Source organism: Euleptes europaea, chromosome 1 (genome assembly GCF_029931775.1).
Source record: "Euleptes europaea isolate rEulEur1 chromosome 1, rEulEur1.hap1, whole genome shotgun sequence".
Lineage (NCBI taxonomy): Eukaryota > Metazoa > Chordata > Lepidosauria > Squamata > Sphaerodactylidae > Euleptes > Euleptes europaea.
Genome location: NC_079312.1, coordinates 42,953,144 through 43,097,322, shown reverse-complemented (window position 1 = coordinate 43,097,322; position 144,179 = coordinate 42,953,144). Strand labels below are relative to the sequence as shown.

At 45.0% G+C, this 144,179-nt stretch overlaps 1 protein-coding gene across 2 annotated transcripts; it reads left to right on the top strand.

Moving 5' to 3' along the window:
• Positions 1-32,663: 32,663 nt before the first annotated feature.
• On the top strand, positions 32,664-113,043 carry RYBP (RING1 and YY1 binding protein). 2 transcript variants are annotated; one of them, XM_056859058.1, is made up of 5 exons: positions 32,664-32,705; positions 33,932-34,057; positions 108,667-108,843; positions 109,377-109,475; positions 112,433-113,043. In XM_056859058.1, exons 1-5 carry the CDS (start codon positions 32,674-32,676, stop codon positions 112,683-112,685), a joined length of 687 nt encoding a protein of 228 aa, XP_056715036.1. In that variant the 5' UTR covers positions 32,664-32,673; the 3' UTR covers positions 112,686-113,043. The 2 variants fall into 2 exon arrangements, with proteins under 2 accessions (XP_056715036.1, XP_056715042.1); XM_056859064.1 differs by lacking the exon at positions 108,667-108,843.
• Positions 113,044-144,179: the final 31,136 nt, after the last annotated feature.

The window sequence follows — 144,179 nt, the reverse complement described above, 5'->3', positions numbered from 1 at the left end:
CACTAATCTGGTGAACGGGATTTGTTTCCCCTCTCCTAGGCATGAAGCCAGCTGGGTGACCTTGGGCTAGTCACACTTTCTCAGCCCCACCTACCTCACAGGGTGTCTGTTGTGGGGAGGGGAAAGGAAGGTGATTGTAAGCCGGTTTGATTCTTCCTTAAGTGGTCGGCATATAAAAACCAACCCTTCTTCTTCTTACTCTCCTCCATGAGGAAGGTGGGACTGAGGGTGTGTGCCTAGCCCAAGGTCACCCAGTCGACTTTCAGGGCAGAGTGAGGATTTGAACCTCAGTCACTGAGATCCTACTGTCTTGCTCCAACCACTAAACCACACTGAATATTTGGTTTGAAAAGAGCCATGCGCTGATAAAAAAACCAGCAGATTCATCCCATACGTATATCCTGCAGATATGCAAAAGGGTGTGTGTGTGTGCTCTACTGGGATCCTACCTTCTTCAATCAGTTGCCATTTCCTTCTCCATAACCTTTGACGACTGCGTACTTAAAGCTCTTCTCAGTCCCTCTCCCACATATGTGAAAAACAGAAAGGCGGGTTTGAGATGTGCTTTTCTCAAGTTGCTGAAGGGATTGATAGCCATGCAGAGGGGATGATTTACAAGCACATTCCAACCTCCCTGCGCTTTTACAATGCCCGTGTGATTTCTGTCTAAATCTTTACACCTGCCCTATATCTCCTGCTGCCCTCGGTTTCCCTTCCCAGTTAGCATTTCCTTCTTCCTCTTTCTAGCTCTTCATAAAGGTTCTGGTTACTCTCTCCGGGGGCAATCCCCATTTGCCATTAACGTGACTGCCATCTTGGTGGATTGGTCAACAGCTTCCTCTTGGACTCCTGCTCCCTTTGGACTTCCAGGACAATGTTGTCTTCTTGCTGACCTCCTCCTGTTTTTCTGCTTGCTTTATCTTCCCTGCTCCACCCAAGATACGTTAGAAATCTCCGTCCTTGGATGCTTTCAGACCCTGAGATAAACCCTAAGTGGACAAATATTTGTGAGCAATTGGGCAAGAACACAGCTTGTATTACCACTCCCTCCTCCTCCTCTAGAATATGTGGCTTGGCTTCCCAGTTTCATCCAACTCCAGTTTGCTGTGACATCTTGAGTCTAGGCACCTTGGCTAAGCAGCGTTTCCCCACTCCCCCACAAACTGGGATTCTAAATCTCAGTTAAACCACAGTTTAGTATCCAGGCTTGTACAGGAGGGGACTAACTCCCATTTGCATTCACACATCAAGGCAAATGGGAGCTTGATCAAACTGGGAAAGATGTGACCAGACTCCGCGCACTAGAAGAGGAGGGGGGGAGGATGAACGAGGGGAGCACTGTGAATCAGTTGTGCTTGGGCATGATGCCGAGCAGCCTTTATTTCACTAGTTTGTTGTGATGTCTGTGCTCTCCCCCTCCCCCCTGTATATTCCCATTTGTGTCTCTTTGCAATGGTTCTTGCATCTCAGATGATGAACACATGAAGCTGCCTTCTACTGAATCAGACCCTGGGTCCATCAAAGTCAGGTTTAATAATCGGGGTATAAATCGGGGTATAAAAACCAGCTCTTCTTCTCTTCTGCTAAATCACTCCCTTTGTCTTGTAGCTGCCCTGAATCCTGGCAGACAAAATGTGGCAAAATTCGGTACAAATATTTCTGGGCTTCTATTTCCTATTATCCTCCTAACTAACCTTTACTGCAGCCCTCTCTTCAGAATATTGAGTGGAGATCACTTTGGGGTGGGAATTCTAAGCCTAAAACATTAATTATATATAAAAAGAACCCCTGAGGAAGAGAACAAAAGTGAATGTTTATGGAAAGGCCCTGGGACTTCTTTTGTTCTTCACACAGAGGCTAGAGGAGTACCATGGTATCTTTCTCATCACCTTCCAGCATCCACCTGCCTTTGTCTAACAGCCATCTCAGTTAATTGGATAGTTGATCTAATTATCTAATTAGGCAGAATTGCTATTAGCAATTAGGCTCAGCACTGCATCGGAGCATAAGTGGTTCCTTCCCTTTTGGGCCTTTCGGAAGAGAAACAAGACAGCAATAGAGCCCCATTCCTCTTCATTGCTTTGCAGATCTGTAACTGAAAACACCTGGACATACACAGATGCCTGTTTGAGGGGAAAGCACGTGGCCGATAGAAAACGAAAAGGGGTCTTCCTTCAGATGATTCACTGCAAACCCACCCACCCAAGAAGTGTATTAATCTGAACTCTGCATAAAGCTGCCATGCATGTTTTCCTTCATTTTAAGAGGTTTATAATACAATCAGGCAACAGTTCTGCTGTGTGCTGGACTCTTTGCCCAAGACTCACACAAATCTCTCCTATAGGGTTGCCAACCTCCAGGTAGTAGCTGGAGATCACCTGCTGTTAACAACTGATCTCCAGCCAATAGAGATCCTTTCACCTTAGGGTTGCCAAAGTCCAGGTATTGGCTGGTGATCTCCCACTATTATAACTAATCTCCAGCTGATAGAGGTCAGTTCACCTGGAGAAAACTCTTTGCTACCTGCAGGAGGTTTTTGGGGCGGAGCCTGGGAAGGGTGGGGTTTTGGGAGGGGAAGGACTTCCATGCCATAGAGTCCAAATGCCAAAGCAGCCATTTTCTCCAGGTGATCTTATCTCTATTGGCTGGAGATCAGTTGTAACCTACCTCACAGGGTTGTTGTGAGGATAAAATGGAGGAGAGGAAAAGAATGTAAGCTGCTTTCAGTCTCCCTTGGGGATGCAGGTGGGCAATAAATGAAATAAGGGCACATTTTTTACAAAAATGTTGTCTTAGTTCTGGAGTGTTGCTGTTAAGGAGGGAAAACCAAACTATTAAAGATGGTTTCTCTTTGCTCTTTCCCATAGGTAGTAGCTGGAGATCTCCTGCTATTACAACTGATCTCCAGCCGATAGAGATCAGTTCACCTGGAGAAAACGGCCACTTTGGCAATAGAACTCTATGGCATTGAAGTCCCCTTCCCAAACCCCGCTCCCCTCAGGCTCCGCCCCAAAACCTCCCAATGGTGGTGAAGACAGACCTAGCAACCCTACTCTCCTAGCCTCTTGTTGGGCAGGGCCAGGGATGTCTTACTGATGGATGTCAATCCTCTGGCCTGGGGACAGGGCCTCACTACAGCTTTTTTTTTTTTTTTTTTTAATTAAACTCAAAATTAAACTCCGCTGGTAGCGGAGGGCCCTGGCAACCCTACTCCTGGTAAGGGTCACAATTTTTTTTTTTTTTAATATCAGGGTTTGGTAAGCACTCCTGTATGGGAGCTCTCCAGCACACTTTTAAAATATATGTTTTGTTTCTAAATAATTTTAAAAGGTTATGTTAAAATGATTGTGTCAGGGGAGGTGTGACACTTATCACTAATAGTGCCCAGCAACTTATTGGATGCTCCCTGTGACACATGCAATTACAATAGGGCATTTGGAAAAAAGTCATATTTTACCCACGAAAATGGGTTGAGAGCGGGGGGGGGGGATTTCTCTGTGCTATAGAAGCACAGCCTTGGGGGGAAGACGGGTGGATAGCGGGCTTATGAGATCCGACTGCACGTTTTATTCCACAAAACTCCTCTGATCATGAGGAAAGGCCCTCAGCAGATCTGCTATTGATATTCTCTGGTAATAGAAAATAATCACACCTCTCTTGGGACCAGAGTGTAGCTATTATCTATCTTTAACCCACCAGTCAAATATTCCTTCTTGCAATGGATAATTACAGTTCTTCTCCCTTAATAGTTTTCAACTTAAAATTGTGAAAGGGGGTTGTGAACTAAACATGTATGTGGAGTGTTCTAGAAAAATAATATGGGATTGTACATGCTCTTTAAATATTAACATCTGATAGTGCCATTAAAATCTTCACCTGCCCATTTCTACAGAGAGAACTGTCTCCTTCCACCTCAGATTTTATGGATTTATGGCATGAGAATGTTCCCACAAGGCTCTTCATGTCCAAATATGTCGTGTTGAGGTACTTGTTACATGCAGTCTGCTCCCAGTCAGACATAAGGTCTGTCAGACACAGCAGGAACCCAACAGCATTAATGTTTTAAGGCCTCTTTATAAGAAGATCTCACCTGCACATTTGAACTTCATATCTATTTTATTTAGATATTTTATACCCTACTTCTCTCTCCACTTTTTCCTTTATATCTTTCCCCGTCCTCCATCAATGATATGGGTTTGCTAGGAAAAAATTGCCAGAATATTATTTTATTCAGATTTAAATAACCAATTTACATATTTAAATAATGTTAGCAAAAGGAGGCAACTACACCATGTATAAACCGGGACTATGACAGACAGTGTGGTGCAATGGTTAGAGTGTCAGACTAAGATTTGGGAGAATCAGGTCTGAATCCCCACTTGACCATGAAAGCTTGTTGGGCGACCTTGGTCCAGTCACATACTCTTAGCCTCACCTACCTCGCAGGGTTGTTGTGAGGATAAAGTGGAGGAGAGGAGAATTATGTAAGCCACGGTGGGTCCCCACTGGGGAGAAAGGTGGGCTACAAATGAAGTAAATGAATAAATAAATACATTTCCAAACACCGGAGTTTGTCTTGTGTTTCATATCCGACGTTTAGCCTGTCTAATATGACTGATTTGCAGCATAACAACCCTAACAACAATAGACTATATTTGCATATGTGAGATGGAAATTTTTCCACAGAAGAATTTTCTGCCCCACATCGCTGTCCTCTGCTTTATTGTCATAGCAATAAATCTGTGAGATAGGCTGGGCAGAGGAAGAATAACTGGCCCCAGGTCACTTAGCAAGTTTTCATGGCAAAGTGAGGATTCAAACCTGCCTCTCCCCAGTATATATTGGTAATTCTTACAACAGCCTTTTAAAGTAGGACAATCCCATTGTATAGTAAGACACTAAGAGGGTGGCTTCCTTTTCATGAATATATGGCTGGAGGTTTTAACCCAGGCCCCATCCACTCACATCTTTTCACCTAAGCTCTTGTATATTTTCAGCGTGTGTCAGAAGCCACTAGAAGTATACCATTTACTATTTTAAAAAGTGGTCTATATCAGCTGTTTGATCAAAACTGGAGCAGGGTATATGCTGCCTAGAGGAAATGTCAGATTTGCAGAGGAGCTCCGTAGCCATGCGGCTTTATGGGGAAGCTGCATCTTTCCCCTTGTGATATGTGAAGAAGCCCCTAGGCTGTGATTGTGCCCCCCCCTCCATGTTTTTGTTTGCTTAAAACACTTTTACATTACCATGTGTCGGATGTGTTGTGACCTTACTTTATTACTCACTTGTGATACATATATCCTCCCGTCTGACAAATGCCATTCTTTCAGAAATGAAGGTGACTGGCTCCAGAATTTAGGGTTGAAGTAATATCGCTTTCCTAGGGAAAGTAAGATGTGGTACAGTTGATGTTTGGGTGGTCCAGGGGATACTGGGGGAATCGGCTCTTTGGCCATAGATTGAGCCTCTTCCAGTAGGCACAGTTAAAGCTGAGGCATTCCCTCTCCTTCCCCTCACACAACAAAAACCTCTCACATCACTCTGCTTTTTCTTCTCCTCTCCTAGCTTGCTTGGTGACATTTCCGGTGTAAAAATATTTTTGCCCTATGATATTGTGAATATTCCCGTCTGGCTGAAACTTGGCAAGTGTTTACAGGCTTGGCGTTGTAATATTACTTGTTAATATTAACATTCGGCTAATTAGAAATGTTGGAATGAGATCTAAAAACAGCCAGCCAGTTTTTCCAACTGGTATATCCTCTTCAACTGTCTATAAGGAATACAAGAACAGAGAATATTTCCCTATAAGGAATGGAGAAATAAAAGGAAAGCAAGCAAGCTGGGTTAGGGAAATTGAATTGCTTCAGCAATTTTTTTTTAAATGTATGTCTTGTTCAGGAACATAATAACCAACAACTAATGGACAAGAGTCCCCCCCCTCCTCCAATATATAAATAATAGTCAGCCTTTTTAATCCCTTCATTTTCTTTTTCTTCCCATTGAATTTTGCTTGAATCTGTTTTTTATTACTTGCCTTGAATGGTTTATAGCTGATGTCACAATAAACCAATCAGATTTTTTCACATCAACACCATTTTCTTCCAGCAATGCTGTTCAAATGCGTCCGTGAGACTGTGGCTTAGAAAAATCAGAATAAAAACCAGATCATTTTCAGTAGGGTGATTTCCATGGAGAGAGACTTACCGGTGCATTCCTAAGGAGAGTTACTCCAGTCTAAGCCCATTAAAATGAATGGGCTTAGACTGGAGTAACTCTCCTTAGGAATGCACTGTTAGTTCTGACTATTCCAGTGTGAATGATGGTAGTGGGCACTGCCAGGTTACATGGAGCCCATTCAGCCACCTTTTTGTTTGGCCAAGTGCAGTTCCACCAAATGCAAGTGTTTGCATCATGCATGAGAACGTCCTGCCTGCTGACTAGGGATGCTGGCCCCTAGGTGGGACCTGAGGATCCCCCCAGAATTACAGCTCATCTCCAGATGACAGAGATCAGTTCCGCTAGAGAAAACGGCTGCTTTGGAAGGTGGGCGCTATGGCGTTGCACTCCACTGAAGTCTCTGTTCTCCCAGGCTCCGCCCCCAAATCTCCAGGAGTTTCCCCAAACTGGATCTGGCAACCCTAACCCCCACCCCCTGCCACTGGCTAGGGGGGAACCTGGCAACCCTACTGCTGACAGTAGCCAAAGCAATATGTAAAGGGTGTGGGACACACTGGCAGCATGTGTCTGTGACAGAGCCATACTTTCTTACTCATGGAGTTCTTTTTCTTCTATAGTCATATATTTGTTGCCATGGATTTAAAATGTCCTTTTCGTTTCATCAGAAGCAAGCTTACCTGTCACATACACAGCCTGTTTGCTCATTTTTAATTATGCGAAGAGCCCAGGGCTCTAGCCCACAAGGCCTCTAGCCCACAAAAGCTTACACAACAAGAAGTCTGTTGATTGGGTTAGAGGTGCCCCCCCTGTACGTGTCCATGTTAAAAATGCCATGTTTAATATTCACCTTCCTTGTGTTTGTGGGGGATTTCACAGCAGACTTTCCAGGAGAGTCTTGTGCCTCCCGAACTCGTACACGCCCTTTTCTCTTTGTGACTGAGGGCATACGGGGCAGAAGCAGCTGCTTTCTCCTCCTTAAGGAGGAAGCCATTAATTGACTCCACTGTGAAACTTGTGTGCCGTCATGGAAGTTGGGTTGCCAGGTCCCTCCTTGCCACCTGTGGGAGGTTTTTTTGGGTGGAGACTGAGGAGGGCGGGGTTTGGGGAGGGGAGGGACTTCAATGCCATAGAGTCCAACTGCCAAAGCGGCCATCTTCTCCACGTGAACTGATCTCTGTCGGCTGGAGATCAGGTGTAATAGCGAGAGATCTCCAGCTAGTACCTGGAGGCTGGCAACCCTACATGGAAGTCATGCTATTCCACAAACCTTTTTTTTTTTAAATCCCAAACGTTTCTTAGTGGTTGGACGCAGTCCTGGAGTGGAAACTCAGTACTGGACCACTTCTTCCTAAGCAGCAAAGAACACACACGCTTCCGCTGCTTTGTGAATTCGAAAGAACAGGAGATTTCTGCATTCTTTTTTTTTGCTATGCGGAAATCAACTCACATTGTTGGGAGAAAGGGCGAGGGAGAAAAGCTGCAGACCTCTGCCTCCCGCAACAAAGCTATTTCCATCATTCGTCATGCACAGACAGCATCTTGTTATCAGGGTCGGCTGGAATATCGAACAGAAGGTGAAAAGTAGGCAGAGCACCCTTTGGCTATGCACAGAGACCCTAAGGAGGCTGAACCTGGAGCCTACCAACCTGCTATACTCATCCAAAGAACCATTCTGCTTTCTCTGGGCCAGATGAGACAGGACATCGTCAGGCTTGTTTATGTGTTTTGATCCATGCATGTGTTGGGGGCAGATATCTGGGGGGGGGGTCTTCTTTTAACATAAAAAGGTGCACGTGGTCAAGGGGAAGAACGTCTTTATTTATTTAAAAAGTTTACACCCTGCAAAACTCGCTCGCAGCCCAGTGGTTTCCAAATCAGCTTCCAATCAATAAAACAGCGTTTAAAATATAACCACCAACAGCAGTAATTAAATCTGCAGCTGGCAACAAGAACACTACATTTCCACATTACATATTAAAAGCCGAGAGGGATGGAAAGGGGAACTGCGTGGAACGGAACTCTGCAAAAAGCCTTCGCGAATAGGAAAGATTTTCCTCATGCCTACAATGAATCAGACTCTGTGAGCTGCTGTGTGTGTGTGTGGGGGGGGTAGGGGTCTTCAGAGATAAGGTGCCAGCACAGAAACTGTACATTTTTCGCCACCATTCCTAGAGTTTCCAGCCTCGCCCCCACTGGTGGGAGGTTTTTGGAGCAGATCCTGAGGAGGGTGGGGTTTGTGGAGGGAAGGGACTTCAATGCCATAGATCCCAATTGCCAAAGTGGCCATTTTCTCCAGGGGAAATGATCTCTATTGACTGGAGATCAGTTGTAATAGCAGGAGATTGCCAGCTATTACCTAGAGGATGGTAACCCCTAACCCTTCCGGAGGTCTGGACAGTTTATGCTATTCTACCTTCCCCATTTTATCCTCAGAATAACCTGTGAGAGAGGTGTGTGAGGCTGAGAGGGAGTGCTTGGCCCAGATGGCTTCATGGCAGGGGTGGGAATCTGAACCCAGGCCTCCCAGATCCTAGGCCCATACTCTATCCCAGTGATCCTCAGCATATGCCCAAGGGTGCCATGAAGAACCCTTGCTTCTCCCTCTATCATCATGGTACTTTTCTCAAAATTCCTGTCCAATACTGGAATTGGTCTACAAGCATACCTTGGAGATACTGCGGGTTCCATTCCAGACCACTGCAATAAAGCGACTATCTCAATAAAGCTGGTCATGTGAATTTTTTTGTTTCCCGGTGCATATAAAAGTCATGTTTACACTGTTATACTGTAGTCTGTGAAGTGTGCAGAAGTATTATGTCTAAAAAGCCCCCAGTGTACTCTAATAATAAAAGTTTGAAATACTGCAAGAATTACCAAAATGTGGCACAGACATGGTAAGCACACACTGTTGGGAAAACAGTGCCGATAGACTTGCTCGAAAACACAGTGTAATGTATGTAAATAGTTAGGCGATATGCAGGGGGAAACTTAGGAGCTTGAGTCCTGGACGAAGGATCCTAAGTCCTGCATGCGCCATTGGTCCAAACCGGCTCGTGCCATTGGCCCTAAGCTGGCACGCACCATTGGTAACCCGGGGTTGTTTCCCCCCTATCACAGATCGGGGGGAGTGGCACGGGCCGGACTAGGGAGCATATAAGCAGGGCCATTTGCCCTTTCTCCAGTTCTGTTCTGTTCTTCAATAAATGCGTTGTTGTTGGAACTCCATCTCGACCTCATGTGTCCTCCACGCGCACACTTAACATTGGCAATGAAGGCTGGTAGGCAGTCTGGCTTGCTACTGAAATCACTCTCGCTGAAATCGCCTGCGATTCTACGCGACCTCACAGTGCCTGGTAGGCAGTCCGGCTCGCCTTGCTGAAATCCTCAACACACTGAGACGCAACACTTCGCTGCTATGGCCACCCGCGGATCACTGCAACCGTTTGACTCCACCAACCCCAGTGAGTGGGAGAGCTACGCGGATCATATTGCCTGCTTCATGGACGCCAACAACATTGACGACGCTGGCAAGCAGCGCTCGATCTTCCTGAGCATGTGTGGGCCACAGACTTTCCAACTGGCGCAGTCCCTGATGGCCCCCATCAAGGTGCTCGAGGCGCCCTTAAAAGACATTCTGGCCACGCTGGGGAACCATTTCATGCCCCAGCCAACGCACCTCGCTCGCTGCCTGCCGTTCCACCTCCGCGACCAGGAGCCGGGTGAGTCCGCCACAGACTACCTCGCCGCCCTTCGACAGCTGGCCCGTTTCTGCGAGTTCCCGAACCTCAATGACGCCCTCCTCAACAGGTTCGTCTTCGGCCTCCGGAACGAGAAGGTGCGCCGCTGCATCATCGCCAGGAAAGATGCGACCCTGACCTCCGCCGTCGAGGATGCCATGGCGGTCGACTCCGCCACCAGGAGCGACCGTCCCCGGGACCGTGGCGCCACCGCACTGCTTTGTGAAGCGACCCCAGTCCATTTTGAGGACACCTGCGACTCCGACTCAGCGGACAAGATGCACAAGATGTCGCCAGACCACACTGGTCGCTGGTCCCCGTGGCTCACCCGTGCGCCAGCTGCGGCGACCAGTACGACCGCCGTTTCTGCCATTTTAACGACGCCAACTGCTGGGCTTGCGGCCGGGTTGGCCACATCGTGAAGGTCTGCTGCTCTACGCAGAAGGGTCGTCCGGCGGGCCGGGCCAGGAAAGATGGCGCTGCTCAGCCCGTCCACGACATGTCCAGTGATGAGTCTCCTGCCTCCTACCGCTACTGCCACGACTCCAAGCTGCACAGCATCCACGTGCACCGGGTCCATGGCGTGAAGAAAGTTTCAATCTCCATAAGGATTGAGGCCGCCTCCTGCGACATGGAGGTCGACTAGGGCTCGGCCCACTCCATGGTTTCTTGGGACACTTTCTGCACCCTGGGGCGCCTCACTGCCTTGCCCAAGCTGCAACCTACCGGTGTTCTGATCTCCGACTACCAGTGTTGTTGGGTGCCGGTCCGGGGTGTCGCCTATGTGAACGTCCAGTTCAAGCACCGCTCCGGGCGCCTCCGCCTCAACGTGGTCGATGGGCCCCGTGCCAGCCTCCTGGGCCTTGAATGGTTCCAGGCCCTTGGACTCCACATTGGGGGCATTCACTACATCTCCCAGTCCACCCTCGACTCCGTCTGGTCCGAGTTCGAAGACGTCTGGAATGGCCCACTTGGCTACTACAAGGGGCCGCCTGTTCGCCTGCATGTCGACCCCACCACCACCCCCATCCGCCTCAAGCCACGCCGGGTCCCCTTCGCGCTCAAGGACCGGATCGACACTGAGCTCGACCGTCTCGTCACCCAGGGCGTCTTGATGCCGGTGCCTAACGCCAAGTGGGAGACCCCGATAATGATGCCGTTGAAGGCGAACGGTGACGTCCGCATCTGTGCGGATTACAAATGCACGGTGAACAAGGCTCTCCAAAGCCACGCGTACCTGGTGCCAGTGGTCAGTCACCTCCTGGCTTCCCTCGCCGGGGGCCGGGTCTTTGCAAAACTCGACCTGGCCCAAGCGTAACAGCAGCTGCCTGGGTGACTCGCCTGCAGTTCGGGGTCAGCATGGCCCCGGGCATCTTCCAGAACCTTATGGAGGACCTCCTCAAGGGCTGGCTGGGCATTGTCATGTACTTTGACGACATCTTACAAGCTCCTGGAACACGTCCGCCGGGTGCTCAGCTGTTTCTGGGACGCCAGGCTGACGGTCAAGCTGGAGAAGTGCCAGCTGAGCCTGCCGCAGGTGAAGTTTCTGGGCTACCTGATCGATGTGGCCGGCATTCGCCCCATGCCCGACAAGGTCAAGGCCATCCACTGCGCCCCGCCGCCCCATTGCAAGCAGGAACTCCAGTCATTCCTGGGGCTCCTCAACTTCTACCACGCCTTCCTGCTCAACAAGGAGTCGGTAGCGGAGCCGCATCACTGCCTGCTGGACAAAGCCACCCCATGGTCCAGGGGCACGACGCAGCAATGGGCGTTTGAGGCCACCAAGGGTCTTCTGTCCTCCGCAAGTCTCCTCGTTCACTTCGATGAGCACCTGCTGGTGGTACTGACTTGCGATGCCTCGCCCTACAGCATGGGTGCTGTCCTGAATCACCTGTTGCCAAGCAGTCGGGAGGCCCCGATTGCCTTTTACTCCCAGACCCTTTCCATGGCGGAGCGCAACTACGCCCAGATTGACTGGGAGGCCCTCGCCATCGTGGCCGGTGTAAAAAAGTTCCATGACCACTTGTACGGTCGTTCCACCCCACCACCGATGGTCAGGCAGAAAGAATGGTCCGGACGACTAAAGAAGCGCTCTGACACATTGAGCACCACGATTGGGACCGGGGGCTAGCGGAATTCCTCCTCGTCCAACACACCACACCCAACTGTGCGACCGGGAGGTGCCCTGCAGAACTCCTTATGGGCCGCCGGCCGAAAACGCCGCTCGACCGCCTGCACCCCGACCTGGCGCCAGAGCACCCCCTTCAAAAGTCCCCGGTGGCCACTACGAGAGTCATGGCACAGGACACTCCGGTCTACGCACGCAACTATGGGGCGGGGCCCACCTGGATTCCAGCCACCGTACAGGAGTCAATGGGACCGGTGTCTTACCGGATCACTACCCCAGAGGGGCAACTGCTGCAGCGGCACATTGACCAGTTCCGCCGCCGACTGGCGGACTTGCCCGTTGTTCCTGTCACAGCGACATCGACGCGTCCCAATACCCCAGCTCAGGAGCCGGCAGCGACACTTGACCCCGAGCAGCCGGGGATCGGTGGTGGCCCAGCGACGCGGTCGCCACGAACGACCCAATGGAGCACGCCCCTGCCGCCGCAGAGGCAGGCCCCATACTGGTCTCCTCGGTGGCAACCCCCGTTCCCATGCCGCGCCGTTCCCAGCGCACCCGAGCATCCCCAGAGCCACCTAAAGGACTTTGTGTGTTCCCGTATTGTCCGGACTTAGGGGGGAGGGGTGAAATGTATGTAAATAGTTGGGCGATATGCAGGGGGAAACTTAGGAGCTTGAGTCCTGGACGAAGGATCCTAAGTCCTGCATACGCCATTGGTCCAAACCGGCTCGCGCCATTGGCCCTAAGCTGGAACGTGCCATTGGTAACCCAGGGTTGTTTCCCCCCTATCATGGATCAGGGGGGAGTGGTGTGGGCCGGATTAGGGAGCATATGAGCCGTTTGCCCTGAGTTCTCCAGTTCTGTTCTGTTCTTCAATAAACGCGTTGTTGTTGGAACTCCGTCTCGACCTCGTGTGTCCTCTCCACGTGGACTTAACACACAGTATCTGTGAAGTGCAATAAAACAAGGTGTGCCTGTAGTGAGAAAAAGTGGGACTAGTGAGACAAGCCATGCACTGCAGGGAGAGAGGGAGTTTGGCTCCCCTTTTCTTACCACGACTCATCTGAATGCTGTATCCTCCTGCAGGGGTGGATACAAATTCTCACTGAAGCACTGCAAATCTGCACCAATACACCGATATTTCAAAACCCTGTTAGGTTAAGTGCTTTGGTAAGGAGCATTTCTTCACATCAGCAGCCCCAAAAGACCCTCTGTGATTTTGTTCTTATCTGCACAAGAGCTGTCGTTGCACTTCCATCACACATATATGGGCTCAGCCAGGTGAATTGCCTTGTGGAGTCTCAAAAGGGTCTCTGCATTCCAGTGCTTACTACACTGTTTATTCTTTTTTTAGCAGTGGTTTTTTGTTTGTTTTTTGCGTGCAGGTGATCATTGCTATGGAGATGCTTCCCAGACCCATTTATCATTTCCCACTTACTCTGCTACAGCAATCTATAGATTGTCCTGGTGTCAATCCACACTGAGATCTTGACTATCCTACAAATTGTTCAGGGCTCAAAGGCCAAGGTACTTTTTCTTCGTCGCCAGCTTCTGGTGGGGGAAGGCGGAGTCTGAGCTCTTTGTTGTTTCTGTGGATAATAATCAATAAGACCCATTAGTGAGACAACTGCATACATCACTAAACTTTGACCTATGATCCCCAGAGCAATCCCTAGGTGCCGATCCATACAATGGTGACATCCAGTGTGCACTATTACAAAATCTTCTTCTGACAGAGAAAGCAGCACAGGTTTGCCCTTAGCATGTGCATAATGTTGCAGCCCGCTTGCATAAGAATGAACCAAACTTTTGCCTGTATGCTGGGTAGTCTGGACAACTCACATTTGAAAGAAAAGCAAATATTGCTACAAGGCAATCCAAATCAGAAAATGTTATAACATTGTAAGGACTGCCTTACTGATCATACCAAGAGCCAACTATTGAGACACTTTTGGGGTGAAAGGTGGGATATTAAATATACAAACAAATAAAACTACTTCCTGTTGTGTTTTGCAATCTTCACATGGGATCTGATGAGTGACTGTGTGGGATCATTGCTTCCCCTGTGGGACTAAGGTCCCAGGGTCTGTGGTATTCTCTGGTCTCTGGCAGTCCTAATTTAAAAAGGATCTCTGGTAGCAGGTGTTGGGAAAGACCTTTTCTGCTACAGCAACTGATGCCAGCAAAAGTGAATACTGAAACAGATGGACCAATAGTTGTACTTGAAACAAGACAGTGTCATAGGTCCGGTCCTTCTTCTGAGGAGCCCATGCATTCTTTATGCATCCTTCCTAACGAGGGATTAGGAATTTGCCGAGTGCTAGAATAGGATCACCAGTAGGGTTGGCTAACCTCCAGGTACTAGCTGGAGATCTCCTGCTATTACCACTGATCTCCAGCTGATAGAGATTAGTTCCCCTGGAGAAAATGGCCGCTTTGGCAATTAGACTGTATGGAATTGAAGTTCCCCCCGCTCCCCAAACCCTGCCCTCCTCAGGTTCTGCCCCCCAAACCTCCCGCTGGTAGAGAGGAGGGACCTGGCAACCCTCATCACCAGTGTTTCTTTTTTTATTTTGCCCTGTCTGCTTGCATGGCACGACAATTTATCAGGCTGCAGCTGTGCGGATAGTAGCAAGGTGATTCAAGCTCTGATCCGAGGAAGACTCTTGCATCCTGTATTAAGGATCCTGTCCATTAACAGTGCCATCTCCTTCTGTGTATGGTTGGAGCTGGGTACAGGGCATACCCATGTTATGGGGTCATTCCATCATCTCCATGTGCCTCCCAAACATGGTTTATGTGGAGACATAGTCAGTGCACATCTTTGTAATTGATGGTGGCTGTACGAATATCTATCAGTGTTGTTGTTAGAGCCTTTGCTTCTACTGATTATATTTTGCTTCCTAAACTGCTCTTGGAAGTGCATAGGATTGCAACTATATTATACCAAGTCAGCAAAACACTGTTATTAGTAGCCACCAGCATTGCATGGTTCAAGGGGAGGGGGTATTGCAGCCCCACCCCCAATTTCCTGCCCCCAAGTTATTGAGGAAGGAGTAGGAGGGGGAAATGGTCTCCTCATAGCGACGTTCTAGGAATTTCTTCTCTTCTCTATGGTAAAGACCAAAGAGACTGGGGAGGTAGTCTACAGTATCACCTAGAATTAACATCACATCCTCCCCCACTCTGTCCCCCCTAGGCACCACCTCCAAAATCTCCCAGCGTTTGTGGCAGCAGTGCAATGGGAATCCTAATGGATCCAGCATCTTTCTGCCTCAATACTTCCCAGTGTGGTGTAGTGGTTAAGAGTCGTGGACTCTAACCTGGAGAACCGGGTTTGATTCCCCACTCCTCCATATGCAGCCTGTTGGGTGACCTTGAGCTAGTCACAGTTCTCTCAGAACTCTCACCTATCTCACAAGGTGCCTGTTATGGGGTGGGGGGAGATGATTGTAAGCCGCTTTGGTAGAGAAAAGCGGGTTATAAAAACCAACTCTTCCATTCTTCTCTGGTATTTTTAGTACATTAATACATGTGTGTGTGTGTGTGTTAAGTGCCGTCAAGTCACTTCCGACTCATGGCGACCCTATGAATGAAAGTCCTCCAAAATGTCCTATCTTTGACAGCCTTGCTCAGATCTTGCAAATTGAAGGTTGTGGCTTCCTTTATTGAGTCAATCCATCTCTTGTTGGGTCTTCCTCTTTTCCTGCTGCCCTCAACTTTTCCTATCATGACAGTCTTTTCCAGTGACTCTTGTCGTTTCATGATGTGACCAAAATACGATAGCCTCAGTTTAGTCATTTTAGCTTCTATTAATACATATACTACCTTCTATATTTAATTGTATCTATATGTGTATATTTGATGGTGTGGTGTGCAGGGCATTGTGGTCTGTTTTTTTTTTTGGTCAGTGGTCTGTTTTTGTGGTGTATGTTTTTATGCTGGATTTTTCATGCTGGACTGGTTTTTCTAATGGTGGATTTTAATTAAGATATTTTAATCTTTTGTTTTTGTTTTTATTAGTGTTTTGTACGCTGCCTGGGGCAGGTTCCTGGAGAGATGGCATGAACATTTTCTAAATATTAATTAATTAATAAAAGTATATAGTAGTAATGTGGCTCTTTTGGCTGATAGGAATTGCAAATAGGGCTCTCCAGAGGGAAGGGATCACTAATAGAATGCTCAGGATCTTCATCCGAGTTGTTTGTGTACGTTAAGTGGTGGAGGATCTTTAGCAGACAACGGCAGTGCCCCTTCAGCTAACTCTGGTTAGTAGTGGTGTAGCCAGCATGGTGTAGTGGTTAAGAGTGGTGGTTTGGAGCGGTGGACTCTGGAGAACCGGGTTTGATTCCCCTCTCCTCCACATGAGCGGTGAAGGCTAATCTGGTGAGCCGGATTTGTTTCCCCACTCCTCCACACGAAGTCAGCTGGGTGACCTTGGGCAAGTTACAGCTCTGATAGAGCTCTCTCAGCCCCACCTACCTCGCAGGGTGTCTGTTGTGGGGAGGGGAAAGGAAGGTGATTTTAAGCCGGTTTGAGTCTCCCTTAACTGGTAGAGAAAGTTGGCATATAAAAACCAACTCTTCTTCTTCTTCTCCTTCTACTGCACACAAGGCAGCAATGGTAAACCACTTCTGACCAACCCTTACCTTGAAAACCCTAGTATGAGACAATCCAAAATGAATATATATATATATATATATATATATATATATATATATATATATATATATATATATATATATATATTAGTGCTGGAAGATGCTACCCCCAGTTCGGACGGCACTCAATCAGTGGAGCGGAAGAGAGGAGGACAAGTACAAGTAATGCTATTTTTAATGACGCCAACTGGACTAAAGCTGAAAGGACGTTCAGTTGTTGATGTGAACGGATGCAAAAGGAAAGTCCAAAGCTGTTCGATGCATATGGGACTGAATGAACTAATGTGGACTGAGTTAGGACACTTTGTCAGAAAATTACAAAGTGTTTTACTCTGGGAATGACGAAAATAGAAGAAACTGAGTTGTTTTAAAAATGAGGTGAGATGTAGCACAGGCAGTCAGGGGCTGTAATGCAAAGTCTGACCAAATAATATCAATTATAATCTTCAGGGGAAGCCTGTCAACAGAACTACCATTCAAGTTTATGCCCCAAATACATGACCAACCTACAATTTTGAGGATTTACGGGAATCAGACCAGTTAAAAATACTGTGACAATCAATGCAGACACAGCTTTCTGATTTTTTCCTTTGGTCATCTATCAGTTTTTTGCACTCTGAAAGCACAGTCCTATGCAGAGTTCTCGTTTTCTAAACTCATTGATGTCAGTGGGCTCAGAAGGGTGTAATTTTCTTAGGATTGCCTTGGGGAAAATGCTAGAGTTTTTAATGTTCATGTGAGGGGCCAGTGCAATTAAATATGTATTCAATAACCACAGGGCAAGATGTCGATCAGATACTGGACACCTGTCATGTTCATTTTGAATCATTCTAACGTAAAGCTGTGGGAGGGCATCCCTTTGCACGCCATTTCATGAACGTATTACTCTGGTTTAACTAGCAGCACTAGCTCACTGGGAAAAAAAACACACTGTGGTTTAGTTTCACTTAGGAGAAGCCTAGAGTGCATTTGATGTCACAGAAGAAGCAGAAGCAGAAGAGTTGGTTTTATATGCCGACTTTCTCTACCACTTAAGGGAGAATCAAACCGGCTTACCATCACCTTCCCTTCCTCTCCCCACAACAGACACCCTGCGAGGTAAGTGAGGCTGAGTGTGACTAGCCCAAGGTCACCCAGCTGGCTTCGTGTGTAGGAGTGGGGAAACAAATCCAGTTCCCCAGATTAGCCTCCACCGCTCATGTGGAGGAGTGGGGAATCAAACCCAGTTCTCCAGATCATACTCCACCACTCCAAACCACTGCTCTTAACCACTATACCACTGTAGCAAAGTAACTGGTGCAGGTAGGTAGGCTGAGGATGGGTGTGGCGGCGGCAAAGGATGAACTCATACGTCCGTAATCATTGCTTGGGGAAATCTTCTCCGGCTTCAGGTAAAGTCCAGTATTACCATTTATACGTTCTTCTTCTCCCCTAGGTCTTCTCACTGGAGAGGCAAGTCAAGGAAACCTGACTGCGTGTCTGCCTCCCTTCCTTAACTGTTGTCCACCTTCAGCGCCTCTTCAAACATAAGGACCACATTCTAGGCGATTTTAGGCAGCTTCATCAACTCTGCCAGTTTTTGTCACTTATGGCTCAAAGAGTGGCGACATCATTTCAGTACCGTTTCAAATAGCTTCACAACCTTCCGCCATTATTGTTCCCATTTTGTAAATGGGAAGCAGAGGCTGAGAAATGCTAGTTGCCCAAGGTCAGCCTGGAGAGGGAAGGCAGCATGGTATAGCCCGATCTCATCAGCTTTCAGAAGCTAAGCAGGGTCGGTACTTGGATGGGAGGCCACCAAGGCAGGCTCTGCAGAGGAAGGTCATGGCAAACCACCTCTGCTTCTCATTTGCCTTGAAAGCCCTTTGCTGGGCTCACCATCAGTTGAGATTTATTTATGTATCCATTCGATTTCTAACCCATCCTTTCATGACCAAGTCAGGCTCAGGGCAGCTTACAACAGATTCCAACAATGTAGACATATCAGATAGGATTAAAATCAGTATCTATTAAAAATTCTAATGGCGCCCTTAAAACCATAAAACACGAACAGAGGGGAGGAATAAGGGAAAGGGAAATAACAGGGTAAACTCAAAAAGAAATAAACCAATACATTAACAATAAAATATATAATAAGCCAATATAAATAAATGATAGATACAAGGCCAAGGCTGAGAAGGGATTTACATGTCAGATCTCCAGTGCTTGAACAGTCAGTTTACCAAGATTAGAATACCTACAGTGCCATCCTCAGCAGAGTCACACACTTCTAAGTCCACCTAAGTCAATGGACTTGAAGAGTGTAACTCTGCTTAGGATGGCACTGCTAGCAGCCTGCTGCCTTTCCCTGTCCTCCCCCTGATTTGCAGAGTCTGATTCTCCAGGAGCCTGCACTCTTAACAAGCAGGCTCCTTCATGCAAAATTCAAGAACTCTAGAGCTAGAAGCAGCAGCATCACTACAACTTTCCCCAGCCCCTGCTAGTAATAAGGAAAACCCAGTTCCTCAATATATTTCCACATTTCCTTTAGACTAACATTCATGGAAATGCCCCCACCACATTAGACGTTAGAAATGATCCCTCGTTAACAATCTGAAAGAGGGCATTTCTAAGAATGCATACCAGTCGCAGGAAAACTTCAGGGGTGGGGGAATAGTACACAAACCACATTGGCCAAGGATGCAAAGAGGCTTGGGTGTACATTTATGGCAGTTGGCATCAAACTCCATGCACAAATATTGGCATTGATTCCTTATGTTTCATAGGAGTTTGAAAGAGTCTGTCTCGGTCCAGGTGCAAGTAAATAATCCCAGGATCTTGGTAGCCCCATGCTGGTGAGAATCCAGACACAACAGAGAAGCAATTAGCTTTGTGTTTGCTTTGAGGAAGCCATGTTTTGGAGGAAGAGAGAAGCTCCCCTGCCAGATGCACTTTCCAGAGCCACAGACATTAGATTTGGGCAGGAGCCCATTGACTGAGCGGACGGAGAGAAACCGGAGCAACTGTGGTTGTTATAGAAAATGAGGGGGCACTCGCAAAACATGACCATATGAAGGTTGTTTTTTTTTTTTAAGGTGGGGGGGAGTAGGAAGGGTTTTGGAAGGGTTATGCCAACCGAAAGGGAACCTGGCATAGCACCACCCCAATGGATTGTATGCCTGTTCACCTGGCAACATTACCATGCATCAAATGAATTATACATGTGCTAAATTTTGCTTTGGAAGCTTTTTTTTAGAATGTAAGTTATTTAGATATAACGACATAACTACTTGGTGATTCAAAGAGGACTTCAAGTCTTTACAAACTGTTGCACGCTCACAGAAATTAAGAGTCTAGGAAACATGTGCCTGCCAGTAAAAAAAAAATGGGACTAATGCAGGGCCTCAGTTGTTTGCATCATTTTCTATGCTAACTAGTGACTGAGTTCTCTAATTTATTCATTTAATTTGATTTTATAGTCCGCCCCATCCCAAGAGGGTAATTGTTGTAATTAACATATTGTTAATTACCAAACCTCCTCTTGCATTGATTAAATCCCAGCCAATTTCCCTATCCCATCCTATCTCTAGCCACCAGAGGCCTTACATCACTTCCTGAATATGAGTTGAGGGGTAGCCACTCATCATGCCTTTTGATCCTGGCTGAACGCAAAATGACAATCTTTAGATTCAGCAATAGGGTAATACCTTTTTATCAGACAAACCAAAATATCACAATTCAATCATAATTACTTTACAAGTTCCTCAGAAGTCTTCATCAGGCTGGATGTCAAGTATAAAAAGGGGGGAAGTGGTGGGAGATGGGAGAGCTGGGGACTTCCAGTTGGGGGGAAGAGATCAACATTCCTAGCACGATGATGTCACTCCAGCTAACACTGCTAGCTCTGGGTTGGAGACTTTGGAGGTGGAGCCTAGGGAGGGTGGGGTTTGAGGAGGGGAGGGCTCTCAACAGCATATAATGCCATACAGCCCACCCTCCAAAGCAGCCATTTTCTTCAGGGAAACTAACTTGGTTGTCTGGAGATCAATTGTAATTGTGGGAGATGTCCAGATACCACCTGGAGGTTGGCAACCATACTTCCAGAGCAGCCTGGCTTTGCCATCATTATGCAGGGGCTGATGTTCTACCATTTGCCCAAAACTCTATAGTTTAACCACTGACCAGCACATCACCTGGTATGCTGACATCACTTCCAGGTTGAGCAGGAAGCAATGTCATCACACCAGGGAAGCCAATCACGGTCCCCACATTTGTCCCCAGCATTTCCTTCTCCCTCCCACCTGAGCAGCTGTAGGCAACTGAAGCTGGGAGTGGGAGATTTCCCACCCCAGTTGGCAGATGGTAACCCCATCATGGGCTGATGGACCCCCCCCACCTGGGTCAGGCTAGCCCAGTGACAAAAGGGTGGTACCTGGCCCACCCTAGCCTTACACAGCGAGGGCAGGCTTTACTCGTCCTATTAGGCAAGCAGGCTGCATCTCCCTCCCTCCTTTGAATGGGTGGGGTTGGGGCCAGGGTAGGCAGGCTGCCTTTTCCTCCTTCCTTTGGTGTGGGTGAGCCTGGGACAGGGCCATTTTCCAGGTCTATTTTCCTTCCCAGTCCACCCCTGATGTCCAGATAAACTAATGTTATCAAAAGTCATCCACGTCAAAACTAGTCCCTTATGCACCAATGACATTTGTGCCATTTGTCTTGAGTATCTCACATGAACACATGAAACTGCCTTATACTAATCACACTCCTAGTCTATTAAGGTCAGTATTAGGGCTGTTGAATTTAAAAAAATTCGGTATAGTTCGGATTCGGCTGAATTCGGCCCGTTTAGATTCGGGATATACCGAAGTCCGAACTCCCCCGCTTCGGGTCCGTGCAATTCGGCGGGAATTCAAAGTTCAGGAAAAAAATTCGGCCGAATAAAGCCATTAAAAACACAACCGCGCCTTTCCGCGGCTCTGGGGGGGCATTTTTGGGGGTAGAGGTCCCAAACTTTCAGCAGAGCTTCAAAGGACGTTTCTTGAAAGACCCCCCAAGTTTTGTAAAGATTGGGTCAGGGGGGGCTGAGATATGGGCCCCGAAAGGGGTCTCCCCCACCTTTAATGTGCATCTCTGAGCAGAGCTTGCCGTCCACGCACAAAGCTCCCAGCCCCGACAAACAGCTGAGAAGTTTGCAAAGCATTGCAACACGACTGCAGAGCAACACAACCTTGTAAGCAACACCTTTGCAACTGTGCAAAGCAACACCTGACACCTGGGAGTTTGCAAACCATGGAAAGGGACAGAGGCAGCTAGCTATGCATAATGAGCAGGAGGGGTGGAATTTCCCCTTTTGCATGGGACTCCAAATGCATTCTTTAAGTCACCATTTGAAAACCAGTTTTGAGCAAGCATCCAAATAGACCTAACCGCTCTTATGAACGAGGGAAAACCTGAAGACACACAACTGAAACCCCCCCTCAAACCAGGGAGAGAGAGACTCAAGGGGGAACACACACCCCAGGCAGAACCGGCAAAAGCCCCCTTTGGCTTCCCCCCCACCCACAGAAACTGCTCCCTCCCCACACACACAGAGACTGCTTCCCCCCCCACACACACACAGGAGAAAAATTATAGATTAAAGCCCCCAAAGGGGTCTTACTGTGGCTGTCTTCTGTTCCATCAGGAGGGGCTGGGGAGGATTGGTAATCCAAGACGATTCCATTTAGGCACGGGACGTTTTGCTCTGGAGATGCATACAGGATCCCATTCATCCCAATAGGGAAAAGGGGAAAGGGGAAAGCCCATATCTCGGGACCCCCTGACCCAATGTTTACACAACTTGGGTGGTCTCTTAAGAAGGCTTGTCTGAAGCTCCGCTCAAAGTTTGGGATCTGCACCCCCAAAAATGCGCCCCCTGCAGCCACAGAAAGAGAAAAGGGGGAGCCGATATTTCTGCCCCCACTGAACCCATCTTTACAAAACTTGGGTGGTATCTTAAGAAGGATTGTCTGAAGCTATGCTGAAAGTTTGGGGGCTGTATCCCCAAAAAAGCGTCCCCTGCAGCCACGGAAATGGAAAAGGGGGGGAGAGAAAAGGGTTGGAGCCCATATCTCGAGACCCCCTGACCCAATGTTTACAAAACTTGGGTGGTCTCTTAAGAAGGCTTGTCTGAATCTCTGCTGAAAGTTTGGGGTCTGTACTCCAAAAAATACGCCCCCTGCAGCCACAGAAAGGAGTGAATGTGCACAAGCACCTCCCCCCACACACACACGAGGATTTCCCTCTCTCTCTTTCTCCCCGGCCGGGCCGCACATCAGCTGATTCTTCCAGTACTCAATCCTGACTGATTGGCCAGAAGAAGACCCAGCTTGGCCACCGATTGGCCGGGGGAGGAGAATGCTGCTTACTGCCACCCCGAATTGGCCGGATTTATTCATGAACTCCCGAACTCGCTGAATTCGGCTCCCCGGTTGCCCGCCATTTTTGAGTTCGGTTCGTCCCGAACTAAAAACCACCAAATCAGGGGAAATTCGGCTGTTTTTCAGTTTGGGCCGAACCGAATCAACAGCCCTAGTCAGTATTGTCTATTCTGGCTGGCAGTGGCTCTCCAGGTTTCAGGAGGAATACTTTCACATCACCTACTGTAATGTATGCAGTTGGAAGCAAAGCTCATGTTGAGCTAGAGGTTTTCCCCAGGCTCCTTCGCCTGCGTTTCTCATTGGATTATGGATTATAGCTGCCCAATCATGGACTTGGTTTCACCTGCATTCTCATTGGGCTATGGACCACAACCGTCCAATCATGGACTTGGGGGAATTGGCTCTGGTGGTTGAGGATTGGCATATAAGTCGGAGTGTTGTGCACTTAGAAGAATTCACCACAGTGCGGTTCAGTTTCAGCACAGTTCAGCGCAGTTCAGTTTTAGGTTGTTAATAAAGCGGTTGTTGTTGGAACTTCGTCTCGTGTATCACCCATGCATATATAACATCTACTACCTGCTCTTTAACTGGGGATGCTGGGGATTGAACCTGGGACTTTCTGCATGCTAAACAGATGCTCTGCCAGTGAACCACATCCATTTCCCTAGTGCTCCAGAAATGGGGCACACAAAATTATTGCACATCTTGGAATGGATGTAGGGTGGCAAGAACACGAGATGGTTTAATTCTGTGGCATTCTGACAACATTTTGACAATTGCCCAAAATCTGCTAATGTGCAGGAGTCCTGTGCCCCTAACCTAGCAAATGATGGGTATCATAACAGGATGGACTTGCTGCACATGCCAAGCCCTGAAAGCAGCAGCAACATCAGCACACGATATGCATATGCTCATCTATGAGACTGTGATGTCGAATCAAGATCTTGCCAGTGTAAACCTGTGCAGGTACCTTTATGCATCACTACTATCTTAATGCAAACCCTCTCACACAAAACTAGACCACAGTCACAGGTAAGGGGAAACAATTGTATGAACATGGCAGGATGGAGGGAAGAGCTGTAAAAGGTCAGAATAAATCAACAAGAATGACAGTACTTTATAGTATCCTGTGGTAACTGAAAACCACTGAAGCAGAAGTGTGACCTTTGGTAACAGTCACATGAAATCAGACAGCCGGTCCCACCTAATACCACTCTAAGGGCTGTTCTGACCATTGGAGTCAAAAATCAAAACTCTTGATGGATTTAAAGAAGAAGAGTTAGTTTTTATACCCTGGTTTTCTCTAGCTTTAAGGAGTCTCAAACCGGCTTACAATTACCGTCCCTCCCCTTCCTCCCCAGCAAGCACCTTGTGAGGTAGGTGGGGCAGAGAGAGTTCTGAGAGAACTGTGACTAGCCCAAAGCCACCCAGGAGGCTTCATGTGGAGGAGTGGGGAAACCAACCCAGTTCACCAAATTAGAGTCCGCCGCTCATGTGGAGCAGTGGGGAATCAAACCTGGTTCTCCAGATTAGAGTCCATCGCTCTTAACCACTACACCACGCTGGCTCTTGCATGATTAAGCTCATAGCTAAGGAATCCTTTATTGAATCCACTGATGACTTGTTAAAAGAGCATTTCATAAACAGGGTAATTATTATGTTTCAATCTGTGGCATTGCAACGAAAATCACACTGTGGCTGGATGAGTTGGCAAACTTTCAGGGTCTGCTCTTAGCATTTGCTAAGGGAACAAAGAAGTCCAAGGAAACTACATAATTCATCTTGCAGATCTGAGAAAGGAAAGAGCAAACTGTGAATTTTGCGGAGGAAAACATCAACTTTGAGGGAATAAATTGTTCTTCTTGCAGTCTGCCCAGGCAGCCGAGTGCTTCCCACAGTTACGCTGTGTTTGTACAGACTGTCATTTAATATAAGGGAGGTTGTGAACCGCATTTTTAGCTAACTTCCACCCTTACCCAAACAAATAGCTGCACACTTTTTAATTGTTACCACAATCCTGCCCAAATCAATTACTGGATGCCTGTTCACATTAGAATTTCCTCTATACTGTTTGGCTCTTTCTTTACTGAGTGGTGGGAAAATTGGGAGACCTTTTCAGGAACAGTATTTTTAAAAAGTTAGAATAGAGGGAGTCTCACGGTACTTTGTAAAAAAAGTTTTAATCTGCATAGCCAATCGGATTTCCTATGGCCAATCAGAAGCCTTGCTATGCAGAATCCCTACCTGGCTTCACCCACTTTCTAAAAACATTTGGTAGGTGCCAGGAAAGGTATCAGCAAGTGCCTTGGTTCCTACAGGAACCATGTTGGGTACTCCTGCTCTATCTTCTCCTTTCATCTTCTTTTTCTTCTCTGCATTTCCTTCTCAGTCTGTCATATTCCTTTATTCCTCATGAGCCTATACGAGGATACTAGGGTTCCCATAATTACATGGGTTCTGGTGGGGTATGTGGCCTACAAGAACCATTCCTTCACTTCCCTGCTTGTGTCTGCAGAACAAACTCAGCAAGACAAGGAGCAGGCTCTGCACCTTCCCCTTTTCTTGTCCATCTCCCCCTAGGCCATGCATAGGGTTGCCAACCCCCAGGTAATAGCTGGAAATCTCCTGCTATTACAACTGATCTCCAGCCGATAGAGATCAGATCGCCTGGAGAAAATGGCTGCTTTGGCAATTGGATTCTATGGCATTCAAGTCCCTCCCCTCCCCAAACCCCACCCTCCTCAGGCTCCGCCCCAAAAACCTCCCGCTGGTTGCGAAGAGAGACCTGTCAACCCTAACCATGCAGCCTGTAAAACTCAAGACCTATGCCATGTCACATGCACCATAAGCCTGGGGACACACCAAATTATCTCCTGCTGATGAAGCAACAAGTGCACCTCGTGGGCAGAATACTAGACCATCTCCATCAAGTTCTGAGGACTAGTTCACTTGCACGTACAGTCACTAATGGCTTGATAGCAGCCACGCCGCCTCTCCCTTCTTCTACAACAATCTTGATGTCTAGCCTACCTATGAGAGATTTCCTCATAGCCAGCGTGGTGTAGTGGTTAAGAGTGGGGGACTGTAATCTGGAGAAGCGGGTTTGATTCCCCACTTCTCCACATGAGCGGCGGACTCTAATGTGGTGAACCGAGTTGGTTTCCCCACTCCTAGACACGAAGCCAGCTGGGTGACCTTGGGCTAGTCACCATTCTCTCAAAAAAACTCTCAGTCCCGCCTACCGCACAGGGCGTCTGTTGTGGGGAGAGGAAGGGAAGGAGATTGTAAGCCGGTTTGATTCTCCTTAAAAAAGGTAGAGAAAGTTGGCATATAAAAACCAGCTCTTCTTCATAATTATGAGAATAATTATGCCTTACGAATGAGGGAAAAGCCATCTACTTAGCATCCTGTATGAAAATACTCTTAGCTGTCTAATAGAAATCCACACCACCCATTTCTCTCCCCATCCCCCAGGCTCACAGTTTAGGTACCACAGCTGCACACAATCAAACTGCTTATCTCTTCCACACTTTCATTCTTATTGAAATGAAAGTATGCAAGGTATAGGTAGCTTCATTGTGACAAGCCAATAAAGCTTTAGAATCAGGTTTTGTATCTGTCTTTCCTTCTTGACTGGCTGCTTTCACTTTTGTGTTCATGGGGGGGAAAGCAGACAAGATGTCCTTTCCCCACAAAGAAGCTATTGAAGTATCAATTTCCTTATTTCCGGCTTGTTAAGAGGTTCTTACACGTCTTTCACAAAAGATACTTAAGGCTGCATTGCTTAGGGTTGTCATCCTCTAGGTGGTGGCTGGAGATCTCCCGCTATTACAACTGATCTCCAGCCGATAAGAGATCAGCTCACCTGGAGATAGGGTTGCCAGGTCCCTCTTCACCACTGGTGGGAGGTTTTTTGGGCACAGCCTGAGGAGGGCGGGGTTTGGGGAGGGGAGGGACTTCAATGCTATAGAGTCCAATTGCCAAGGCGGCCATTTTCTCCAGGTGAACTGATCTTTATCGGATGGAGATCAGTTATAATAACAGGAGCTCTCCAGCTAGTATCTGGAGGTTGGCAACCCTACCTGGAGAAAATGGCTGTTTTGGCATTTGGACTCTATGGCATTGAAGTCCCTCCCCTCTCCAAACCCTGCCCTCCTCAGGCTCCACCCCCAAAAATCTCCAGGTATTTCCCAACATGGAGCTGGCAATCCTAGCAAAGTTACATATAGTTATACGGCTATAAGTCCCACGGAACGCATATGCCCCTTTCAAAGAACCTTTATAATCCGTTTTAGCAGCCAGTTGCTAATGGGTTTTTTGTGTCATTTCAGACACAATCATTTTAGCTTCCAGTTGCTAACAGATTGGGGGTTTTTTGCCTTTTCACACAAAGCTGTTTGTGTCCCTTTCACAAAGTGGGGATAAGGTGTTTGTTTTTTAAAAGCCATTTTCTTCCACATTGTTTTCTTTGCACTTTTGAATTGCTGTAGTGTGGTGTTTGAAATGTCTGAGGTGGTTCAGAAAGTGCTATTTTTTGTTTTTTTGGCTTAAAATTTTTTTGGCTTAAATTTTTTTTCTAACTTTTGCCCTGTAGGTCTAGAGTCCAATATAGCAATTCAGTGCTATATTGCCAGCATTCAGATTCTTGCTGAATGCTAGCAATATAGCATTAAATTGCTATTTTGGTCTAGTGCTACAGCACAAAGGTTGGAATGGTTTTTTGTTTGTTTTTAAAATGAAAATGAATCTGCCATGAGAAAGTGCAGAGGAGGGGGAAGAGGGGGGAACGGAACAGTTTGAAATGGCTAGAGGGCTTCAGACATAGCTCATAAATGGATTTAAATACCCTGTATGGACCCCCCCCCCATCCCAATTTTGCTTTACTTTGAATCGGGCCAACCACGGATAACAACTGGTTTGGCATAGCAGTGTGACAGGGGTGTGAAGAGACTTTCACTGGAAATCATATGCCCCAATGTTATTCTTCTCTTTCTCTGGAGGAAATGAATGGAACACATCTTGGTGGGTGGGGAGAAACATATTCCTCAGCCACTATGTCCAAGAACCAATGATCACAACTGGCTTGCTTCTGGTGGCTGCTTTCCCCCACTATTCCTGATAGGCCCATGTTTGCCTGAGCTGTTGTATTCTGAAATGAGGATTAAACAGTGATGTAAAAGACTGTGTGACTTGTGCTTGTGGTGACTGAGTCAGCCTATGCCATGAAGTGGGGAAAAGCAGCTCCTACTAGCAAGAGCAACTACGTACTCATTGCCTTTTGCTAAAGGAGAAAACAAGGTTAATCAGCGCACATATTCTTGTTAATTTAGAATTTGAAGAGGAAGCGTGTGTATGTGTGTGTGTGTGAGAGAGAGAAGCACAAACATTCCCATTTGAATGTGTTTGCTTCAGAGAGCACTTACTGACAGAGAACTTTCTGAGGATCAGTAGCCAATTAAGAGGCTAGGAGCACTTGCTGGTGATGCCACCCTTCCATTGGGCACCTGGTAGATATGCAAATACGTTTGACTGTCAAGTAGGAGATTTAGGGCCTAACTACACATTATGTTTTCCCTGGGGATATCCCCAGATCAGGTTGATAGACATGTTCTGAAGTTTCATTTTTCCATGGGCCCAATTCATACGGTTGCCAACCTCCAGGTACTTATGCCAATAACTCACTCTACTGTAAATAGTAATGATGCAAATAAAACAGTAGTAGACAAAATTGAATGAGACAATAAGCAATGGATAGCAGGCAGCAAAACATCGAAGGCTGTAACTATATTACAAGAAATAAATGTACAAATGAAGCTAAGCAACAAGGGTTACAAAGCAAGGAAATAACAATGTCAAGAAAAAAATCAGCTGGAGTTGCTGATAATAAGTGCAAAAAAGTTCATGTAAGACATAGAGTCATATTTTAGTCAATATCAATGTCAATGTCAATATCAATGTCAATCTCCTTTGCCTGAAGACACATTGACATTGATATTGACTAAAATATGACTCTGTCTTACATGAACTTTTTTGCACTTATTATCAGCAACTCCAGCTGATTTTTTTCTTGACATTATTTCCTTGCTTTGTAACCCTTGTTGCTTAGCTTCATTTGTACATTTATTTCTTGTAATATAGTTACAGCCTTCGCTGTTTTGCTGCCTGCTATCCATTGCTTATTGTCTCATTCAATTTTGCCTACTACTGTTTTATTTGCATCAACCTCCAGGTACTAGCTGGAGATCTTCTGTTATTTTAACTGATCGCCAGCCGATAGAGATCACTTCACCTGGAGAAAATGGCCGCTTTGGCCATTGGACGCTCTGGCATTGAAGTCCCTCCCCTTCTCAAACCCTGCCCTCTTCAGGCTCCGCCCCAAAAACCTCCCGCCAGTTGCGAAGAGGAACCTGGCAACCCTCAGCCGATAGAGATCACTTCACCTGGAGAAAATGGCCACTTTGGCCATTGGACTCTCTGGCATTGAAGTCCCTCCCCTTCTCAAACCCTGCCCTCTTCAGACTCCGCCCCAAAAACCTCCCACAGGTTGCGAAGAGGGACCTGGCAACCCTACCAATTCAGATAGGGAAAGAGCAGAGGCATGCATGTGGAAGGTCTATGCTGCTTCTCCCCACACCATTTTCTTAGCATAAAACAGCGTCAGGAAGCCATTATTTGTCCCGTTGGGCATTCCATATGGTCTGAGGGGCAATGCATTACATTTTCTTCTCAGGGCAAATAGGAGCTCCACAGGATCATTTCAGGTCAAGAAAAAACCTGCTCCCAATCCAAACAGGGCCTACATACCCTTGGGAAGCACCGACTCCAGAATACATCTCTTGACACAGCCCAGTGACATCCCTAGGGGAAACACAGTGTATAGCTAGGCCAGTGATGGCGAACCTTTTAGAGACCGAGTGCCCAAACTGCAACCCAAAACCCACTTATTTATCGCCAAGTGCCAACATGGCAATTTAACCTGAATACTGAGGTTTTAGTTTAGAAAATAATATCGTCGTCTAAGTGGCTACTGCCTGCTTTCATGTTCACTATTGCCAATCAAATTAGAGTCCACTTTGTGATTCAACCTTTGTTGAGGCAGTTCACACTGGTGTGTAAACTTGAAGGTTTTTCGTCAGGCGATGTCCACAGGCCAGCAGCTACTGCAGAGAGAACAATCCCACAGGCTGGGCAGTTATGTGCACTTGCTCTGACAGGGTGAAAAGCCTTTTACTGATCTTTAACCTACTCTGTGTGTCAGACAAGATGCTTTAAGGGTGTTCGATAGGGTAACTGATCCACATTAAGTAACTTTGAAGATATGGCTTGATGGACGGTATGCTCCCCTCTTTCTGTCTGTGTTGAGAGACACAGCTTCATTTATGTGGTGACTGACAGAAGGTGCCCTGGTGAGTGACTACTTCGGTGTGCACATTCCCTTCTTCTTTGTGGGTGATGTGTGAGGTTTTGTATTTCTCACATCGTGAGAGGGCAGCTGACTAATACAGGATGGCATTTGCTGGTTCTGATAGCTGGTACGCAGAAGCCTTGGACACATTACAGTGTTCACTTTAAAACCAGTACCTGGATGTGAGGTTTAAATCATGCATTCGCCCACCCATGCGTTGGCTGCAACATAAGAACAACTCACTGCACATACAGAGGAAAACTGTAGCCGTTTTCAGTTGTTATGGTTTTGGGGCTCCTACTGTGTGGATCCAAAGAGCAGGCTACATAAAATCCTCTCAACACACATGTGCCATTTTGTTCGAATAGGGTAACACACATATTTTCCTGCTCTGGTACTCGTGAATGCATACCTCAATAATCTGGGCTTCCAAACCTGTGGATCGAAGGTGGGAGATACACAGGGTTGCCAGGTCCCTCTTGGAGATTAGCTGTACTAGCAGGACATCTCCAGCCACCACCTGGAGGTTGGTAACCCTGCTGGTGGCCCAGTAGGGTTGCCAGGTCCCTCTTTGCCATCAGCGGGAGGTTTTTGGGGTGGAGAACATAAGAAAGGCCCTGCTGGATCAGACCAAGGCCCATCAAGCCCAGCAGTCTGTTCACACAGTGGCCAACCAGGTGCCTTTAGGAAGCCTTTAGGAAGCCACAAACAAGATGAATGCAGCAGCACCATCCTACCTGTGTTCCACCGCACCCAAAATAATAGGCATCAAACGCCATTCTCCAGATCAAGGTCCATCCCTCCAAACCACCGCTCTTAACCACTACACCTAGGGTTGCCAGGTCCCTCTTCGCCACTTGCAGGAGGTTTTTGGGGCGGAGCCTGAGGAGGGTGGGGTTTGAGAAGGGGAGGGACTTCAATGCCATAGAGTTAGGGTTGCCAGGTACGTCTTTGCCACCGGCGGGAGGTTTTTTGGGGCGGAGCCTGAGGAGGGTGGGGTTTGGGGAGGGACTTCAACGCCATAGAGTCCAACTGCCAAAGCGGCCATTTCCTCCAGGGGAACCGGTCTCTATTGGCTGGAAATCCGTCGTAATAGCAGGAGATTGGGCAACCTTACATAGAGTCCAACTGCCAAAGCGGCCATTTCCTCCAGGCGATCGGCTGGAGATCGGAGGTAATAGCGGGAGGTCTCCAGCTAGTACCTGGAGGTTGGCAACCCGAACCACACCACCCTGGCTCGTATGTACCTTCACGATAACTCTGGAGCAGCGCGCAGGGGGGGGGGAGGAGGCGGGAGCAGAGGTGAGAGCGGATTCGTCACGTGGGCGGCTCCCTTCTCCGCTTCGGTTAGGATGACGTCGCCCTCTGACCAGGGTCCCAACCGCCCGCTGAGGCGCGAGCGGGTTCCCGCGGGGGGAGGGGGGCGAGGGGGCACGCGCGGCCCTGCGTGGGTCGCGCCAGGGGTGACGTCGCCGTCTCCTCCTCCTCGGGTGGCAGTTTGACGCACGTCCTCCACTTGAGGCGAGCGGCTGAACTTGGGCAGCGCGCGCGCCGTTGCCCTCGCCCCTCCACGCGGGACTAACGCTCGTCGAGGAAGGGGGGGGCGGACGGCGGCGGGAAAAAGTGCCTGTCCCCCCCCATCTCTAATCTGTGGGTGACCGTCTGCAGGGAGGAGGGAGGGAGCCACGCACCCGAGGCGGGGGGGGCGTCACATGCTGGCCTTGTGGGTGGCCAGGCACCGCCCAGCGACAGCGGCGGCGCGCGCTTCCCTCCTCGCACAGGCCCCAGAGGGGCCCCCCCGGCTCGCCGAGCCCCCCCCCCCCGACTGGACGAGCCGCGTGCGTGCGTGCGTGTGGGGCGGGTGCCCCGTCCGTCCCCCTTCCCTTCGCCCCAGCGGAGCCCGAGGCCCGGCCGGCCCGGATTGGCCGGGGCGGGCCGCGAGCTCCGCCCGCTGTAGCCGCGCGGCTCGGCTGGGAGGGGAGGAGGGAGCGGGGCGCTGCGCTCCCTGCCGCTGCCGCCTAGTCTGGAGCGGGAGAGCCTGGCAGCGGCGGAGCAGGAGCAGCAGCAGCAGCCGGAGCCTGCCGGTCTGAGCGGCCCGCCCCGCAGCCCCTCCGCCCCCGGCGCGCCAGGCCAAGGGGGGGGCGGCCCCCTCCACCACCACCACCGATCCATGACCATGGGCGACAAGAAGAGCCCGACCAGGTAAAACGCGGCTGGGAAAGGGGGAAGTCGGAGGAGGAGGAGAAGAGCGGAGCGCCTTCCTAAGATGGAGGGAGCGTGCTTAAGGAGGGGTGGTGGGGGGGGGATCAGAAAGGAGCGTGTGTGTGCCAGCCCCAGCCTCCCCTCCCACCCCGCTTTTACGCTCTGGGGAGGCGCAGGATGTGGAGAGTAGGCCCCGGGGGGCAGGAGCTGTAGCAGCGGTGGTTAAGAAAAGGAGGAGGGGGCTTTTTATTATTTAAGATGGAGGAAGTGGGTACGGAGGGGCGCTTGTTTGTCTGCCTCCCAGCCAGGTGCAGAAAACTCCTTGTTTTCAATTGCGCTTGGGGGAGGAGGGAGAGGAACCCGGGTTGGGGGGGGGGTAGAAAAGCTGGTGCGGGGGAGCTGTACTGTGTGTGTGTGGGGGGGGGGGTGCGTTGCTCTATTTTGTGCCCGGGGTGGCTCTTAAGATGGAGGGAGCGTGCAAAGGCGAGGAGGAGGAGGAGGGCGAAGTGTTTGTGTGTTGCTCTCTCGGTTGGTGCCAGGGCTAATCTGGTGTTGGAGCAGCCATGGCGGCTCCTCTCGCTCTCTCTTTTACCCCCCCCTCTGTCTCTCTCTCACGCACGCATAACATACTCCTCGCACTGACTTCTTCCAGACAAAGGGAGATTTAACAAGGTAAAGGGAGACAGACAGACAGACGGAGGGGGCGCGCGGAGGGACACGCCTACAATCCTTTAAAGTACAATGAACGCCCCCCCCTCCAAAGAGGGAGGGTAGCTGAGCCCTCTCAGATGTCTTCCGCCAACCTCCTTTTTCACTGCCCTTCCAGATTCGGTGGGTGGTAGTCGTCGCCGTCCTTGTTTTCGTGTGAAAATCGATTGCCTTGGGATTGAAGATTGAGGGGAAACGTTTCCCCCCCCTTCTCTCTTTTTTTGGGGGCATGGGGGTGGGGACGTTGGGAATAAGGTAGGGTGGCTTTTTTTTGTTTTTGTATTTCGTTGGTCGGTGGCAAGGGGCTAAAGTGGAGTATTCACCTTTACGGATGTTTTGCCTGTCCTCCTCTACGCAACCCCGTCCTGAAATGCGAGTACTTTTTCGGTAAGGTGCAGGAAAAGAGGCAGGGAAAGCGGGGAACGGCACCGAACAGGCTTTCTTCATGGTCTGGTGTCTAACGTGTGTTTTTCTTTCTTCTCTTTTTTCTCCCCCCCCTCCCCCAAATACTTCTTAAGGCCAAAAAGGCAAGCAAAACCTGCAGCCGATGAAGGCTTTTGGGATTGTAGTGTCTGCACCTTTAGGAACAGTGCGGAAGCCTTTAAATGCAGCATATGTGATGTCAGGAAAGGCACCTCCACAAGGTACACTGGCATATTAAAATATGAATATTCGTTCTCTCCTCCCTTCCTTCATGATGCTGACTTGTTGATTTACCACGGTTGTTGAAGCAAGACTTTCGTATATGAAGAAATACCTCCCTTTGAATACTTAAACCTGTGTTTGTGTTATGATCTTTGTACATGCTAACATCAACTGTTTTGAAGATATATAGTAATGACATACATCAAAGCAGCATGTCTGTAAAAGGCTGCTGGTTGTCTTAGCTCATTCGTTTTGATTGGGAGTGGAGTATTTTCTGTGCCATTTTGGCACAGAATTTTTTACCAAAGTAGGGTGGGAGTGGCTAAAGGCTGGAATGTATAGAGCCACAATACAGAAACAACTTTAAAAATCCTATGTTTTTACTGTTCTGCAAATGTTTGTTTGAAATGAGAGATCTTGATAGGAAAAGTGGAAATAGTGCAGATTTCTAAGAAGTTGATGGCCTCTCTTTCAAATTAATGTGTGCCGGGAAATGTGATAGAAATTCTTAACAAAATTTTGACACTGTCATGAATAAGTTAGATGTAGTTTCCAAGTTGTTAAGTTTACAAGCTGCCCTTAAGTATGAATTTTGGGTGGTTTATGTTGTATTTTCCCCACGATCTGGTTTCAAAATGTCTTTGGGCGTATGTGAAATGTTCTAATTGTCCCAAGTTTGTGATATGCTTTTTATGTTGATGAAATAGTGTGGGTTTGTTTTTTGCATGAATTGGTTTGTTTATATGAAGATCTTGTGATATGTCAGGTACTGGTTGTTCTGTTTTATGTTGAGTGACTGGGAGCACTTGAGGACCCCCCCTTTAGTATTTAGAGTTCTAAGAAAGAGCTCTAAAAGATGTGTGTCTTTTAATCAGGAAAATCCTTCTGGATCATAGGGGCTTTCTGGGACATGAGTGCACCAATTAAGTGTCATGGGCAGCACTCCGGAAGGTGACTAGTATGTCTTCAGAAGTATGCGTACAATTTATGCTATTCTGAAGGACACTGACCAAACTTAACTGGGAAGTCTAATGTATGCCGTAGTACAAATTATGTAATTATGTCAGAGACCAGTTGTGTTCCTTTAGCCTGAAGTACTGACAATTAATCCACCTGTGGCTCTTTGCGCTTGGATACAAACCTGATGATTTCTTTAGGGACTTAATTTGTTAGAGGGCACTTGCAGGATCAGCATTTATATAGATGGTGTACAACAGAGATGGACAACTGGCAGGTCATGGGCTTACTCTGGTCCCTAATTCAATTGTTATACGACCCATGCTGGTCCTACTGAATTTTAATTTGGGCATGGTAAGTGTCTCTGCCCTATTTTACTTCTACGGAAAGGCTTTAATAAATTAGCTTCACATTTCAATGGTGGGATTTGGTACATAGCATGCAAATGTATGTATGTGTATTGCTCTGTCAGAACATGCATCCTCAATAGCTAACTTTCTTGGAGGTTTTACTTGTTAATGTGGCATTTTCTTGTTTCTTTTTCCCAGTGTTATATCAGTTCTATAAAATGAAGACAGAAGATAAAATAAAAACTCACAAGTCTTAGTAAAACTATGTTTTTAATGTAGTGGTATATTAATAAATAAACTAATTTAGACATGGGTATAATTTTGCATGTGATTATTAGACCAAGAAAATCATGAGGTTTCTTTCTCATTATGAGTCGCCTACATCAAAGAGCTGATGTAAACATACCATGTGAGCATCTAGTCCTATAGTAACCTGTACAAGTACAACTCTTTCCAAAGAACCCAATATGACTACACACACTTAAGACGCACTTTCAAAATGAAGTTATTACTTACGTTGTGTGTGCAGTTAAAACAGTAGTTGTTTGCTTATTGTCTTTTGAAATCTTTAAAGCAGAAATTTACATGTTTTAACTTAAATTATGTTCGTGTTATTTTATCATAAAAATGTGTATTTATCATTTATAAACTAAAATGGAGGATGTGCATAATTTGTAAATGACTGAAAGCACAGGAACTGGTGTGAAGCTTAGGTTGAGTTTTTGTGTGTGGTTTGAGCCTGAAAGTTTCTGTATATGGTATATGTTAGTACCTAGGGGACGATCAGTTTTTCACAGATGTTTACTGTACAGAAATGCTATGGTTTATGGTTGACTATTACCCGGAATATTTGTGTGATGACATAGTCAGTTCAATGGTTTGTTACACAAAACGTTCTTTGCTAGTGGTAGACTAAAATCCATGGTTTAGTCCTCTAGAACATCGGAAGCAAGCTAGCAACTTTTGACTAATATTTCTGAGGTTTTAGGCAGGACGTGGAGTTCCTGGCAGTAGAAACTTCCCAGATCTGTTTAGTCACCATTTACATGGGACACTGAAGGTGAGGGGCATGGGGGTAATATAACTTCTTGGCTTAATGAAAGAGATTAGCTCCACCTGGTTTGCAGGACATTCGGGTACTCCTGAGAGTGACTTGTGTCATGAAAAAATTCCTCTTATGTTATGTTGTGCTTCTGACTCTCCTTCATCATTCATGGGAGATTATTGGTGGGGCTGTGGTACCTGCTATTCCATAGCTTAGCATTTGTTCAGTAAGTTCTTGTCAGGGACTTAAAATGGATCTTGAGTACTTGCTAGTGGGTTTTCTGTGGTTTGTGAACTAAATTATGGAACACCCTCCACATGGAAGTACACCTGGCCCCCTCACTTTTGATCTTTAGGAGGCGGTTGAGGATGGTTTTATTTAGGACTGCATTCATTTAATTTGGTAGCAGTCTAAAATTGTGATTCAGGTTTTTATGCTTGCCATTTTATTTATATTGTAACCCGTCTTGAGCTCCATAATGTGGAAAGGCAGCTAATGAATGCTTTGAATTAAAATCGGCAGAAATTGGTTAAACTTTGTTATTGGCGTATATGCCAAAGTAAAAGTCTCACTGTACTTTCCTCACTCTAGGATTGTTCTTTTAGTATTCCAAATTAGTTTTCTGCAAAACAGTGATCCATAACTATGATGTGGCAAAGGAATATCCAGCATATAAAGGTGTACCTGGGTAAAGGTTGCTGTTTACAACTGATGCATTTTAAAATTTAAACACATACAAATTCATAGAATCATAGAGTTGCAAGAAACCACCAGGGTAATCTAGTCCAACCCCCTGCATAATGCAGGAAATTCACAACTACCTCCCCCCCACATACCCCAGTGACCCCTACTACATGCCCAGAAGATGGCCAAGATGCCCTCCCTTTCATGAACGGCCTAAGGTCATAGAATCAGCATTGCTGACAGATAGCCATCTAGCCTCAGACCCTTAAGAACTCAGTATAATAACTCTATACATATGAGCCCAGACATTGCCCTTTTATTATTTAGGATTTTAAAAATTATATATTCAGAGCAAGGCTGTTAACAATACGACGTTTTGGAGGTCATTAATTCATAGGGTTGCCATAAGTTGGAAGCGACTCGACAGTTCATAACCCACACATATATTAAGAACTTACCGAGTGAAACAGCAGAGACCCACTAAAATGGTAATACAACATGTCCTCCCTAACTCTTACCATGTAAATTGCAATCACCTATTTCTCTCTCAATATGCCATGCTTGTAGTTCCAGAGATCTGTGAAACGGAAAACACAAAAAAGCCAGAGAAACATTATCAGTCTAGGACTGACTAAAAAGAAAGAAGCTGTGGAGACTAAAGGTGTTGATTGGTACTTTAGACTTTCACCTTTATAGTACAGAAAATATAAAGCTTGCCATGCTGTAAAAATACTTGAAATTCCTTAGAACTGCCATCAGGGTTTAAAGAGACAGCCATGCACAGTATATCTGATCCTGAAGCTTCCAGTGAAAAAATGTAAGGCACCTGAGATTTCCCCACATTTTTATTTTAAATTTGGAAAGCTTAAGTCGAAAATAAACATCAAGGCTGTGATACATATAATCAGCCTCCTCATTGGAACAGCATCCTACTGAAAAAAGTAGAACCTTCTGTTTGTTAGTGGAGTGTAGATGGAGTATCAGCTTGGGAAAAGTTAGTTACTAAAACTTTTGCTGCTTTCTATATATTGGCAAGACAAAGTAAATTTTCTTTGGTCCCATTTCCATTGTAGCTAACAAGTATCACAGGTTACTAGTTTTAGAAGAAGCAGAGTTGGTTTTTATATGCCGACTTTCTCTGCCACTTAAGGGAGAATCAAACTGGCTTACAATCACCTTCTCTTCTCTCCACAACAGACACCCTGTGAGGTAGGTGGGGCTGAGAGAGTGTGACTAGCCCGAGGTCACCCAGCTGGCTTCGTGTGTAGGAGTGGGGAATCAAATCCAGTTCACCAGATTAGCCTCCGCCGCTCATGTGGAGGAGTGGGGAATCAAACCTGGTTCTCCAGTTCAGAGTCCACCGCTCCAAACCACCGCTCTTAACCACTGTACCACGCTGGCTCTCTTAGATGAGTTTGTACTTTGTTTGTGCTTTGCACATGTTGCTGTATTGTCCTATTACTTTTTTCTTTGCCATTTCATCTCCCATAAGTGAACTCTGTTCCGTGAAGCTTTCTTGACACCACCATTATGAAACTAAATAAGATCCTTGTGTTCGTGTGTGTGTAAAGTGCCGTCAAGTTGCAGCCGACTTATGGCGACCCCATTTTGGGGTTTTCATGGCAAGAGACTTAACAGATGGTTTGCCAGCGCCTTTCCTCTGCACAGCAACCCTGGTATTCCTTGGTGGTCTCCCAACCAAATACTAACCAGGGCCGACCCTGCTTAGCTTCTCAGATCTGAGGAGATCAGGCTAGCCTGGGCCATCCAGGTCAGGGCCCTTGTGTTCGTAGCTAGTTTCAAATTACTATCAGCACTCTAACAAAAGTGGAAGTTGTGATCATGTTAACTCTATGAGATTTTCTTCTTCACTGAGTGCAAAGCTAGATGTTTAATCCTGGGTCTGCTCAATTTTAATATACATTGAGGGGTAGGGGACCTGATTTTGCTCAAAGGACACCATTGCGTTTGTGCCTGTGCGCACATGTGCAGTCCTCACCTGCCTGTGGAAGTGCACTCGACTGGGAGGTAAACATTTAAAGGAGGATAGGCTGAGGAGGTAAATGGCTGGCATGGTAAAAGTTCAGCTCCCCTCACCAGTTCTGAGCATTTGATCTCTGGGCTTTATACAAAATTAAGGTGGAACTTCGAGATGTTTCTGACACTGTTGTAGTCAGTTTATTAGCCCTGACTGTGGGAAATTTGGAAGGGAAATGGAAAAACACACTATATGGCTGTTTTCCTGGTGTTAAAGAATATTCTAAGTCTTTCCTATCTTTTTGTGATGACTAGAAAAAATATTTTTTATCTCGTACTTCTTGTATATGGATATATATGGCTGTTTATTCATAACTGGAATGAACTTGCCTCATTTTGGCCATACCAGCAGCTGAAATTCATTTTGGCTAAGCTGAATTAATAATTTAAGACACTGGTCATAAATTTATCTAGTCAGGGCTTAGTAGGCCTATTTGTGTTGTACTGATGTACTTGAAGCCTGCTGGGTGATCTTGAGCCAGTCACAGTTCTCTCAGAACTCTCTCAGCCCACGCGGAGGCAGGCAATGGCAAACCACCTCCAAACACTTCTTGCCTTGAAAACCCTATGGGGGTGCCACAAGTCAGCTGTTACTTGACGGAACTTTATGCACACACATTCAAGATGGGTCAATTCCAGGAGTTCCTAGCAGAGGAAAATTATCTGGATCCCTTAGCGTAATTTCTGAATTGGACAGAAAATGCCTTGAGTTCATGCCTGTTGATCCTCTGAGACCTCTCATTTGCTGGGATGAGGCTGGGGAGTGTTATTTTGCAGTGGTTCTGGTTATTCTTTGATGGCCTGAGAAGGTGATGATATTAAACTACTACTTCACCTGTGGTTATTGGCTTATGGGTTTCTGGATCAGTCTTGCTTCCTGGGCCATTTAACATGAAACCATTGTGGGGAGGTGATCTGGAAATGAATGACAGTATCATTGCATGGATAACTTGGCAGTATCCTGTCAGATCCTGGGAGGCAGTTGGAATTGTAAATTGTTGTCAAAAGTCAGTGATGGGCTGGATGTGAGCAAACAGATTGACAGACATAAGTGGTGTCAGAAAGATACGAATATGTTGGTGATCTAAGATCTTTCGTGGAGGTCTTGCATTCAGCGTCTGTGTTGACTGAGGTGAGAGTGGTGGATGTGTGAGACAGTCTTTTCCGATGTTGCACCTAGATGATATTAACTTGTAACTCCAGTGGGCATGCATCTTCTGCCTCATTTAGGGTCAGGTGTGTCTGTCTTCATTTTGCTGCTCTCTTTATTACCTGATCTTAAAAAAAACCCTGTCTTTGCTCTGATTACGATGTAAGCATTGCATATTGATGCAACATTTCCCCACGTTTAACAATCGTATTAGAGGGCTCGGTGTTATACATATAGCAATAAGGCAGGATATAAATAATTCCGGTGATCTGTCACTTTAATAGTTCTAATAGACAAGTCAGGAAAGTATAAAATGTACCTATGGAGAACTTTTACCCTAAATATTCTTTTGCACAGGTCCTTTAAAAGAAAGGGAACCCTGCCATTCTATTTGAAAGACAATAGTGGGGTTAGAAAACAGCAAGATCACAGCATGTGGTGATCTCTGTAACCTGTACTTTTTTGTACTCTGTGATGTGTGTATGTCTTTAGACTTCCGTCATAGTGTCGCGCCGCATGAGTGTAATGCTTAAAAACAGTGAAATCCAGTGACCTACTTTGTGAGCTTTCAGATGGTTCTGTAGGTCAGTGGGTCTCTTTTCTAGAATGTAGGTTATTTTAAAAGTTGTGTGTTTTTTCTTCTAACAAGTAGCTTCTGACTTACAGCGAAATTTACCCAGGTTACATATGCAGCCACCGTTTTCTTTCCCCAAAGTAGATATAGAATAGTTCAATAGATGTTGATATTTTCTGATATACACTGAATAGTTGAGATATCAACTCATTATGTTTTAATGCATATTTTAAAAAGTAAACACATCCTAAACAAACAAGGACAGCCTTTTCTTATTGCTGACATGTGTGGCTTGGAGCGGTGGACTCTGATCTGGAGAACCAGTTTGATTCCCCGCTCCTCCACATGAGTGGCGGAGGCTAATCTGGTGAACTGGATTTGTTTCCCCACTCCTACACATAAAGCCAGCTGGGTGACCTTGGGCTAATCACACTCTCTCAGCCCCACCTACCTCACAGGGTGTTTGTTGTGGGGGGGGGAAGGGAAGGTTACTCTTAAGTGGTAAAGAAAGTCTGCATATAAAAACGAACTCTTCTTCAAAGTCAAAGTCACACCTAAATGAGAGAGCTTTGTGAGGACAAGGGATAGACTGGACACAAATGCAAACAGAGAAAGATAGAGGGTCTGCTGGGGAGGGGACCATTAAAGCACTGAGCTCTGTAAGCCATCTGAAGCTCTTAGCCATTCTTTTACCTAGACTCCATATTGACTCTAGAGGATGGCTTTGAGTACATGTTACTGAGGGCTCATGGAAGTACCTAAAAAGCTAAATGGATGATTGCTGAACGCTTGCAACTTCAAGAATTAAACTGCCCATCCTTATTTACTATTGTTAGGGATATGTAAAGAGGTAGGCTCAGGAAATGGCAGTTTATTCACATTTCTTCTTATCCTTGCCCAGGCAGTTGTGTTTACATACTGTGTGCTCTTTTTATTTTCTTGTTAAACTTCTTTACATATTCAGTGCTGCTAATCTGAACTGTGATCCATGTTAAAACCCCTGTTTGGTCCACATGTACCAAGGGGCAGAAGGGAGAGGGGACAGGGATTAAACCTCCTTCCCTAGAGCATTCATTTAAGCATGTTAGTCCCCTGTGTGGTGAGTGTGAAGAGATGGAGACAAAACATGGAACGGAGCCTTTAATGGCAAAGCAGCAGAGGATCCCTGAGCTCAAGCTTTCAGACGCCCTGATAATTGATTCGATGGTGGTGGTGATACCCAGAGGGAAAGAGAGAGTGAATTAGAGCAGAGAAAGAGAACCCACATTTGGAACGGGATCAGGTTGGCTAAGTGCTTGCAGACTGTTTTTCCATAGTCCCTATCTTTTCTCCCTCTAAATCTTATTTCTGTATACTGAAGTAAAATAATTGTTAGTAAGCATGTAATATGCACTTAGAGAAATATGTTTCCTGGAAGCCATGCTCAAACTCTTACAAGCTTTTTTAGCCCAATAGTTGAGATTGTTTCAAGCCTGAAGTAATTCTGGCTAGTAGTATCCTTTGCATCCCACATAAAGGCATGTACTTTTGAATGGTTAGATCGGTAATATGTTGTTACTGAGGGCTCATGGAGGTACCTAAAAAGCTAAATGGATGATTGTTGAACGCTTGCAACTTCAAGAATTAAACTTAAAGCAAAGCAAATATATTTGCATTTCCCCCAGTATTTAAGATTTTAGCTCAGGGGTTCCCAATGTTTTTGAGCCCCCCGGCACATTTGTTATTCTGACATGGCGTGGTGGGCACAGCAACAAAACGGTTGCCACAAAATGGCTCCTGTAGGAGGCGGAGCCAGCCACAAAATGATTGGCACAGCTTAACTCCAGTAACACAGTGCAGATCCTTGTGCTGCGGTAGCAGCTGCTGCCAAAGCAATGTTAAAAAAAAAATCTGCATAGCCAATCAGAAGCCTTGCTGGGCAGAAGCCCTATCTGTCCCCATCCACTTCTTAAAAACACTGGGCGGGCACCAGAAAAAGTGCCGGTGGGCCACTTTGATGCTCTATGTTGATGCCCACAGGTGCCACGTTGGGGACCCCTGTTTTAGGCATTGTTGTTGAATGAAACAAATTTTACCCATGATACAAATTGCTTTCTTGGATTTTAAAATGTTTTATAAAGATAACATTATAAAAGGAAGTGTCCGTCTGGTTTTCTGTCTGTGGCACGCGTAACTCATCAGAAAATGAAAGGAGAAGTCTCAATTGACCACTGGCTTCAGGATGATCATGGTAGTTGCAGTGCCGAGCATGAAGGGTATTGGAACATCCTGGCTTAGGTAAACAAATGGCATGTTTGTCCATTTATAAGTGTTTTTAACATGATTTTATTGTAATTTTAGTATATTTGTCGGTGTTGAAATAAATGCTGTGTAAGCAGCCCTGAGCCCGACTTGGCTGGGGAGGGCAGGATATAAGATTAACAAATAAACCTCCATTGAACACTCCCTCTCCCTGCTTTTTGCTTTGGAAGCTATGATTGTCTGTTGCAGGCATAATTCAGAAAATTAAAGCTAGGCATTGGAAAACTGGCCACTGTCTTCAGAATGATTGTGGGAGTTGCAGTGCCAAACATGAAGGGAATCAAAACGTCTTTGCTCATGTTATTGTAGTAAACCCCTACGCCCCTTGCTATTTGCAGTGGAAGCTAAGATACTCTGTCCGCGGCAGGCAAAACTCATCAGAAAATAAAGCTGTGAGTCCCAAATGGCTACAAGCTTTAGGGTGATGATGGGATGTGCAATGCCAAAAATGGAATCAGAACATCCTGGTACAGATTAGCTCCAGATCATCTGTCCACTATTTGCAATGGAAGGAAAGATTTACTCATGAGAAGCCAGGAAAGTGCAGTCAGTACTGACAGAGAGGGTGAAAAATATCTCCTCTGTGACAGACAAGAGGTTTAACAACTTCCCTGTGTGGTATAATGAGTAGAGTGTCTCACTAGCATCTAAGAGACCCCTGTTGGAATCCCCACTCTTCCATGGAAGTTTGCTGGGTGACTTTGGGCCAGTCACACCCTCTCAGCATAACTTACTTCACAGAGTTTTAGTTGTGAGAATAAAATGGAGGATAGGAGAACGATGTGTCATTTTGGTCCATATTGGAGAGAGAAAAAACCCAGACAGGGTGAGTGGGAAATATCTTTTCCTTTGTAGAATAATCTTTATTGCTCATTGACAAAGTCTTAAGCATTCTCCTTTATAAATGGCAGGGGTTTTGAGGATCTCCCTGAGCTGTCAGACCTGCTGTGGTGTACTGGTTATATGACTAATCATAGAATTGGAATGGTCCACCAGGGTCATCTAGTCCAACCCCCTGCACAATGCAGGAAATTCACAACTACTTCTCCCACACACACACCCAGTGACCCCTACTACATGCCCAGAAGATGGCCAAGATGCCCTCCCTCTCATGAACTGCCTAAGGTCATAGAATCAGCATTGCTGACAGATGGCCCTCTAATCTCCTCTTAAAAACCTCCAGGGAAGGAGAGCTTACCACCTCCCGAGGAAGCCTGTTCCACTGAGGAACCGCTCTAACTGTTAGAAAATTCTTCCTAATTGCTACAGTATTTTGGGTATTGGCATTGGAAGAGAAAGTGACAAAGAATTTGTAGTTATATTTAGAATACGTTTGTGGGCCTCAAAATTAGGGCAGCCACATGTTGGCTGTTGAATACACAAGTGGTATAAATATGTTCCTTCCAATGTCTATGAGAAAATTCCCAACAACTTTGAGTCTAAGAAAGAATAAATTATGTTCTTAGTGTTCCCAGTTTTAGTTGCCACCAAGAAGAAAGAAGGATTTAGTTCGCCTTTTTGGTTCTGAAAAAAACTATTGCTTTTTTAAAATGCCAAGGGACCAACTGCTCTTCTGCAGTAATTCCTAAATTGTCATCATCTGATTAAGCTGCGTTGTTAAAGATGAACACAAAATTGCAGACGAAGCTGCCTTATACTGAGTTAGACTGTATGTTTAACAGGGCTGGTGCTGTCTCCTCTGATTGACAGTGATTATCTAGGAACTCAGGTGGAGATCTTTCACATCATCTGTTGACTGACCCTTTGAATCGGAAAGCCTGGGGATTGAACCTGGGACCTTCTGCATGTTTAGCAGATACCCCACCACTGAGCCACAGTGCTATCCCACTTCAAGGGGATGAGTAATAATACCACAAGATGGTATCTGTATAGATCAGGGGTTCCCAACCTTTTTTTGACCAGGGACCACTAGGATTTTTTTGTTCGGTGCAGGGACCCCAAGGTTCAAAATAAAAATTCAGAGAATTTGAAAATAAACTTTAATCATAACTGCTAGTTAAACATTAAACTAAGAATAATATTTGAATATATTTTTATAGTAGAGAACTTTTAATTGAAAATATTAATTTATTATGGGTTTATAACTTTGTTTCGCGGACCTTAATTTAGTTCTCGCGGACCCCTGGGGGTCCATGGACCCCTGGTTGGGAACCAGTGGTATAGATGGATAGCATGCTGCTCATGCAAAGTTGAGTTGTAGACTTGTAATTATATGAAACCCAGATGTCTACTTTGTAATAATCGCTTCTTGGTCTTTAAGTTTGTGTGACTTCTGCACATGATACCAAAGATATGCTTTCAGGCTCTGCTTATTATTTTCTCCTTGTTACTTGACCTAGCTGCACTGGATTCTGAAAGTGCTTGCAATGCTGAGTACTTTCTCTTCCTGAGATTTCAATAGAAGAGGCAATACACTGATGGACAATGGCCCCGTGATGGAGTCAATCAGCCAGCACAGTCATTTGTCTCCTGGGGTTACTCAAACGGAGCACATCATTAGCTGCAGGAAGGGAGACTTTACGACTTCCCTCTGTAACGTTAATATAGCTCTCTTGTCCTTTGCTACTAATACTGAGTAATTAGAAGTGCATTGGGGGTAGGAAAGAAAAGCAAGTAAATAACTTCTGTGAAGTCCTATTCATTTAGGTGTTGTTGTATAATTGTATTTAACAAACCATATGTAAGTTGCCATTGTATTCCATTCTCAGAAGTGGAATAAAAGTGGAAAACATTGGTAGTTGTGATTCAACTATTTGTTAATTGCAAATTAAATAGGAGATTAATAGCTGGTATTGCATTGTGGTAGGCAAACTGCATACAGGTATTTCTTGTTTTGGGCAGTGCATGTAAGGTGACATAATGTTACATCTGTACAAATTTTGCAGGTGAATAAAATTGTTTCCAGTACATGTTATGCATTAGAAGTTGTTTTGAGAGATGTACTGGCAAGCTCTTTGCCTGGAAGGAGTTGCTACACATTTAATAAATAAGCAAGGGGCTGACTGCAAGACTGGGCTTGATTGTTTTTTTTTTTTTTAGGAGTAGCCGCTATTTTTTTAGTCATTCATATTCAAAGTATTATCTGTAGTAACTCATAACAGTATGACACTAAGTCCAGGATTCTTTTAATCAATTGACAGTTGTAAAAGTAAGTGGGTGAAATGTCTATCTTGCCACATAATAGTGCTTCAGTTCCCAACTAACTTGTATGCTTATAGACTGAGGATTCAAATTTTGTTTTTATAAAAATAGTCTTGCTTGTTCATCCACAATGATTCATCCACATGGCTTAGCGTTTAAAATATTACTATAAAAAAAGCAGTATAGCAAAATGGTATATTCTTCCAAAATACTATTTCTTTATGTACCATGCTTTAAAGAACTGTGGGATATAAACATTATTTTGTTAGGAAAAGAATTTGATTTCTAAATATGAAAATTTGCCTTTTATTTAGTAATTGTAAACCAAGAATTTCAATTGGAGTTTATAGGTTGTGTTTCCAGTGAAACATCCTTGTGTTCTGTTTACGTACTGAAATTATCATATAAGTATGGGCGCAGAGTGGTAAGCTGCAGTACTGCAGTCAAAAGCTCTGCTCACGACCTGAGTTCAATCCCAATGGAAGTTGGTGTCAGGTAGCCGGCTTGAGGTTGACTCAGCCTTCCATCCTTGCTGGGGGTAAAGGGAAGATGACTGGGGAAGGCACTGGCAAACCACCCCGTAAACAAAGTCTGCCTAGGAAACGTCAGGATGTGACGACATCCCATGGGTCAGGAATGACCCGGTGCTTGCACAGGGGACCTTTACCTTTTTAAATGGTGGCGAGTTGTTTTTCTGTTGCCCCAGAAGGTCGGACCAGAACTAATGGGTTAAAATTAAATCAGAAGAGTTTCCATTTAGACATTAGGAAGAATTTTCTAACAGAGCAGTTCCTCAGTGGAACATGCTTCCTCAGAAGGTGGTAAGTGCTCCTTCTCTGAAGGTTTTTAAGAAGAGGTTAGATGGCCATCTGTCAGCAGTGCGGATTCTGTGACCTTAGGCAGATGATGAGAGGGAAGGCATCTGGGTATGGAGTAGGGGTCACTGGGTGTGTGTGGGGGAGGTCGTTGTGAAATTGCTGCATTGTGCAGGGGGTTGGACTAGATGACCCTGGTGGTTCCTTCCAAATCTATGATTCTACAATGTTTTAAAACATTTAACAGAAAGCAGTTCCGTCTCCACAGAGTTGCATTACGTCATTAAAGAATTCTGTGTTGCGTAACTCTGCTAAATCTATAATCAGTAGTTTCTTACTGAACCACAGCGTGTTCTAGTTAGACAAAATTGATATAGAGACTTCCTTAGGGAATGCTACGTTCCTGAAAGTCTCTCTTCTTAACTAGCGATTGTTGTAATATTGTAAATTACATATAACGTGTATAACATGTGGATTTTTATTAATACTATGTTATAAATTAAGAAATCCATAAGAAATTTATAAAGAAATGTATAAGGTTTTTTTCAGATAAGAAATTGTAGATTTTCTGCTGTAGTTCTTTACGGAGATATCATTGCAGGCAGTGGTACAATAAATGAGCATGGTTTGAGTAACAGTTCATGGAACAGTAGGGTCTCCATCTTATTTCTGGATTGCTCCCTATACAATAGGTCAACTACTCAGCCAGCAGGGTGTAGTGGTTAAGAGCAGTGGACTCTTAAGCTGGAGAACCGGGTTTGATTCTCACTCCTACACATGAGCAGCGGACTCGAAGCTGGTGAACCGGGTTGGTTTCCTCATTCCTACACATTAAGCCAGCTGGGTGACCTTGGACTAGTCACAGTTCTCTTAGAGCTCTCACAACCCCACCTTCCTCACAGGGTGTCTGTTGTGGAGAGAGAAAGGGAAGGTGGTTGTAAGCCAGTTTGATTCTTCTCCTTCAATATTATCTGGTGAGGAAGCAAATTCTGTTTAATCCTTAGGTATTTAGTCATGGATGAACTTGTCAGTCAGAAAGTCAACAGGTTTAGCAGCTTTCCTGAGAGAAAACTAAGTCTCAGACATTAATTTACGTCACTTTCACTTTTTACTTAGAATGTATGTTATTTAAAAATCACAGAGAACCACTGTCCTGGTGTGTTCAGGTATGCAATGAATACTTTCCCAGAGCTAGAAATAACCCTTCAAAATTGGGAAATAGGCTTAGGCTTCTTCTTTTTTGTTTTGCCGTCAAGTCACAGTGGACCTATGGCGACCCCATAGGGTTTTCAAGGTAGGAGATGTTCAGAGGTGGTTTGCCATTGCCTTCCTCTGTGTGGTACCCCTCGTGGTATTCTGGGGTGGTCTCCCATCCAGATAATAACCGGGACTGACCCTGCTTAGCTTCCGAGGTCTGACAAGATCAGGTTAGCCTGGTCAGTTGGTCTTTTTACCATATCATAAATGATATTGTGTTGCAGGAACTTGTTGTCACATGGATCTAGAGCAGAACGGGTCAGGATTATAATGTTGTGGTCTTGTTGGTTGTTGAAGGAATGTTTGATAATGGATTCTGTAATCAAAAGTGGTGCATCTGAAAACTTAACATAATTGAAAATGTATGGGGATTTTAAGTTAAGCATTATGTTATAGATAGATACGAGCCCCGTAGCGCAGAGTGGTAAGCTGCAGTACTGCAGTCAAAAGCTCTGCTCACGACCTGAGTTCGATCCCGACAGAAGTCGGTTTCAGGCAGCCGGCTCAAGGTTGACTCAGCCTTCCATCCTTCTGAAATGAGTACCCAGCTTGCTGGGGGTAAAGGGAAGATAACTGGGGAAGGCACTGGCAAACCACCCCGCAAACAAAAGTCTGCCTAGAAAACGTCGGGATGTGACGTCACCCCATGGGTCAGGAATGACTCGGTGTTTGCACAGGGGACCATTACCTTTTTATAGATAGTAAACTTTGAGGTTTCATTCAAATATAGGTCAGAGCCTGCTCATCCCTATACATACATGAAGCTGCCTCATGCTGAATCAGACCCTCGGCCCATCAAAGTCAGCATTGTCTACTCAGGCCGGCAGCAGCTCTCCAGGGTCTGAGGTAGAGGTCTTTCACATCACCTACTTGCCTAGTTCCTTTAACTGGAGATGCCGGGGTTGAACCTGGGACCTTCTACTTGCCAAACAGATGCTCTACAAACTGAGCCACAGCCCCTCCCCTATTCTGCTGCTGTTTGCACCATCTTTCTCTCCCATTCACTGAATAAGAAAATGTTAAAAGTCTCTTATTTATTGTGGAAAGAGCCTCCAGAATGCAGCTTAGTGTTATGGAGACTGTGGGCAGGGTTGTTTCTTTATTCCTAAAAGCTCAGATCTATGCTGGGTTTGTGACAACTCCAAACACAGCATTCATAAGCTTTTAAATCTAAAATTGTTTTCTGATTCTTAATTCCAGAATTTGAGCTTATAAAATTTTTGGGGGCGGGCGGGGAGCCATACTCATAACCTCCACAAACACTTGAATTGGGCTTCGTTTGATGTGGGCTTCTGCCTGGGTGCTGTTCTTATGCAAGAGTGGTTTACTTGTCTCAAACTATTAATGCAAGTAATCTTTATCAACCCCATTTTAAAGATGGGCAGCTAGGACTGAGAGTGTATAACTCGCTGAAGACCGCACACTTGATTGCATTGGCTGTCATGGTAGTTTTATTTTACTGGTTCTTGAATATTAAAAAGATCATTGAACATACAAGATACTAGGGCTAATTCTCTTTCCCCCAGTATGACAGACACTACCTCATTAAAATCTATTCTAACTCGGGATGTCAAGGCTATATAAGCTACAAACAGAAAACTGATTATTCAGAATTGATATTAATGGGTTATTATGTTTAAGGTGAAGCCATATACAATTCTCAGAATTAATCTGTCATTGAGTTGGGGAAGGATCTTGAGAGCTGCTGCCAAAGCAGTTAAGCCGTATCCTTTTCCCAGTTGTGTGATAGAGGCCCATATCCCACAGGATGCTGCTGCTGAAGTTGTCTTCTTTGTGGGCTTCCTAGAGGCACCTGGTTGGCCACTGTGTGAACAGACTGCTGGACGTGATGGGCCTTGGTCCATCATGGCTTTTCTTATGTTCTTAGCAATTCCCATCTAGTAGCACTTCAAAGAAATTCTCAGATATGCAAGTAGTTCAAGGTGACATACATGGCCACCTTCTTCAATTTTATCCTCACAATAACCCTGTGAAGTATGTTAGGCTGAGCAAAAAAGTGATTGGTCCAAGATCATGGCGTTAGCTTCATGGCAGAGTGGCATTTGGCCACGGGTAGTACAGCATTCTAACTACTATATCGCACTGGACCTTTGAGTTACAAGTTTACTTTTTTTCTAAATATTCTAAAGACATTTGGAAATGGATATCAACAATTATTATTTCTTCCCAATGCTGCTTTGTTTTAAAATGGCAATTCTAGTTGTCAAGGAATTGGTTGTATATATGTCATGTTGTGTTGGGGTGTGGGGGTGTTAACTCAGTAATTGTAGAAATTGGTCAAACTGTCAGTATATGTTTGCAAATTTAATATAATTTTCTATGCCACATACATGATCACAAAATAAATATGGGAGGACATGTTATTTAATAAATTGTAACATACTTTATTCTTCAACTTGCATATATTGAGCTGCTCCCAGCTTCAGTATTTATTTAGAAAAACATTTTGCCGCCTTTTCAGAGACTTGTCCAGCTTCAGCATAAACTAAATACTTACTTGATTTGAGAGTTAATTTTACACTTTTACAAGCAATTTGTCTGTTGTCATTCTGCACACTTTTAACACAATTAGTATAAATTACTAGATGCTTTTTTACGTGTCTTCTGTTTGATCTAAAAGCTTATCATTCTTCCCCTTCCCCATCCTCAGAAAAATGACCAAGAAACAATGCTTTTATTTTCTAATTCCATAACATTAGTCATATAGTTCATGTAAATAGCTGATTAACAGAGCATCCCTATGCAGAGTTGCACCGTTCTAAACCCACTGAAAGTTTAGGACTGCCCTGTAAGTGAGTTGAGAACCCCACAAAATCCTATGAGGTTTGTAACTTGATTTATAAGTCAACAAGGCTATAAATGATGGTCATAATTCCAAATGGATTCTGTCTCTTGACAGAACTTGAAGTGTGATTCTCAAACAGTGGCCCTCCATAGTGTATAACAGTTGGTATTTGACACTATAGGTAGTTTCACAAGTACTTTGTTATATGAAATTATATTTCTGCTGTTGAAAAAGACATTAAAAATAATCAAACTGCTTTAGAGAGGCTCTTCAGAATCTTGGTATACATCACCCCTCCTTTTCCATTCAACTCATAATGGTAAGGCTTGCATATGTATCTTTTAATATTCAAATAATCTGTCTTGCAGTTTTACTTAAATCTGCCACCTTGGAATAATCAGAGCTAGGATATTAACAACATCATCTCTTCTGCAGTATAACTTGCAGTTTGCATTAGGAATTTAACCAAAACATTGGCCAATAAACTGTCAAAGAGCTGAAAAATCCAAAACACAGTATATAGAGCTGAATCAAATTGTTGTACTTATTTCTAGTACTATAAGAACATAAGAAAGGCCCTACTGGATCAGACCAAGGCCCATCAAGTCCAGCAGTCTGTTTACACAGTAGCCAATCAGGTCCCTCTAGGAAGCCACAACAAGATGACTGCAGCAGCACCATCCTGCCTGTGTTCCACAGCACCTCATATAATAGGCATGCTCCTCTGATACTAGAGAGTAGGTATGCAGTATGACTAGTATCCATTTAAACTAATAGCCATGAATACCCCGTTCCTCCATGAATATGTCCACTCCCCTCTTAAAGCCTTTCAAGTTGGCAGCCATCACCACATCCTGGGGCAGGGAGTTCCACAATTTAACTATACGTTGTGTGAAAAAAATATTTCCTTTTATCTGTTTTGAATCTGTCACCCTCCAGCTTCAACAGATGAACTCGCGTTCTCGCTCTGTGAGAGAAGGCCATCTTCAGCTCGGGTTCTTGTGTGTGCTTATCCGGGAGGCAGGAAACAAAACTGCAGATCTTCCCCTATCCTGCAGGAAGTAGCCCCTCCCATCTGCTGCAGCTCCAGTTTTGTTTCCTGCCTTGACGGGAGAGCAGCGTTCGTTTTTGTCTCCCTGCTTCAGATAAGGAAATATATCGAGTCTTATGTCTCAACTGTCTCCTCCTGTCTTGTTGGTGTCCTTTTTTGTTCCCTATCGTGTCTGCGTGCAACAACAACAAAAAAAAAAAAATTGGAATTGGTTTTCTACGCCTCAAGCTTCGGCTAGGCAATAAATTTTTCCCGCCCAAACAAGATGGCGGAGGCCCGGGGTGACGACTTCATTTCACCTCAGGATCTTGTACCGGGTTTACTTACCGCGGCTACTAGCAGCCTGGACGAGCCGTCCTGCAGCGGAGCTTCGCTTTCCCCTTCAGGGAAGAAGCGCAAAGCCTTCGATAAATCAGATAAGGTTTTAAAAAACAAAAAGGACACCACAGGCGCGGCTTCTAGCCAAGCGCACAAAAGGAGTAAGAGGCTTCAAAGCGAGGCTCCTAGCCTGACGCAGACAAAGACAAGAGGCGCGGCTTCTAGCCTTCTCATCAAAGCGCCCCGGGCTAGTGCATCGGCTTCGGCCGTTCAGCCCGCCCCGCCCCGCCAGGAGCCTTCAGTCTTAACTGCACCCCACAGCGTGCTTGAAATGCCGGCTAGCACTACAGCCCTCGATCAGGGGCTAATGGCGGCCGAGGTCCCAGAACTTTTAGCGCTGTCGCCAGCAGCAGCACATCGCGGGACGGAGACTGTAACAGGCGGAGACCGGACGGCGCCCGGTGAAGTACAGACTGGCGAGGCGGGTGGGGGCGAAAGTGGTCTTTTAGCCCTAAAAGCGGAGTTGGTTCAGCTGGTGAGGAGTGTTTTTGTTGAAGGGCTGCAGGCCCTGCAATCCCCTACTCCATCTTTGCAAGGGGACGGGGCTCCGGCCCTTACTTGCGAGGACGGTCCTTACTCGCGAGGAGGCCTTTTCTACTGAGGTTCAAGCTAACCCTCGGCACACCAGCAGGGAATTAACTCCCAGTACCACCAAAGCCGCCAGAAAAGCTCCGGCACCCCCCAACAATAATGTTTCTATGTCCCCTGACTCTTCTGATGTAGAATTAGAGGAGGGCGAGTTCTCTTCAGGTGAAGAAACCCCTCCGGTTGAAGAAAAACAACTCAGGCTCTTCCCACAGGAAGAATTTCAATCTCTCCTCTCAAAATCCCTGGCAGCTCTGGATCTGGCGGAAGTTTCAGAACCTCTAGAGTCAGACAAACTCAGAGGAGCAAAAGAGTTCTTCCACAGACATAATGTCCCAGCAAAAACCATTCCTGTGCCAGATTATTTTTCCACTCTTATTAAGGCAGAGTGGGAGAAACCGCTGGCCTCCAAGCAGGCTACAGCAATTTCAAAAAAGTTTTATACTTTAGCTAAGCCTTCGACACAGTTACTCCAGATCCCCCTAGTGGAGGCTCCTGTAGTGGCACTTCACTCCTATGATGTGGTAGCCAGGGACAGTATGGGACCTATTAAAGATCCCTTGGATAGAAAAGCGGAATTGGCCATTAAGAGAGCGCATGAGGCGTCTGCCATGGCCATTAGTGCCTCGGTCACCTCCGCCCTGATTTCTCGGGCCGCTATAGTCTGGACTAGAAAGCTCAACCAACTGATTCCTGAAACAGTAGAAAAGCTCTGGAAGGAGTATCCAGAGTACTCAAGGCGGTGACCTTTCTAGCAGACTCTTCTCTGGACACTCTGTCCTTTTCTGCCAGGGCAATAGCCACTCAGACAGCCGCTAGGAGGGTTTCAACAGATGAACTCGCGTTCTATATTATGGGAGAGGGAGAAAACTTCTCCCTGTCCACTCTCTCCAAACCATGCATAATTTTATAGACCTCTATCATGTCACCCCTTAGCCGCCTTCTTTCCAAGCTAAAAAGCCCTAAGCGTCTTAACCGCTCCCCATAGGATAGTTGCTCTAGTCCCCTAATCATTTTGGTTGCTCTTTTCTGCACCTTCTCAAGCTCTGTAATATCCTTGTTTAGGTGCGGTGACGAGAACTGTACACAGTATTCCAAGTGTGGTCTCACCATAGATTTGTACAAGGGCACTATGATATCAGCAGTTTTATTCTCTATTCCTCGTCTAATTATGGCCAGCATGGAATTTGCCTTTTTTACAGCAGCCGCACACTATGAGTTGAGCCATCATTTAGCTTAATCCCAAGGATGATAATGCTATTTTTAGCATGCTTAAGTCTGAAGACTAAAAGCCCACTAGCTTTCTTGCTTCACTTCCAGTAGTTGTGAACATGAAGTAAATCCAATATAGTTTTAGGCATATAGTTTTCATGACTCAGCTCAGACTCTTTGCAGTAATGTTTAAGTAATGTCCTCTAGACTACTCTGCAGTCCTTTTCTAGTAAACTTTATTTTCTCTTACTACCACATAAACGCTAAACAATAATCAGTACAGACATATAAGATGTAAAGTTGTGATAAGACTGTCAAACGTACTCTTCTGTTAAAAAAAATAATTGAAAAGTACTGTAGGATTGGCAGATGTAGTAACATGATACATTTTCAAGATACGCCATAACAAGAAAACAAGTGCACACATCACCAGAGCATGATTAGATATAACGGCAGGCAGCATCTTACAATTAATAGCATGGTATGATATGAATATGAAGCCAGAAAAATATCTGAACGATCACTACTCTGGTATAGTATCATCAATATTTTTAATGCTCAGCAGTTCCTCTCTGTGGATACTTTAATCCATACATTGGAGCCATGAACAAACAAGACCGATCTTTATACAAACACAAGAAAAGCCCCAGGTTTGCACAAAAATCTGAAATGTAAAAAAACAACACAAAACATTGGGGGATTAAACCCCATCAAAAATAATAGAGTCATTGCTTAATCATTGCGTAAGTTGTGTTATTAAGGTCCCAGATTTTTTATGTAGCATCTCTCATTTAAAGAGTCTCTGGCAGCAGGCCTTACAACAGTCCTGTGATTCTGCAGAGATGCTGCCAAATAGTTGATACTAGATTACATGGACTAGTATAACAGCCCCAAAGTTCATAAACTATTTTGAAGAAACTCAGACCATTAGCCCAGTAGGGTATATTCTCACAGGAGCTCTCCAAGGTGTCAAGCAGACGTCTTTTCCACTGCCTAAGAACTCTACTGGAGATATCAGAATTTGCAATTGGAAATTTATGAACAGAAGGAATGTGCTCTATCACGTATCCAGGGTGAATCTCCTGTGCAAAACACAATGGGTTTCCTATGTCTCATTGCCTCAGTAAAACTTCATTGACCAAATATAAGTCAGAATAACAATGTGAATCAGATCACACTATATTTAGGGTATTGGAAAAATTTCTAGAAGATCTTACAATTCATGGGGTGTTTTTTGTTTTTGTTTTGGCAAATCCACATCACTAATTTATTACCAAAAAAGAGAATTCTTATTAGGCTTTATTATGCTGTGATCTAATACCAATGCTCAGTAAAATGCTTCTTTAATGGTTAATATCTAGAAAAATAATGACATTTGAAAGTGTTAGCTTCTAGAATAAATAAAACACAATACATTGAATCCTGAGGCATAAATATTAGCTCCCACTCTGTGTAGGGTTTTGAAACTGTTGCCAGCCATAATGTGTATTAACACACAATAGCTGAGAAAATAAATGTTTCATTTGCTTTAAACTGTGTGTCATGTATATCACATCTTCTATGCGCATCAAAAATTGTTCACCCACTTGCATAGGTCACAAATTTAAGGGACCTATTTTGTGTGCTTGGCATCTCTGCAGCCATTTGTGGACTTCATGGGTTATGGATTCTGTAATCTGCAGACACAAGGATTGTGGCTCTTTCCTGTGGCCCTTGGCCCCTGTAGGCTTTTTCCAACCTTGGCTATCAGATCACACAAGTTAGGAATATGCAGTGAGGTGGAGAAAGGGGGGTGGATAGTTCCATTCTTCCCATTAGCAGAGCAGCGCTGACAGAAGAAAGACAATGATTTCACGCTTTTCCCCCTTACCACTGCAGCCTCCTAACCTATGTTAATAGTCCATGTGGGTCCAGTTTTTACTTTCCTATGGTCAGGAAGGACTACTGGGGAGAGAAGAATGTGAGAAAAATCCACAGCCATCAGCACCTTTCAGTAAAGGAGCCCGTCTATGGAATGGGATTTCCCCCTCCGGTTGTAGCCCACTGAGACCCCTGAAACTTGGTGGGAGTCAGTGTACCCCCAGAAATGGGGTATGGGACAAAGTGGTGGCCTGCAGTAGGAGGGGGGATTGGTAGGCATCGCCCCCTCTTTTGGTATTGGAAATACCATTCCATTGGAGTAGCTGTTTGGTTGGATATATTCTAAAGTATATGCATGGTTGGATATATTCCAAGGGGTTGGTGTGTGTGTGTCTATACACGCACACAAACAAACACACACCTGGGTTGGATATATTCCAAGGGATATATTCCCTTGATGAACTGAGGCATAGGTAGGGATGTACAGTTTCTGGAAGCCATGGAAAAAAACCGCTTCCCCTTATTTATTTATTTTTTTTTGGGGGGGGGAATGGAAATTTCAGGGGAAATTGAAATATATGCAAATACTTCCTGTCCTCTCAAACCTTTACTGCTTCAACAACATAAAAAGCATCATTTATAACTTAGCATGTAAAATTGCAATATTTCCCTTATTTATGGAAATAAATTATAAATGCCTTAGTTTTCTACAAGTAAAATTGCAGATATACCCAATACTTGAGAGAAAAGTGCAAGCTGATTCACCCTATGCTACCTTAGCACATGTAGCTTTCTTTTTGCTATCTGAAAAGTAGAAAAATAAGGAGTTAAACAGAAAAGATAAGCCTTGTGGTAAATAATATAAAATATATTATCAAACTACCGTAATTACACTATGAGTAGAGTTTTGTATTGAATTCACAATAAATTGCAACACCTCTCTTTCAGTAACATGTACACAGCAAAATGTAGTTCCAGCTAGATGTCGTCTTCTTCCTTTTGTGGCTGCTGGTTAGAAAAGGCTCTGTTCTATATGAAACTTTCAGAGTTTTCCTACTTTAGTGCAGTTTCTGCCCCTCTTCCTCCTGATTTTTTTTCTAGTCCCTCAAAATAGGGCAATAACCTACTTGTTACCCAGTCTGTGGTTATATGTGTAACAGTGGTTTGAGGGTGAGATGAAAAGGTCAATGGCAAGGGAAGAGTCAGGTCAAAAGGACAACAGTCTCAAAGCAATGTTACCCTCATAAAGATTAGGTATTGTTCTAGGTGCAGAAATAGATCTTGGATTTAAGAGCTGTATATGTCTACAGCATGCCCACCTTGTCTGTGAAAGCAATTTAACTCATTCTAACAGAGAAAATACGTAATAGGAGTTTTTTGTACTCCCCAAAATTTCCATTGGAAAAATTGGAGGGGAAAAAAGCCCAGTTTTCCCCAAACATTTCCTTTTTTCTCCCCTGGGCCTTCGCATCTCTAGACATAGGCTGTATTCAGATCTAAAGAAAATCCTAAGTTTGTTTGTGATGGGCATAAATACCACTTCTTGGTTTGTGAAGAAGATGCAAATTCCAATTTGCCCAGGCACCTGCACTCAGATGTCAAGGCGTGTTGGAATTTGATTCAAGGACTGCAAAAGAAGGAAGTCTTCAGTTGCTGCACTCCCATGTGTCAGTGCCAGGTGGAGAAATGTGGGTGTGCAAAAACCTGGGTAAAGCTGGTTCAGACCAGTCATGTACAAACAGGTTTGTTCGTGTCTGGATGCAACCATGGTGAAGCCATATCTTCACCTTTCTAACTTGTTTATATAGTTGATGTGTGCCTAGAACATAACTTCTGTTTTTATTGTCACTTGCTTTGCAGATATAAAGCCTTAAGATGCAAGATTGATAGAGGTCTTCACAGATTTATTTGAAGCAAGCAATCCTGCCCACCCTTAGGAATAAATCCCATTGAACTCTTTGGGGCTTGTTTCTGAGTAAACGTGGACAGGATTGTGTTTGCATACCTGTCTAAACATCTTATTGTGATTTATCCTAAAAGAATTAGATCCTCTTTGTTAAGGTGTGGGGGGAGCATCACATCTGAAGTCTGGCCGTGTTGTTTTAAAAACAAGTTTGCTTCTTCAGTGTCTGAAGAATAGTTGGTTTTATTAACAAATCCTATCTGTATGCATCAGTAGATATGTTTGAGTGATGCTGTCCAACTGAAAGACTTCCTAATGAGCAGAATACTCCCATCTTGCTTTGGCTAAACTGTGAAGGGTAGTGCTTGGTTTGGATGAGAAAATACTGTTTGGCACTTTAACAAAAAAGAGGTATGCTGGTTTGGCTGTTGTCCAAGAACAGGGAGGAAAAAAATTGAATGAACACAGCACATGTGGAATAAAGGGTAACAAAGCAGTAATCTTGCATTTGCGATTTTGATTCATTACTGTTGTGCTGTATTATCTTTCTGAGAATGTTTATAACTTTACCTTTATTAAATGCAAATTGCTAACCTATGAACGTGCAATAATGTAGTGATATACAAAGTGAATGTAATTAAGCAGATTTGTAAACTGCCTTAAATTTCTAAGCTAGTTATGAGGAACTTTAAGTGAAGTTGAAACAAGCACAAGTCTTTCTGTGTGTATTTTCTGAAGTTAACTTCAATAGATGTAGAACACTGTATTTAATTTTTGTTTTTAGCAACTACATTAATCAGATATTTTAATAACATATAAGATGTTGTACATAATTCAGCATCGTGTTGTATGTAGCAATGGTGTGATTGAAAACTATCTGTGTAAATTCTTCTAGTAAATTTACTAAAGGAAATGCTTTTTTGTTGCAACTTAAACATTTATATTAGGGTGGGTGGCATAAATGCATCAAAGTAAATGACCCCAAGTTCTGTACACTTTAAAATATGGTTTTATTCATTTGTTTTATGTGGGAAATCAGTCCCATAATTCATCTTACAGCTGCTGGAGGGAAAAAGTTGTGTGTGAGTATGTGCAAATACTTTGAGTTCATACAAAGTTTTAGAAGTCACTGTTTTGCATAAAATGAAGAAATGTTAGTTTTTGTATGCTAGATGTGCAGTTAAATAATTTGTCTTTTCTTAGGATAAGAAGGTGAGTGCACTTGTTAGCAATATTGCATTGAGCAAACTAAAGCAAGCGTGAACTTACTCTTCCTACTTAGTACATTAAACACAATGTGGAGACTTGCTTCCTCCGGATATTCATATTTTTTTTCCTGTTAAGCTTTTTAATGGGTGCTTGAAATCCTTTATGTCTCCAGATGTTCTTAGATATATACTGCAGGGGGAGAGATTGGTATCTTTCCTCTTTTCTTTTTTGAAAATATATTTAATATTCTATTTAGGCATATTATGCAAGTATCAGGAGTGCTGAGTATATTTTATTGTGCTTTGTAAAGCAGCCCCGGGGATTGGGAAGAAATCATTGAAGCTATTTAAGTAAATTAGTATTGCTTTATGTAGCTGGTATGTTATTTGTGGTTTCAAAAGATCACAGTATGTTTTCTGTAATATTCTAATGGGCTTCTAGGCCAGTTCAGACATGGATTTAAAAAACCCATGCAATATGGACTATTGTTGGAGATATATACACATGGAGAACATAATATGCAATACCCATGATAACAGATGCAGCTTGATGGAAGCTGTCCCTGTGATAATGGTGGCTAAAAAAGATGCTGTTGTGATAGCAAAATCTTGAAGCTGTACCTGTATTTGTGGACAGCCCAGGACTCCCTGTACATGCTTTCTTGGGAGAAGTTAAAGTGTGTGGCTAGTGAATTATTCTTTATACCCAACCCAGCCTTATACTTCATTTGAACTTAGAACCTTTACGAGGCCACCAAAAGGATGTATTGGATCCTAAGCAGCATCAGTGAAGATTGGCGAGAGGAAGCAACTTCCCCACAATAGAGCCTTCTTTACCCCTGATAATGACCATGTTATTGGGCCAAAAGAAACTGGGGGGGGGGGAATTGGGAGTCTAAAGCATTGGGGGGACTAGGCAAAAGTCACCCTCCCCTCCTCCACAAACGGAAAAGCCATTTCATTTGAGGATCTGTTTTCTCCTTTTGCTTAATTTCCATGATGATCCTTCTAGATTTTTATGCCTTATTTGACATTATGTTGTATGTTTGCTTTTTTATCCTTGTAGCAAAGGGCCCCGTAGCGCAGAGTGGGAAGCTGCAGTACTGCGGTCAAAGCTCTGCTCACGACCTGAGTTCGATGCCGACAGAAGTTGCTTTCGGGTAGCCGGCTCGAGGTTGACTCAGCCTTCTATCCTTCCGAGGTCGGTAAAATGAGTACCCAGCTTGCTGGGGGTAAAGAGTGGACGACTGGGGAAGGCAACAGCAAACCACCCCTTAAATATAGTCTGCCTAGTAAATGTCATGATGCGACATCATCTCATGGGTCAGTAATGACCCAGTGCATGCACAGTAGACTACCTTTACCTTTTTACCTTGGAACAATCCTGTGCAGTAGGTAGGGTTCAGTGAGAGTGACTGTCCAATGTCACCAATGTTGCAACAGAATTTTTCTCTGTGGTTAAATCCAGTGGTTTAATCCAAACTAAATTTTCTGTTAGTGGAATGGAACTTTCCTTCCCCACCCCTTCCTCTGCAGCTCACTAGTCTTCACAACATAACTGTTCCTGGGGGATAGGAAGCTCTGAAGGATGACATGAGGGAGATCCATTGTAAGAAGGCGGAAATCAGTGGAAATTGCCAGTTTAGTCTAGATCCATCGCCATGCTCTGTTCTGGGAGCTATGTTGGAATTTGACAAGAATTTGGGGAGTTTTACTCCCCAGATCTCCTGTGAGTGATAGATACATTAGATCTCCTATTAACTGCTAGGGAAGATATTGCCCTCTTGGTCTGTCCAACTAGAACATGGCTACTGTGCATAAGTAAGTGAGCTGTGTTTATCTGAGAACCTGTGGGTTTTTTAACAGTGTTTTCTCTTTAAAAAATTAGTGTGTATATAAGACCCCGATTGTCAATAAAAGGAAAGTCTTGTAAGAGAAGGATATTCAATTAAGTTGTTTTCAGTCTGAAAGAAAATAATCTAACAAATACAAGCTATTGTATTGTCGAAGGCTTTCACAGTCAAAATTCATTGGTTCTTGTAGGTTATCCAGGCTGTGTAACCGTGGTCTTGGTATTTTCTTTCCTGACGTTTCGCCAGCAGCTGTGGCAGGCATCTTCAGAGGAGTAACACTGAAGGACAGTGTCTCTCAGTGTCAAGTGTGTAGGAAGAGTAATATATAGTCAGAAAGGGGTTGGGTTTGAGCTGAATCATTGTCCTGCAAAAAGTAACAAAGGTAATGTGCTAACCAATGTCCTGTAAGTATCAAGATAATGTGCTAATGAGGGTGTGGTATGTTAATATGGAACCATTGTATCCTGAAGTGATCTGTTAATGTGTGAAATCCAAAGCTAATCTGCATGGCTATTGTTGACTGTAGTCTTTGTTAGTCTGGAGGTTTTCAATCTGAAGATGCCTGCCACAGCTGCTGGCGAAACATCAGGAAAGAAAATACCAAGACCACGGTTACACAGCCTGGATAACCTACAAGAACCAACAAGCTATTGTATTTGCAAATTATAGGCTACAATATTAAGAGGTAGGGATGTGCATCAAGAAAAAAGCTGGTATTTTTCACATGTGGATATCAGGAACTGAAAAAATATTGGTATTCCTTATCATTCAGGTCCCAAATGCTGGCTTAGTATTCAGATCCTGTTTTTTTTGTGGCTATTCCAATATTATTCAGTTCCATTCTTCCCTGGGAAGAACCTTTCTGGGGCGCTGGAGGGGCTCTTTTTTTAAGCAGTGGCACCAAAATTGCAGCAGAGCTGATGGTGCCTGTCCACTAAATAATACGGGGTTTCAAGGGAATTGGACCAACAGGTTCAATTCCTTTGGCCCCTGAGCAAAGTGCCCCCAGCCATCCTCCATTGTTTCCAATGAGGGGGGGAAACATTCCATGCTTTCTCCAGGGCAAAGAATAGCCAAAGACACAAGAGCAAGCAAAGCAACCACTGGTCAAAAGCTTCCCAATGCAAACAGAACCAACAAGCCCAACAGAACCAATGCAGAACCAAGGAATCCCAGCAAAACCACGGGACAATGTGGCAAGCCTAACACAATATCAAAGTAGAGAATCTAAACCAAACTGATTTACCAAGGAGAGACCGATGTTGAACCAGAGAATCCAAAGCAAATCAACTTGATCAAAGAGCAAAATGTTGCAAGACCAACAGAACCAATTTCACATCACAGAACCAAGCCAAAGCAGCCTGGCAAACCAATTCAAACCCTGGCAAGATGACACAGACATGCAGTAAACTTAAAGAAAAACTGCCCTGGGAGGCTTAATAAATGCTGGCCTCTTATATTCTCTAGTTACTCCAAAGTATTTCCAGAATTTTTCAGGACCCATTTATTGGTATCCTGAAAAATCCCAGATACCATCTGGACACCCAAACATATCAGGTATTTTTCAGATACTTATTTGAACCAGAAATATCCGAATGCACATCCCTAGTAAGAACTCACACTCTTATCAATATATTCATTGGTCATGTTTTTTGTTAATGAAATTAACAGCTGAAAGTTTGGGAAGCATAAAGCTGCTGCTAACCAGGCATCATTTAATTCTGCTTCGGTCTGAGGCTCTCCAGATGATATATTGTATTTTCTGACAATTCCACACGTGTTGTGGGTCAGGCATACTGCCAAGTGCGTAGCATTTAGCCAGCAGGGGGGAAAGGCATTAGGAATTTCAATAATCCACACACCGGGCTCTGTATACTCCTTGGTCAGTGGAGATGCAGAGCAAGTAAGCTGTGGAGAGACTGTGGGTATTAAGTGGGTTGGATAATGAAAGGCTATACTGGCATTGATGTGAGATTCTTTAAATGGAAAATGACTTTAACTGACAGTGCCAGGATGTTTGGCATGATATTCAGTTGGCACAGCTTCACAGTAGAACTGTGAGTTCTTAGCAAGAACTTATCATCTTGGCTTCTAACACCCAGGTTGAGGTTAGAACTGAAGAATGCTTCTGTTTGACTGGGTTTTCCCCGCAAGATTAGGAGATGGATTGGGGTCAAAATATATGCGTTCTATCTGATATGGGGAGATAGCATCATGAGAAAATGTGTGAACAATAAACCTGCTAGATTATTTTGGTAATGGTTTTTGTTTGTTTGACGCCAGCTCAAATAAAGTTAACTCACCAACATACTGCTTATAAAAATTATTACATTTTTAGTGTTTTCTTACAAATCTTGGTTTCTTGGGATGTAGATTTGTGTTTTGTTGACCTTTAAAATAAGACATGCAGCAATTGGATCCCAGGGCAAGATCCCATGCAAAAGGAGAAATGTTATTCTCCCTGAGGTGAAGGGCATCTTGTAGATAGACTGGTGATTCCATTCCTGGTTGATAGATAGGCAGGAAGTACAGAAATTTTAACCTCACTTCCTGTCCCCTGACCGGAAGCACCCCTTCATCTCTACTTTTCTTCCTGCCTCGATTAGGTAGGCAGCGTCTGGTTGCTCCAGCGCAACCAGCGCCATTTTGTTACCTTTTTCTTTTCAGGCTTCCAGCCTGTAGCCTTTTTTCCCCTTATTGCTTTCTGGACATCCCGGGTTCTCACAAGCCCCGAGGATGGCAGCACAGCCCGGCCACAGCGCGGATGGGTTCCTCCGGCCGGAGGACCACGTGGACGGCTTCCTGCCGAAAACCAGGCAGGGGACCTTGGCGGCCCGAGCTCCCGCGGAGGCGATCGAGCCGGGCAGCAGCAAGGCGGCCGGCAGGACTGGCGCGGAGGCGGCACAACCCCCCGACGATAGCAGCCGGCTCCCCGCGGCAGTGGCGGAGTCCAGCGACGGCATGGCGGCCAAAGGGCGCCCCGCGGAAGCGGAGGTCCCCGGACCACCCAAGCAGACCAGCAAGCGGACGCACAAGGCGGCTGCGGCTAGGACCAGCTCCTCCACCGGGACCAGCAGGCGCAAACGAAAGCGCACGGACAAGGAGGAGAAGCTCCACCAGCGCAGCCTACTGGCGCCCAAGGCCCGCTCGGCACGCGCAGCTAACAAGGACCGGGAAAGGGGGCAGCGTTCACCCGAACGGCAGCGGCCTGGGTCAGCTCCTCGCGAGGAAGCCACCTCAGGCCACACCCCCAGCAGGAGCCCACGCCAGGACCCGCAATACGCGACTACCTCCACATGCCTTCAGCAGCTGGGTGAGCTACAGGGGCCCTACTTATCGGAGGGGGGGCAGAAGGCGGAAGGCCTCATGGCCCTTATGAGGCAGGTTCTCCGGGAGGAGTTCCCCTTCCTCCAGGCCGCCTCCCGCTCCTCCCACAGCGGGGGTTCTGAGGCCTCCCAACGTGAGTCCTCCCCAGAGCCAGTGTCAGGCTGTTATCTCGGTTTAGATGTTTCCTTTCGTTTCTCTGCTGAACCGTCCAGACTTCAAGGACGGCTACACATACCAAAGCCTGGGAATGCTACTCCTGGGAAATAATGCTCTGTTTATGCTTTGTAATCTCCCGCCGTTTCTCTGCCTTATATTTCCAAATAACGGGCAAGACAAACTATAGCTGTCATCTTGCCTTCAATGCACTGTATTGCCTATTTGACCAGTAAAGCCATCTGCTTGGAATCTGATTGTCTCTGTGGTGATTTCTGGTTCGATGGGTCAAGAGCTTACATTATGACAGCTATCTCTACTCTTCTTCATCGATTCTTTAGTCACGCTGGAGCCCCGGAGGGTTCGCCTGCCACTCGGATGGGAGCTAGGAGGGCGCTCTCCGAGTGAACCGTGACTACTGCTTCTTGGAACCCTGGAGTCCTCATCTGAGGATCCTACCCTTCTACGGGACATAGTAGCTGAACTCTTTAGGACTAATTCAGAGGTTTGCCGCTTGAGTGGACTGGTCCAGACACAGTGGCAATCTCTAGTGAGGGTTCTCTGGATGTTAACGTCGGAGGATACTAATGCTTGTTTAGACCTCCAGGATTTTGATCAGTTGCTGGATGATGCCCGGCTGGCAACTGAGGACTTACAAGTACTAACCGATTTATTGGATAAGCTTATTGCCCGTGAGACTCTCTCATCCATGGTTCTAACGCGTCCTGTCACCTTGGGGGAAGGTACAATGGCGGGAGCCGCACCGGCAGGTTTTTCTTTGGTACCCAATGCAGCTGACTGTCAAGCTGAAGCCAAGAGGGTCGCTATCCAGACGGCCCTCCTCTTTGCGGATTGTACAAAGGATACCACGATAGCCACCTTGGCTCAACGTTTGACCTCGACGTTCGGGGCCGATGCACCCGCGGTCGCGGTCCGAGTGCAACCATTGCTAGGTGGGGATCCCGACCCCCTACTCACGCTCCTGGAAACGGAACTTTTACCGCACATTACCGCAGCCGCCGCTCTGAGACTTGAAAGCGCAAAAGCTCTCGCGGATAGGGAAGCTGCTGAAGCGGCTAAGGCGGAAGCCGAGGCTCAAGCCGCAAGGGATAAAGAACTGCAGTTGGCTGCGGATCGGGGGTGGACAGGCGGCCACCCCAAAGACTCCGGAAGGAGCGGTCCTCCATTGGGTCTGTCTTTTCCCCCGGTATTTGCCCCGTCGCGCACGACCCAACGCGCACGCCGCCTCGCGGAACGACGCCAAGACTCCGAGGAGTCTGAGGAAGAGGACTTGTATGGGGACAGTTCTCAATGGGCCACAAGTTTTCGGACAAGCAAACCTCATCGTACAGGTGGCCCGGGTGAGGACGTTCACCTGTTACGAGCTCAGAATCGAAAGCTATCTGGCCGTGTAGATCAACTCCAGGAGCTAATGGAACGCTTGCTTCAGGACAACAGGCAGTTACAGCAGGCCCTGACAACCCCGGCACAACCCGTTCCACAGGGGGCCACAGTACCGGTTCAGGGAGCGCCAGCCCAGCCACCCGCTAATGTGCCTGTTCAACCTCCGGTTCCCGGAGCTCCCGTTTTACCTGCACCCAGGGCACCCGTGCAACCGGGCCAACCCATGCCCGGTCCTTGGAAACAACTCAAGTTGAAAACTACTTACGATGGATCTCTCGAAACCCTGCCCTGTTTCTTGCATCAGGTGGACAGCTATATTCGAGAACAAGGACAGTTCTTCCCTACAGAGGACAGCCGGGTTCGCTATGTGGCTTCCCTTTTGACAGGTAAAGCAGCCGACTGGATGGTCCTCCAGTTCGACACCCGATCCCGCTCTATCCGTTCCCTCAACAATTTCATGACTGCCTTACGGAGGAGGTTTGAGGACCCCTTTCTGGGGGAACGAGCCAAAGCGGAGCTTCTACAACTAAGACAGGGCTCTACTCCAGTTCGAGAGTTTGCCGATGAATTTCAAAGACTAGCAAGCAGAATTGTGGGCTGGCCCGAAGCCACCCTAATTCACCATTTCAGGGAAGCCTTACACCCTGACATTCTGAACTGGTCGTATATGCGGGGTGATCCCGACACCCTCGAGGATTGGATTCTATTAGCCGAAGAGGTGGAAAGCCGCCGGCGCTTTATTTCCCTTGTCCGCCAAAGACACAAGGAGAAAAGCGTCCAAAAACCCCAGCCCAAGGCACCGCCCCCCAATCCACGGAAACCCGCGCGTCCACCCCAGGATCGCGAAACCCAATTTCAAAGAGGTGCTTGCCTACCTTGTGGGGAACTGGGCCACTTTGCAGCAGACTGCCCACATCGCCCTGAACCCTTTCGTCCCAGCATGACAGCCCGAGCTAGAGGACGACCTCAACGCAGAGGCACCGCGGCCACCCGCAGCGCAGCGCCGGGAAGACCCACACCCTCTGCACTTCACGTTGAGGACTCATCTATCCTTCCTACATCGAATGACCCCGCCGGGTCCCGGATTACAAATGCCCCATTGGGGAACAACTTTCCTTCTTCTGACGAAGAGAACCCATGGAATCCTCCAGCTTTAAACCTGGAATCCCCCCTTGATTTGTCAAAAAACGGCTCCGGTCTGTGGTGAGTGGAGCGTCTCCACAGACCTCTGCAGAATCTCCTGCTAAACCGAAAGCTCCCACTAAAGTAAAGGAAGTAGAAACCACCGTTTATGTGGACGCAGTTTTACAACACTATGAAGGTGGTCCCCAACTACCCGTTAAGGCACTCATTGACTCCGGTTGCGGTCGCACTCTCATCAATGAGGCCACATTTGCAGCACTCAAAGTCAAGTCCGAGGCTTTACCAGCCCCCGTCCAATTTGCCCAAATGGATGGGAGCCATTTCAAGGGGGGCCCAGTTGATCATCGCACTATAGGGGTGGCGATGGGTATTGGCTCCCACTGGGAGCAAATAGACTTTACCATAGCCCCTATCCGATTTGAAGTGGTCCTGGGAATTAACTGGATTAAAGGTCATAGTCCCAGTATAGACTGGGAGACGAACACTATCTCCTTTGCCAAATGCGACCAACACCGACAGCAAGTTGCGGTGCTGTCTCCACCAGCTCCGGCATTAATCTCCGATGTCCCATCACCGCCGTCCCTACCTGATGTATACCAGGACTTTGCGGATGTCTTTAACATTAAAGAATGTGATGCCTTACCCCCTCACCGGGCCACTGACTGTGCTATTGAGGTGGTGAAGGACTGCACATTAACCAAGAGTAAGATTTACCCTATGAGCACTTCCGAGCGCACTGTACTACAGGACTTTTTGGACAAAAACCTTGCCAGAGGGTTCATTCGCCCATCGAATGCTCCCAACTCAGCCCCCGCGTTCTTCGTCCGAAAAAAGGAGGGCGACCTGCGCCTCTGCATTGACTTCCGAAAACTCAATGCAGTTACTCAAGCCAACGCCTATCCTACACCGCTAATTTCAGATATTTTGGGGTAACTACAAGAGGGACGTATATTCTCCAAATTGGACCTAGTAGAAGCCTACTACCGCGTCCGTATCCGCGAAGGGGACGAACCCCTCACTGCCTTCTCTAGCTGTTTTGGAATGTTTCAATTCCTTGTGATGCCCTTCGGTTTAAAAGGTGCCCCGGGGGTCTTCATGCAACTCATCAACGAAATCCTCCATGATTTACTGTACCGCGGGGTGGTAGTTTATTTGGATGACATTCTTATTTATTCAAAAACCATGGACGAGCACGTCACTTTGGTCCGAGAAGTTCTGCACCGCCTGCGCAATCACCAACTCTTTGCAAAGTTGGCTAAATGCGAATTTCACCAGAGCAAAATAACTTTCTTGGGATATATAATCTCCCACCATGGCCTTATCATGGACCCGGCCAAGGTCCACTCCGTCCTCGATTGGACTCCTCCCTCCAACCGCAAGCAAGTACAACAGTTTCTGGGCTTTGCTAATTTCTACCGCGGATTTATCCCTAAGTTCGCCCAAATAGCGCTGCCCATCACCGACCTTCTGAAAACCAAGGGTAAAGGAAGCTCTGCTACATTACCCTCCGCTAAGGTACTGTGGACTGATCAATGCCAGACCGCCTTTGTAGCCCTCAAATGCCTTTTCACGTCGGAACCTGTGCTACGGCACCCAGACCCCAATCGAATGTTCATTGTACAAGTTGATGCCTCCAACGTAGCTATGAGAGGCGCCCTGCTCCAAAGAGGACCAGATGGTCTCCTTCACCCCTGCGCTTACTTCTCAAAGAAATTTGCGCACTCCCAATTGAACTGGCCCATTTGGGAGAAAGAAGCCTTGGCCGTTCACCATGCGCTTACTCCATGTCGACAATTCCTGGAAGGGTCTAAAGTCCCCTTCGAAGTTTGGACCGATCACAAGAATCTGGCCGCCCTCACAGGAACCCATAAGTTATCCGTGAAACAACAACGTTGGGCGGAATTCTTTGCTCAGTTTCGTTTTGTCCTGAAGCATGTCCGTTGAAAACAAAACGTTCTCGCAGATGCTCTCTCCCGATTGCCTCAATACCCGGCTAAACTCGATCGGCCAACAGACTCTTTATTTACGCCCGCGCAAAGAGAAGCCCTGCCCGTACTGGCTGTACAAACCCGATCCCAAACGCTGCCCCAGCGGAAACACACGACAGCCGGCGCGCAAGCTCCTCCAACCCTACCGGCCGCCCAGCTGCCCCCACAACGGAAGCACACGATAGCCGACGCTCCAGCTCTTCCAACCCAACCGGCCGCCCAGCCGCCTGCAGTCTGCACACCACCGCACGTAAGCGCTTCCCCCTCGTCAACCCCCATAACTGCTCCTACTACCACCGTAAACAAGGGGGGGGTTCCCGTCTCCGAGTCTTTCTTAAATTCCCTTCGGGAACAATGCCTTATGGAACGCTCTGCTCAAACCCTGCCTCCTGGTGTAATCGAACAAGGAGGCTCTTGGTATAAAGACTCGAAATTATATGTGCCCAAAGCGCTCCGAAAAGACGTCTTACACTTGGCTCATGGAGTGAAAACAGCTGGACACTTTGGGTTCCTAAAGACCCTTCACCTGTTGCGCAGACAATTTTGGTGGGGGGGAATGCGTTCTGACATTGACTTTTTTATTCGCAGCTGTCCTGTTTGCGCCACAGTCAAACGATCTCAAGGCAAGCCCCCAGGACTACTGCAACCACTTGAAATACCCAGCAAACCCTGGGAAGTGATTGCTATGGATTTTATGACGGATCTCCCTCTCAGCGGGAGAAAAACTGTGTTATGGGTTATCACTGACTTATTTTCTAAGCAAATACATTTGGTTCCATGTGCGGGGATCCCCTCTGCTCAGAAGTTGGCCCGCCTCTTCGTGTCACATGTCTTTAGACTACATTCGTTTCCGCGCAAGATAATCTGCGACCGCGGAAGTAGTTTCGTTGCTAAGTTTTGGAAAGCTTTTCTCAAATTGGTGGGGGTGGAGCAGGGATTGTCTAGTGCATACCATCCCCAAACGGATGGTCAAACCGAACGTGTCAATGCTGTACTTGAATGCTATTTGCGCTGTTATGTCAATTACCACCAAGATGACTGGGTGGAACTGTTGCCTTTTGCAGAATATGCCTACAATAATGCTGTACATCAGTCCACAGGTTTCAGCCCGTTTTATGCAGTGTATGGACAGGACTTCGGTCCTATCACCCCAATAGAAGGATCAGAGGGGGAGGGGGATGCCGACATTGCCTCTTGGGCACACACCCTCCGTACAACATGGCCCTGGCTGGTTAGCAACCTAGACCGAGCCAAGCGCAAATACAAGGCGCAGGCTGACAAGCATCGTTCCCCCGGTAGGGACCTGCAAGTGGGTGACTTGGTATACCTTTCCACCAAGAACCTGCGCTCCACCCGTCCGTGCCATAAGCTCAGTGCTAAGTACATTGGCCCATTTCCCATCACCCGCCTCATAAATCCTGTCACGGTGGAACTGTCTCTCCCCAAAACTCTAAGGCGTGTGCACCCCGTTTTTCATATCAGCCTTCTAAAGCCCCATGTTGCTTCCCCACAATGGCACCCGGAGCCGCCTCCTGACCAACCCATAATGGTGGGGGGGTGGAAGAACATTTCGAAGTCTCCAAAATCCTGGATTCCCGCATACACCACGGGGCCTTGCAATACCTGATCCGCTGGAAACACTTCCCCCCTGCCTATGACGAATGGGTTCGCGCACGGGATGTCTCCGCCCCCAAACTCGTCAATGCCTTTCACAATGCCTACCCGGACAGACCAGCCCCCTTGCCGGATGGGAGGGGGCCTTAAGGGGGGCAGGATGTCAGGCTGTTATCTCGGTTTAGATGTTTCCTTTCGTTTCTCTGCTGAACCGTCCAGACTTCAAGGACGGCTACACATACCAAAGCCTGGGAACGCCACTCCTGGGAAATAATGCTCTGTTTATGCTTTGTAATCTCCCGCCGTTTCTCTGCCTTATATTTCCAAATAACGGGCAAGACAAACTATAGCTGTCATCTTGGCACTGTATTGCCTTTTTGACCAGTAAAGCCATCTGCTTGGAATCTGATTGTCTCTGTGGTGATTTCTGGTTCGATGGGTCAAGAGCTTTGACGGAGTAGCTCTTGGACATCCCGTATATCTACAAGATGCCCTTCACCTCAGGGAGAATGGGACTTTGATTACTTACCGAGAAGGTTCCTTCTCCTCTGAGGTACGAAGGGCATCTTGGCCCCACCCTGGGGCACAGACTGGAGCACCTTACGCTTGTTCCTTAGGGGTCATAGACATGGAGAGTTACCACAGCCAAATGACTGAGAGTTCGGTCCGTGTTGCTCCTTTTATTTACCTTACAGATTCCTGTCCAGCTCTGGAAGTCTCAAGTGGAGACGAAGGGGCTCTTCCGGTCAGGGGACAGGAAGTGAGGTTAAAATTTCTGTACTTCCTGCCTATCTGTCTACAAGATGCCCTTCGTACCTCAGAGGAGAAGGAACCTTCTCGGTAAGTAATCAAGTTCCCATTTTTCTGATTCCCCCACTCCACAGCAGCCCTGTCAGCCCTTGGCCCACAGAACCAGAAATCACCACAAAGTCATATAGAGTCCAAACAGATGGCTTTTACTGGTCAAATAGGCATACAGTGCAAACGAATAAAATGACAGCTATGAGAGACTCACTAGCTGGGAGATAATATAAGGCAGAAAAGGCGGGAGATTACAAGCATAGGCTGAATACAGTTTCCCAGGAGCTGAGTTCCCAGGCCTAGGTATGCGACCTTGAGGGCCAGACAGTACAGCGCAGAGACAGAGGCAATAACGAAACCGAGATAGCAGCCTGACATTCTGCTCCCCTCAAGGCCCCCTCCCAGTTCGCAAGGGGGCTGGCTTATCCGGGTAAGCAATGTGAAAGGCGTTGACGAGGTCGGGGGCGGAGACATCCCGTGCGCGCACCCATTCGTCATAGGCAGGGGGGAAATGTTTCCAACGGACTAAATACTGCAGGTTGCCATGGTGAACACGGGAGTCAAGGATCTTGGAGACTTCGAAGTGTTCCTCCCCCCCCCACCATGATGGGTTGCGCAGGAGGTGGATCCGGATGCCACTGTGGAGAAGCAACATGGGGTTTGAGGAGGCTAATGTGGAAAACAGGATGCACACGCCTCAAGGATTTGGGGAGAGCCAGTTCCACCGTGACAGGGTTTATGACCCGGGTGATGGGGAAAGGGCCAATGAATTTAGCACTGAGCTTATGGCACGGACGGGTGGAACGGAGATTTTTGGTGGAAAGGTAAACCAAAGCACCCACTTGCAGATCACCCCCGGGGGAGCGATGTTTGTCAGCTTGCGCTTTGTATTTACGCTTGGCCCGGTCGAGGTTGCTAACGAGCCAGGGCCAAGTGGTACGGAGGGCGTGTGCCCAGGAGGCAATGTCGGGGTTCCCCTCCCCCTCTACATCATCTGCAGGAGCAATAGGACTGAAATCTTGTCCATACACAGCAAAAAATGGGCTAAAACCTGTGGATTGATGCATGGCATTATTGTAGGCATATTCTGCTAAAGGTAACAGTTCCACCCAGTCATCCTGGTGGTAGTTAACATAACAGCGTAAATAACATTCAAGTACAGCATTGACACGTTCAGTTTGACCATCAGTTTGAGGATGGTATGCACTAGACAACCCTTGTTCCACTCCCACCAACTTGAGGAAAGCTTTCCAAAACTTAGAAACGAAACCACTTCCGCGGTCACAAATTATCTTACGCGGAAACGAATGTAAACGAAAGATATGCGTCACGAAGAGGCGGGCCAGTTTCTGAGCAGAGGGGATCCCTGCGCATGGAATCAAATGTATTTGTTTAGAAAACAAATCAGTAACAACCCACAACACAGTTTTACCCCCACTGAGAGGGAGATCAGTCATAAAGTCCATAGCAATCACTTCCCAAGGTTTGCTGGGCGTTTCAAGAGGTTGTAGCAGTCCCGGGGGTTTGCCCTGCGATCGTTTCGCAGCGGCACAAACGGGACAGCTGCGGATGAAGGAGTCAATGTCGGAACGCATTCCCCCCCACCAGAACTGTCTGCGCAATAAGTGAAGGGTTTTCAGAAACCCAAAGTGCCCAGCTGTTTTGGCTCCATGAGCTAAATGTAAAACGTCCTTCCGGAGAGCTTTGGGTACATACAATTTCGAGTCCTTGTACCAGGACCCTCCCTGTTCCAAAACACCAGGAGGTAGGGTATGAGCGGAGCGTTCTAAAAGGCACTGGTCCCGAAGGACATTTAAAAAGGACTCGGAAATGGGGATTTTGGAGGGGGCCCCCCCGTCGGCCATGGAGATCTTAGAAACAGTTATGGGGCTAGTGCTTACGTGCGGCGGCGCGCAGACTGCAGGCGGCTGGGCGGCCGGAGGGGTAGGAAGGGCGGGAACGCCGGTCTGTTGCGGTGGCGGCTGGGCAGCCGGTTGGGCTGGCGGAGCTTGTAAGTTGGGTAAGGCGTGCTGATGCTGGGATCGAGTTTGCACAGCCAGCATAGGTAGGGCCCCACGTTGCATAGGGGTGAACAGAGAGTTGGTGGGTCTCTCGAGTTTTACCGGATATTGTGGTAAACGGGAGAGGGCATCCGCGAGAACGTTCTGCTTCCCAGGGACGTGCTTCAGGGTGAAACGGAACTGAGCAAAGAACTCCGCCCACCGTTGTTGTTTCGCCGATAGCTTATGGGACCCCGTGAGGGCAGCTAGATTTTTGTGATCGGTCCAAACCTCAAAGGGGACTTTAGACCCTTCCAAGAATTGCCGCCATAGAGTCAGTGCATGATGAACTGCTGAGGCCTCTTTCTCCCAGATGGGCCAGTTTAATTGAGCGTGCCCAAATTTTTTTGAAAAGTAAGCGCAAGGGTGAAGAAGACCATCCGGTCCTTGCTGGAGGAGAGCCCCTCCCATGGCTACATCGGAAGCATCGACTTGCACAATGAACATTTGATTTGGGTCTGGGTGCCGTAGCACCGGCTCCGAAGTGAAGAGGCGTTTGAGGGCCAGAAAAGCGGCTTGGCATTGCTCAGTCCATAGGATTTTTGCGGAGGGCAAGGCAACCGAGCTTACTTTTCCCTTAGTTTTCAGTAGGTCCCTAATGGGTAGAGCCACCTGGGCGAAGTTAGGGATGAATCCCCGATAGAAGTTTGCAAATCCCAGAAATTGTTGTACTTGCTTACGGTTGGTGGGGGGAGTCCAATCGAGGACGGCTTGGACTTTGGCTGACAAGAAGCAAGTTGATTCATTTGAAATGTGGTGTTGGAGGAGAGTTTTACAAATACCATGGGCCGCCAAAAAGACAAATAAGTAGGTTGTAGATTAAATCAAGCCTGAATTCTCCCTAGAAGCTAAAATTACCAACCTGAGGCTATCGTACTTTGATCGCACTATGAGAAGAGAAGATTTACTGGAAAATAATACAATAATAATAATAATAATCGCTGGAAAATAATGCAATAATGCCAGGTAAAGGCAGCAGGAAAAGAGAAAGATGCAACATGAGATGAGTTGACTTGATTAAGGATTCACGGTCCTCAGTTTGCATAAGTCAGAATCAACTAAACAGCACTTAACACACATAACAAATATGCCTCTTGAGTCAAAGAAGGCTTATAGATCTGTCACTTGGAATTTAATTTTAGTCAATCTTACCTTTCTCTTCCTCCAAAGAAACTGTATTGGAAGATATTCAATTCCCTGAGTAAAAACATTTTGATCTATTGCACCTGTCCAACCAATTTTTATGAGACTTCACTGCCACAAGTACAAAACAATATGGCCGGGGTCCCCAACGTAGTTCCCATGGGTGCCATGGAGTCCGCCAGCACCTTTCCTGGTGCCCACCAAGTGTTTTCAGAAAGTGGGCAGGGCCAGGTGAGGCTTTTGCTTGGATAGGCTTCTGATTGGCTGTGCAGGTTTTTAAAAACTTTGTTTTGGCAGCAGCTGCCACTACAGCACCTGCTTGACTGTAGGTAAGCTGTGGCAGCCATTTTGTGACTGCATCCACCTTGCTCTGCCAGAACTCCAAAGGTGCCTGCAAACTCATAGGTTTGGGGACCCCTGCAATATGGATTTGTTCAGGAGCTCTTTACTCTTGTGCTGTTTAAGTCAAGGAACTAGCGAAGTATGTTTTTTTGTAATAGGGTATTCCAAAACATGCTACATCTGTGGCTGTATTTCAGGCTATTGTTTCAGCTAAGTGTGTTGTGCTTATTCAAAACAGAACAAGTTCAGATGCAAATGGTTTAGTCAGAAAGTCTTTAAAAGGCAGTACAAGAATTATTTTATTCTAGTATTTCAGTTTCTTCCTTTGAGTCCTCCAGTTAAAAAGAAACAATTATCATCTGTCTTGTATTTATTTTAAGAAGTGATCTTCTGCAGTTCTGTTACAAAACTCAGTCCGTTTTTAATAAGCTCCCTTTATTGATTACTGTGACTTTGCTTTGGTTCCTCCAGCCTTGAGTTGTGATTGGATGCGTCGAGTGTTCAGCGGAGGCTTTGAAGGACCCAGATTGATTGGGAAAGAGAGAGGCTTAAAGCCAGAGAAAAGAAGGTGGGAAAAACAGCACGCTGCCTTATTTATCCCTCCTGTAAACGGGCTCCCGTGGCTGAGGGTTAAGTGGTGAATGGCTGTTTCCAAACTGTCTGGCTTCTCTCCATGCATTCGCAGCTGCTCCAATACAAGCGGCTGCTGGAGGATTTCACATGTGCGCCACAGGCTCCGGCAGCAGCCTGCCAAGCTCCTCTTCTCCCACAACATTCATCACAGTCATTACAACACACGCAGCCCTGCCCAAGTTTCTCGCCAGTGAACAGTGCCAGTTCCTCCACAACTAAGCAGCACGTGGCTGCCTTACTACCGGTAACAGCGGTAAAGGTTTGAGAGGAGAGAAAAGGGAAAGCTGAAGTCAAATGAAGCAGGAACCTTGAAATGAATTTCCTTTATCTCCCTCCCCCCCCCAAAAAAAACAAAGGAAGGCAAGGGCATGATGTAGGTTTGCCTTTTCTACATCACTTAACACACATCCGCTAACCTTTATATCATCGAGGCCAGTTCAGATATTAATGGAATATAAAATGCAGATAGTCCTAGAGTCAACAGCTACTTTTCCTGAAGGGCCACTGTGAGAAGAAGGGGAGGGATTTTGAGCTGGTGCTCCAGCCTATAAAGCCCTTTCCCCAGTGGCTTTGCAGAAAAGCTGGTTTCAGATTATGTCTCTGAGGCAAGATTTGTTTAAGGGATCTCTAGATACTTGTCTGTACTACAGCCTAAAATGTTACTGAACTACACAATAAAGAGAACATGTGTTATAAGGAACTGGCTTTTACTGCGAATGCAACATCCCCACCCACCCCCTTCTAGGCTAGGTCGTCTCAAAGTAGTTACGGCTGAGACTTGCACCGTGCCTGTGTTCATGAACATTTTGCACATTTATGAATATGGCACTGCAAGCACCGCCTACTTTGCTTTAATTAAACTGGGAGGTTGGTTTATATTGTAGGGTACTGGCAGGTCACAGTGTATTTTTGTGCTCCCAAAATACTGGAACAATGTCCATGTAGAGATTCTAAAAAATAATAATTTTGCATTGCCTTCCCTCCGTTCTTCATCGTTAGTGGCTAAATTAATCATTAAGATGTAAGACTGAGAAGTCTACCTCCTTATAAAGACATGCTGAACATACTGTTACGATGCCTAAATCTCTGGGGACTCCATTGGAAGACCTGTTATAAAGACATTTCTCCCACTGATTCAACAACTGTGATTCACAGCAAATTATAACCAGTAGTGCTAGCCTTTTAACGTAAAAGTAAAGCTTCAGCAATCTCCCAATGAGCATTTTATGACTAAGACTTCATACGTATATAGTGGCATATATCCAGTCGTGCTGTTTCTCTGACGTAGCAGCATGTCCATCTTTGAAAGAAGTAGTGATAATTTCCACGGAGTCTCCCCTCCCACTACAGGCCCATTCTTTGCCCCCTGTTCTATTCTTGAGGGTCCACTGACAAATTCATGGAAGATAGGTCTATTAGTGGATGGTAGCCATAATGGCTAAAGGGAACTTTCACATTCAGAAGCAGTAAACAGCTGAATACCAGTGCCAGGTGGCAACGTCAGGGGAAGACGTTGGCATCTATGCCCTGTTGTTAGCCTTCAGAGTAACTGGTTGTGTGAGACAGCACGCTGGGCTAGTTGCACCACTGGTCTGACCCATTAAGTCTCTTTTTATGCTGCCAGAAATCTGCCCATACAAAATACACAGCAATTGATTAAAGAATTAATCAAGAACAGAATCTGATTAGAGGACGAATCAAGAAAAAGTTGCTGAAAAAAACTTGGTGAAAGTGAACTACAGAAGGTGCACTGTGTGTCACCTGAGGCAAATTGTTCCATTTGGGGGAGGGCTGTGGCTCTGTGTCAGAGCATCTGCTTAGTATGCTGAGGGTCCTAGGTTCAATCCTCATCATCTCCTGTTAAGATCAGACAATAGGTGATGCGAAAGGTCTCCACCTGAGACCCTCTGCCAGTCAGAGGAGAGTTTGTAGCTTGATGGACCAATGGTCTGATTGGCTATAAGGCAGCTTCATGTGTTCGCAAGATGGGGCAGTCACTAAGAATGATATTGATTTCATGGGAGGGTAATCATGTCACTTGATAGGAGGCTAATAAAATTTGTGGGAGGGTCTATACAAGGAGAGGCAGTCCTTCAACTTTGAGATTATCAGAACATGATGCTTTTAAAAGTTTAAACCATTATGCTGACTTGACCAAGGAAACAACTTGACAACCAAGTTGTCAAATAATTGTTGACAAATAATGGTTGTATGGGCTCATCACTCTACCGCTGCTAGGCTGAATCATTCTGCGCAAACTGAAGATTCAGAGTTACTGTCCGGGGCAGCCCCACCTATTTTTATAATAATCTAATCTGGAGATTACAGAAGCATGGATCAGTGTGGTCAGGTCATCAGAGTCTAGGAAGGGTGAAAGGTTTCTAATTAGATACAATTTCATAGAAAATGTTTTTGACCACTGCTTAAATCTGCCATTCAAAAAGCAGTTCACAATCCAGCCCTGCTAAACTTTTATTGATTGATTTTATTATTAAATTTATACCCCACCCTCCCCAGCACTACCGAGCTCAGGGTGGCGCTGCCGAGCTCAGGTTGGCTTCCAACAGATACAGTAAGCATTAATGTAACAGCATTTAAAAGCATAAAACCTAATTTAACAAAGATGGTGTCCTCTCTCAATGGCCACCTCCTATGAAATGTCCTTGCCAAGGAGGTTTGCCAAGGTGTTAATCAGAAGACCAGTCGCCTCCAAGGCCCACCGGCCTAAGCTGGAGACAACGAAGAGGCAGGGAGGCCAGCCAGTCCACATACCCTTGCTGCCCTCACCCATATGCCTGATGGAACATCTGTCTTACATGCCCTGTGGAAGTGAGCTAGATCCCACAGGGCACGGATCTCATTCGACAGAGAATTCCACCAGGCTGGGGCCAGAAGCGAAATGGCACTAGCCCTGGTTGAGGACAGCCAAATGATACTAAGGCCAGGGACTACCCGCAAGTTATTCTCAGCCAAGTGCAATGCTGGGGGGTGGGGGGTTTATCTGAAAAATTCAACTGAATTCCATTCAAAATCAGTAAATCCAACCCCCCCCCCCAAGCTACTTTTCTACCTAGGTGCTCCCCTCGTCTGTATGATCAACACCTCCAGACACTGGTTTAGGACACATACGGAAGAATCCAGGGAATATTTTTTTTTTCTTATTTATTTATTGAATTTCTAGCCCTCCCTCCCCTGCCAAAACCAGGCTCAGGGTGGGTAACAACATTAAAATCACAAATACATGCATTATATACATATATAGAGAGAACAATAAAACATCTAAAACCATAAAACAGTCTCATAACTTATTAAAACAGATGGTGCACCAATTAATACAAAAACCCACTACAACATAAGTGCCAGAGCCAAAACCGGCAGCCCCCCCCCCCCGGTAACACCAGTTGTAAAAGTAAGGGGGGGAGGGAGTAGGGAGCCGGGAGGCCAGCATTGATGTACCATCTGCCGCTGTCCTCAGTTGCAGGTCTGGTGGAATAGCTCTGTCTTCCAGGTCCTGCAGGGCCCTGAGGTTGCTAGGCAGAGGATTCCACTAGGCTGGAGCCAGGGCTGAAAAAGCCTGGCTCTTGTTGAGGACAGCTGCACGCTCCTAGGGCCAGGGACCACCAAAATGTTGTTATCAGCAGAACGCAATGTTCTTCGGGGGATGTACTAGGAGAGGTGGTCCCGAAAATACGATGTTAGCACGTGGATGACAACTCATTCCAAATCTTCAGGTGGTCTCATTCAAGGCCCTCATATAAATATTTAAAGAACATAGCCAAGGGCACCAAGTCCTGAGGAATACTGCAGGGAAGTTCTTATGGCCCTAACTCTGCCTCTGCAAAGGAAACTCTTTGCCAGCAGTCAGACAGGAGGGACCTAAACAAACGGTAGGTAACTCCCAGTACTGGTTGACCATGACATAAGCAGCCAGTGGATCTGTGAAGCACTGTCTTCATCCATTTGCAGCTGGAGATTAATGTAATACCGACCCCGAAGCCTAATTGTAAAAGGGCAAAGGATGGTGTCTCATCCTGGTGAGCTTGGAGTTGCTCTGTTACCACTCATCCCCCAAAAGGCAGCTTTTACCAGCAGTAAAAGGCATTGGCCTAGTTTACAAGTTGTGTCTTAAAGAACCCAGTCAATATCAGTCACAGTGACCAAGGAGAAATGATTCAAACAAAACTGACGGTGCTTCTGTAATGCCTTCTGTTCAGGATCTGCAGTTAATTTAGCATTGAAGTCTGAACAGATCTGGCAATTGTATCAGCAAAGAAACAGTGTTACGGCAGGCCAGGGGTGAACTCTTCTCCTGAGGTGTCATAATAGGTGTTAACAGCTCTTAAACAGCTCCGCTGGATGAGATGCAGCTGATGTACTGACTGTGGGCAAAAAACAAAACAAAAAGACTTCACCACAGTAGTCAGTACTTCGTAGTCCTGAAAATGACATCTATACTGTGTCTTTTCAGATTCACTTCATGTTTTTTTCCACTGTTGCAAGTTTGCATGCTTCTTGGATACCATGGGGCAACTGTTCTTCACTAGCCACTGGGGAGCAATCCTGGCTGTAGCCCCCAGCAGCCTTTCATTCCAGGCTTTCGCTAAGGACTCAACAGAATTGCCATTGAGAATCCCCTAGGTAATGGAAACCTGTAAGATCCATAACTCCCCAGGGGTGGACCATCATAATGGGTCTTCTACCCTGTGGGGGTGGGTGGTATGAATCCTGTTCAGGCCTTCAGAAGCTGTTGGTACATCTATAACCAAGGTCGTAATTCCGGGCTCCCAGCAGATCACCAGTATGGTTCCCAGTGGCAGAAATTGTAAATACAGTTAAAATGTCCCTCCCTTCTGAGACTTTTGGATCCTATACTTTCTGGGATTTTAGGAGTCTCAGTGTTGAATTGGTTAAACCCTTGGAATAACTACTAGGCTATGTGAATCAGTTGACTGGGCTTCTCCTCTGTATCCCCTTACCTTGCTCACATAGATTGCCTGCTTGTTGGTATTTGGAGGAGCTCGATCATCTGAAGAGGTTTGGGAGATGAGTATAGCATAGCTGGTTGAAGACTTGTGAAGAATCATGTGGAGAATTCCTGTGAGGTGGTAATGAAGGTGAAGAAGGTGGTTCTTTGCACTCATTGCATCAGCTGAGTCTCATCCAGCAGATCTTTCAAATATCTTGTGTGATTTTTTTAGTACCCCATTGCTTCTCGCTCTGAGAGAGAAGGGCGTCTTCAGCTCGGGTTATTTTCCTTCTCATATCTGGGAGGTAGGAACCAAATTTTGTAGGCCTTCCTGTCTCCTGGAGGAAATGACCCCTCCCTTCTCCTGAATATTCAGTTTTGTTTCCTGCCTTGATGGGAGAGCAGTGTCTCTAGAGCTCTGCTAATTAGGTGTAGAAAATTTAGTATTTAGAGCTCTACTTCTTAGGTGCTACTTAACTTAAGTTTTGTGTTCTTGTTAGTGTTCTAGTTAGTCTTAGTGTTGTGCTTGTGCGTTTTCTGTGTGCTCGGTTAGTCCCTGGCTGTTCCATTGCCTCAGGCGTTAGCTAGGTGATTGTTCCCGCCCAAAAAATATGGCAGAGGCCCAAAATGACGAGTACATCTCGTCAGAGGATCTCGATCCGGGCTTGCTTACCGCAGCTCATGGAAGCCAGGACGAGCCCTCCAGGAGCTGCGCAAAAGCGACTCAGTCCGGAGCAAAACGTAAAAAGAATTTAGACAAGTTAGAAAAGAACTCCAAAAGGAAGAAGGACACCGCCGTCACAGATTCCAAGCTTCACAGCGCTGCGGCTTCTGCTTGTTCGCAGAAGAAGACAGGCGCGGCTTCTAGCCCTGTAAAAACGCCGCCAATTAAAAGCGGTGTGGCTCCTAGCCATAACACTGAAGCGCCCCGGGCTTTACCGACCGGCTCGGCCGAACAGCCCATTTTCCTCCCGGCCCCATTGGAGCCGCCTTCGGCGCGAAGCTCCATTCCCGCGCCTGGACCTTCGGCGGGAACTTCAAGCGGTGGGAGTGATCAGTCGGCGGTCGGTAATGTACAGACCCGCACGATTTCGCAGGGGAAGGGGGGCTCTCCACCCTAAGAACCGAGTTGGTGCAGCTGGTGAGGAGGGTCTTCGTAGAAGGGTTACAGGATTTGCAAAGTGCTTCCCCTGCCCCCTCTATCCAAGGCGATCCTGCCTCTAGGGAGGAGGTTGGGGGGGGAGAATGTCCTTAACGCTACTTCCCAGGGTAGTAACAAGGCATGCTCGCCCACCAAAGCTGTGCACAAAGCACCTCCCTCCTCACACTCTGAGGCATCTTTGTCCCCTGACTCATCAGAGGATGACAGAGAAGAGGGAGAGTTCTCCGAGGAGGAGGCCCCTCCACCTGAGGAAAAGCAGATCAGACTTTGGGCAAAAACGCACGGTCACTTACTGCTGTTTCTGCCCAGTTTCCTCCCTGTTTATTCCCAGTTTCACCCAGGATCAAATCCTCACAAACAAACGGCGCTTGATTTGCTGCTGGCTGAGCGATGTGTCGACCCAAAACGAACCGGGTTTTGCAATCAAGGAGCCAAACTGTTATCCCTGGCTCGTTTTAATTGCTTAATTTCCTGGAGGTACAGGATCTGGAGATAGAATGGCTCTCATTGGCTGAACTGCCCAGATCTTGAATAGGCAGGGCAGATAGACCTATCCAGTGATGGCAGTAGAGTCTGAATCAACCAATCACCAGGGGGAGGGGGCGTTGCTGAACGACCAGGAAGTATGTGTCTCTCGCATTTTCTGTTTTCATGGAGGGATCAGCACACAGTTTCGCCATGGATCAACAAAGGTAATGCGTACAGATTCTCCCCCAGCCCGGGTTCATTTAATCCTGGCTGGAACGGGGAGGAAACTGGGCAGAAACAGGAGTGACAGTGCGTTTTAGAACTTTTTGCCCAGGAAGACTTTCAGGGTCTTCTTTCTAAATCCTTAGCTGCCCTTGATTTAACAGAAGTCTCTGATTCCTTGGATTCAGACAAACTTAAGGGATCTAAGGAGTTTTTTCACAGGCATACTACTCCGTCCAGAGATATCTCAGTGCCTGATTACTTCACTACGCTTATCAAAGCGGAGTGGGAGAAGCCAATGACTTCCAAACAATTTCCAGAGGTCAACGAGACGTTTTATTCTATTTCTAAGCTTTCGGCACAGTCACTCCAAGTCCCTGTGGTAGAGGCCCCCGTAGTGGCTCTGCATTCCTATGACCGGGTGGCTAGGGACGGAATGGGTTCTCTAAAAGACCCTTTGGAGAGGAAGGCGGAGCTAGCCATAAAAAGAGCTCACGAAGCCTCCTTTTTAGCGGTCAGTGCCTCAATTATGTCAGCCCTCATTTCTAGGGCTGCCATCGTCTGGACCCGCAAGCTTAATCAATTAATCCCTGAGAACAACCAGAAGGTTCTAGAGGGGGTCTCCCGAGTGCTCAAGGCAGTGACCTTCCTAGCTGACTCCACTCTGGACACCCTATCGTTCTCAGCACGGGCCATCTCTACCCAACCGGCTGCCAGACGGGCCCTATGGCTTCGCCCCTGGCAAGCTGACCCCCGATCCAAGGCTGACCTGATGGGGTTTCCCTACCAGCGGGGCAAACTGTTTGGTCTGACCATAAAAGGGGCCAGTGGTCTCAGTCGAGAGGGTCCTTACGCAGAGGAGGATGCTTCTCAAGGTCCCGCTTCTCTCAGTCCGGTTCTGAAAGACAAAACCCCAACAGCCGACAGACAAAACAGTGATGCCAGCCGCCTTCCAGTGGGAGGACGACTGACACACTTTGGCCGTCTGACCAGTGATTGGCAATCAGATCTCTGGGTCATCAAGATTGTCAACTACGGATATCAAATAGAATTCTTTAGCACCCCTATAGATCACTTCGTGGCTTTTCACTGCCCCTTAACGAGAGAGAAAATTTGCCGTATGGCAACAGCCATGCAATACCTCTTAGATATTCAGGCCATCGAACCCGTAAGGCTATCAGAGCATTTCAAAGGCATTTACTCAGTTTTCTTCACAGTCCCCAAGAGGAACGGGGACTGGAGGGCCATCCTGGACCTCAAGCGTCTCAACAAACACATCACGCAGAGGAGGTTCAGGATGGAGACTTTGAATTCCATCAAAAGCTCTACACCCGGGTGCCTTTCTAACTTCGATAGACCACACCGAGGCCTATCTACATATCCCGAAACACCCAGACCATCGGAAGTATCTCAGATTCCTCTTCCAGGGCCAACATTTTCAATACCGGGCCCTGCCCTTTGGCCTATCCTCCGCTCCCAGGGTCTTCACCAAGGTCCTGGTGTCCCTGGTAGCGCTGGTCCGCAGACAAGGTGTTCAGGTACACCCGTACCTCGATGACCTCCTCATTTGCGCACCATCCAGGGAGTTGAGCCGGAGACACACAGACTTAGTTCTGTAGACTCTGGAGGACCATGGCTTCTTAATCAATCGGGTCAAGAGTCACCTCGACCTCGTTCAGAGATTGCTACACTTGGGGGTACTATATACACAGTCTAGAACTCCCTCTTCCTACCACTGGACAAGGCAGCCAAAATCGTGGCCTTGGCAAAACAGTCCCTTTCGTCATCAACGACCAAGCTCATGAAACTAGCAAGGCTGCAGGAGCTCATGATCTCCTGCATCCCTGCAGTCACCTGGGCTCACTTTCATGCGTATCCACTCCAGTGGTTCCTCCTACAGTACCAGCAGCCGCTCATCCTGAGCTGGGCAGAGACCCACCTTCAGTCGCTCTCGGGGATTCTGAACGTGCAAGCCGACTGGCTCAGCCGCTGTCAATTGGACGAAGTGGAGTGGATGCTGAATCTGGAAATCTTCCGCATGGCAACACGGAAGTTCGGAACGTCTGTAGTGGACCTTTTTGTGTCTTGACAGAACCGACAACTGCCATGGTTCCTCTCTCGCTACAATCAACCCGTCACTGAAGCCACGGATGCCCTGCTGTCTCCATGGTCCCCGGGGCTCCTCTATGCCTTTCCCCCTCTCCCTCTACTTTCGAGAGTGTTATGCCGCATCCGCCTCCTCAGGGCCACCCTCCTGTTAGTGGTCCCAGATTGGCCAAGGCGACCATGGTATCCGGCCCTACACGAAATGTCCTTCGGGGGGCCCTGGTGTCTTCCAACCAGATACGACTTGCTACTCCAGGGTCCAGTATGTCACCCCAACCCGGAGTGGTACAAGTTGACCGTTTGGCCATTGAAAGGGGAAGTCTATTAAAGTTAGGCTATGCTTCAGACATCACCTACACTATCCTTGCTTCTCGCCGCCCTTCCACTGTATGCATTTATTGCGCTACCTGTAGGGTGTTCGATTCTTGGTGAAGAGATAACTCTCTGGACCCACTCAAGCCAAAAGTAACAGGCATTCTTTCCTTCCTTTAGGAAGGTCGGAAATTAGGCCTCAGGTGCTCCACTATGAGAAGACAATTAGCGGCCATTGCTACCCTAGTCCCCAGATTGGCGGGTTTCCCACTCCTTAAGCATCCTCACATCAAAGCCTTTTTACGGGGTGTTCGGTCCAGTTCCCCGGCGGTAGTTCATAGGTTCCCAACCTGGCAGCTGCACACTGTACTTACCGCACTTACCAAACCGCCGTTCGAGCCTCTTCTCTCTATCGACCTAAAGTTGCTCAGAATGACGTCCCTCTTCTTGACAGCCATCACCTCGGCCCAAAGGGTGTTGGAGCTGGGAGCCCTCTCCATCTCTCCTGGCTTATGCAAGTTTCACAAAAACAGTGATCCTCAGGCTGGACCCGTCCTTCATTCCAAAGGTCAATACCTGCTTCCATCGGGAGCAGGACATTGTCCTACCTACCTTCCATCCAGACCTGTCCTCACAACGAGAAAAGCGGTGGAACTCGCTGGACCTGAGGAGAGCCCTTAAGATAGATATCAAGCATACTCAACCTATCAGGGCATCGGATGCTCTGTTCATCACTTTAACGACTCCAAACCAGGGACGGTCAATGTCCAGGGCTGCCATTAGCTGTGGCATCAAATGCTGCATAATTCAGGTCTATAAGTCTAGCGGGCTGCCTCCCTCCCTGGAGGTGACGGCACACTCCGTCAGAAGTGCGGCTACCTCCGCCTGCTACTTCAGTGCGTGGAGAGTTACTACTACTGCACGCTAGTTACAGAGTTACTGCTACTGCACGCTACTGCAGTGCGTGGAGAGTTTGTAATCTGACACACCTAGTTGGGATAAGCTATTGTACGTCCCGAGCTGAAGACACCCTTCTCTCTCAGAGCGAGAACTAGTTTTGATTACTTACTGTGAAGGCTCCTTCTGCTCTGAGAGACGAAGGGCGTCTTCCCCTCCCGATTACGTGCAGCTACAGTTACTTACCGTTCTTATTCACCTGCCTAGGCTACATGTTGAGTTACAGCCTGTGTTTCGTCTCAGCTGTTACCACGTCCTCTTGTGGGTGCAGTTCCAAAGTTCTTTATTGGCCTCCTTTCGGCCCTAGCTTACTTACCTTAATACTATGTTCTCGACTTTACATGTGTCTTCCTGTATATTCCTCCTGACAAGCTCGTTAAATACTGAATATTCAGGAGAAGGGAGGGGTCATTTCCTCCAGGAGACAGGAAGGCCTACAAAATTTGGTTCTTGCCTCCCAGATATGAAAAGGAATATAACCCGAGCTGAAGATGTCTCTCAGAGGAGAAGGAGCCTTCACGGTAAGTAATCAAGGCTCGATCTCCTTTGAGATAGCCTCAAGTGCCTGCTATAAAACTTTTGTTGGATTCTTTGCAGATAGAGGCTGTGTTGTTTGTTCTTTTCAGATTAAAAGTAGTTCCCTTACCTGAAGTGTCCCTTACCTGAAGTGTCATGCAGTGGCCTGTCTAGGTTGATAGTGTACTTTGCCTTTCTTAAATTGATGTTAACAGGATTCTTGGTATTTAAAGCCTACCACATGTAGCCTTGTTTCTCTTGGTTGATTTAATTATGGCAAAGCGAGTCAAGAGTCCCTCTGCCAAAGACCTCTTTGGAGAACTTTCCAGAAAGAAAAGGTAACCTCTCTATAAATATGACTTGAGCAATTATATGCCATTATCAAACCTCCCTTCTTTTAGTGAAATAATTGAATGTGCAGTGGCAGAACAACTCCAGGTGTACCAGGAAGGCTACCACTTGACTCTTTTCTATCTGGGTTTTTGGCCTGGTTTGGAGACAGAGACCATGTTAGTAGGTCTGGAAGATGATCTCAGTCTACCAATTATAAATACTATGTGTCTTTGTTTTATATGGTCAATTTTGTCATTTTGCTAGATGAGCAGGAGCAAGGATTTGGGGTTTCAGGTGACCCATTACGATTCTGATTCTTTTTGTTGAGTAGATGGCAGAAAGTTGTTAAATGGGGACATGGTTTCCTCAGCTTGGAAGTGGGATTGTGATATGCCACATTGTTCTGTTCTTTCCCTAATGTTGTTTAGCTTGTATGTTAAGCTTTTTACTAAGATCATTTATATTCCTGTAGTTGCATATCATCAATATACTGATAAAGACGTGGTTTTGCATTTTTTAATGATAGCTTCAGTTGCTGTAGTCTCTGTTCCAGTCTAGTGACTGGATGACACAGTTAAGTGAATGAGAACAAACATATGCTGAAATTAAATCTAGACAAGACAGGTAATATTGTAGGGGAGGGCAGCACTGGGGGCTAGATTCTTTTTGTTGTTGCTGTTAGATTGTCTAAAACACTATTTGATCATGTGATGCTATTGGAGAAACAGTTTGGTGTGGTGACTACAGCTTCTTTTTCTGCCTGCGCATGCTGCATAGGCTATCCCTGATCTTAGATTCTGCCACACTTGCCACACTTACTCATGTTTGCATCTATAACCTATTGGTTGGGTTAATATAACATGTTCTTTGTGAGGTTGTCTTGGAGGTATCTCTGGAATTTTGGTTAGTGCCAACTGAAATTTCATTTAGTGGCCTGCCTTTTGATGAGAGTTTTGTTCCAGTAGTTCTTTACCTTACTGTTAAAACAGCTTCAATGGATGCCTGGTTGTTTGCAAGTTCAATTCAAGATGGTGGTTCTTACCTATAAAGCACTTTGTGGCCTAGACCCACATACTTGGAGGGCTGCTTCTCCCTATATATGTCTAATTGCCAACTTAGATCAACCTTCAGATCCCTTCTGGTGATCTTTTCTGTCTGCCAGGTATAAATAGTTTCATTCTTCATTCTTCATTCTTCATTCTCAAGGTCTCGTTCTTCTGTGTTACGGTTCCAAAAGAGGTGGGTTCTCTGTGGTTCCAAAGTGCATGTGAAATAATACTTTTTTTAGAGAATATTTAATTGGTGCTACTTTAACATTACTGCTGATTTTCTCAGTTGAATTGGAGATTAGTCTGTGTGATATGTGTGGCTATTATGGATTTTATTTTGCGCTTCTGTTCTGACCTCTTGGCGTAAGCTACTGTGGTTAGACAATATTAAGTAGAGTTCTTAGTGATGTGGATGACCTTTTTGTAGGCTGGACTATTACTTGCTGTTGGGAATGAAGAATATTGTAATGCCCTTGTATAAAGCTATGGTGTTGCCTCATTTGGAATACTGTGTGCAGTTCTGGTCACCATATCTCAAAAAGGACATTGCCCTCCTTTCTACTTTTTCCAGTTCTGCAATCAAAATGATTAGGGAGTTGGAGCACCTTTCCAGTGAGGAAAGTCTGAGGCTTTTCAGTATAGGAAAAAGAAGGCTAAGGGGATACATAATATATATAATTATTCATGGGGTGGAAAAAGTGGACACAGAGAACTTTTACTCTCCTTCCTATAATACTAGAACTTGGGGAAACCAAATGAAATTGTTGGGAAATAAGTTCAGGACAGACAAAAGGAAATTATTTTTACTCAACAAGTTGTTAAATTCACTGCAGGATAGGTGGTGACTACGAGTATGGATAGCTTTAAAAGGGTGTAAGACAGGTTCATGGAGGAGAGGACCATCAATGGCTACTAGCCATGGTGACTGAAGGAAGCCTCCATATCCCGAGACAACAAACCTCTGAATACCGTTGCTGGGAGGCAGCAGTACAGGAGGGCCTCAGCCTCTATGCCCTTTTTGCCCTCCAGGGCAACTGGTTGGCTGCTCTGTGAAATCGGATGCTGGACTAGATGGGATCACTGGTCTGATCCTGTAGGCTTTTCTTATGTTATTAAAGTGTGGGAACAGTGGTCAGAGATGGGGAGATGGCTTAGTGGTCCAGCATGCAAGAGTTTGAAGGTTCAATCTCCAGTTAAAAGAAACGGATATTGGATGATGCAGAAGACTTCTGCCTGAGACCCCCTGGAGAGCTGCTGTCAGTTAGTGTACAGAATACTGTCCTTGATAGACTAATCATCTGATTTAGTACAAGGCAGCTTCATGTACTTGGTCTAGAACTATTGAATACCCAGTTGTATACATTTGTGTCATCTTGAATGGTGCCCATTGCTGTTAAGAGTGCCTTATGCTTTTTGTTGTCAATATCATTTTTTTCTGTGTTTAGAATAATTACAAATAGCAGGTTATGTGCAGTCCTGTTCTTTTTGGGACCTCTCAGTCCTGTGAGGGGCTTATGGCCAGAAACTCTTCATGTGACTTTGACGTGGATGCCAGCGGATTGGCAGTCAGTCCAGGATAACACCATCAGAAAAGTCCTCTGCTACTTAGAAAAGTGTAGTTTATTTTACAGTGCAAAGATATATTACAGATACTTGTCACACTCTCTCCGCTCATAGCATTCCACACAGAGCTTCAGTTTCACTCCATTATATACACCTGGTGGACACAGCCACCAATCACAGTAGATGCCTAGTCATTCTGACATGGCTCCTGTATTGCATCAGCCTCCTGGTCATAACCGGATCAGGCCAGCTCCCTGTAGCTCTCTAGGGACTTTCCAGGCTGATTGCATCATTACTAGATCCATCTGATCTAACCTGCACCTGTCAAACTAATCTGACAGCCTTGTAATCTTGACAGATTTGCTGACAAAATGGTCCCACATTCTCAAGATGGTGAGGGAAAGGCCAACAAAAATGGAATCATGATGGCAGCTCAGCTCACAAATACCACTTAATTACTTTAAAATTGGTCTGATGTGATTTAACTGGTAACTACTCTTTTTAAAGGTTCAGAATCCCATTTGCCAACTGATGTATATTCTGTATAGAATCTGTATTGAATCAGCTTCAATTTCCGTTTCTGAGTTTCTGTAGAATTGCTTGTATCTTCAGTGCTTTAAAGTAGGAGGTATGATTAATTGAGTTCTAAATAATTAGTTTTGATGTTAATCATATTCTTACTATTTACTGCAGACTGTAATTGAGCCAAGTTTCCACTGATGTGAAGAGGAAGTTGAAAGCTTATGCACACTTACATATGGTAGAGATCCTGAGGGTGTGCTTTTTTGAAAGTATGAAGAGGTTACTTTGATTTCACAGAACAATGTTTTGAATAGCTCTGAATTTCTTGTTAGTGTTCATTTTCCCTGTGTGGCAAAGCTAAATGAGAAATTAAGTAAAATGTAATGGCTTTAAAACAATCAGTCATAAAATGGCAGATCAGGACAAAATTATATCCTGGAAATCCCCACACTCTACAATCTAACTAGCAGCTTAAACATTCTCTAGTGCTGTGGCACGTTATTTCGTTTTTTCCCTCAGATAGAGGCATGCTTACAAACTCAGATTTCCTTTTTATCTGAAAGTGTGACTCCCTAATGAAAACGACGTGTGAATCTCTAATGAAAACAGTAGTACTACTAATAATAATGAACAGTTATTTGATTTTTAAATCCATGATTTTTCTGACAGTTTGTTTTGGCCGTTTTTTGGGTGGGGGTATTTTTCTAGATTATTATAATAATGTGTGTGGTAGTAATCAGGTGGATTGTAAGCAGATACTTCCATATGGAACAAGGTTTTAAGAGGTTTATAGAATGCAGTCCATGATTCTCAGCAGGAAATCTTCCATTTGTTTTATTGGAACTGGATTTAGGACTCCACATGGTTAGGCTTTCTGTAAATTTTCATATACACTTAGAAATTTACAGTATATGTAGCAGTTCTTGCAGTCTAGTGTTATGATTTGTGGCTACACCTCTGAGGAAGGTTGTGCCATGTCATGTTGCTGTTGTGTATGGTTATTTAGGGTGTTTCACTTTATAGGGTGTGTGTATGTCGTTTATCTTGCAAGCAGTCTTGGACATGTTTTGCTGGCAGAAAATAAATTGCCTACATAAATAACTATGAAGTTGTAACTGTATGGATTACTGTTGAAGGCTTTCACGGTCAGAGTTCATCAGTTCTTGTAGGCTATCCGGGCTGTGTGACTGTGGTCTTGGTATTTTCTTTCCTGACGTTTCGCCAGCAGCTGTGGCAGGCATCTTCAGAGGAGTAACACTGAAGGACAGTGTCTCTCCTTCAGTGTTACTCCTTCAGTGTTACTCCTCTGAAGATGCCTGCCACAGCTGCTGGCGAAACGTCAGGAAAGAAAATACCAAGACCACGGTCACACAGCCCAGATAGCCTACAAGAACCGATGTATGGATTACTATTTGATGCTTTCTGTGAGCTATGGAATTAACTATATGCAGTAAAATTCTATCCGAAGTTCAGCTTATACAGACCTTGAGAAGGTGGGTAGGTTTGACTTCAGATGGACAAAATGTCAGGTGAGGAGAATCTACCTGATATTGTTGGAGTTGAACTGGCCCATTATCTTCAGCTGTTCACAGACCTCAGCTGTTCACAGTGTTCCTGGTATGTTGCATTGCTACCAATTTTTGTTAAGATTAAAGATTGATACATCCTTGAATGCATCATCAGATGAGTTAAAAGGATTGAGTAGGAGACATTTGGAAATCTAAGGCGTCTGAAAGCATTAAAGGTGAAGCTGTCTTTGGAGGCGTGTAGTTCATACTATGGATTTATACTGTTTCTGTAGTTGAGCCACTAGAGTGAGGTGTTGAATGACTCTTGAGTAATTAAGCTGCTGTTTGCTGTGTCAGATGGCGCTAGAATTAATGGTTGCTTGATAACTAAGCTTGTGGTCAAACTGCGCTAGAACCCTCGGTCCCAATCCAGCTCTAGTAATGTCTAATCAGTTCAGTGGGACCTGTGTAATTATAACTAGGGATGTGCAAGAAATTCCTGAGCCAAAAATATATACAAAAAAACACTGTTTCAGGATGTTACTGTGTTTCTCTGGAACAGTAAAAACGCAGAATTCTTGTTATCAAAAACCCTCAGAAAGGTTGTGAGGGGTGGGTGGGACTGCATTCAGGTGCTTACTCCCAGCGGTAACAGGCAGTTGGGCAGGGAACAGCCGTTAAGGCTTGGTCGTTGGCGAGAGAGGGGGGGGCGCTCCTAGGGAGCCGACTCTTCCATAAGCTTTTCTACTAATTAAGGTACCCCCAACAGAGGATGCCTAGCGTGAAGACATGTGTCTCATAGCAACTGGATGATTGATTGATTCATTACAGGCAATCACACACACAATTTTATTTGTTTGAAAAAAAAATGAACTATTTTCTAAGATTACATGTACTGGGGAGGTTTGTTTTTGCTAAGGAAGGCTTCCTTTGTAAAAGGAAACAATGGATCACAACAAGGAAGGATGGCAAGTGCAGTTCTCCTCCAAGGCAAGGGCATCTTCATGATTGGGTGTTTTCCCGCTCTTTCCAGGAGGCAGGACCAAACATTATTTCCTGTCGCCTTGGCGGGAAGACCACCCCTGCTCCCCAGTTTCCGTCCTGCCTTTAACCGGAAAGCAGCGAGTTCATTCAGCTCTAGCTTCAAATTAGTTTATTAGCCTAGTGTGTCCTTGTTTCTTGTGTGTCCAGCATCTATCGTGGTCCTCGTTTTTGTGTCAACGTCCTTCGGATAGAAGTCTGTGCGAGTCTCCCTCCGCGCCCTCTCTTCCCCAATTCTTCCCACTAGCCGATCTCGGCCTTGCGGTAGGCAAGATGGCCGACGCTGTGGTGGGGAGGGAAGATGATCTCCTCTCGGTGGAGGATTTCCAGAGCGGTGGGCTGGTCCTTTCCTCCCAGGGAGGGACCCCTTCCAATAGCCGCCAGGGCGGACCCTTGGGGAAGGGAAAGGAAGCGGCGGAGCCAGTCGCGGCGGTTGCGGAGCCTCCGGCCCCGACACAAAGAAAAAAGCCGCGAAAAGCTCCCAAAGCCAAGCCGCTTCCAGAGCTCAGGAGGAAGAGGCGCAGCAAGCCTCCGAGAGCCGGTTCCTCGCGAGCTGCCTCCTCGAAGTCTGACTATCAGATGGCCCCCGTTCAGCCTGCGACACTCACGCAGCCTTTGATCGCCATTGGGGTACCGGTAGGATCCCCCCAGTCGGGAGGTGGCAACCAGCCTCTTTTTGATTTAGTGCCAAACGGGAGGGTTTATTCCACTGACGAGGCAAATGACTTAGTCAATATGGCCCTCCAGCGGCAGTGGCAGGCATTTCAGGCCTTTCAGATGAGGATTCCCCCCCCCCTTATGGGCAATGCAGGATCCTTCGCCATCCTCCTTCTCTTTCCAACCCATAAGTGTGGGGCTGGGGGAACCCCAATCTCCTGTGGCTCCAGTAGTTTGGCCCACTAAGGCAGCTACAAAATCCCATCAGCCTTCCTCGCCACTAGTTGACCCAACTTCCTCTGACCAGGAAACTGACCCAGAGGAATGTGAGGAAGGCGAGTTTGATTCCGATGAGGAGACTATCCCCTCTGACGATCAACAACCCAGACTATTTTCTGGGGATGATTTCCAGGGATTATTAAGCCTTATTAGCCCTGGACCTTAACGAGGATCAAGAGTCTGAGGAGCCCACACCTAAGAGGAAGCAGGGGGTCAGGGAATGCTTTCCCAGGAAGCAAACTCACTCCAATTCTGTCCCCTTCCCTGAATTCTTCCTCAGAGCAGTCAAGGAGGAGTGGGAAAACCCAGCTTCTAGCAGGCAAACCCCGGCCAACATGAAAAAAGCTTTACACCCTGGCTCCTCACGCCATGAACCTGCTCAAGGTGCCAGTGGTAGAGGCACCTATAATAGACCTCCAGACCCCGGGCCTAGTCCCCGAGGACGGAGCTGGTTCCCTTAGGTATCAGCTAGATAGAAAGACGGAGGCATTAACCAGAAAGGCTTACGAGGCAGCCGCTCTGGCAATACAATCGAGCGCTACCACCTCCATGTTTGCTAGGGCATCATATCTCTGGATTAAGAAATGTATACAGTTAGTTCCAGAGGAGAACCAACAGGTCTCAGCAGATTTAGAAAGAGTGCTTAAAGCTACCACACTAATGGCTGATGCTTGATTGGATTCGATATCTTTTTCGGCCAGATCCATGGTGTCCATCACTTCCACCAGGAGAACTCTCTGGTTGAGGGCCTGGCCGGCTGATTTTAAAGCCAAAACTACACTTATGGCTTACTCCATTCAGGAAGGTTGCCTATTTGGGGAGAAATTAGACAGAATTCTAATTGAGACTAGGGACAAGAAGCACGTTATGCCTAGGCAACTTAGGAAAGAAAATCACATGTCGTCTTATCCTTTCGTCCCTCCAAAACGCCATTTCGGTATAGGGCAGACTTCAGAAAAGGCAACTGGAATAGTAACAACAAGCCCTTTTGCAAGGGTGGGAGGTTCAATAGGCAGAACCAACACCCCTGCTCAGACAAACCAGACAAGTTCTCAAAAACTAATTCCCATTGACTCCGGGTCACTGCAGCTGGGAGGACGTCTACAAGCATTTTCAGACAGGTGGATGGAATCCAACCCGGACAGCTGGGTGTCGCAGATAATTTCCAAGGGATACCTCTTGGAGTTTGTTTCACTACCTTTGGACCGTTTCCTCCCATCTCCAATTTCATCAAAAAAGGCGAAACATTCCAGAACCCAGGGGGCGATCAATCACCTTCTTCAATTGGCGGCCCTAGAACCAGTTCCTCGGTTAGAACGTTCCCAGGGGGTATACTCCACCTTCTTCACCGTTCCCAAAAGGAACGGGGATTGGAGACCCATCCTCAACCTAAGATATGTCAACTGGAGGATGCAAAAGAAACGTTTCCGCGTGGAGACATTGCAGTCCATAGTGGAGTCCCTTCTTCCTGGAACGTTCATGACCGTGGTGGACCTCAAAGAAGCATACCTGCACGTTCCCATACACCCCATCCACAGACGGTTCCTCCATTTCGCATACTCCCAAGAACATTTTCAGTTCAGAGCCCTCCCCTTCGGACTTTCCTCTGCTCCTCAGGTTTTTTCAAAGGTACTGGTAACCATAGTAGCAATCCTGAGACAAGAATCCGTTCAGGTATACCCGTACCTGGACGACATTATGATCTGTGCCCAGACTCGGGACCAATCCCTAGTACACACCTCCAGGGTGATGCAATTACTACAGGAACACGGCTACCTGCTGAACCTTGACAAGAGTACTCTCATCCCTTCCCAAACAATCATCCATCTGGGAGTCAGAATAAATTCCCAAAAAAATACCCTCTCTCTACCACCAGAAAGGATGGAGAAGATAATTGCACTAGCCAAGGCCACAATCCAAACTGGAGACCTCGTCTCATGGGCCTGGCAAAAGTCATGGGACACATGGTCTCATGTATAAACATTGTTCCCTGGGCAAGGTTCAACTTGAGACCCCTTCAATGGACTCTTCGCCCCTTTCAGAAGGACATCACCCTAAAGAGAGACAGGTTAATCCTCTTACCACCCAATGTCAAGCACAGCCTCCGCTGGTGGACCAGCTCATTTAACCTGGGACAATCCCTGCAATACATACACGAGGACCCTCTCCAACTTTTCACAGATGCAAGCCTCGAAGGTTGGGGAGCTACCCTCAAAGAACAGGTGGCTCAGGGCCTCTAGTCAGAAAAGGAGAGAAGACTCCATATCAACTTCCTGGAGCTCCAGGCAGTAAGACTGGCACTTATATCATTCTCCGCAGCCGTCAGACACCATCACATTCTGATCAGGTTGGACAACATAACAAAAGCTTACCTAAACAAACAGGGAGGCACAAGATCATCCGCCCTTCACAGGGAAGCTTCAAGTATCTTCCGTTGGGCTCAAATCAATCTAAAATCTCTGAGGGCAGAGCACATTCGAGGGATCCTCAGCCATCAAACCTTGGAGGAGGGGGAATGGGCTCTGGACCAACATACCTTCCAGTTCATCACGAACAGATTCGGCCTCCCAAAAGTCGACCTATTTGCCTCGGCATCCAATCACAAGGTACCGCGCTTTTTCTCCAGGTACTTCCACCCCAGAGCGGAGAAAATGAACGCCCTGCTGAATCCTTGGCCTCGGGAGCTACTCTACGCCTTCCCCCCTCCCCATCCTTCCAAGAGTCCTCCGCAAGATACAGCAAGAGAGGGCCAGAGTCCTGGTCATAGCCCCCTTCTGGCCACGCAGACCGTGGTTCACCATGCTTCGCAGGATGTCGGTACAGGAGCCTTGGAGAATTCCATCCACTCCAGACATGCTACGCCAGGGCCCACTGATACACCCAGAACCGCATTGGTATTGCTTGACCGTCTGGGTCTTGAACAGAGGAGACTTCTAGACCAGGGCTAATCCGATGAAGTAGTAAACACTATCCTGGAGGCCCGTAGACCAGCAACCAAGCGTATATATACGACATGGAAAGCCTTCATCAGATGGTCCCGTAGAAAACATATCGACCCACTCACACCAGGAATCAAAGACATCCTCGAGTTCCTACAGGAAGGAGTGCGTCTAGGCTTAGCAATATCTACACTCAGACGCCAAGTGGCAGCCATCTCTATGGTCATTCCCACTTTGGAAGGGATTCCATGTCTCAACATCGGGATATCCTCACGTTCCTAAAAGCAGTCACACAAATTAGATCACCGACAATCCACCGCTTCCCAACTTGGAAGCTCAACCTAGTGTTAAGGGCTCTGACTTCGGTCCCCTTTGAACTGTTGCAAGCGATACCTTTAAGATTCCTTAGGATGAAGGTTCTCTTCTTGACAGCCATCACCTCGGCACGTCGAGTTTCAGAGCTCAGAGCCCTGTTGGTCAACAAGGGACTATGTGTGTTCTACAAAGACAAGTTGGTCCGAAGAATAGATCCTACCTTCCTTCCTAAAGTGAACTCAGCTTTTCACAGGGCACAGGAAATTTCTTTGCCTTCTTTTTGTCCTAATCCTTCTTGCCAGACAGAAAAAACCTGGCACTCTCCGTAGATCTCCGCAGTGCCATACAGATATTCATTAAGAGGACAGCAGAGTTCAGACAACCAGACTCTATGTTCGTTAACATCACCAATCCCAAAAAGGGATGCCCAATGTCTGCCGCAGCCATTAGTTCAACTCTGAGACAATGTATTGTTGAGGCTTACAAGGCATCCAAGGTGGTGGTCCCAGAGGGCATCACGGCTCACTCCATTTGTAGTTCTGCTACCATGGCAGCTTTTAACAAACAGGCTCCTTTAGATGAGATCTGTCGTGCTGCCACCTGGTCCTCAGTCAATACCTTCGTCAAACACTATAAGATGAATACATGGTCTTCTGTACAGGCGGCCTTCGGACGAAGGATCCTCCAACACGTGGTAGACGAAGGTAACTGACCCACCCACATGGGGAGCTCTTGAAGGTCCCAATCATGAAGATGCCCTTGCCTTGGAGGAGAATGGAGCCTTGGATACTCACCATGAAGGGTCCTTCTCTCCCAAGGCGAAGGGCATACCTACTTACAGTCCCATCCTTAGGATGTACCAGGTTTAGCCAAATTATTACGTTCAGTTAGTGTTATAGTTCACCCATTGTCCCTTAGGGTCAACGAGGGTCAATGTTTGATGTTTAAAATTCCTGTTTCCTAACTTACCTTGTACTGTTCCCAGTTGATGTTTTTTACAACTGTCCAAGCAGCTAGACAGGCCTGTAACTGGAGTAGGGGTGGTCTTCCCGCCAAGGCGACAGGAAATAAAGTTTGGTCCTCCCTCCTGGAAAGAGCGGGAAAACACCCAATCATGAAGATGCCCTTCACCTTGGGAGAGAAGGAGCCTTCACGATGAGTATCCAAGGCTCTATTTTTAGCGGAAAGTTTAAAAAAATTAGTCACAGTACTTTACAAAAGGATGCAGACAGGAATTTTTTTGATGCTGGTGTTCTCCTGCCAGCTTGCTGCTATCCCCCCCCCCCCCCGCAGGAATCAGTGGAGAGATGTGCACCTGCACCAAGAGGCAACTGCTTTGGTGGTCTGTAAAATCAAACCCCTTTGTCCATTCTGCTTGAAACTTAGGCAGTCTTTAGATTAGAGGGATGGCTATGTTCTGTGCAAACTTAGTGCCATTATCTTTAAAAGCCTCAAATTGGTTCCCCATTCAAAAATAATGGTCCTGAAATTCCAAACCCTCCAGAACACATGGATTGGAATTCCAAATTAGTAACGTCCTACCCGAATATCAGCTATCACCGTAAAGGATTCCCCCCCAAATCCCAGATCTGAAGTTATGATTTTTTTTCACAGAGAGCACCCCTAATTATTACACTGTGGGTGAGAAAGTGCATGGAAACAAGCACCAGCATTACAGCTTTTCTCATTCATACGTGTCTTACCAATGCTACAAATCTGAAGAAATCTGATTTCTGTGAAGTTCAGAGAGCAAATGCAGCCCTCCAGTTTAGGCATCTTTGGGTCTTTTCTTCTCCCCCCCCCCCACTTGTGAATCCTAATACAGTTCCTAGAATACCAGCTGTTTAATTTAGTTGGTTGTGAACAGGTTTCAAAAGTTAACGAAACCTCATCACAAATCGTATTGTCATCTCATGAAAGATGCTGCCTTGTTGTCCTGCTAGAACGGAGTTTGCTTTGGTTGGAAATAATACTGGTGAATGGGCAGTTAAAGTAGTAGTCAGAACAGCCCTGCAGTTCTGGAAGCTGAGCTGTTTCCTCTATTACATGGTTAGTTACTTAACTACTTAACAGTTCTTTGCTGGAAAGAAGTTGATATAGGTATTACAGTTTTTGTGCATAACTAAATATATGAGTCTTTGTTCTTAGCCATTGTCTTAGGGCCTACTTAATTTATCAGTGGCATTTGGCGTAATATATTCTGCCATCTGGATTTACCATCTTGAACAGAAGGTTTGAATATGTGGGATGTTGTTATATTGGTTTCAACCTTTTCTGGGTAAGGATGTGTCACTGGCGACCAAGATCAAGTTGATTCATGCCATTGTATTCCCTATTACTATGTATGAGTTGGGAAGAAAGTTGATTCCTTTGAAATGTTGTATTGGAGGAGAGTGTTATGGATACCGTGGGCCGCCAGAAAGACAAATCATTGGGTTCTAGATCAAATCAAGCCTGAACTCTCCCTAGAAGCTAAAATGACTAAACTGAGGCAATCAAACTTTGGTCTCAGTATGAGAAGACAAGACTCACAGGAAAAGACTGTCATGTTAGGTAAAGTTGAAGGCAGCAGGAAAAGAGGAAGACCCAACATGAGATAGATTGACTGTAAAGGAAGCCACGAGCCTCAGTCTGCAAGACCTGAGTAAGGCTGTTATCAATAGGACATTTTGGAGGACATTAATTAATAAGGTCACCATAAGTCTGAAGCAACTTGACAGCACTTAACGTACACACACAGGATGTAGAGAGTAAAGGGAGGCATGAAAAGTTAGCATCCTGGAGGGGGTTTGGTTCTGTGTTAGGGTACCGCTGACAGATTCAGTAAAAAGCTTGGCAGTATTTCTGGGTCTGCCCTGTCCATGAAAAAGCAGGTCAGTGTCACTGCTACAAGTACATTTTTTCACCTACATATGGCCAGGAATATTTATCTATTTTTGGACATAGTTTATCTGATCATAGAATCATAGAGTTGGAAGGGACCACCAGGATCATCTAGTCCAACCCCCTGCACAAAGCAGGACGTTCACAACTACCTCCCCCCACACCCCCAGTGATTCCTACTCCATGCTCAGAAGATGGGGGGAAAGTCCTCCAGGTTCCCTGGCCAATCTGGCCTAGAGGAAAATTGCTTCCTGGCCCCAAGGGGCAATCAGCATTACCCTGGGCATTTAATAATCGCACTTAACCATGCTACTGTAACTTTGAGACTGGATTACTGTAACACACTGTACATTTGAGTTGGCCGAGAGGACGAGTCAGAAGCAGAAACTGATCCAGAATGCAGCAGCCTATCTATTAACAGATGCTATTCAGACTACCCCTATGGCTGTAATATTACAGGCAGCTACACTGGCTCCCTGCCATGAGGTCCTGTTCAAAGTGCTGGTTTTGACCTTTAAAGTCGTTGGTGTGGGTTCTAGGGCTGTCAATTTGGTTCGGTCCGAACAGAAAATCAACCGAATTCTCCTCGATTCGGCGCTTTTCTGTTCGGACGGATCCGAACTCAAAACTGGCGGGCAACCGAGGGGGCCGAATTCAGCGAGTTCGGGAGTTCGCGAATAAATCCGGCAAATTCGGCCGTCAGTAAGCAGGCGCGGGGTGCCCTTTAAACTGATCTGCGCCTCCCGGCTGGAAGGCGCAGATCAGTTTAAAGGGCAGCCCGCGCCTCTTCAGCGGGCTCCCCTGAAGGGGGGCGGGCTGCGCAGATCAGTTTAAAGGGCAGCCCGTCCCCCTTCAGGGGAGCCCGCTGAAGAGGCGCGGGGTGCCCTTTAAACTGATCTGCGCCTCCCGGCCTGGAGGCGCAGATCAGTTTAAAGGGCAGCCCGTCCCCCTTCAGGGGAGCCCGCTGAAGAGGCGGGGGTTCCCTTTAAACTGATCTGGCCTCCCGGCTGGGAGGCGCAGATCAGTTTAAAGGGCAGCCCGCCCCCCTTCAGGGGAGCCCGCTGAAGAGGCGCGGGGTGCCCTTTAAACTGATTTGGCCTCCCGGCCGGGAGGCACAGATCAGTTTAAAGGGCAGCCCACGCCTCTCTAGGGGAGCCCGCTGAAAGGTGCGGGCTGCCCTTTAAACTGACCTGCGCCTCCCAGCTGGGAGGCTCAGATCAGTTTAAAGGGCCCCCGCGTGCCTTCAGGGAATCCCTCTGAAGGTGCGCGGGGGCCGAATTTTCCCCCAAACTCCGGATCCCCCTGAATTTCCGGGGATCTGAAGCGGGGGAGTTCGGACTTCGGCACGGCCCGAATAAAAACGGGCCGAATTTTGCCGAATCCGAACTTTTGACAGCCCTAGTGGGTTCCTCATCCTTGAAGAACTGCCTCTCCCCATATGAGCCTGAAAGGACCTCCAAATTCTCACAAAGTTTGTTCTGTCAATGAAGGTAAGATCAGTTGCTGTAGTAGTCCCATCCTTGTGGAATGGGCTGCCAGTTGAAGTAAGAGCTTCATTCAATTTAGAAGAAGATGAAGAAGAGTTGGTTTTTATATGCTGATTTTTTTCCTACCGTTTATTTTAATTTATTTTTTCAAATTTATTACCTGCTCTCATCCCCAGCAAGCCAGGCTCAGGGGAGAATCAAACCAGTTTACAATCTCCTTCCCTTCCTCTCCCCACAACAGACACCCTGTGAGGTAAGTGGGGCTGAGAGAGTTCAGAGAACTATGACTAGCCCAAGGTCACCCAACTGGATTCATGTGTAGGAGTGGGGAAACCAACCCGGTTCACCAGATTAGGGTCTGCTGCCGATGTGGAGGAGTGGGGAATCAAACCCGGTTCTCCAGATTAGAATCCACCACTCTTAACCACTATACCATGTGGCAGTGTCAGGCCATATTGTTTAGGTGGAGTCTTTCTTTACTTGGCTTGAATTGTGTTCAATTGTGTTAATGTTTTTAATATAGGCTTCTGACTGGCTTTAATCTGATTGTTTTATTGTAAACTGCTTTGAGAAACAAGAAGTGGTATGGAAGTATAGCAAATATAACTATACACAATCAGAATGTGAAAACACCTTAATGATCTTATGAAATATATGTGCACACATCTGCATTCAAATTATAACAGAAATTGTCCTAAAATGGATTAAGTGGGAGATAGGTAAAATATTTGGCAGTATGCAGGGATTGAGCATAAAGCTTCTAATAGAGTTAGGCAAATATGAATACCACTGAACATGACAATGTAATGAGCTTTAGATTAATGTATTTATCTTCATGGGACAGTGCAAGAAATGTCAAGTTGTTGTGGATATTCAGAATAAGTTGATCATCACTGAGTTTGTTTAACATAGCAATAAGGAGGATAGACATCCAAAATATGATTGCATTAACTGGAAGGCGAATAATATAATCAAAGAGGTTTTGGGGGGAGGAGCCCTCCATAAGATTGCTAGGGAGGGCTATTTCCGTGGTAAGTATATTGACAGACCTGGAGGTAATAGGTAAAGACGAAACTTCTCCTTGCTTTCTGCAAGCACCTTGTTCTTTTGATCATGATCTCTACTTACAAAACACTATGAGCTGGATGATTTGTGATGAGGTTTTTTAACCTTTTAAAACCTGTTCGCAAGGATGGTTTATCGTCCTGTGCATGATTTGAGTCGAATAGCACCTTTGAGACCAACAAGATTTTGGGGGTATAAATAAACTTTCAAGAGCAAAGCTCTGTTTGTCAGATGTCTTGTGCATGTTGACTTGAAGAGGTTCCTGTGTTCTAATTGTTTCAGTTTGGGTTTTTTATCCAGTGGCTCCCTTCCACTTCTTCACCCACTGACTGAGAAAGACTTAGCAGAAGAGAGAGATTGGATCCAACCTTTTGCAATCAACAAATGTGGAGATGGCTCAGAGAACATGAAACAAAATGACAACAGGCCTTGGCTCCCCCCCCCCACCTCCCCTCATAAGATTTCCTAGCATGATTTTCCATCTCCTATCTGTCTGACAAGTATGACTCATGAGAGCTCATATTGAAATAAATAGTGTTAATCATTAAGGTACCACTGGTCTTTTGAAATATATTGCCACTTGAAAAAAAAAGTTGGAACACTAGGCCCATTTAAACCAAAAAAAGAAAACACAAAGCAGAGAACTAAGTGTGCTCAAGTTCAGTCTTAGGTGAAATAGTAGATTTTGTTATACTGAATCTAGAATAACGTTTCAAAGGTTAGAGTAGTTTTTTAAAAGGTTAGGATAACAGTAAAGAAAGGGGGTAGTTAATAATAGCTTTGCCCAGCCTTGTAGTGTCCTTTCTCATTTCCATACTCTTTCTGTACTCATAAGGGCCGGAAACCTCTTCTAAAAACCATACCTGAGGTTTTTAGGTTGCCAAATTCTGTGTCGTATTTCTTGTGTGTATTACAATTATACACACAACACATTCTGTCCCTGACATGTAAAAAGTCACTGCCTCTGGTATGTTATCAGCCAGGGGGGGAAACCTCCTCTATAGATAATTATTATCGTTATTGTCAACAGAACCTGCTCTGTTTGCCAGTAATTATGTGACTTTTCCCTAATGATAGGAGATGGTCATGAGACTATGAGGGGTGTAGCTGAAGACAGTCTGCTCAGGCTGTACCTTGCTGTTTTTCTCAATTCTGGGCGGTTTCACCTGTGCTGTGTAACGCAGCTGTCACTTTTGACAGCTTTATGTAGATTGGGCATGGTGGTTTGCCCTTGGCTGAAGAGCTCCTTCTTTTGAATGTCTGAAAGGAAAACTTTTGAAGGCTAAGTACCAATCATGCTTGTGCAATAGAAAATGTGAGACTTTGGTAAGGTCTCTGTTGATTGTAGAGAGGGAGGACAGATTTAAGAGATTAGTTGGCTGTGTGATTTTTGGTTAGGAACAAACTGCTTGGAAAAGTTTAGTTGCTTTTTGCCTTTCATGTTTCAAGATTGTTTCTCCAATCATAAAAAGAAGAAGAAAACTCTGATTCTTAGGTAGCCAAATTTTGTATGCCATGCTTGCTTGACAAATCATACATTCATTGATTATAGATTGATTGTGGAATTCTCTGTGAAAGAGCAGATTAATAGACTGCTGGTGGATGATCTTTAAGGTCTTTTCTATGCCTACATGTGTATGCTTCTACAATATTTTAACATGAATATATAATTGATCTGTCTGAACATTGCAAACTTCAGGTTATGTATAAGAATTTTCCAAATGGACATATTGTACTTCACAGTTAATTTGCAGTGCGGGGAGAGACGTTCTTTGGGTGTACTAAAATTAGTGTCAACTGGTTTTTTTTAATGCCTTCACATTTTTCCGTTCTGATTCCCATAAAGCCCTTGAATTTGTGAGATTTAACACATCTAAGCCACTTTGATTTATTCTTAAATATCACAGTTCAAGTCTATGTAGCTGTTGGGACATAAAATTAACTGGGATACTTCCTAAATGTTGTTTGCTGTATATACATCAAAGCCAACTTGGTAATGCAAACTCTGTTTAGGGCATTGGAAATTTTTCTGGAAACATTTCTAGAAAAATTTACAAGGTAACATAAGGCTTTTTGGTTAGGAAACCAGTTCTGCAGTATTGATAATTGAGAGTAACTGGTAGTTTAATGCTCTTGTATACATTGTGGAAAAGATGGTGGGAATTCCCATCTTCACACAGTGGTAAAGGCAGAGATATGAAACAGACCCCCCCCCCAAAAATACAGGTGGCAAATTAAAGGATGTGTGTTCTTTCACACATGCCCTCCCCCCCTATAGTACCAGTTTTAAAAATGGAACGTTTGGGGAAATCTGGAAAAAAAACATTTTGAAATACATTAAGAAGCATGTTATTTATTTTAAAAGAATGTCTTTAAAATTATTGCTTTAACTTCCCAAAATAGTTTTTAAATTTGTGCTGTTTCTAGTAGTGGGTCTAGTCAAGTACAACTCTCAGATCATCTTTTGCAGTACATGAAAGAAACTGGTCTATCACTCGCACTATGCTCATAGAAATAATAAACTAGAGATGATTGTTTTTCGCGGTATCTGAAGTTTATTAAGATAAAAATTTGAAATCTGACTAGAAAAAATTTCATATGATAGTATTTTCAGGGATATGTTGTTATAGATTTATACATTTTTGTTAAAGGGCCATGATATACTTTCCTGTGGCCATTTATGCCCACTGTTACTATGATTCTTTGTGTGAAGATAATAAGAGTTCACTGTGTTAAATCCGGTATCTAGATAATCTAGCTGATAATACTTAAATAATGAAATTAGGCTGGAGGCACTCTATCCCATTCCCCCACCACACACTCACGCCTGGAAGTAGTTTGAAAGAGGAATCACTGCTTGTGGTGTGCACACTCAGCCCTGTAGCCTCTCAAGAACAGGTGTTGCAGGCTTATTACTAGATTTCAACATACTGTTTTCTATGTTTCTCAGCTTAGATAATAAAACTCTTTTGTTTACTCTAGTATCAGTGGCTTCTTTCATCTCTCTTATTTTTATTTTCTCCTAAGATAAGCATTGATACCTGTTGCTATGTATTTAACATGAAGCATATTAGTAATTATTGTTTGAGTAACATTAGGGCATTTTTACTTTTACATTAATGCATGTACCAAAGGGTACAATTTACATGCCAGCTATTGGTAATGAGTTGGTCACGCAGTTTGGTGATGGATCTCTTCCCTGTTCCTCTCCCTTCAACAGTCTGTTCCAAAGCAGGAAAAGTTTATTTGTGGGATGGTTGGACCACGTGGACCAATAGCCTGACATGGGTCAGGAAGCTGCATAGGGGAAGGGAAATAGGAGGGGGGAATTTCCCTTTCTGCCTCTTCCAGGAACTTTCCCGGGGACTGCTGGGAGGAGGGGAACATGGGAAAGATCCATTACCATTCAATCCTTTCCATTCGTGGACTGCAGGGTCCACCCAGAAAAATACGTTTAAATTGCTAAAGAAATAAGTATTGTATGTGCTTCAGTTTCCCCCCAATATTTCTACTTTTTTTTTTTTTACACACATAGCTACATAACTTCTGGAAATTTTGCTTTTCTATATGGAGGGCAAGTGGCATAGTGCCAATGTTTAAGTTGCACTGAAGAAAAAATAGTTTAAATTCACCGCTTTGTAGCATGGATTTTCTTTTATTCTGTAGGTTAAAATCTGTATAAATATGTATTAGTGTTTGCCCTGTTTTCAGAGAAATATAGTCTTCTGCCTGCTATAACTTTAGCAGTACACTTATGCAGTTTGCGATTAAAAGGTGTGTTTACTTTAGATTAAAAGGCTTTTTATTTAGCTTATTCACTTGGGGTTTTGTTTTCTTATTTGTAAGAAATGTGAGCTAGGTTTATGTAGTTTTCTGAAATGAGTAAGAACTACCGCCTTTTAGTTTTATTGTATAATCTACTGCTTTGGTAGGGTACCCAGTTAAACAGTTTGCTTTTAAAGAAACAAGATCTTTTAAAGATCTTTTGAAGAAACACGATTGCTACTCGTGCCTAGGTTTATTCAGTTTCCCTCCTGGTTTCTTTTAGCAGCTTTCCTGCATACTCTTCCTCCAATTCCAGATTTACTGATACTATGTCCTATTCAGACATCTAACACTCAGATGTCAGTATTTGCAAATTAATGTATTTTCTTTTACTACCTAACAGCCCAATCTTGAGAGCTGCAGCGGCCAGGGACGGTGTGGCCGTGGTGGCGCCTCCAAAGAGGTTTAGCTGCTATAGTGGGGGGGGGGGGGGAAATGGGTACCGCCATTGCTTAAGGGGGCATTCCCAGGCTGAAAGGGGTTAGGAAGCGGCCTAATGGCATCTCCGCCCTCAGAACGCCTCCTGGGACGCCGGCGCTGGGAGGCCAAGTTGGTGTCTGAGGGCCATGCTGCTGCCACAGTCCGGGGTGGTGGTGGTGGTGGTGGTGGTGGCGTAAATGCCCTTACGCTGGTGTCCAAGCCAGTTTAGATGGCACAAGTGGCACAGATACCAGCGTAGGGGTCATGCTGCCTCCTAAGCACATTCGGCCCCCAAGCTCAGGAATGGGCTGAAAGTCACATTTGCTTGTATGCTCACATCTATTATTAGTCCACAAATACATTGACTAGCCTGTCTGCCCACTCATGTTTATTCATCTGTGGTCTAAAGTGTGTGTGTGGGGGAATAATGTAGCTTTAGAAAGCTTCTCAGCCTGATCTGCTGAAGTGCTTCTTATTTTTCGCAGGCAAAACAGTTAGTTGGCAAACCGGACCTAAATAAATATCAGCTCACAGTATTGTTCCCCAACAATTGTTGATTTGGTTGTTGTATGTTTCATTTGCTGTTTTTGGCTTAGATTTGTTTTCTTAGGCTGATCTTTGTCATATGTTGAAGACTACAGAGAAAGCAAATATTGTGCTGGGCATTTTGTGGATGTCTGCAGAACAGAATTATTTTATTAATTTTAAAAAATTATCTGGGTTTTATTTCATGTGTGTTGGTAATTCAAATTGTCTTAAAATGCTATGTGACACCAGCAAAAGCATATCATTGTCTTGCAAAGTCGCAAAAAAATGTTTGAGGAAGTTTGGGTTAGGGTTACAGATCTGAATCTTACTTTCCTACTTTTACTTCTGTAGTTCATGTCAGCAGACTATACTTAAAAGCTCCTTTTAAAATCAAAGACATTACCTGGTCTGGTTAGGGTAATCTAAAAGGAGTGGACATAATCTGCAATGATCAAGCTATAGTGCCCAGTCAGTCTGCATTGCAAAAGGTGACGGAGAATTATGATTGCTCTCGGCAAATGAGAATTTGTGTGCGTGCTGCTCTTTATGAATCAAAGATTCAGAGGCTTTGTCTGTTATAGCTGATGATTCGTAGGGGTCCCAGTGAGTGGCAAGTAGGACCTAATCCAGGACTCATGAAAATCAGAGGCAGTAATCATCTCCTAATTGCACTGTTGGCTCTACCTGTCCTTTGACTGAGCCGTGACGGTGCAGACTTTAACTCAGCCGATCCAGATGCCATTGGAGATCACCGGTGTCATCTCCAAGTACTTTTTGGCCTGGTCTTAAACTGGACCGATGGACTAGCTGCTTCCAGTTATAGTGCATGCCTGGCCATTCTCAGCTTTTTAAGTTCATCTTTTAATTCAGAACTTAATCAAAATACTGCCCAAATTTGCCACTTTCTTTTTATTCTTTGCAGGTTTGCAATTGGGGAAGGTTGCGGACAGTAGTATTGAGAAGCAGTGCTAGTGGGAGTCTGGCACAGAGAGAGCCGCTAAAGACAAGCTGAATATACCATTTGTTTTAGATTTGTTCTGATTGACAGTCTCTCTGTTGTGAATGTCAGCCTTGCAGCTTTAGGGAAGAAGGATTTATTCGAATAATTACAGCTGAATGAGACATTTACTAACTGTGTTTTCTGTATTTAACAATTTACCAGTGTCCATTTGATGAAACAGTACAAGCAGCCTGGGTCAGTTAGCATAACACTTCAAAGTGCAGACAGCGTGAGAGTTTTACAGCTTTCACTGGCCTCTTCAGCATGTTTTCATGTCCAGACTTTTAAAATTGTACTTTTTTGCTGTAATTACTAGTATTGTTGGTTTATTTGAAAATGGGAAGGTTAGTTCCTTAGATGAGCACTATGTGCTGGTTTCCAGTTCCTGAGCAGTGACGCTCAATCCTAAGGAAAAGAGACTTTCTCTAAAAGAAGTGATTGCTGAGTTCCTAATTTTACATATAAGAATTATTCAGAAAGTAATTGGGTAGTATGAACTATAAAGTTAACATTTGAAAGAGAGTGCCGTTTTAAAATTGTGGACTTAACACATTTGCTGGTTAACACCAGACAATTCCTTGTTTGATGAAAATACTTGTTTACTAATGCTTCTGCTGCAGTGAGCCATTTGTTTTAATAAAGTCACTGACAATGAGTATCCCTTTTTTTTATTTCTTCTCACATCATAGGAAACCTAGGATAAATTCTCAGCTTGTTGCACAACAAGTTGCTCAGCAATATGCTACCCCACCGCCTCCTAAAAAGGAGAAGAAAGAGAAGGTGGAAAAGCAGGAAGAGAAAAAGCCAGACAAAGAAAAAGAAATTAGTCAAAGTGTTATAAAGAAGAGTACCAACAAGAAGACTAAGTATGTTTCTGGGCCACCCATCCAAATTAGAAATCCCTAACCTCTTAGCTTGTACCCCTTTACAAATGATCTAATCTGATGTGCCCCCCAATTTCCCTAGTTTAAAAACCCTACTAGGTGCCTCAAATATCCAGTGACTCCTTAGTTTCCCCCTTGGTCTCCAATCACTCTCCTCTCTCTTACCACCACCCAATTCTTGATTCATGTGACTTGGCTCTTTCTGTGCTGCTGCATCAACTTTAAATTTTTATTGCTCTTTATCCTCTTCCCAGACTAGCTGAGAGTGGAGAAGCACATTGATATACTATGTAGGACCTTATAGGAAATATCCCTTCTCCTAGTATTCCTGTGGTTTTATTGATGGGTGTGAGGGTTGTAATCATTGCAAGGTTTTTGTTTTTGTTTTTTTGCTTTGTGTGTGTATAAACACACGCACCCCCCTCTATGATATTAGTTATCCCAGTTTCAGAATGTATTTTCTTAACAGTATAGGGCCCTCTTACTATTCAGTTTTCTCTTCTCTTCTCTTCCAGGCCAAAGTCCGATATTGTGAAAGATCCACCAAGTCAAGCAAACAGCATACAGTCTGGGAATACAACAACAAAGACCAGTGATTCAAATCACACCTCAAGGTAATTTAATACCGAGTTTCCTTTGTATAACCTTCCTGAATTAGCGTCTTGGTCTGACTGATTATCTCTGTATGGTATGGGAAGGAACTTTCTTCCAAGGTAGTGATCTTGGCTATGTAACTTTTCCTTCCAGCCAGTCATTGGGGGGGGGGGGGGGAAGAGAGAATAAGGAGGATTGGATTGGATGTCTTTTCCCGTTCTGTAATTTTAAATCTAGTGGAAAGTGTTCTTTAGCCCCTTTCTTTTCACAAGTGTAGTGAATGGAGACACAAGAATTTGCCTAATGCTGAAACACTTATTTTTCTACTCTACTTCCATTGTTAACTAGGGCTGATCTGAACTCACCCATTCAGATCCATAAGGTTTGAGCCTCTGATTATCTGATGGATAATAATTGCAGAGTCTGAATTAATTGCAGAGCAGCCTGGGCCTGGGGTGTGTTCAGTTATCACCAGGGGCTGGTCTACCAGGTTTGCGTGGTAGGAACAGGGAGCCCTTCTGTTCCCACAAGGCCATCACTCTTGCGGTATCCCTCCTGCAGCCTTCTCCGTGGGCTTTGGATCTAACAGCAAAATGGAAGACATAAGTGTGTTTCTGTGGGGCTTCTTCTTGTTTTTTTTTTTTTTTTTTTTTGCGCCTTGATCTGAGTTACCAGGATTCCAAACACATGCATGGTGCATCAAACAGAATCAGCGTGCATGTTTTTGTGTTTTGCTCCATCCCTCCCATTCAAGAGGGTCATGTAATATCCTTCTTTCTGCTGAGCTGCGCTTTGGGCAAACGAGAAGATCCCACCATTACAGCAGCACTTGGGAAAAGAGCAAGGAAAAGTAGCCTCTATCTGAGAGATTAAGAGCAGAACCACCCTTGACAGCAACTTCCTTGATTTTTTTCTGTCCTTTTCTGTGTGCAAGAAATTCAGTCTGAGTTTGCCTCATTTGAAGGTTGCCATTGGTAAATTGAATTTTCCTGCCTCTAATTTGCTGTGCTTGGCTACCGTTGCAGTTTACCTTTAACACAAAGCTACTGTGCTGGCAATTGTACAGTAATTGGATGAAAATATTTTTAGTGTTATGCAGCACTGGATGTTCCTTCTGTTTGTAATCCTTTTAGAACTGAATAACTCATCAAGTACCATAGAGCTTGAAGGGAAGTTATGTTGTGTGCGCCTTTCTGATCTGGTCTGTAGCTTCCACTTCTTTATGACAACCAGCTTTTAATATCGTGTTTGAATAAAGTATGGCACACACCCAGGTTACGCCTTGCTCATTATCCTTCCCAGGAACTGTGATTGCAGAAAAACTACTAGGACATTTAGAGGCAGCGTTTAAGCCAAGAGACTGTGAAAACCAAATAGAAGTTCAGGGTATCTGGGAGCTCCTGCCTAGGTATACCGAGTCTATTGCTGCATGATTTGGTCATTTTCTACCTTACTGTAATGGGTGTGGTAAAAGAATAGACCCCCAAAGCAAAGTTAGCTTCTCTAACTGAGATGCAAGGACCAGTGGTAGATACAGAACTGTCTTCCCCATTGGTTGTTGTGTGGTAGTAGGCTGGATAAACATTTCTAAGCCTGCAGCATTGAGTTGCAAATTTGGGGGTAAAGGAGTGCTCTTCTGAGTGCTTTGTTAACAGACTGTCAAGGTAAGTAAGCACTGGGAAATAGGAATGATACCCCATTACCTATTAGCCTGCTTTTGGACAGCTCTTCCTGTTTCCTCATTTTAACCAGTACCTTCTTCAGCTAAGAAACCATAAGAGGATTTTGCAGGGCCAAGATTATTCTTGTAGCAGCCAGCAGTGTTAGAGAGTGCCTCTGTATGCTGCTGACTCTGAATGTGTAGGTTTTGAAGCCGGTGGTCAAGCCAATGCTGTCTTGCTATATTGATAACTTATTCCAGTTACAGTAACTCTTTATACATCGAAGCCTGCACACTGTTCAAAGTTTAGCCTTGGAAGTACAACCCCTTATTCTCGTGGAATGAATGCTTTAGTTCCTTAAAAAAAACACCCAGCCATTTGTTTTCTTAAGGTCTTCTTTGTTGTGCTGCTTTGGTTCTTTGGGTGTAATAGCAGGGGATTTTGGGCCTCCCAGCTAGTGAACTGATTTGGTATTCTCTGATATCCAGAGCTGTTGTGGCTAAAGAACTCCAGGCTGTTGCAGGCACTCATGTGAGTGACAGCCTGTGCTTTATTTGCGGACTTAATGACTGCACAAAAGCATGATGCAAAAACATTAAAAGGGTCCTTAGATTTAAAATAAGATATTGTTCCTTTTTATTGGTCTGTTTCCGCATAATGACCATGTGCTTTTCTTGGGCTTGTTTTCAGCAGCCATATTCAGAATAGACTATTTGAATAGTTTGGGTTGCCTTCCCTCTATAAATCATCAGCGGTTGTCAAAAGACACCAAGTTGCACTGGCCCCTCTGGTGTTTGTAATGGCAGAAATCCTCTATGCAAATGACAGTGCTTTTTTCAGATGCTTTTGTGTGTGTGTGTGTGTGTGTGTCTGTCAGTATTGCAATGTCACAGCTTTGGAACACACAAGAAGATGATGAATTCTACAAAATCCTTGTATCCAGGAAGGTACCCTGAGGCTTTTTTGATACTTGCGTAGCTCTGCTTTTACTGTTCTTTCTGGCTGGGTGGAATAGAGGATAGCTTCTTACCTCTGCGAAGGAAGCTCCAAGAATTTATTCCTCAGCCCCGTGCATTCTGGGGATTGAACATGCCGATAGACTGAGCATTTGAAAAAGAGCAAAAGGTCAGTTGGGGGAGGGGGAAGGAAGAACAGCCATGTTGTTCAGTATATGTTCATTCATCATTGGGCTGGCCCTCAACTCCCTTTAGAAGGGATCCTTGTAACTAAGTTGAGAAAAATGTCTTAACAGAAGGCTCATCTGTTATTTATAATGGGTCTCTCTCTCTCTCTCTCTCTCTCTCTTTTAATTTAAGGCCCAGACTGAAAAACGTGGACAGAAGTACCGCCCAGCAGCTGGCAGTCACAGTGGGAAACGTCACAGTAATTATCACAGACTTTAAAGAAAAGACTCGCTCTTCTTCCACATCGTCATCCACAGTGACCTCCAGTGCAGGATCAGAACAGCAGAACCAGAGCAGCTCGGGATCCGAGAGCACAGACAAGGGTTCGTCCCGCTCCTCTACGCCAAAGGGCGACATGTCCGCAGTCAATGACGAATCTTTCTGAAATTGCACATGGAATTGTGGGGGACTTACGAAATCAGGGTATGAAATTCAAATGCTCCACTTGTCCACCAGGCTGTAGCCGTCCAGGGAAAAAGCTCCAGTGCCACTTCCATCTCTTCTGCCTCTTCTTGAGAGTCGACATGTTTTTGGGGACATCACCTCTTAACAGATGACACTGGGATCGTTTGTGCTGGCTGTGGACATCTGGCCGTCAAGGAATTTCGCACCCTGACAATAACTTTTTTGACACTTATGTATTCCATTGTTTTATATGATTTTCCTAACAATCATTTATAATTGGATGTGCTCTTGACTCTACTTTTTTATAAATCTGCTGTGCACAATTTTTTTCCATGAACATTGCAATCTTTTTGTTTTTTTGAGGTGAGGGGAATGTGAAGTAAGCGGGAGAGGGCTGTTGGAGAGTTCTTTATTTATTGCATTCACAAACTCCATCCTCTTGTTCTTGGTTCTCTCCCCACCCCAGCATATCCTGTTTTGACTTCAGTTCCCCCTTCTTCTTCCAGTTATACTGTGTACTATCAGTTTTGATATAAATTATATATAAATATATATATATATATATATAAATAAAAATATATATAGGGTTATTTGAAACCAATACATGGAAACGCTGGTGCTTGAAACACTGTGAAGCGAAACAATTTTTAAGATCTGGGACAGTGAGCGCCCTTTGGAAAGAGCTGAAACTGGACCGGAATTAGTCATAAATGAACAGAGTGTTCCTGGAGGTTCAAACCGAAACAGGACCTGGCTTCCTTCTTCTTGGGCTGAAGAGTACTGGACAAAGATAGATGTCTATTTTCTTATTTTCTATTCTGTTTTTTGAAATCTAAAAGGTGCTCCAGGTCACTTGCATTCCTAGTAGAATATATATATATATATATAAAAAAACAATAAAATCCTCCAGCCTTGTCCTATGGCAGTGTACGCATTTTAGTGGCTGCAAGCCCACGCTTGTTTCAGAATGCCTAGTATTAATGTACAGGATGGCTACACATTTAACATTGCCTAGTTTTGCATAACCTGACTCATTGCGAGTGCGATGTTCTGTAATGTTTGCCATTGTCCAGATCTGTATTGGTTATGGGGATAACATTTCAATATCTGTGGTGGGAGAGGAGGCATTGTCAGTTTTTATGGTTCAGAGTAAAAGGGAGCTGCACTCCACCCAGCTAGTATAACAAAGCTACCACGTGACCTGATGTCATATGGCTTGTTCCCAATGCAAATATTTCATTGTCTGTCTCTAATGCTCTTTTGTTTTTAATTAATCCATTGTGTATCCTCAGAGAGAGCTTTTTTAAAAAAACAAACAGCCTGTCGTCCAATGATGATGTGTTGGGATTATTGCTGTTTAGCCATGTCTAGGTATCCTGCCATGCGAGCTGACGTTGTGAAGAACTTTTTTTCATACTGGTAAGGGGTGCAACGGGATGATGAGTAATTTCGAGTTCTTGCTAGACGGCTGTTCTGATGTCAGCTTCCTTCCAGCCCCATTAGAGTTGTGTTTGCAGTTTTGCCTAGCTTGGTTGTTACCCTGCTTCAAACACTAGAATGGAGAGATGGAACACTGTTGGGTTTTTCTTTAAAGAAACAACACCTTCAAGTTCTCACTGTGTGTGCTTTTTTAGGCGACCCAGAGTGCTTTGCTGTAATTTCAGCAACCTTCTTCCCCCCTCCCCTTTCTGTCAAAATGGATACTGTGTGGGTGTTTATGCTCAAAGGGCCACTTGCCAGAACTTGGTGCTAGACAATTACTATACTAATTATCTTGCTTGAAAAATATCAATTATTTCTGTTGTGTGGAGGCAATGAAATGGTTGCATTTTATCGGCTCAGTTGTAACTAACAGAGACACAAGCTCCTTTCGCATCAATTTTAAATTTTAGCCTATGCTTAACTGAATAAACCAACTCTGCTCGAAGCAGTGGAGAAGCAGAGCAGTGCCTTTGCAGCTGCAGTTTGATTCTGAACACGGTGCGTTCCTTATTAAATTGTTCTTGTATCTAATTTTTGTTGTTGTTGTTGGTTGGAATCCTATTATTAAAGTATTTATTGAAAAAGAAAAAAAGAACCAAAGGAAAACCAGATGATTCTCATAAGCTCTTGAAACACAATATTATCTGCAGTTTTTAGTAGTCCACATTGGTCCACCTTTTTAACATTGATATGATATTGTAAAGACATTCCTTTTCCAAGTTTTAATGTTCCTTTAAAGGATCTCAGGGAGGGTAAATTGGTCAGCCATATTTATTTTTTGGAGAAAATTTTAATTTTTAAAGAGAAGTTTGAACTTAGTCCCAGATGTGTGTATTTTGCACAGTTTTTTTTTTAAAAATGAAACGAACCAGAATGAATTAGGCCTGAGTGAATTTGGTCGCTTTCCCGGAGACCCGTTCCGTGGGTGAGGGAAGTGCACCTGTGTAGACAAATGGTGTCTTTCCTTCAGTGGTTCTTTAGAATAAGGGCTTGGTGCGGGGGTGGGGGAGAATGCAGTGTGGTATGCTGAGAAAATTTCTTTACACGGCAAACACCACCCACCAAGCACTGTTGCTCCGCGCCCGCCATTCCGCTTTGTGTGGGCTGCCATTCAAATGGTGCACAGCAGCTGGGGTTGGGTTGGTTGCGCCCAGTGAACCATTGGGTTGCGCCCAGTAAGACATGCCCCTTAGATTAGGTAGGTGGTAAAAGCTTTAAAGGTAACGAGCTACTCATTGGCTTACCAATTCAGTGGAATCCTCTTTGGGTTTTCTTTTCTTTTTCTTAACGTGTGCCTCGTGATATGTTAGCTTGTTAGGTGAAAAGTATGCAAATCTATCTTTGGCACAAGTGGACTGACTGAAGCTGCATTTGGTTGAAATTGTCAGCTAAGCATTCAAAAACTTTCTTGGGCCGCATTTTTAGCTGTTGCGTTGTCAATCTGCTTTTTTTTCTTACTTAACCCCTGTGATAGACAATACCCTTAAAAAGTAGCATGTTGTCTTGAAATGGAATCCCCTTCACTTAGTCTGCATTTCAGTTTTGCCATATGGTAGTTGGAGAGCATGTTTTAAATACTATTGTAGAGGAAGGGCCAGAAACGCTCGGACGCCCAGCGGCATGGAGAGCAGGCGAGGAAAAAGCACAGTGTTAACATTTGCAAGTTTCGATTTTTACACACTTCACCTACACACATGTGCGTGCACACCCATACACACAACAGCTTGCCTGACTTGCTCAGTTTGACGTAGTCATGCAAAGGGAATGGTAAAAAAAGCAATTTTAAGGTGAGCAATTTTAATTGGAGGCATTTCGCTTATTAAAAGGAACAGATTTTAAAATTGGACAAGTAGCTATATTCATTGAGAGACACTTCCACCTGCCTTATCGATTATCATTCTCAGTCTACTTTTTAAACAACAGTAAACATAAATTATTGAAAAATTATTAATTGCTGACTATAATAACCTTTGCTTGTTTGTAACCGAAAACAAAAATGATTTAAGAGCCAACATTTAGAATATGACAATGGAGCTGAACAGTTTTTAATGCGCAAGCAGTTCTGTTCTTGTGTATGACTTGTAACCTTAATTTACTGTGTAAAGATGGTTACATTATTTCTTTAGCTTTGTTTGTTTGGAGACAAATAGAGAATGCTTGTTTAAGTATGTCAAAACATAATTTTATCTTGTGGATTTTTATGTTAATGTATTATACGAGCTATATTTTTCATTTGCCCAGAAAGACAGCTTGTATAACGCTTTTGGAAGTTTTCTGCTCTGTAAAAGTCTTTAGAGCTGACAGTCCTGTTAGGTTTGTTTTTAATCTTCATGCTAAAAGTGTCAATGGTGGTTTTGTGAACTGGTCAGAAAAAATTCACAGGTCTTAAATGTTTTCGGGAAATTTATATTGGACACTGCTCTTTGTCTAGCAAATAAAAGATGTTAATATATTCCTGTTACCGGCATGTGCACGACTGTTATTAGACGCCACTTTATCATTTTCCTGCTTTAAATAGAAATGTCTATTTATGAATTCTGCTTGTAGTTTTTTCACAAATAAAATAGTAACATTTAATTAAAGCTGAATTTCTATTCTTTGGTGTTTAACAGTGTTGAGGAAAGGAATAGTTAGTTTCTGAGCTAGCATTTTTCATGATAACTTTTATACTGGGGTATATACATGAGCTTGTATGTTCTTCGCTGGTGAGAGCCAGCGGTGTGGTTAAGAGCGGTGGACTCTAATCTGGAGAACCAGGTTTCATTTCCCATTCGTCCACATGAAGCCTGCTGGGTGACCTTGGGCCAGTCACAGTTCTCTTAGAGCTCTCAGCCTCACCTACCTCACAAGGTGTCTGTTGTGGGGAGAGGAAGGGAAGAAGATTGTAAGCCGGTTTGATTCTCCTTAAAAAGGTAGAGAAAATTGGCATATAAAACCCAATTCCTCTTCTTCACTAGTATTTCAAATAAGCAAGTTCACATACCCATTATTTGTTTGGCCTTGCTTTTAATCATTGGAGTTAGATGCTAAGGTCCCTGAAGTAAATACGTCTTCCTGATTTTTCAGCTGCAGAAAGCTAATAAGCAGAGTGTTTAAAATGCATCTGACAAAGTGTGATTTAGCTCCCAAAAGCTTATGTCTCAATAAATATGTTCTTTTAGGTCCCACAAGACCTAACACAATTACCCTCTGATTTTAGGACATGTAACAAGCAAAGTCCTCTGAGGGCTTCAGCTTGACAATCTGAGTTTTCATTTCATTAAAAAAATGAGAACAAAAACTTGCCTACTGTAGAGGGTTTTCTATATGCCACCTGATTTTTTTAAATGGAAAAATATTCAATAATGGGCATGGTGTGGAGGGTAGACAACTTCCCTCTCTCACACAAGGCCAAAGGTCTTACAGTGCATTCCTAAACTGAATTACACCATTTCAAGTCCATTGAAGACAGTGGGCTAAGAAAGGTGTAAACGCTGTTTAAGATTGCACTATTAATCTGTTTTATATCTGGACTTGCATAGCACTTGCATAAAAAGTCTCAAAGACTTGGCCCAGTTTCATATGGATCAATGAAAACACTAAGCTATATGGTAAACTACTTCATTTTCTGAAAAAACTACTTTGTGATTCTGTTGTTGTGATTCTGATCCCAATGGAAGTCTATTTCACGTAGCTGGCTCAAGGTTGACTCAGCCTTCCATCCTTCCAAGGTCGGTAAAATGAGGACCCAGCTTGCTGGGGGTAAAGGGAAAATGACTGGGGAAGGCACTGGCAAACCATCCAGTAAAACGTAGTCTGCCTAGCATGCTCACGTTAAGGCCTAACGACAATTCTAAATAGGAAGACGGCACCAAGCTTTATTTTGTAGATAATGCAGAATAACCTTCCATAATACAGAATTTAGGAGGATTTTAATGTAAGTAGAGGATGTAAATCATTGCACAGGGCTAGAACTAGAACCGAATCATTTGCCTGTACTTTATAATCTTTGAAGGACTGGTGGTAAGTTTATTAGGTGTGGCCATGTGCGTAAGGCAGTGGTGCCCTCAGGGCTTTGAATTTTGCTGTCTATTTATGAAAGTTGGATCTAAGTGGCTTGTGGAAGTCTGCCTTCTGGCGATGTGTGACAGTGTGCCTTAACCATGTGAATCAGGGAAGGCTTCGAGACTTTATTTCTCAAGAAAAGCATAATATATTAGTCCAAAGTACCATTCTTTCCAGGTTCCTCCCTCTGATATCCTTATCAATGTGTTTTTACAGGTATGTACTGGACACTTTAAGAGCCCCGTGGCGCAGAGTGATAAGCTGCAGTACTGCAGTCAAAAGTTCTGCTCACGACCTGAGTTCGATCCCGAGTCAGTTTCAGGTAGCCGGCTCAAGGTTGACTCAGCCTTCCATCCTTCCAAGGTTGGTAAAATGAGTACCCAGCTTGCTGGGGGTAAAGTGTAGACAACTTGGGAAGGCAATGGCAAACCACCCCGCAAACACAGTCTGCCTAGTAAACGTTGGGATGTGACTTCACCCCATGGGTCAGGAATGACCTGGTGCTTGCACGGGACTACCTTTACCTTTTTACTGGACCCTTTATGGAGCAAGAAATCAGAGCAAGTAAACTGAAATTCATCAAGCCTGTGATGTTTTAAGTGCTGTTGCCCAATTACATGCAGAAAGAGAGAAAACATGTTCTACTTCCTTTACTAACCCCTCCCTCCCATTCTCTACCACAAATTTATAAAGCAATTGAGACTCCTCTCTTTCATGGCCCATTTTCCATTAAAATAAATGAGGTTTATTCTCTGATATTACATCAAAATGGTCAGTAACTGGCTAACATTTTATCAAGCTCCTATTCTTCAGATGACATCCCTGAGCTAAATTTGTTGCAGCAAACGATTGGGTGTATGCATAGGGTTGCCTGAATTCTCAAGATAGTAGCCCGTTAGGGAGCTCCAAATTAATCCTAGGAATAGTAAGATTAAGCCTTTGTGGCTGATGAAACTACTTTTGTAGCGAAAAGACTGGAATACGTCCGGAGCCGTGTTACCACCTGCATCTCCGTCGCCTGAAGATACATTAAAATTGACTAGAAAATCACTCCACGCCTTACATGAACTTTTTTGCACTTATTATCAGCACTTAGCTGATTCTTATCGCCTTTGCTGCTTCTTTGCTTTGTAACCTCGGTTGCCTAGCTTGGTTTGCCTATTTATGTTTATTGCAATACAGTGACAGCTTTGCTGTTTGTGCTGCTTGCTATCTTTTGCCTATTGCTTTATTACTTTTGCCTACTACTGTTTTATTTGTATCAACACTACTTATAGTAGAGTGAGTTATTTGTACAGCCAACCTCCAGGAGTTGGCTGGCGATCTCTTGCTATTACAACTGATCTCCGGGTGACAAAGATCAGTTCCCCTGGAGAAAATGGCCACTTTGGCAATTGGACTCTATGGCATCGAAGTCCCTCCCGTCTCCAAACCCCACCCTCCTCATAGATAAATTCCTGGAGGATTGATCCATCAATGGTTATTAATCATGATACCTAAATGGAGTCTCCACATCAAGAGGGATTCTTTTGAATGTCATTTGCTGAGTGACAACAATTGGAAAGGCTTGGGCCAGTGTGCCCTACTTATAAACCTCTTGGCCACTTTGGAAAAGAGATACTATCTTATGGACCTTTTGCCTGATCCAACAGAACTCTTCATACATTTATAAGTTGTAAGGAAAAACTTGTTTGGAACAAGCTTTATACTGATTGGAACATCCTGTTTTCTTTCAGGGTGATACATCTTCTTTCATTTGGTTTTCTCATCTTTATCTCTTTTATCAGATTGCCTGCTTTCTTGTTTCTTGTACTAGACACCAGGCTCTTCTCTCCCATTTTCTGTAGACTTCACTTGATACTTCAATGCTGAACCACATTAGCAGTGGAATTTCTAATTTTTTGAAAATTCTCTGAAGGAATTCTATTACTTTTAATTATTGCATACCTGGCTGCCAAAAGGGATGGGAGTAACTCCAGGGGTCCTGGTGTTGGGCAAAGTGCCGCTGTTGTGTGAGTAAATGTTCAATAGCCCTTTTAGGGAGAGGAAAGAAAGGGAGAAATGTGACTGTGATTCACACACACTCTCTCAGACAAACCTACATTACAAGGTGGTTGGGATGATAAAATGGCACCACCCTGACCTTACTGGATGGGATGTAAATGTGAGGGATACAATATTTTTTAAAAACCATGGTGTACACAAAAAGAGCTGATAAGTCACATATCATGATGACAGTAAGTGTGTGCTTTCATCTGATGATTGTTTGTGTTGGGCCCAGGAGGTGTGTGGAAGGGCTTAAGGGGTTTGTGACAACTCTCGGCAGCCATGATTCAGTGGCCCCTCTGCACGACTTGTCCTATATTGTACAATTCCATACATATCAGGAACCTGATTTCTGATTTCGGATGGGGAAAAACTAAATCTGAGAGAGAATTTTTTTAAATGCTAACTACGACAGATCCAGATCCCTCAACTTGGCATACTTTTAAAATGAATTAAGGTTTTGGGAAGTAAATGCGGCTTGAATTTACTTGAAGTTTTTAATCTCAAATTTCTTTCAACTTTAGATTTTGGCAAACCAAATTCTAATTTAGTTTCTGCTGATATTTATAGTCCCTTCAGTCGCCTCTGCTGTGGACATGAACTGCGTGCAGCCCTTCAAGCTGGCCCAGGACACGAAAGTCCTCGGCCAGACTGGCTCTCAGAGCCAATACACTCAGGTCCATGTGGAACTCACGGATGACACCAGCTGCTCCATCCTCTGCGATGTGAAAGGCCCCGTCCAAGAAGGAGGCGTGCTGACGCTGCTTGAATTGAAGCGGGAGGTTCTCCGCTTACTCTGATCCCATGCCTGCCTGCCATATCCCCCATCCCTGTGGCATATGAATCCCTGAGTGTGACCTGTCACTGCAGCCTGACGGAGGACCAATGAGACTTTTGATGTGTTTAAATAAAGTTTCTTTGCACCTCCCATAAAAAAATAACCATTGTGGCCCTTGTGGATTTCCACTGCTGTTCCGAGGAAGAGGAGGAGTTGGTTTTTATATGCTGACTTTTTCTACCACTTAAGGCAGAATCAAACCAGCTCATAATAACCTTCCCTTCCCACAACAAGACACCCTGTGAGGTAGGTCAGGCTAAGAGAGTGTGACTAGCCCAAGATCACCCAGCTGGCTTTGTGTGTAGGAGTGGGGAAACAAATCCAGTGCACCAGATTAGCCTGCACCGCTCAAGTGGAGGAGGGGGGAATCAAACCCGGTTCTCCAGATCAGAGTCCACCGCTCTTAACCACTACACCACAGCTTGCCCGTCCTTTCGTTCAAAGGAATGCAGTTGCATCCACTTTGCAAAGAGACTTGCCCTCAAGTTAATTGCCTGCTTTTAAATGAAAAAGTCTCCTGAGAGATGTTTAACAAAAACGGTACGGTCGGCGCTGCCTTAGCGTGGAAAATCCTGATAGTTCTGCACACGCTATTCCCGTTGGCCTTCATTTCCTCCTGCAAGCAGGTGAGTCAGAAATGTCTGAAGCATGTAATGCTGACAGATTTCGTTTAAGTACTATGAAATTCCCTATGTAATACACATTTGGGCATAGCGCAGCCTGTAGCTTTTAGGAAGTATTAATTGGCCACAGCTACTAGAACTGGCTGGAGTTTAAAGGCAGGAAAATTAGAACTGGTAGAGTCCAGGTCTCTGCCAGAGAAAGCTAGAGAATGAAAGAATGGTGATTTTCCCCCCCAAGCAGGCTGTGAAAATGCAGCATATCTTGATAGTCCATGAGGAAGCCCACCCAACACGCTACAGAGCGAGGACATGTTCCCCTAATAGAGTCAAACTTGCCTAGCGGTGTTTTGCTATCATCACATGCCTTTCATACTACTTGCTGAGAAGAATCCAGAGCACTGATGTGCAGACTGTATGTTCCCTGCAATTGTACTTTTGTTCCTTTAGTCATGCTGATCTGGCTGAGCCATCATTTGCTTACAAATAATAGTGTATTTTCAATAATGAAAGCTGGTTGTATGGAACTTCATCTCTGCTATACTTCTTCAGGCTCCTAGCAAAACCTAAGCAAAGTTAGGAAACTGGCAGCAGGGGCACCGACATCTGGCCAGAGGTATGCTCCATAAGCCCATTATAAAAGAAGAAGAGTTGGTTTTTATGTGCCGACTTTCTCTACCTTTTAAGAAGAATCAAACTGGCTTACTATCACCTTCTCCCCACAACAGACACCCTGTGAGGTAGGTGGGGCTGAGAGAACTCTAAGAGCTGTGACTAGCCCAAGGTCACCCAGCTGACTTCACGTGAAGGAGTGGGGAATCAAACCCAGTTCTCCAGATTAGAGTCCACTGCTCCAAACCACCACTCTTAACCACTACACCACTCTGGCTCTCCAGTGGGGGAAAACTGATTTTTATGAGAGGGGAAAAATAAATCATAAAAAATGTAAGCAGATAAACCCTCAGCTGTTAAAGTTCATATTTTTTTCATTTCTCAGTATGCATAAGGGATTTAGCTCACACGTATTTGTTATGTTACTTGGGATATTTGCTACTGGTATTTTCTGGTGCCCTTTCCCCCTTTTTTCAAAACCTGTGCCTGAAGCAGTTCTTTTACTTATTTTTTGTTTCCAGGACAGGAAATAAATTTATTCTTGACCAGGGGGAAACAACAGCTGTTTACCTAGAGTGGACTTGTATACACAAGTAGATGTGCAGTCTTGCAGCTTGAAACAGCAGGATGGAACACTTTTCTTTCAGCAGGTCTACTGGCTTGGGTGTTGGGATATTGCAGCGGTTCCCTGGAGCAAATTTGGAAGGGGTCCCCGACTGGGACATAATGCCTGAAATTAGGTGAAGTCTACGCAGGATGTTACTGGGGCAAACTTTTGGGGAAACAGGTGGGGTGTTCACAGAGTAAACTGTGAGCTAAACTCAGCTCAAACGTGTTCTGCAGCACTGGACTACTAAATGAAATATCGTCAGTACTTCTGTACTGGAAGCCAATAGGGAAGCAAGGAGGGCTGCAATCCTCAGCCCAAAGTGAGAGAAATAAATAGAGGACAATTAAAAAAATACTGTCGAAGGCTTTCACTTTCAGAATTCATTGGTTCTTGTAGGTTATCCGGGCTGTGTAACCGTGGTCTTGGTATTTTCTTTCCTGACGTTTCGCCAGCAGCTGTGGCAGGCATGCTGGCGAAACGTCAGGAAAGAAAATACCAAGACAGCGGTTACACAGCCCGGATAACCTACAAGAACCAGAGGACGATTAATTTGGCAAAAGGTATCTTTTCCACTTGCTTGAATTTGGAAAGCCAATCTGCAGACTGTTCAGATGCTACTTATTATTTACAGTGCTGTCCTATGCAGAGTTACTCCAGTCTAAACTGGAGTAACTCTCCTTAGGATTGCACCACCAGTATTATACAAAATTGTATGCTACCTTTCTGCCCAATCAAGGCCACAGGGCGCCTAGCTGTTAAAACATAAAAAAAACCATAGAAACAATTAAAGCAAAAACTTAATTACATATTAAAAGCACATTAAACAGTAATTACAACACAGGGCAGAGAAAACAAGCAAATTTTCACTTGCTGGTACAAAACAGTGACAGAAGGGGAACAACAATTTCCCTGGCAGGAAAGTCCCTTAGTCTTGGTGCCGTGACCAAGAAGGCCCTCTTTTAGGTTGCTACGCTCCTCATTTCAGAGAGCGGAGGCACTGAAAGGGCCTTGGAAGATGAGGGTGGCAGTCAGGGAGGTTTGTATGGGAGTAGGCAGTGTTGCTCTGATACCTAGCCTGCCAGGTTCCATTGTGTGGCAAAGACTGGAAAGGAATGAGCTGGGTCACAACATGGGCTTTGTAGTTTAATTAACAGTGTCCAAAATGCACCCTTTAAACCAGTGGTTCCCAAAGTGGGCAGTACCACCCCCTGGGGGGCAGTGAGATTACCTAGGGGGGCACTAAGAGGCAAGGGGGCAGCAGGGGGTGCTAGAGGTGGGCCCCTTCAACTGTGATGTTCACGAATAGATCAAGCTATGGCAACATGCTGGCAAATTTGGTGGAAACTCAGAATTTTTTTTCCAGACTTTGAAGAGCTAGTACCACTGGATCAAGTTCATCAGTTTTGTTGAATAAATTTAAAGTTTTAATTTGATTTTGCATAGATGTGCAATTAATTCTTACTGTTTTGAAATTTTATTGTTATTATCTTCTTTAGTGAGTCATGCAAACCCCTAATTTGAATAATGCTTTTTATAGGATAGGGTAGGGGGCGCTGGGGTTGAGTTTGTGGAACCAAGGGGGCGGTGGCCCAAAATGTTTGGGAACCACTGCTAAACTATGATAGCCTACACGGTGTAGTGGTTGGAGTGTCAGACTAGGATCAGAAGACCTGCCATGGAAGCTTGCTGGGTGACCTTGGGCCAGTCATTGGGAGGGGCTGTGGCTCTGTGGTAGAGCATCTGTTTGATATGCAGAAAGTCCCAGGTACAATCCCTGGCATCTCAAGTTAAAGGAACCAGGCAAGTAGTTGATGTAAAAGACCTCTGCCTGAGACCCTGGACAGCCGCTGCCAGTCTGAGTAGACAATACTGACTTAGATGGACCAAGGGTCTGATTCAGTGTAAGGCAGCTTCATGTGTTCATGTGTTCACACTCAGCCTAACCTCTATCACAGAGTGGTGTGTGTTTATTTATTTAATACCCAGCGCCCTCTCCCCACAAGGGACTCGGAACAGCTTACAACATTAAAAATACAACAAATATAAATACAATACAAACAAAATGTTATAAGAATAAAACACTAAACTCAATTAAAACATCAACTTGACAAGCTGATCTAAAGGATTAAAACAACTGGCCAGCTCCCCAGTTCATGGCACTAACCAAAGGCTGCATGAAACAAAGCAGTCTTGCATGCACTATGGAATGCTGGAAGGTCCCACAGGGCATGAACTTCCCTGGGGAGATAGTTCCGGTGGGTGGGGGACAGCCACTGAAACTACCCTTGCCTTGGTGGGCAGTTTGTGGGCTGGGCACCTGTAGAAGGCCCCACGATGATGATCTAAGGAGGTGAGGGTGTCATACTGGGAGAGGCAGCCACACAGGTAAGATCATCCTAGACCATTTAAGGCTTTATAGGTCAAAACCAGTACTTTGAATTGGCACCGGAAAGCCAGGGCAGGTGGCGAAGAATGGATGTTATATGTGCAGACCAGGGAGACCCAGTCAACAATCTAGCAGCTGCATTCTGTAAATGTCCCTAGAGGAATGAGGAGAACCACCTCATTGCAGGGCCCTCACCCCTAAGGAGGCTAGACTGTCAACCAGGACCAGATCGTCAACTGTGTCGAAAGCAGCTGACAGATCCAAAAGAAACAGCAGTGCTGGTCTGCCTTTATCAAGATGTAATCGGAGGTCATCAACCAAGGCTTCCAGGATTGTCTCAGTGCCAAACCCTGGCTTGAAACTGGATTGGAAGGGATCCAAGGCCAATGTTTCATCCAGGAATTCTTGAAGCTGCTCAAGTTGCAGCTCACTCAGTCACCTTTCTCAGGCATGGAAGGTTTGGCACTGGGCGGTAATTGGCTAGGTCCCTCTCATTTTTGAGAGGGGCAGAGCCTGAGGAGGGCGGGGTTTGGGAAGGGGAGGGACTTCAATGCCATAGAGTTCAATTGTCAAAGCGGCCATTTTCTCCAGGTGAATTGATCTCTATCGACAGGAGATCAGTTGTAATAGCGGGAGATCTCCAGCTAGTACCTGAAGTTTGGCAACCCTATCTAGGCCTCAGTCAGTTCATTGAGACAACTGCCAGCAGGTCCAGACAAATCCAGCAGAGCATGCTAGATTCATATTCCAACTGGATCCATAAGTCTTTGTGGACAAACTCAAATAAGCTCATTGCCCCTGTGAAAGGAAGGAGCAAAACTCAAACTCACCTTCAAAAGATAATGATCCAACCATGGCACCAGTTCACACAGAACCGCAGAATTCAATTCAACCCCTGCACAGCAGATCAGATCCAGCGTATGGCCTGCTTCATGTGTGGGGGCCAAAACAACGTGGGAGAGTCCCAATGTTGCCATGGCAGCCATGAAGTCTGAGGCAGCCCCTGATGAAGCAAATTCTGCTAGGACATTGAAACCCCCCCAAGACTAATAACCTGGAAAAGCACAATGCTCACCCGGACGCCGCCTCTGCAAGCCTCAGCAGGGTGTCAGTTGGCAAGCTAGGAATACAGTAAACCAGAAAGACACCCACCTTCTCCTTGGCACTCCACATTAGGCTGACACATTCAATGCTGGGGATTATTGGTGCAGGGATCCTTCAGAAGGAGAAAGAATCTAGGAGGACTTCCGGTGGTGCTGCTGGGGCGAGTGCCACGTTTCCCCAGGCTGTCCTGGGGGAAATCCAAGTTTGCGTTAATTTTGGGATGCTATAAGCACCCCAACCCGACCCTTGCAAGTGGGTCGGATAGCAGGAACTCCCTGCAGCCCGCAAATGCAGTTTGACCTCCCAAATACTCCGAGGGAGCTTTTATAAGTCCCCCGGAGTTTTGGACGCCGGTCCTGTGAGGGCACCAAGGGAAAGAAATTGCCAAAACGCAACTTCGGCATAAGGCTCTCCCCTCCACCACCTTATAACCAACATAAGGACGATTTTAAGATAAGAACCTCACCTCTAGACGCTCAAGTGAGTACAAAAGAACCCTTCGTTTATTACTGGCGTCACCGAATAACCGGGGGGTAGATGAGAAGATTTCCAGTATCCTTGTCCCTCCCTTAATTGAATTGGATAAGTTTGACTCAGAAAATCCATCAGGATTAGAGGCAGGAGCCCCTATCAAGTTGATCAGCTTAAATCAAAACAAACAACTAGAACGACGTGCATAAGATGGACTAAAATTTCTACCAATGAGAAGTACCTTTGAGGGAAGGGGAGGGTGAAATCTCTTCTTTCCGGTGGAAGAAAAAGAAAAAGAAAGGAGGTCCTCCTGCCACGTTTGCAGCAAGGGATTTCCCAAACCGGAAGACCCTCTATATCACCCTCTCTATCATCGGGCATACAACAACAGGAAGCAAGCCGCAGGACCGGAAACACGTCGCACTCGAGCAACATAGAAATAGTTCCTGAAGGAAACAACCATCGAGAAGAGACGGTAGAAGGTCCACGGCGAAGTTAACTTCCGGAATACTTCCTGATTGACCTGACCTAGAGCGGCCGGCTAAACTTGTTGGTATTTTAAAACTTTAATACGCTGTTTTAAAGTGAAAAAGGGGTCTTTTTAAAGCGGAAAAATTACTAAGCTGATCATTCAAATACTCTCTATCTACAACTAACTAGAGGGCCCTGCCAGAAGATATGTATTTTACCAGCCTTATTACAATGTAAATGTCAACATCTAGACCCCGTTCTGGCTCATTACATAGCCCTGCCTACACAAAATTGAAAGAAGCGGCACAAACCTCAACCATGGAAAAGAAATTGCAAGAGATGTTAGCCAAACAAACTGAAGCAACAACTAAACAACTTGAACAGATGTCTACACAGATGACACAGCTGACTGCTATGATGACAAATCTTGGCCAAGCATCTCAAGCTATTAACCAAAAACTAGATGTGGTTACAGAAGACCTTAAAGATGTTAAGACTCAAATGAATACCATGAAGACAGACATGCAAGCAATGGACACATCAGTAAAGAAAGTGATGGAAGAACACAAGGACACAAAGAAAAAATTAGCAAGCCAAGAAAAACAAATTGAAACAATACAAACCAACCAGACAGCTGTCAAAGACCAGATAGCAATGATGGAGATGAGAGTAAGAGAAACCAACCTTCGTCTGCGCAATTTTCCAGATATGATGGGAGATAACAAAGAAGCTGTAGTCCCTAATCTGTCGTACTTATTTCAAATAGAGGAACAAGAACTGAACCAAGCCATTAATAGAGTTTATAGAATACCATTACCTGCTAGAATGAAAAGAACTAAATCAAGAGATCTCATGATTGTTTTTTATGACACTAGGATTAAGGACAGGATCATGAAGATCCATTATGACAACCCGGTTTCAGCAGGAGATATTCCTCTAATATTATTAAAAGACATCCCAAGACATCTACTTTCACAGAGGAATAACTACAAAGAATTTGTATCTGTTTTGAAAACTAATGGTATCAAATATCGCTGGATAATGCCACAAGGCTTGGCTTTCACCTACAAAGAAATGAAAATGACAATTCTATCTCCATCAGATGTGGGAAAAATTTTGAGGAAATATAAAACAGAACTCAAAGGACTAACTTTGGAACAAAAGGAAGAGGAAGAAGAAGAGGAAGAAGAACCACAGGGAGCAGAAGGAGGCACTGCGTTATAGACTGAATATTTTGCTTCAATAATTACTACATCACGGCAAAAGTAATTTCTTGGAACATGAATGGTTTAAATGAAAAAACTAAAAGGGCTAGAATTTTTAAATATTTACAGAAATACAAATACTCCTTAATTTGTTTACAAGAGACCCACATTGCAACAAAACATAAAAAATACCTAGATAGACAAATGCTTGGACAAGCATTTGTTGCATCGGCTAAAACAAAAACAAAGGGAGTAGTGATCTATGCCCATCCTAATCTAAGCCCTGAACTATTATACAAAGACAATGAAGGGAGAATTGTAATCATCAAGACCAAAATATTGGGGCAAAAGACAATTGTAGTAGGAATATACGCACCTAATGAAGGAAAAGCCAAATTCTATGGACAATTACATGAACTGATTTCTCAGTATGCAAATGACCAGATCCTTTTGATGGGAGACTTTAATGGTGTTATCCGCCCAACCTTAGACAAAAAATCAAATGCAAAAGACGAAAATGAAGGATGCTTGCCTAAAACCTTCTTCACCATGGCTTCAGACTTGGAAATACAAGACATCTGGAGAACTATGAATATAACGGCTAAAGAATATACCTTTTATTCAGCGAGACATAATTCACACTCCAGAATAGATATGATATGGGCTAGTAAATCTATTTTTACGCAACTACGTAAAATCCAAATTGTACCAAGAACTTTTTCTGATCACAACCCGGTTAAATTTGAATGGAACAATAAACAAGCATTTAGATGGAGATTAAATGATAAACTTTTAAAGGATAACAAAATTCAAAAAGAACTGCAGGAATTAATTAAAGATTTCTTTGAAATTAATCTTAATGGGGAAACTTCGTTGAACATAGTTTGGGATGCATTTAAAGCTGTTCTAAGAGGATTTATGATACAGAAGCATACGGCTTGGAGGAAAACTCAATTACAATTTACCAATAATATACTTTGGGACTTACAAAATTTGGAACAAAAACTTGTTATGGCACTACAGGAAGCAGAGAAAAATGAAATACAAATGAAGATTTCTGTATCTAAACATCAATTGAATTTGGTAAAAATGGAGGAAATGAACAAAAATTTAAAATTTGCCAAACAAAAATATTTTGAACATGCAAATAAACCTGGAAAATTTTTAGCAACACAATTGAAAGATTCATTTCAAAAGAAGATCATAACAAAAATCCAATCTGCTAAAGGACCAGTTTATTCGACTTTGGATATACAAAAGGAATTTGTTTCATTCTACACTAAACTATATCAGAAAGAAAATATTTCAAAACAGAAAATGGACAATTTTTTAAATTCAATACAGATGAATATTCTTTCAACAACCCAACGAGAATGGATAGATGCCCCAATTACAAGGGAAGAAATACAAGAAGCAATAACGAAACAGAAACCGGATAAGACACCTGGACCAGATGGAATTACTGCTTTATTTTATAGAACATTCAGTGATAATTTAGCAGATTTTTTTTGTACTACTTCGTAATACAATTTTGAATAAGGGAGTATCCCCAGAGACTTGGTCACACGCATTTATATCATTGATACCTAAGGAAGGAAGAGATCCAGAAAAAACATCAAATTATAGACCTATTTCATTATAAAATGTGGACTATAAGATCTATGCCTCGGTCCTATCGAATAGGATGAAACATTATATTAAGTATCTTGTACATGAGGACCAAGCAGGCTTTGTTCCAGGAAGACAAATTAAAGATAATATAAGAATTTTACTAGATTCAATGGAATATTATGACCAGAATATCCAACACACGGCGGCCTTTGTTTTCTTGGATGCGGAGAAAGCTTTTGATATGGTACTTGGGACTTTATGAAAAAGATACTGGAAAAACTAAATTTTGGAGACCGTTTTTTGAGAGGTATATCGGCCATATATACATCCCAACAGGCAAAAATTTTGGTTAATGAATCAATGTCTGATAACTGTTCAATTAAGAAAGGAACTAGACAAGGTTGTCCTCTATCTCCGTTACTATTTTTGTTGGTGTTGGAAACACTATGTTGTAAGTTAAGGAATATGGAGGGCATTCGCGGATTGAAAATCAAAAAACATGAATTCAAATTGAGAGCATTCGCGGATGACCTCTTGTTAATTTTAGAAAACCCAACACAATCAATGAAGATATTATTGGAGACCCTGGACGACTTTGGAAAAGTATCGGGATTTAAAGTTAATCAAGAAAAGACAAAGACGATATTCAAGAATTTACCAGAAACACAACAACAGGAATTTACTTCATATACAGGTTGGGAGAAAGTTAACAAAGTCAAATATTTGGGAATCTGGATCTCTGCGAAGAATAAAGAATTGATAAACAACAATTATTTTAAATTATGGAGTAAAATAAAAACTGATATGATCATTTGGTCAAATAAAAATTTATCACTATTGGGACGTATATCAACAGTCCAAATGAACATTTTACCAAGGATACTCTTCTTATTCCAAAATTTACCTATAATATCACATGTCAAATACTTTGATACCTGGAGAAAAGATATATTAAATTTCATCTGGCAAGGGAAAAAACCGAGGATTGCTTATAAATATTTGGTGGATCTTAAAACTAGAGGAGGATTAGCGTTACCTAATTTTCAGCTTTAAGCTGAAGCAGCAGCCTTAATATGGCTAAAAGACTAGATGAACTTATCTAATGTACGTCTCTTAGATCTTGAAGGTTTCAACAACATAAGTGGATGGCATGGCTATCTATGGTACGATAAAATTAAGATACATTCATCATTTCGTAATCATATAATCAGGTGCGCTCTACTTCGTACTTGGATGAGATATAAACATATTTTTGAACCAGCAACACCGACGCGGATATCACCCCAAGAAATGTTGACATTACGCCCACTTAGACCGGATAAATTTATTATCTACCAGGATTTAATCAACTGGGAAGGGAAAAAATGCTCACTAAAAGACTTTCAGTTACTTAAAGAAGATTTACAATGGCTTCAATATTGTCAGATTAAATCAGTTTTTACACAAGACTTGAAAAATGGATTTTCTAAAGAGAAATGGCCTTTTCCTAAGTTGTTGCTAGACAATGATACTAAACTGATATCTAAAATGTATAATCTTCTTTTAACAATATACTGTGAGCAGGAGACAATTAAACCAACAATGATTGATTGGGCTCAAAATGTGGGACATGATATTGCTTTAAATAAATGGGAAAGACTATGGTCAAAAGACCTGAAAGGAATAAATGCCCAGTCAGTTCGAGAAAACATCTACAAAATGATGTATAGATGGCATTTAACACCCAAGAAAATTGCAAGGATTTACAAAATGACGTCCCCTAAATGTTGGAAATGTAATAAGGAAGTTGGTTCCTTTTACCATATGTGGTGGACCTGTGACAAAGCTAAAGATTTTTGGGATATGATTTACAATGAACTAAGACTGATACTACAAAAAAATATACCCAAAACACCAGAAATGATGCTATTAAGTATGATACCTGATGACTTGTCAATGCAAAGAAATTTCTTGATTTATGCTACAACAGCTGCAAGACTGCTTTATGCAGCAAAATGGAAAGGGGCAGATATTCCTGGGGAAAAAGACTGGATTATGAAAATGTTTGAACTGGTGGAAATGGCAAAACTTACAGCTACTTTAAACCAAAAAGACAATGCTCAATTTATGGGGGAATGGGAGGCTTGGATGAAATATTGTGAACATGAGTTAAAACTGGGAAAAATGCAAGCATATTTTTCAATCTGATCTAGATGACACTTTTAATATTAAGAGCTATAACCATTTATATTAACAGAGTATGTTATATGAAAGTTAAATGAATTTTAAATGGGTTTAAGAATAATTAAGATCAGAACATACCACGTTGGGATAACAATACTTTATTAAGAGGCGGATAGAGGTGGTGGGGAAGTCTGAGAAATTTCCCTTGTTTTTTCTTTTTCTGTGTAATGTTTATATGTTCTTGATTGTTATGGAAAATTTCTATTATAAAAACCAATAAAATTTATATATAAAAAAAGGAGAAAGAATCTTGGATGAGGATTACCACTCCACCCCCCGTTGTCCTATTCGAGGTTGATGGAGGACCGAGTAACCTGGGTGAGTCAGCTGAGTTCATCTTCGCCCACCCAGGTCTCAGCCAAGCACACCAGGTCAAAATTCCCTCTCCAAATAAGCTCCCTGAGGTTAGCGACCTGTCATTACACAACATCAAGCTCAAAGAGGAGGAAAGGTTCTAGACCTGCCCACCGTCATTCCTTGGGATGGGTTGGAGATTAGAAGAAGTCTCAGCATTAGCGAATCTCAGAGATCTTCTAAATCTCCCCCCACCACCATGCCTCCCATCCACCCCCCACCTTACAGGAATTGCCTGGCCACAAAGGCACGTCCCAGAAATAATCTTGGCTGCCTCCTGCACCAGAACAGATGGAGATCTGCCAAGTTATACGAACAACGAAAGCGACAGCCTGCTGACCCAAGAAACTCCTCTCCCCTAGCAAACTTTAACTTCCCACCTCCAGGCAAGCCATACCCACGCCAGTCACTAAGGCAATTCATAGATGTTCCTGGATTTCCAGCAAGACAGTTCCAGACATGCCTACTTTGGCCTCAGTTCTTGCTAAGGTGATTAGCTCTAATTACCGGCCAGCCATGGTCTGCAGGAAATGCTGCCTCTGCTGAAATAGAGCTGCAGCTTCTGGAGTCCGCCTGGAGTTTTTCCTAGGGTTGCCAGGTCCCTCTTCACCATTGGCAGGAGGTTTTGGGGGGCGGAGCCTGAGGAGGGTGGGGTTTGGGGAGGGGAGGGACTTCAATGCCATAGAGTCCAATTGCCAAAGCGGCCATTTTCTCTAGGTGAACTAATCTCTATTGGCTGGAGATCAGCTGTAATAGCAGGAGATCTTATAGCTGTTTTGAAATCCTTGTGAATTGGAAGCCGGAAACCGAAAGAAGTGGCTCCTTCATTTAAATCGTAATTTGAAACTCAGACTTCAACCACACTTGCTTAGAGTTGTCAGGTCACAATGCTGTTCCCAGCCTTCCAAAGTTCCCTTTTCTGACCCCCTCCACTTGCTTCCTGCTCTGCCTCTTCCAAGATGCCTGTAAGGAACATGAAGAGTCCCCTTTTGTTCAAGCCTATAGCTCAGCTCACTGCTTTCCCCCCCCCCCCCCGATGGCTTTTAGTTCACATTTCATGACAGGCTTTTTTTAGTTCTCCTGATCGCCACAATATTCAGCCTTTGCTGAAGCACTGCGACATTTCTTCAGTTCTCCTTTTTTTACCCCAGCATCTCCATCTCATGCTTTTCTTTCACCTGCCGTTTCCTCAGGCGCCTCTTCTTCAGTTCATCTTGAGTGGTTGTAGTACTTGTAAACACTGTGCCATCACACCAACTCAGCCAGTCAATGGCTGTGGACACAACACAATAAAACACAGGAATCATACTTTCACTACAGGAATCATACATATCCTAGGCGTGCTCGGTTAGACACAACTAAGATTGCAGCCACACAGAGGGATCTGATTTATTTATATATTTATACCTGCTTTTTTTCTCCAGTAGAGACCAAAAACGGCTTACAACATCTCTTTTAGCGGTTACAGTTCTATTATATATTTTTTTCTGGGAGTATTGATAAGGGGCACGGTTCAGAAGTAGCATCTTTAAGTAACTGCGTCACACTGACACATGGATCCACGTGCTGAGCACCCGGAGATCACCCAAATTAAATTGTTGCCACATGAATACTTGGCTTGAGCCTCAAAAGGATAAAAGGACACTGCTGAGTCACCAAAATGTTTAGAGGTTCACCAGTACAATTCCCTTAAATCACAGGAATGACAGAGAAGTGCCAGTGCGGGCCCCTGTGACTATCAATTGTTGGTCTCTCTCTCAACAACGGCAGAAAACCAGGTTCTTCCTTATAGCTGGTATGTGGCGGTTCTAGCTGCTAGAATCTAGCATTTCAGTTCCCAAGGCAACTCCAATTCTAACTATTTGTCACTTTCCTTGTCTCAGTTTTATAGGCCGGCTGAATCATTTAAGATGAATAAAGCCAGCATCCCCAAAAGGAATTGTGGGCAGAGAAACAATCTCCCACCTCATGCATGCATGCATGCACACACGCGCACGCACGCGCACACGCACACACACACACACACACTTCTTCCTCTTGCTACACCTTTTCCTTTAGCTCATTCTCAACAGTTATGTGCTGTGTGCCTAAAGACTATACTTTAGTTAATTTTTTCTGCATACCTGGGGTGTTCTCTAAAAATATAAAGACCTTCACTTGCCTGTGGGTTTTGTTGTTTTTTGTGACTGGTGTAGAGCCCACCCACTTCACCAGTGTTATGCAGCTTCTCTGTTATGGCTTTCGTTTTTGGCTGGCACTGTTTCCTGCAAAGAAGTTTGCAGCTTCTGCCATCATTTGAGTGGTTCAGGCAAACAGCTTTACACATACAGGTTTTGTTTTTGCGGAGGCACTCCAAACCCACCCTTCCCAAATGCCACACCCAAAATTTCCAGGTATTTTCCACCCCGGAGCTGGCAACCCAGCTTTCTTCCCAGCTTCCTTCCCACTCATCAACCAACCTTTCATTTATCTGCCTCCCCCATCTTCAGCTTTATTAATACAATAAATCATTTATTTACCTGATTTCCCCGCCCCCCCCCCCATAGGGACCCAAAGTGGCTTACATCTTTCTCCTCTCCTCCATGTTATCCTCACAACAGCCCTGCGGGGTAAATTTGGCTGAGAGAGAGTGACTGACCCAGCAAGCTTCAGTTCCAAAGCGGGGATTTGAATCTGGGTCTCCCAGATCCAAGTCTGACATTCTAACCGCTACACCACACTGGTTCTTAGTTTCCCCTCCTTCCTCCTTCCAGCAGCCTCTCCCTGGGAACAGTCTAGCCAAGTTTTAAAAGTCATGCAGTAGGAAGTTGCTCGGGAGAGTTGTGTGGTGGCCACTCCTAGCCATAAGTAAGTTGCGTGGCATTACATCATTTGTCACATTAGGGTTGCCAACCTCCAGGTACTTAGCAACAAAAAGAGAAACAGCACGGTGGCCAAGATATGATGAATACAACGTAATGAAAATCCTGCCACAAACACAGGAGTGAACAAAGGATCACAAGGATCCACAAAGTAGATAATAAATTATCTTGCATGGGACATATATATGTGGCAAGCAAAGAAACACAAGTTATGCAAATTGTTTATGTACAAAACAAACACTTATAACACATTATGGTGGTAAGAATGTCCTAATAACAAATTGCCTCTAAAAAGTCCACTTGGTAACGTGGAAACAAAGTTCAATGAATGAAGTAAGCGTAAGCAAAAGCAAAAAGGAACGGCCGGCTGCAAAAGTCCTTTTCGAACCGTTCTTCCTCAGTTGCAGAGAGGCAGTGAAATTTGACACGAGCTCCTTGCTTGTGTTTCCTTGCGGAGCCAAGGTCTAACAGCACTCAGTGCTTAAAGCCATGTTAATTGAAGGTACCTTTGGAAACCTTTCTTGCCAGACTGTGCTGGAAAATCACTGGAAGAGGGACCTGGCAACCCTGTATCAGATCTAGGTGAGTTTTGCTAATGGCATTGTAGCAAGTTACCTTTACAGGAAACCGCTACTCTCAGTGGTCTTCTAAGGCATCTCTGAGTAGAGTACATTACAGTAAGCAAGAGTGTTAGTATCCATAGCCAACTCATACCTTTCCAGGTAACAGTGGAACTTGTGCACCAACTGAGGTTGGCTAAAAGGCATTTGATATCAAGCTGCAAATCTGCTCCTCAGATGGTGCTACCCCACTTTGAATGGGTGATAGGTCACCATTCTAATCTCAGCTTGACAAAACCAACAGCCCATTCCTGAGGCTGGGGGCCGAATGGGCTTAGGAGGCGGCGTGACCCCTACGCCGGTGTCCGTGCCACTTGCACCATCTAAACTGGCACGGACGCTGGCGTTGGGGCCACTTATGCTGGCTCCCCTGGACTATGGCGGCAGCACAGCCTTTGAACACCGCTCAGCCTCCTGCTAGCGCCCTCCTGGCGCAAGTCCTTGCGCCGTTGTCCCGGGAGGTGTTCTGGCGGGGGCAGAACTGCAGTTAGGCAGCTTCCTAACCCCTTTCAGCCCAGGAATGGTCCCTAAAGCTTTGGCGGTGCTGCACCACCTTATTGTTGGAGCAACATTGTTGTTCTCCGTGGGTTTCCCCCCCCCCCCCGCATTTTCTGTATTTTTTCAAAAAAGTAGCCCTTTCTTCCTCCTGGAGCAGCCACAAAACCTCATTGGAGGCTGTCCCCGTCCGCGGCAGTTCCCAGCAATGGACTGCCAGTTTATTATCTTTCTGTTACCCAGCCAATGACTGGCTCCAGGCACCTGTTCTTCGCAGCCAGTGCTCCATTTGGTGAGAAGTAGACCCAAGTCCTTCTGTGGGAGACCGTGGATTCCACCTGGGGCTGTGCTTGAGGCACTTCAAGAATTTCTGTCTGCGGAAAGGACTGAGACTTGTCCTGCCTGAAAACTCTGATCTGTGTTTAAGTGATGGAATAATAGAGACTTTTTTTTCCTGTTTGCACTTACGAAAGTAGCACCTCAGCCAGAACGCTAGTCATAGAACTCTTCTCCCAGTTTTAACATGCGTGATTTTTTTTTTATTTGAATGCTGGGGGGGGGGAGGGGGGCACCTTTCAAGCATGTGATCTCACTAGTATTCTGAAGTGATACAATCCCGGCACGTAATTATTTCAGATGTGTAGTCTAGAGGGGAGGAATCCATCTCTGTGCTCATGGAAGCCGAGTACAAGCTTCACCTCAGAGGAAAAGAGAATCAAAGGAACAAGAGAACGGTGGTTGTAGACTTGCCTTAGCCCTGACCTGGATGGGCCAGGCTAGCCTGATCTCGTCAGATCTCAGAAGCTAAGCAGGGTCAGCCCTGGTTAGTATTTGGATGGGAGACCACCAAGGAAAACCAGGGTTGCTGTACAGAGGAAGGCACTGGCAAACCACCTCTGTAAGTCTCTTGCCATGAAAACCCAAACAAAGGGGTCTTCATAAGTCGGCTGTGACTTGACGGCACTTTACACACACACAGACTTGCCTTAGCCAGTCTCTCTCCCCTTCATAGCAATTTAATGCCTGCTCTACATTTGGAATATGACGATGCAGCTAGGTCCTCCCCAGTGATTTTGTTTACTCATCCTGCTTATGTTATAAGTTATGTTATAAGTTCCTGCTTATGTTATAATGCTGCATTGGTCTCCCCACTTTCCAAACATGGCTTTGTAACTTTGGGGCTGATCTTATGCACCTTGAGTGGAGTTGATATGATAACCATCTTCAAGTACTTGAAAAGCTGTCATATGGAGGATGGTGCCGAGTTGTTTTCTGTTGCCCCAGAAAGTCGGACCAGAACCAACGGGTTGAAATTAAATCAAAAGAGTTTCCATTTAGACATTAGGAAGATTTTTTCTAACAGAGCGGTTCCTCAGTGGAACAGGCTTCCTCGGGAGGTGGTAAACTCTCCTTCCCTGGAGGTTTTTAAGCAGAGGCTAGATCAGGAGTGGGGAACCTTTTTTCCGCCAAGGGCCATTTGGATATTTATAACATCATTTGCGGGCCATACAAAATTATCAACTTAAAAATTAGCCAACCAAGCCCCAAGCAGACAGCTGCCCCAGATGACCCCCCCCCCGGTGCGGGCAAGCAAGCAGGCATCCAACCGGTGCTGTACTCACCCACCTGGTGGCACAGGATGGGCTGATGCACCAGCTGGGCGTAGCCATCCAGCCACATGCCGGAGTTGCTCCTGCTCCGCATGGTCGGGGCTGGATTCTACAGCCAGCTCCTGCTACCTCTGCCTGCAGGGGTGAAATGAGGACACACTGGCTAAGAACTCCCCCCCCCCCGGCGTTTTCTGGCCCTGGCCCCTTTAACCCCTCCATTGTCACTACTTCTGCCCCCAGCCCTCTTGTAGTACAGAGGGAATACGTTTCTCAACGGCCCGGGTGGGAAAGGGTTAATACAGTTTCTTGGGTGGTCCTAGCAGCTCCATACCTAACGCCTCTTCTGCAAGGGGGGAAAAGGTTCCTTTTCTCGGCAAAACAAATTCATATCCGCCTTGAATAGAGGCTATTCCTGTCTGCAGGAGGGGGCAGTTCGCCAGTCTTAGATTCTTCTGAGCTAGAGATCTGCTAGGATCCACAAAGGGCCAGACCAAATGATTTTGCGGGCCTTAAACTTCCCCCGGGCCTGATGTTCCCCACCCCTGGGCTAGATGGCCATCAGTCAGCAATGCTGATTCTATGACCTTAGGCAGATGATGAGAGGGAGGGCAACTTGGCCATTTTCTGGGCATGGAGTAGGGGGTCACTGGGGGTGTGTGGGGGAGGTAGTACTGAATTTCTTGCATTGTGCAGGGGGTTGGACTAGATGCCCCTGGTGGTCCCTTCCAACTCTATGATTGTATGACCTCATGGAAAGGAACGTTCCCACTTCTCCTAGAGGTGCTTCCTAAAATGCAGCTTCTGGGAGTCAGTGGACCCTTAAGAATAGCATGGAGTGCTACATAGGAGTTCTGTAGCAAGCAGGAGGGATCAGGAGAAATATCTTGTGAGCAGAAAGGCGGCTTGTCCATGGGAAGGTGTTAGTCTTGTACAGGTTTTGGCACTGAATTGGCCCAGATAAATCAAATTTTTTTGCTTAAGGGGACCTAATTAAACAGAAGGAGACTTGGGATTTAGCCCCTTTTAAACTGTAAACAAGTGTTCTTGTTCTCACCATGGGAGGTCACAGCTCATTCTTTTTTTAGCAAACTAGGAATGCAAACTGTCCTATCCACTAGGTTATTACAAGTGGACCGTGCAGGGTTTTTACATAAACTGGGGGGGGGGGGGCAGATTTGTATACAGATGTTAGCAGGCCTATTATGCACATAAAATAACATTCTTAGCCACTGCTGTGGTTTTCTGTTCATTGCAGGGAACGTGCACATGTCGCCAGCAGACTAGAAAACCTAAAATGTGCTCTGTGCAAAACAACGATGGGATTTGGAAATAATTTCTATGCTGCACTTGCCAATTCAAATGGGGTTTCATAGTAATAGAGATGTCAAGTGTGATGGATGCCTGACATGCTGTGACAATAACGTAATTTGGAGACACTGGGGTACAATAGCAAGGAGGGTGGGGAATTGCCAGTGTGAAATGCTCCTGATGGCAAATGAGCCTGAGATTGTGACATTCTGAGGAAGGAAAAGAGAGACAGGTGAACTACAGATGGCAAGGTGGTAATAGGAAAATTTTAATGGTATGCCAGCATGGTGTAGTGGTTAGAGCATTGGACTAAGATCTGGGAGACCCAGGTTCGAATATCTGCTCTGGCATGGAGGCTTTATAAGTGACCTTGGCCCAGTCACACACACATTCAGCCTAACCTACCACACAGGGTTGTTATGAGAATAAAATGGAGAAGGGGAGAATGTTGTAAGAAAAGTGGGGTAAAAATGAAGTAGATAAAGAAATAAAAGATATGGATGCCTTCTTTTGGCCATTTGAAAACTGTGCATGATTGGATTCCTTTGGGTTTCCAGGATGTCAGAAAACCCCACAGCCATCCTAAGTCTCTGCTCAGCACTACCTCCCCTTTCCATTATTCTGGGGTGGGGAATACCAAAACTGGGTAGTAATCACTGCCACCAGCAAATCAAAGAGTATCTCCCACTAGATGGATTTGCACATCAAGCACTCTACACCCGCATTACCAGTTAGAGACTCTGCCCAGTTGCCACATCTCCTGCTTTACTCCTACAGCAGGGGTGGGGAACTTCAGGCCCGGGGCCCATTTAAGGCCCGCGAAATAATTTGGTCTGGCCCTTCATGGGTCCTGGCAGATCTCTAGCTCAGAAGGATCTAAAACTGGCGATCCGCCCCCTCCTGCGGACAGGACAGGAATAGCCTCTATTCAAGGTGGATGTGAGTTTGTTTTGCTGAGAAAAGGAACCTTTCCCCCCCCCCTTGCAGAAGAGTCATTAGCTATGGAGCTGCTAGGACAGCCCAAGAAACTGTGTTAACCCTTTCCCACCTGGGCCGTGGAGAAACGTATTCCCTCTGTACTACAAGAGGGTTGGGGGCAGAAGTGGTGACAATGGAGGGGTTAAAGGGGGCAGGGCCAGAATGCGAGCGGGGGGGGGGAGTTAGCCAGTGTGTCCTCATTTCACTGATGCAGGCGGAGGTAGCAAGAGCCAGCTGTAGAATCTGGCCCTGACCACGCGGAGCAGGAGCAACTCTGGCGTGTGGCTGGACAGCTACGTCCGGCTGGTGCAACAGACCAACCTGTGCCACCAGGTGAGCGAGTGCACCACTGGTTGGATGCCTGCCTGCTTGCCCGCACCGGGGGGGGGGGTCATCTGGGGCAGCTGCCTGCTTGGGGCTTGGTCAGCTAATATTTAAGTTGATAATTTTGTATGGCCAGCAATGATGTTATAAATATCCAAATGGCCCTTTGTGGAAAAAAGGTTCCCCACCCCTGTCCTACAGGCTAGTGGGAGGGGGGGGGTTGATTTCACTTTTGCAATTTTCAGCTCTCATGCTCAAGGGATGGCAAGCCTGCCTGCTGCTGCTCCCTGTTACCACACTTAAGAAAGCAAAACCGAACAGATGTGTGTTTACAGATATTAGGCTTCAAATATTCAAAATATAAGAAAGTTTAATAAAAGTAAAGACAGCACATATGGTCTGTAAAGCAAGGACATAAAGAAAAGGTGAAAACATGCATTCCTATAAATCCTAAACTCTACACTTACCCTGCCCTGACCTGGATAGTCCAGGCTAGCCTGATCTCATCAGATCTCAGAAGCTAAGCAGGGTTGACTCTGGAAAGTATTTGGATGGGAGACCTCCAAGGAACACCAGGATCATGGCACGGAGCCACCTCTGAATGTCTCTTGCCTTGAAAATCCCACCAGGGGTCGCCATATGTCAGATGTGACTTGACAGCAAAAAAATGTTTAATTAGGGTAGGCCAATTATTCTTGAATCTGCGGTAGTTATAAAGTATATAATTGCCAAAGTTCTTACAGTTGGGACTTCTTCCCATTATCCCTCACCATGTGGGCAAGATAACGTCCTTTGGTGAAGACTTCATGGCTTTTGCTCATTCAAGAAGAAGAGCAAGATGGAAGAGCTTTTCTTTCCTGTATCCGGAGAATTCCCATTGGGAAGCCCCCCCCCCCCATGGTCATTCTGATCTTCCTGCCTCAAGAGGAACAGGAAATTAGCCTTTTGGCTATCCATAATCCTGTCCCTAAGGTGTGACATTCTAGGAAGGTGTGAAATAGTGTCAAGTTGGGCGCCAATTGTAGCATGAGAGAGAAGTTAGAGAACTTCTCTCTCACGCTACAATAACAAATCCTTTGTTCCCCACCCCAGGCCTTCCATTTGCATATTTAAGAGCTTGAGTGTTCTGTGCTGGGGGAAGGAGTAGATGCATCATTCCTGCTACTTGTCCTCTGTGCCAGTTACAGATTTTCAAAGGGATTCCTGTGACATGGATACAGTGTAATCCAATGACTGGATTATTGGCATGAATTCTACGACAGAAGGCATTGTTGTTCTTGGGAAGAGGTGATTCTTTACACTGAGGAAGAGCAGTGGAATTCTTCCACTTAGACTGGTTAAGATTAGAGTTGTGCATATCGATATACCCAAACTGAAAATAAATCCAAAATTAGTCGTTTCAGCAATATTCAGGTTTCAGATAGACCGAATATCAAAACCTGGGAATCTGCCCGAAGCCGAATAGGCAATGCCTGAAAAACCAAACATATATTTGGCTTTTTGTGAGTCAGCTATTCACCTTTGCTCAGATGCACAGCTCTGTGCTTTCTCCCGTTTTTCTACCTTTTTTTACTGGTTTTGTTGGGGGGGCCATAGTTGGGGCCCTTTTGAGGTAGGGGTCGTGTAATCAGAGCCAACTTGGTCTGACCAGTCATTCAGTGGGTTAATCTGGATCAAGCATAAGGGTTATTTAAAAGACAGGGCTCACCCAGTCCCATCCAGAGGGATGTACACTCCACCTAAAAAGAGCCAGCTTCAACAGCTGCTCAAACCACCAGGCTTCTGAAGGAGACTTTCTCACCCTCGCGGATGAGCAGTCTCCTTTAGACAGCTCCCGTGGTTGAGACTTTGGCTGGCTCTGATATCACCCTCCCCATGAAAACCTGCTTTCAAAAAGAAGGTTGCCCAGAGTAGTGGCTTCATTTCCATGACCATCTCTTGGAATCAGATTTTTGATGACTATAATAAAGGACTTTTCACAGGATGTTGTTTGCCACCAAAAGAAATGTTTTCCATGCCTTATTTTTCTTGCATTTAAGCTATTTTCCTCAGTTTGGAAGCTAATTTGCATGCTATGCGCCCGAGATACAAAGGGAGCCCCCAGACTTTGAGGCGCCAGCCTACCAATTAGTTCTTTCTGCCAGTCCTCGGCAACGCTGAACTTCTGAACTTGAAAACCATTGGATAGCTCAGCTCGCAAATGCCTGAAGGATGGGGGTGACCCCTCTGCATAAAATTGGACCCCCTGTCCCAAAGTTCACTGAACTTTGTGACCGTCTAAGGAGAGTCTCTTGCAGCCATGCTGCAAATTTGGTGACTCTACCTCCAAAAATGCCCCCACAGGAGCTTTTAAAAAAAAAATCCCCATAGATTATAATGGACCCCATTTTTTTCCCCAGTAAACCCAGAAATAAACCCGAAATTCCCCTTTTCAGGTATGGGTATTTAGCTTATTCTGGGTTTACTGGGGGGAAAATCGAACCTAATAAACCCAAACCCGAAATTTACCAAATTGTTTTTGCACGACCCTAGTTAAGAACTATGCGGTTAAGATTGTTGTGAAGCCTCCTGTCAAAAGTACCTATTAGACCCCCACCCCATCCAACATGTTGGGGGGTCTAACCACCATAGCCCATAAATGAAGACTAAAAAACCACAAATTGGTAGCAGGTTCAGAAGTATTTCTTTCTTTTTTTTTTTTTATAAATTTTTTTATTATTTTCATAATAAACACACAAAAAGAAAAAAAAAGAAAAAACAAAAAATAAAATAAAAATTACATGTACATAAAAAGAAAAACAAAAGTTACATAATCAGGACACAATTTATCCATTATTACAATATTCAAATCATTTTATAAAACATGTGCCCCGAATACAAAACCCCTCCGCCCACCAGTGCCCTCCACCATTGGACTTCCGATGAAGTGTTATGGCATATAAAAAGAAAAAGCTATTATTATATCATATTAAAAATCATCTTATACTATAATTCGTTAACTATACTTTTAAAATCCGTTTTTGCCACTTTATCCCAATATGCGGTGGCCTTTGCCCACGTAGCTTTAAATTCCTCCATATCTTTATCATATAGAAATGCTGTAATTTTGGCCATCCGCATATACATCCATAATTTCTCTCGCCACTCTTTAATTGAAGGTTTATTTGACTGCTTCCATTTTTTAGCAATTATAATTCTTGC

What these genes read in the sequence shown, in the direction of transcription:
- RYBP (XM_056859058.1), top strand. Translation starts at nt 32,674, where the DNA reads ATGACCATGGGCGACAAGAAGAGCCCGACCAG. An exon ending in AGGAAAGGCACCTCCACAAG is followed by an intron (nt 34,058 to 108,666) that starts GTACACTGGCAT and finishes CTCACATCATAG; the next exon opens with GAAACCTAGGATAAATTCTC. An exon ending in GATTCAAATCACACCTCAAG is followed by an intron (nt 109,476 to 112,432) that starts GTAATTTAATAC and finishes TTTTAATTTAAG; the next exon opens with GCCCAGACTGAAAAACGTGG.